The following is a 119,336-nucleotide window of genomic DNA, read 5'->3' on the forward strand; positions in this document are numbered from 1 at the left end:
AATGGGGCAATCTTTGTGACCTTGGCTTAGGCAAAAAAAATTTTAGCACCATGTCTCCAAAAGCATGTTTTGTAAAAGAAAATATGAATAACTTGGACTTCATTTAAGTGAAATGTTTGGAAAATGAAAAGATAAGTCACAGACCAGGAGGAAATACGTGCAAATCATATATCTGATAAAGGACTTGTATCCATAATATGTAAAAAGCTCTCAAAACTCAATAGTAAGTCTCAACATCCATTCATGTTTAAGACTCTAAAGAAAGTAAATATAGACAAGATTTTCTAAACTCTGATATAAGGTACCTACCAAAACCTCACAGGAAATATCAAACTTAATTGTGAAATAGTGAGATTAGCACAAGAAAAAAAAGGCCACTATCATCACTTGTCTTCAACGTTGCAGTAGGGGACCTAGCCAAGGTAATAAAGAAAGAAAATAAAAGATTTAAAGATTGAAAAGTGAAAGTGTTAGTTGTGTGTGATTCTTTGCAGACCCATGGGCTGTAGCCTGCCAGGCTCCTCTGTCCATGGAATTCTCCAGGCAAGAATCCTGGTGTGTGTAGCCATTCTGTTCTCCAGGGGATTTTCCTGACCCAGGGATCGAACTTGGGTCTCCTGCATTAGCAGGAAGATTCTTTATCATCTGAGCCACTGGGGAAGTCCATAAAGATTGAAATGCAGTAACTAAAACCTTCACTGTTAGTGAATGATACTGTTATGTACATTGCATATATAATAAAATCTACTGCTAGGGACTTTCCTGGTGGTCCAGTTGCTAGGACCCTGCACTCCCAATGCAGGGGGTCCAGGTTCACTCCCTGGTCAGGGAACTAGATCCCACATGACACCCTGACACCATGACTAGAGAAGCCTGCACACTGCAACGAAGACCCAGCACACCCCAAAAAAGTAAGATAAAAATGCTTTAAAAAAAAAAATCTACTGCCAAACTAATAAAACTGAGTGAATTTAACAAAATCCCTGGATACAAGGTCAATTTTTTTTAATAACTTATTTTTATTGGAGTAAAGGTCAATACTTTAAAATAAATTCTATTTCTATATATCAGCAACAAGGTATTGAAAAATAACTTTTTAAAAAAGGAAATAATAAGATACTGTACAACATGGGGAATAGAGGCAAGATTTGATAATAACTATAAATGTAGTATAACCTTAAAATTATAAATCACTACATAGTACACCTCTAACAAATAATATGGTACAGAAACTATACTTCAATAAAAAACAAAAACAGGGAACTTCCTGGTGGTCCAGTGATTAGAACTCAGCACTTTCCCAGCTGCAGCTTGGGTTCAGTCCCTGGTTGGAGAACTAAGATTCCACAAACTGTGGAGCATGACCAAAAAAAAACAAAACCACAACAAAACCCCCTCCAAAAAAATAAAGCTCAATAAAAGAAAATTAAAAACTCAATTTAAGGGACTTCTCTGGTAGTTCAGTGTTTGGGACTCCAAGCTTCCAATCCAGAAGACGTGGGTTCAATTCCTGGTTAGGGAACTGGGATCCTACATGCCCTGCAGCACAGTCAGAAAAAAAAAAAAAAGTTGCAGCTCTGGGAAACTACTGGATAAAGTGACTAAGAGTGAAAAGGAGAAGAGGGTGACAGAGGATAAGATGGCTGGGTGACATCACTGATGCAATGAACATGAACTTGGGCAAACTCCAGGAGATGGTGAGGGACAGGGAAGCCTGGCATGCTGAAGTCATGGGCTCACAAACAGTCAGACACGACTGGGCAACTGAACAAAAACAGGTGGTCCAATGGCTAAGACTCCATGCCCCCAGTGCAGAGAGCCCAGGTTCGATCCCTGGTCAGGGAACTAGATCCCACATCCTGCAACTAAGAGCTCACACGCTACAACTAAAGATCTCAAGTGCTGCAACTGAAATATGTTACATGCCACAATAGAGATAGAAGGTCCCGTGTGCTGCAGCTAAGACAGTGCAGCTAAATAAATAAATGTTTTTAAAAACAATTTTAAAAGGTTTTAAACAGATAATTCAGCAAAGAGGATATTTGGATGGCAAATAAAAATAGGAAAAGATACTCAAGATCATTCGTGGTTAGAGAAATGCAGATTAAAACCACCATGAGATACCACCACACACACACCATTTGAAAGAGGTAAAATAAAAAAGACTGATAATGCCTAGCATTAGGATATGGAGGTACTGGAACCCTCAACTGCTTCTAATGTCGAAGTAAAACAGTACCATCGCTTTGGAAAACCATCTGGCAATGTCTTAAAAAGTTAAACATTTGTGCCCCATATGATCCAGAAATGAAAGCAACCTCTGCAGAAAACTTGCATATGAGTCTCCAGAGCAGCCTTATCTGTAATAGCCCAAAGGTGGCAATGATTGAAATGTCTATGAGCTTTTGGTAGGCACCTTATATCCGAGTTTAGAAGTTCCCGTCTATTTTTACCTTGCTTAGAGTTTTAAATATGAGTGGATATTGAGACATTATTGAGTTTTGAGTTATGGATACAAGGCTTTTATCAGATATACAGTCTGATAATGAATAAAAAGAATGTGATAGATCCACACAATGGAATACTACTCGGCAATGAAAAAGAACAAAGAATTGATAAACACACCAGCATGGATGGATCCCCAACAATATTACCCCAAGTGAAAGAAGCCAGATACAAAATACTACATCTTGTATGATTCCATTTTTGAGAAATTTCTAGAAGAGGCAAAGCTAGAAAGACTGAACACAGACCAGTGGTTGCCTAAACTAGGAGGCAGTGGAGACAGACTATAAAGGGGAATGAGACAGGGGCCTTTCCTGGTGATCCAGTGGCTAAGACTTTGCACTCCCAATGCACGGGGCCCAGGTTCAATCCCTGGTCTGGGAACTAAGATTTCACGTACTGCAACTAAGACCAGGTGTGTGGCCAAATAGATAAAATTTAAGAAAACAAAACAAACCCAAAAGGGAAGAAGAGAACTTTTGAACTGTTCAAAGTGTTCCCAAACACCAGATTATGGTGGTGGTTGCATAATACCCCCGAATTTACTAAAAATCACCTGACTGCAGATACCAGGTGAATTAAACAAAATATAAATTACACTTTGAGAAAGCTAGAAAAAAACTTGCCCCAACCATCTTCAGATGGGATTGTCATCATTCAGTCAGTTAGATCAACAAGTAGCTACTCTTCACACTGGGAGCACAGCGGGGAAGAAAACAAACAAAAAAAAACCCTTGCCTGTGTGAAACTGATGTTCTCACGCGGAGACAGGAAGCAAGATCAGAAACGAAAACCTAGAGTTGTCAAATGCTGATGTGTTACAAAAAATTATGCAATTTTAAGTCGGGGGTCAGGGAAGGCTCTCTGAGGAGGTGACGTTTGAGGAAAGACCTGAAGGAGGTGAAGAGAAAGTCATGCAGAAATCTAGGGTGGAAAGGTACTAGGCCGTGGGAATGACAGGTGCAAAGGCCGTGTGGTAGGAGCAGGACAGGATCAGTGAAGAAGCCAGTGGGGGGCAGAAGGAATAGCCAGGGGGAGAGTGGGAGGAGGTGAGGGCAGGGAGGGGACAGGGCAGAGTGTGCAGAGCCTGGTGGTCCTGGGGCACACTGGCTTTTGCTCTGAGTGAAGTGGGAGCCAAGGAGGGTTCTTGAGCGGGGGAGGGTGTCCTCTGGCCACTGTTGGGGGAGCAGCCTGCAGAGAGATGAGCGTTTGAGTTGGAAGATCCGGGCAGAGGTGATTGCACTGGTCCAAGTGGGAGATGACTGGGGCTGGGAAGGAGGTGAAGGGTGGTCGAATTATGCATAATTGGAAGTTGGTGGTCAGCAACCCCTGGACCACTGGGTTTGCTGATGCAGGAGAGAGAGAGAGAAGAAGGGGGAGATGGGGGAAGGAGAAGGAAGGTGGGGGGTGGTGGAGCAAGAAGAAGAAGAAAAAAGAGGAGAAGAAGATGAAAATAGCCTGGAGAGGTACGGATGACTTCCAAAATTTTGACCTGAGCCTCTGGGCCACTAAGAAGAAAACTGAGGCCCAGAGAGGTAGGGGATGGGGCAGGTTGCACAAGGATCCAGGGCGGACCTCATCCCCAGGTGAGGCTGATTTGAGAGCCCTGGGGGTGTGAGTATCACCACAGGCAGAGCCAGGCACCTCCCACCTGCTTCCTCTCACGTCCCCATCCTAGTACCCCTTTGGGCTCTGCTCTCTTCATTTCAGTCTTCTTTCCAGAATTTCTCCTCCCTGGGGAATCCAGTCCATGTGCTTCTGATTCCTTTGTCCTGAACTCATATGGTGTGAGCACACCACCCGCCTCCCGCCCCCCGAAAGCCTTATGTGGAAGAGTGTAGAAGCAGTGGCGGGGGAGGGGGCACATTCCTCCTGGGGAGTGGGGGATGGTCAGGGCTGTGTCCAGCAGCCCAGAGGCATCTCCCGGCCGTCCAGCAGCAAAGGAGGCATCTTCCCAGGCTGGGCCAGACCGGCTGCCGCCCGACACATGCTTTCTTTGGGGACTGGCCCACAGCCCCGGCTCCGTTTGCCCTGATCTTCCCCCAGGCCTCCCACGTATTTCCTCCTAAGAGCCGTGACTATGGGATGTGGTTCCCCCACCCTCTCCATCTCTATGCAGCTCTACCACTTCCCTAGGCCGTCTCCCTGGTGGTCACAGTGGGCCTGGCTCCCCGGCCAGCCCCAAATAGCTGTGGCAGCGCCATTATGTGGCCAGAGCCACAAGGCAGGGATCACACCCTCCCCCATCTTCTGACCTCTATGTTCCCTCCTCCTCCCCACCACTTGGGGATCTCTGGTCCCCTCCTCCCTCTCCACGTCAAAGACTTTAGAGAGGTCGCTTTAATTCATTGCCCCTTTGCTGACCACTAACCCGCCAAACCGAGCTCTCATAACGGGGGAGACAGACTGGCCGACGCTTAGAAGCTAATACTTGTAGAGAGGCCTTTCTGGCCACTATTAGATCAGCCCATCCATCTCCGGACGACTCTAAGAAAGAGCAAGATGGGTTCCTGTTCCCGTTTACACGCAGGGAGGAGATGTTGCTTGTCCAGGGTCACAGTGCCAGAAAGCGGCTGAGCTGGGACAATCTCTTGACCACAGATGAGGTCTTGACCTTCCAGGAACTCTCAATCTAGGCGAGAGAGACAAGAAATAGCAACTGAGCAAGACTATCCTTCAGTGGCAAGGGCGATGACGATCTCAAAGAGGACAGCTGGTTGGGGAGTGGAGGCTTGGGTTGGAGATTCCCCCAAGACCACCCTTGGGGGAACTTCCCTGGTGGTCCAGTGGTTAAGAACCCACCTCTCAGGCTTCCCTGGTGGCTTAGTGGTAAAGAATCTGCCTGCCAGTTCAGGAGACACTGTTAATTGATTCCTGATCCAGGAGGATCTCATATGCTGCGGAGCAACGGAGCCCGTGTGCCACAACGATGAAGCTAACACTCCAGAGCCCAGGAGCCTCAACTGCTGAGCCCAAGCGTCCTAGAGCCCCTGCTCCGCAACAAAAGAAGCCACTGCAGTGAGAAGTCTATGTGCCACAACGAGAGTAGCCCTCATTTGCCACAACTAGAGAAAGCCCGAGCAGCAATGAAGACCTAGCACAGTCAAAAAATAAATACATTTCTTTTCAAAAAGAATCCGCCTTGCAATGCAAGGGATGTGAGTTTGATCCCTGGTCAGGGAACTAAGATCCCACATGCCATGGAGCAACTAAGCCCCTGGGCCTTGACTAGAGAATTCACACGCTTCAACAAAAGATCCTGCGTGACACAATGAAGATACTGTGTGCAGTAACTAAAACCCAATGCAGCCAAATAAATAAATAAATATTTTTTAAAAAAAAACAAAACCAGACCTCTCTGGGAGTAAGTGAGTCATGAGGACTCACAGACCTCAGAAAAGTTGTTAAACTCGCAGTTGCAGCTTATCGCAAGAGAAAAAGATCGAGATTAACATCAGCAAAAACCAGTGGCGCATGGGTCGGCGTCTCGAGAGACCAGACACAAGTCTCCAGTTGTCCCCTCTAGGTCATGCCGACAGCTCTCAGTTCTGCCAGTAAGGGTGTGTGACAACATGCATGGGGTATTGCCAACCAGGGAAACTCACTCCAGCCTTGGTGTCCGGGGTTTTTCTGGGAGCCAGTCACACAGGCACAGCTGACCCCCGAGTAGCTGATCTAAGATGCCAGCCCCTCCAGAGGCCAAGCTGATACTGCGTGGTGGCCCAGGAACCCCACCATAGAGCATGTGATTTATCTCATGTGGGTTGGATCCTAGGAATAGAGACGCTCTTATCCTGCAGGACATTCCAGGGGCTTAAAGGTGACCTCCAGGAGCGGGGCGAGGGCCAGTGCTGCAGATGGACCTTTCTTTGAAATGTGCAGGATTAGAGAACTTCAAACTCACTGAGTTCACTCTTTACTGGGAAGGACTAAAGATTGTGGTGGAACTAAGATCCTGCATGCAACATGGCACAGTCAAAAGAAAAAATAATAAAGATGCGGAAATGCATCTTTAAGGAGTTCATGTTGGGACTTCCCTGGTGCTCCAGTGGTTAAGACTCCATAATGCAGGGGGCCCAGTTTCATTTCCTGGCTGGGGAACTAAGACTCCGCAATGTGGCAGAGCAACTGAGCTGGCATGCCACGCTCTGAGCCCATGCACCACAGCTAGAGAGTCTGTGTGCTGCCATGAAACATTCCAAATGATGCAACAAACTAAGATCCAGCTCAGCCAAATAAATAAACACAGTATTTTTAAAAAATAAATAAATAGAACTTCCCTGGTGGTCCAGTGGTTAAGAGTCCACCTGCTAGGATGGGGGACATGGGTTTGATCCCTGGTCTGGGAAGATTCCGCCTGCCTTGGGGCAACAAAGCCCATGCGTCACAGCTGTCGAGCCTGTGCTCTAGAGCCCTTGAGCCGCAACGACCAAGCCCACGTACCACACCTGCTGAAGCCCTCATGCCAGGCTCTGCAACAAGAGCAGCCGCCATAATGAGAAGCCCCCGCGCCAAAACGAGAGAGCAGGCCCCACTCTCTGCAACCAGAGAAAGCCCGCACAGCAATGAAGACCCAGCACAGTCAAAAAAATAAAACATAAATAAATAAACATGTTTAAAATAAATAGAGGAGTTCATGTTAAACCTACGGCCAGGAGGAATTAGGTCTCTACTGAACTGAGCCTTCGGATGAGACCGCAGCCCAAGTTCTCATTGGGGGCCCCGCACGTATGTGGCCATATGACTTGCTTTTGGCCAATGAAAAATGAGCAGTTATGACATGAGTCACCTCCAGGCAGAAGTTTTAGGAGCTGGTGCCAGCCCCGCTGTGTTTCTTTTACCTTCTGCAAAAGGCGGCAGCGTTATGAGAAACACGGAAGGAGGAGCCATGCCAATATCTCCTGGCAGAGAATTCTAGGCAGAGGGAACAGCAGGCACAAAGGCCTTCAGGTGAGGCTGAGCTTCCAAGAAGAGAGGGAAAGTCAACACGGCCGTCTCTGGATGAGGGAAAGAGGTGAGAAGAGAGGGACCACCTGGAGGCAGGTTAGGGGGCCTCATAGACAGGATGACCGAAAGAGGGGAGTCCAGGAGGACATCGCCACCTGGGGCTTGAACAACGGAGCCATACATCCAGAAGGGGAAAATCAGTGGACAAGCTCCAGGATGGCCCCACCCTGTCTCCTGGTATCCACACACTGCGTAATCCCATCTCCTTGAGTGCAGGAAGGACCTTGTGACTTACTTCTTTATATATATATATATAAAGTGTGTGCTCAGATGATATAGAACCTTCCTGCAATGCTGGAGACCTGGATTCAGTCCCTGGGTTGGAAAGATCCCCTGGAGGAGGAAATGGCAATCCATTGCAGTATTCTTGCCTGGAGAGTTCCATGGACAGAGGAGCCTGGTGGGCTGCAGTCCATGGGGTCACAAAAAGTTGGACACGACTGAGCAACTAGCACTTTCACTTCCCTTTATATATATTTGGCTAAACTGAGTCTTAGTTGTGGCACACAGGATCTTTAGCTGAGGCAAACTCATAGTTATGGCATTTGGGATCTAGTTTCCTGACCAGGGATTGAACCCACGTCCCCTGCATTGGGAGCTCAGAGTCTTAACCACTGAACCACCATGGAAGTTCCTTACTTCTAATGATAGAATAAGACAAAGGTGATGGGTTGTCATTACCAAGCTATGGTTACAAAAGATTGACACTTCCAGCTCTCTCTCTGCCCATGATAAAGTTGTGTTGTGAGCTTCCCTGTAGAGAGATCCACATGGCAAAGATCTAAGAGCTACCTCCTCAACAGCCCATGAGGATCTGAATCCTGCCAATGAGTGAGTTTGGGAGTGGATCCCTCCCTTATCAAGCCTTCAGATGACACTGCAACCCATGGATGGCAGCCCATGAAAGGCCCTGAAACAGAGGACCTAGAGAAGCCACACCTGATTCCTGGCCCACAAAAACTGTAACATATAACAGTTTGCTATTATTTTAAAAGTCTCTAAATTTGGGATAACTTGTGACTCAGCAATAGATCACTAATGCAGCAGGTTTTCATTGGAAGGACTGATTATGAAGCTGAAGTTCTAATACTTTGGCCACCTGATGTGAAAAGTCGACTCATTGGAAAATACCCTGGGGCTGGGAAAGATTGAGGGCAGGAGGAGAAGAGGGTGACAGAGAGAGACGGTTGGATGCTATCACTGACTCAATGGACATGAGTTGGAGTAAACTCTGTGAGTTGGTGATGGACAGGGAGGCCTGGCGTGCTGCAGTCCATGGGGTCACAAAGAGTCCAACACAACTAAACAACTGAAAAACAAGCAGCGGGTTTGGCCAGAAGTTAGGAGGGGAACCAGGAATTATAGTGCCTGCCATGTTGAAAAATATCATCATTGGCCTCTCCCAGTTGCAGAGTCTGAGGGATTTGAATGCAGGTGCTTCATTAGAAGGGGATCCTGGACAGCAGGAATGGAGAAAAAGGGAAGTGAGATAGGGAGGGGCGGACAGGAAATGCTGAAAGTCTGAATGAGCACGTTTTTGCTGTGAACACCTGGGACTCAGTCCCTGTGGGGAACCTCTGACAGAATGTGTAGGACACAGACCTTAGTTATCCCACATGAGGGGTGAGGGAGCTGGTGTACCGATCCACCAAAAGTGAGTAAGGATTATTCCCAGGCATGTTAACATCCTATCAGTCCAGACCTGTGGTCCATGGAGAAACCTGTGGAGAAAGCTCCCAGGCAGAGCATCCTGGGTGTTTCCCAGGGCTGGGACTAGACTACAGTGAGTGAGGTGCACAGGTTGATTTTTCCCTCTGCCTCTCCTCTGGTGGCTTCCTTGGTGGCTCAGTGATAAAGAATCCGCCTGCAAATGCAGGGGACTCTGGTTTGATCCCTGGGTCGGGAAGATCCCCTGGAGAAGGAAATGGCAACCCACTCCAGTATACTTGCCTGGGAAATCCTACGGACAGAGGAGCCCGGTGCGCTATAGTCCATGGGGTTACAAAAGATTTAGACATGATTTAACAGCTAACCAACAACAACAGGCTTCAATATGTCTTGGCATATCATTTGGACAGATCTCATCTTCACTTAAAATTTTACCTTTTTATTCATAGATGTTTTGCATTCATTTCAATTACTCAGAACATTGCATTGAAGTAATATTCACCTTGGAACTTCCCTGGTGGTCCAGTGGTTAAGACTCCATGGAGAGGGCCTGGGTTTGATCCCTGGTTAATGTATTCTGCATGGCATAGCCAAAAGAAAAAAATAATAATAATAAAAGTGAAGTTATAAAAAATATTCATCTTGACAATAGAGTTCTTTGTCATCCCCTTACGTTTTGCTATCTGTGGTGAAAGCCTCACTTCTCAGCCTAGTTCCAGCCCTGGGGTTCATGGTCCAAGGCCATCAACACACAGAGGAGATGACTCAAATGGCAGTCACTGTGTCAGGGTCAGGGCAACCCCAGTTCTGCTGCAGTAACATGTGAGCCCCACATCTCAGGGATTTAAAACATCACAGCTCTTACTTCTCACTTGGCCACCATCTGGCACATTGCAGGCTGCCCGTTGCAGAAGGAAAAGGACACAGAGCAGGGCCAGCTCCAGCTCTTAAAGCTTCCACCGTGAAATGACACGTGTCATAACTGCTCACTTTTCACTGGGCAAAGCAAGTCATATGGCCACATAAGTGGGCAGCGCAGCTCCTTCTTCCCTTCTTCCTGGAAGTGGAGAAGCTGGAACGGTAGTGACAAACCCCACCTACAGTGGCCCTGTAGCAGCCCCAGGTGAGATTGAGGAGGAGCTGGGTATTTGAATCGAGATTGGAAGGTCCATATGGGGACAGAAACATGAGGCTTCAGGATATAATTGGTATTGACTCCATAGGGGATCCATCATCTGTCTAAAACACTCATGGGCTGGCGGGTCCAGCCTCAGTCCATCGTAACCTCCCACCCTGAGTTTTTAATTAATGTGATAAAACACACATAACAAAATTCACCATTTTAACCATCTTTGGTGACCAGTTCAGTGGCATTGTGTACATTCGCAGTGTTGCACAACCATCACCACTATCCATCTCCAGAAACCTTTGCATCATCCCAAACTGATTTGGTCCCCATTAAAAACTGACTCCCTATTCTTCACTCCCCGAGCCCCTGGCACCCACCTTTCTTCTTTCTGCCCCTATGATTTTGACTCTTCTATGTTGCTATGCACTTCTAGATGCTCCAGGGAGTGTGGAATCCTCTCAGACCAGGGAGCAAACCCATGGAATCGTTTAGTATTTGTCTTTTTGTGCTAGGCTTATTTCACTCAGCATAATGTCCTCAAGTTTCATCCAAATTGTACTATGTGTTTAAATATCTTTCCTTTTTTAAAAATTTGTAAGTGGTAAAAACACATAACAGAAAATTTACCATCATAACCATTTTGTGTACAGTTCAGCAGTGTTAAGTATTCATTCAGTGAATGTTAAGTAACATTCACTGTGGTACAATCAGCCACTAGAACTTTTACATCTTGCAAAAGTGACACTCTGTACCCACCAAACAACTCCCCTCCTCCTCCCCTCAGCCCTTAGCAAGGAGTGACATTCTTCTACAAATCTGACCACTTCATGTGAGTAGAATCACAGGATTTTTGTCCTTTTGTGACTAGCTTATTTCACTTAGTGTTATGTCTTCACCCATGTGTTATAATTTCCTTCCTCTTAAAAGCTGGATAATATTCCATTGCGTGGATGTACCATATTTTGTTTCTTCATTCGTCCACTTATAGAAACTGGGTTGCTTCCACTTTTGGACAATTATGAATAATGCTGTTATGAGAATGGATGTACAGATATCTTTTTGAGATCTTGCTTTCAGTTTGGGGAAGTTATACACCCAGAAGTGGTATGCTAATTCTGTTTAATTTTTTAAGGAACTGCCATACTGTTTTCCACAGCATCTGCGCTATTTTACGTTCCCTGGAGAAGAGTCTTGAGAGTCCCTTGGACTGCAAGGAGATCCAACCAGTCCATCCTAAAGGAGATCAGTCCTGGGTGTTCATTGGAAGGACTGATGTTGAAGCTGAAACTACAATACTTTGGCCACCTGATGCAAAGAGCTGACTCATTTGAAAAGACCCTGATGCTGGGAAAGATTGAGGGCAGGAGGAGAAGGGGATGACAGAGGATGAGATGGTTGGATGGTATCACCGACTCGATGGACATGGGTTTGGGTGGACTCTGGGAGTTAGCGATGGACAGGGAGGCCTGGCGTGCTACTGTTCACGGGGTCGCAAAGAGTTGGACGCGACTGAACGACTGAACTGAACTAAACTGAATGGTACATGAGAGTTCCAATTTCCCCACATCCTTGCCAATACTTGTTATTTTCTGTTTTGATAGTAGTCATCCTCATGGGTGGGAGGTGGTATCTCACTGTGGTTTTGATTCACATTTCCTTGATGATTAGTGACGCCGAGCATCTTTTCATGTGGCTATTGACCATTTACCAGAGATTTTCTTCTTTTTTGGTTGCACTGGGTCTTCATGGCCGCACTTGGGCTTTCTCTAGTGGAGAGCGGGGGCTACGCTCTAATTGTGGTGCGCCGATTTCTCACTGTGGTGGCATTTCCTTTTTTGAAGCACAGGCTCTAGGTGTGGAGGCTTAAGCAGCTGCGGCATGTGGGCTCGATAGTTGCAGCACATGGACTTAATTGCTCTGAGGTGTGGTCCTCCCGGTCCAGGGATGGAACCGGTGCGCCCTGCACTGGCAGCTGGATTCTCAGCCACTGTGCCACCAGGGACGCCTCCCACCAGGGATGTAATGAGTCAGTTTCAAAGAAAGCTCAGGGCATGGGTGCCAGTCCCCGGTCAGTGCCAGAGCTTCCTGGTCTCACGGGCACCAGGCAGTCTGTGGGGTGCCCGGGGCTGGCCCTTTGACCCAGACAGAAACTCGGGCCAAGAGGCGGATGTTGTGGTGGCATATCCACAAGGGAAGTCCTGCTGAACTTTGTCACTTGGCACCCGGGAAATCCCAGGGACACCCTCGGCCCCAGACACGGGGATGCCAACAGGAAATTATCTCAGAAAAGTCATTTCTCCGACCACTCGGAAAAGTACGCTGTCTGCCCAGAGGGGGCCCTCTGCCCCTCCCTCACCCTCCGAGTAGCATCACCTACAGGATACTTTTGGCCGAGGCAACATCACTCCTGCACATGGGATCCAGGTCTGCTGCCCCACCCTTGCCTCCTGCTGTGTGGAGTTGATTGACAACTCCCAAACATCATTCATTCCTCTCTCCATTGCCCACAGGTTCTTCCTTCAAGCAACTTTTCCTTTTTTTAAATCCTTTTTAAAAGATATTTTTCAAATAAAATTTTTTTTTGTTTATTTGGCCGCATCGGGTCTTAGCTGTGGCCTGTGGGATCTAGTTTCCTGATCAGGGATCGAACCCAGGCCCCCTGCATTGGGAGCTCAGAGTCTTAGCCATTGGACCACCACCTTTTTAAAATTCTTGAATGAATTTATCTTGAAAGGAAACTTTGGCTGTACAGCAGAAATTAACACAACATTGTAAGTCAACTATACTCCAATAAAAAATAATTTTAAAGAAAAAGAACCTTTATGTCACTGCCTCTTAAGGAAAATAAGGCCATTTTCATAGTGGAGGGCAGCAGAAAAAAGAACAACATGGGCAGGGACAGTGGAGAGGCCATGTTAAATCAGCTAATGCCACTGCCTTCTTAAGACTCAGAGCTGGGAATAGGGTGAGGAAAGTGAGGCACTCAGGAGCAAAATTTAAGAGGTCGCTGGCTCTCAGGGCTGAGCCTCACTCCCAGGAGCCTGAGAGCCTTGACCTCATCCTACAGTCCAGTCATGAACCAAAGGCTGTTTCCCTTCTTTTAAAAAAAAAAAAAAAGACATAAAGGAAAATGGAAAGAGATTACTGAGGTGTTGAAAGATGTCAAAAGCAGCTCATGCATCTCAAAATCAAAGAACCAAACAACTCAATCAAAAAATGGGTAGAAGATCTAAATAGACATTTCTCTAAAGAAGACATACAGACAGCCCACAGACATGAAAAGATGCTCAACATCACTCATTATTAGAGAAATGCAAATCAAAACAGCAGTGAGGTATCACCTTACAACAGTCAGAATGGTCATCGTCATCAAAAGCATACAAACGATAAGTTCTGGAGAGGGTGTGGAGAAAATGGAACCTTCCTACACTGTTGGTGGGAATGTAGAGTGGTGCAATCACTACAGGGAATAGAACGGAGGTTCCTCAAAAACTAAACATAGAGTTACCATGTGATAGAGCTATCACATTCCTGGGCTTTTCCTGGGCAAAACCATAATTCAAAAGGATACATGCACCCCAATGTTTATTGCAGCATTATTTACGATAGCCGAGACATGGAACAACTCAAATATCCATTGACATATGAATGAGTAAAGAAGATGTGGTGTATAAATATAGACAATGGATTATTATTACTTGGCCATAAAAAAAAAATAATGCCATTTGCAGCAACATGGGTAGACCTAGAGATTATCATATTAGGAGAAATAAGCCAGGCAGAGAAAAATAACTATCACATGATATCACTTAATAAAAAATTATACAAATGAGCTTTTTCACAAAACAAAAACAGAACCACAGACATAGAAAAACAAAAGTATAGTTACCTGAGGGGAAAGGGGAAGGCAGAAGGAGAAATGAGGAGTTTGGGATTAACACATACACACTACTATACATAAAACTGGTAAACAACAAACACCTGCTGTTAGCACAGAGAACTATACTCAGTATTTTATAAGAACCTATAACGGAAAAAAATCTGAAAAAGAATACACGCATATGTATGTTTGTATAACCGACCCACTTTGCTATATACCTGAAACTAACACAACATTGTAAATCAACTACACTTCCATTTTTAAAAATGAAAGGGGGAAAAGTGTCAAGATACAACCACAATAAATTCAGACTTGCACCTTCATCCAGGCGGCCATTTCTGAGCACAGCCGTGGAGCATGTGCTCTGGAAGATACAGGGACACGGCCTTGACCGCAGAGGGTGTGCCGGAGGGACGCGGACAGTGCATGATGGACACAACCCACGGAGGGTCCCGGCGCCCCCAGGCCCTCAGAGACAAGGGGAACAGGAGAGCACCCACATGGGGTTAACTCTGTTCTTACTGGCTGGCCTCCACACCTTGCTAGGTGTTAAAAAATGTTTTAAATGTCACCTCTGACTTTCTAGCGGCTGACAACAGTCTCACCCCACGCTTTCTCTCTGGCCTTCTCTCCTGTTTCTCTCCCTGCTGTTCACTCGGTTTCAGCCACACACGCCTCCTTGCTCTTCCACACAGCCTCAGGGCCTTTGCACAGGCTGTTCCCTCTGCCTGGAAGGTTCTTCCCCAGATCTCCCCATAGTTCTGCCCTCCTCACCTCCTTCAAGTCTTTTCTCAAATAACCTCTCTGAAGGGCCTTCTCTGGCTTCCCTGTTCAGTTCAGCAGCCTCCCCATCACCCACCTCCCTCTCTTTCATTGTTGTTGTTCAGTTGCTAAGTTGTCTCGGACTCTCTGTGACCCCATGGACTGCAGCACACCAGGCTTCCCTGTCCTTCACCATCTCCCAGAGTTGCTCAAACTGATACTCACTGAGTCAGTGATCCCATCCAACCATCTCATCCTCTGTCACCCTCTTCTCCTCCCGCCCTCAATCTTTCCCAGCATCAGGGTCTTTTCCAATGAGTCGGCTCTTCGCATCAGTTGGCTAAAGTATTGGAGTTTCAGCTTCAGCATCAGTCCTTCCAATGAATATTCAGGGTTGATTTCCTTTAGGATTGACTGGTTTGATCTCCTTGATGTCCAAAGGATTCTTAAGAGTCTTCTCCAGAACCCACAGTTCGAAAGCATCAATTCTTTGGTGCTCAGCTTTCATTATGGTCCAACTCTTACATCTGTACATGACTCCTGGAAAAACTGTAGCTTTGACTATATGGACCTTTGTCGGGAAAGTAATATCTGTGCTTTTTAATATGCTGTCTAGGTTGGTCATAGCCTTTCTTCCAAGGAGCAAGCATCTTTTGATTTCATGGCTGTGGTCACTATCCACAGTGATTTTGGAGCTCAAGAAAATAAAATCTGTCACTGTTTCCATTTCTGCCCGCCCCCATCTATTTGCCATGAAGTGATGGGGCCTCTTTCATTAACTTGCTTAATATTCCCATTCTTAACATTCTCTGCAATGTTCTTATTTATCATATTCACAGGCTTCTCCTGCCATGAAATATCAGCTGCATGAGACAGACATTCATCCAGCTTGTTCACATCTGCACCTCCACCACCATCACCTGGCTCCCCAGTGTTAGAACAGCGACTGGCATGCTGTGTTTTCTTTTAATTAATTAATTAATTATGCCCCACCACTTGGCTTATGGAATCTTAGTTCCCTGACCAGGTCCTTGGCACTGAAAGTATGGAGTCTTAACCACTGGACCACTGGGGAGTTCCTGGCATGCTAGGTTTGTTGAGTGAATGTATGACTGTCAAATCTCTAAAAGGAAGAAGACAATGCCTAACTCAGGGCAGTGAAAAGATGAAATGAGGGGAGACCTATGAGCCCCAAAGGAGAGTGAAAGGAGAGATGCCCACAGTTGGATTGGGGACACTGCTGTGACCCACTCAGAATTTTTTAAAATTGGAGTGAGAGTCACATGATATAAAGTTAATTATTTGCAAATGATGCTGAAGCTGAACACTTTGGCCATATGATGCGAAGAGCCGACTCAATGGAAAAGACCCTGATGCTGGGGAAAATTGAAGACAGGAGAAGAAGGGGGCAAGAGAGGATGAGATGGTTGGACGGCATCACAGATTCAATGGACATGAGCTTGAGCACACTCCGGGAGATAGTGAAGGACAGGGAAGCCTGGCGTGCTGCAGTCCATGGGGTCACAACGAGTCCAACATGACTTAAGAGACTGAACAACAACAGTTTGCAAATGAGTAACCCAGTGTCATTTAGTACATTCAACAATGTTGTTCGATCGCCACCTCCAGCCATGTTGTAGACATCTCAGAAATGCATTCTTCTTTATGGCTGAATAATATTCCAGCATGTGGATGGACATTTTGTTTATCCAGTCATCTGTCCATGGACACTTGGGTGGTTTCCACCTCTTGGCAGTTTCTAATCACACTGCTATGAATGTGGGTGTCCAAGTGTGTTGGAATTTCTACTTTCAAATTTTTTTTTTTTTTGCGTATCGACCTAAAAGAAGAATTGTTTGTTCATAACACAACTCTATATTTAACTTTTTGAGGAACTGCCAGACTGTTTTCCACAGCTGTTGAAAGCAGACCCATAGCTGATAGAATGGGCTTCCCTGGTGGTTCAGTGGTAAAGAACTCTGCCAATCCTGGAGACGCGGGTTCGATCCCTGGGTTGGGAAGATCCCCTGGAGAAGGGGATGGCAACCCACTCCAGTACTCTTGCCTGGGAAATCCCATGGACAGAGGAGACTGGCGGGCTACAGTCCATGGGGTCCCAAAGAGTCAGAGATGAGTTAGCGACTAAACAACAGTCTGATAGAGTCCTGGAGATGGGTTTGTTTCTCCCAAAGCCCCTGGCCCAGAATACACACTTCTTTCTAGCACTGGTCATGACCATCAGCAGCATTCATGGCCTGACTACCCACGACCCTGGAAACCTGTGATGTGGGCACCCAGATAGGCAAACTGAGGCTGGGGGAGAGATGGACGAGGGCCCTCAGCCTAAGCCCCTTTCCTTCTCCTCCCCCGCCTCACATTCTGGGACCCCCTTGCAGAGCCCCTGGAAGGCTGGTGTCCACCCTCACTGGGCATTGTCAGCCACCAGCCTGGGGCTCCCAGAGTCCTCGTAAAATGGGGAAGAAGCTGAGAGCTGAGAGCAACAGGCGGAAACACTAGCAGGAGTCAAGCGGAGTTCCCAGCCCTGCACTGCAGAGCTTCTGCTTGGTGGCTGCCAGTTCCTCTTCCCCGACCACTGCCCCCCACCACCAGCTGCTCCCCTTGCCCAGCCGTGCCTCCCCACCTCTGGCCACCTCTGGTTATCTCTCTTTTCTTTGCTTCCTCTAACGGCTTCCTGTGAAATCCTTTAAATATTTTTCAATTTCAAAAAACTGTCGACAGGGCCTAGTTCACAGAAGTGATGAAGTGTCATTCTCATGACCAGAGGTCTATCCATGACCCGTTTTACTTTACTTTATTCATTAATTAAAAAAAAATTTTTTTTGCAAGGTATACCCACAAACCCCCAACAAGAAGTTGTTGCTCCCTCCCTCCACCACTCTGAATTCTGTTTCTTATTCTCTCACTCCTCCTTTATTTTTTTTGTTTTCTTACATGTCTGAAAACTTGTTTCATTTTCTGTCTGAGCTTTATAAGGAGTATGGTTTTAGTAGAGGCTTTGGGGACTTCTTTTTTGCTCAAGATTCAGTTCAGTTCAGTTCAGTCGCTCAGTCGTGTCCGACTCTTTGCAACCCCACGGACTGCACAACGCCAGGCTTCCTGTCCATCACCAGCTCCTGGAGCTTGCTCAACTTCATGTCCATTGAGTCAGTGATACCATTCAACTGTCTCATCCTCTGTCTTCCCTTTCTCCTCCTGCCTTCAATCTTTCCCAGCATCAGGGTCTTTTCCAATGAGTCAGTTCTTCACATCAGATGGCCAAAGTATTGGAGTTTCAACTTCAGCATCAGTCCTTCCAATGAATATTCAGGACTGATTTCCTTTAGGATTGACTGGTTAGATCTCCTTGCAGTCCAAGGGACTCTCAAGAGTCTTCTCCAACATCACAGTTCAAAAGCAGCAATTCTTCAGCGCTCAGCTTTCTTCACAGTCCAACTCTCACATCCGTACATGACCACTGGAAAAACCATAGCCCTAACTAGACGGACCTTTGTTGGCAAAGTAATGTCTCTGCTTTTTAATACGCTTTCTAGGTTGGTGACAGCTTTTCTTCCAAGCTGAAGATTCCACTAGGATCAAATCATCCGGTCATAGGCTTTAAATATATTACAGTTTTGTCAGTCATAACTCAATAAAGCTGGGGTGGTGGTGGTAGCAAGGATTAAAGATTCTACTATGAAATCTGTCCAGCTGAAAGTTAAGATCTACACTGCACTCAGATCCCTAGAGGCAACCCTCTCCAGTACTCTTGCCTGGAGAATCCCCAAGGACAGAGGAGCGTGGCGGGATACAGTCCATGGGGTTGCGAAGAGTCAGACGTGACTGAGTGACTAAACACTGCACTCAATTTTTAAAAAGGAAAGAACGTGTTGCCAGGACCCAGCCATCTGGCAGCAAACCCTCTGGGGTTCGTTGTCATAGCTGTGTAATATTCCACTGTTTTTCCGGTTGCTGCTGAGTAAGCATTAATGTTCCATTACAGTCTTTTCTTTCTTTCTTTTAAATCCTTTGGTCACTCTGCCAGGCATATGGGATTTTAGTTCCCTGACTGGGGACTCCTCCTGCTGTGGAAGCACTTAAAAGCCAGTGTGATAATGGGCTGCCTTTAAACTAACCACTGAACCACTGGTGGTGTTCTTTTTAAGCAACTCACCCCTCTGTTCCCTCTTCTTCCCCAAATCTTGGGGATTGCTGGCCGGGGGTGGGGGGTGACATTGGAGACACTTTGGGGTCTAGCTACCCTGAAGAGCGCTCCTGGATCCATGGCCAGCCGCTGCCCTGGTGTCCCTGCGGCTGCTTATAAATCAGCTATTTATAGCCCCACCTCCCCCCAGCCCACGTCACCAGCCCCTGCTACCCTGGGGCCACCAGTGAGCTCAGGGCTGATGGGGAAGGGGAAGAGGGTTGCTAAGCTCTGGGGTTTGTTTGGGGTTTGAAGGTGCCCCTGCAGTTTCCTGTAGGCCTTCATTTCCTAGAAGCTGAGAACACTGAAGCAACAGCTCAACCCACTTTTTGGTTTGGGGTGAGAGAGGAGGTGGAACAGGGCGCTGGGAACCCCATACCTGCTCCTGAGCCCCTGACGGGCCTCTCTCAGGCATCACAGCCTCTCGCTTCACTCCTCTTTGACTTGGCGCTCCTCCGCCACATCGCTCTCTGTCCCCCGTTCAAATGGGATACAACAGAGTGCCCCTGAGACCCCTCCCCCATACCCCAGTCCCAGGAGACTGAGAGACCTGGGCAGTCCCGGGGGTCCAGGCTAAAAAGGCACACGAGCCGTGGCCCCCCACCCCCCTGCCCAACGCTGCCCCAGGGCCGTGGCCCCAAATAGCTCAGCTTCTATATTTAGGGGTTTGCTCAGCAGAGCCAGGGAACTATAAATACAGCCCAGCTCAGCTGCTAGCTCCCAACACCACGGGCTAGGCCGGGTGGGGGCCAGGGGTTAGGAGGATGCCAGCTGGGGCTGAGTGGGGTCTGTGCCAGGAGTCCCTGGTCAGGTGGATTCTGGAGGGCTGGCCTCAAGGGAACCCAGGTGTCCAGCCTGCAGGAGGAGACAATGGACCCATCATTGGGCCTTTCTTTCCCCGAGGTCGAGGGTCAGGGCTGGCCCTCAGCCTTCGGCCTCCCACCCCCTTCCCTTGCTCCCCGGGGTTTCCTGGCGCAGGCACAGCTGTCTGGCCTCACAATAGCTGTGCCGCCCTCCTGGAGCCGGCAGCTGGGCTCATCTGTGTGGGGGCTGGCCCGCCCCTTCCTCTGCCATTGTCTCCCTAACAGGGGGCTTCCTGTTATGCCCCTCTCCGCCCAAAGACCCCATCTGACCCCCTGCCTCGGCCCAGGCTTGCAAGTGTGGCTGGGCATGGGCTGGTGGCGCCAGAAGCCAGGGGGCAGGATATTGGGGTCCCCCCTCCCTCCCCACCCCAGACAGTACCAAAGAGAAGGGACTCTTCCTAACAGCCCCTGATGTACTCACTAACTGTATAATCTCAGCTGCCGCTGCTGCTGCTATTTAACCACTAAGTCATGTCCAACTCTTTGCAACCCCATGGACTGTAGCTGGCCAGGCTCCTTTGTCCACAGGATTCTCCAGGCAAGAATACTGGAGTGGGTTCCCATGCCCTCCCCCAGGGGATCTTCCCAACCCAGGAATGGAACCCTTATCTCCTGCACTGATAGACAGGTTCTTTACCACTGAGCCACCTGGGAAGCCCCTACTGTCAACTATATCCCGACAACTCACTCACTCCCTTAGGGTTCCCATCAGCCCCGCTGCGAGATTCCGACCATTCCATAGATGGGGACCAGAATGGCCACATCACCCGCCCGAGACCACCCAGTCGAAAAGCGGAAGAGACTGGGTTTGCCCCGGACCTCTGATAGAAGATCGGGGTGCCCTGTGACTGCGCACGTCATTTTCCTCCTCTGTCTGTGGGATTTCCCAGGCAAGAATACTAGAGTAGGTTGCACTGGCAGGCGGGTTCTTTCCCACTGAGCCCCACCTGGGAAGCCCAATGACATGTTACATGGCAGCTATAATACTAAAAATATAAAATATATACAGCTATCATTCTGATTGGTTGACTAGTCCTGGATCAGTTACTTCCTAGCTGAGGAGTCTCAGGCCAGTGGCCCAATCACACCCCACCCCACCTCACCCAGGTGCTGGTTTTCCATCTGACCAACAGGGACCCATGTTCCTTCCTTGCCCCACACAGTTGTGGACCAGAGGTCATGAGATTGTCCAGGGGCATTGGGGCTGGGACTTCAGGGCAGGGGGTGGGGGGAAACACCATGACACCTCAGCAGGGGCCAGAGCAGGAAGGATGCAGGGGGCTTCCTTCAGTGGGGCCCTACTGGGTGCAGGCTCTGCTCTATCTTGTTTAGTTGCTAAGTCGACCCCATAGACTATAACCCACCAGGCTCCTCTATCCATAGATTTCCCAGGCAAGAATACTGGAGTGTGTTGCCATTTCCTTCTCAAGGGGATCTTCCCGACCCGGGGATCAAACCTGTATCTCCTGCTTTGGCAGGTGGATTCTTCACCCCTGAGCCGCTAAAGAAACTCTGCTTCTGCAGAAAGGGAAATGGACCAAAGCTCTGCCCTCCAGGCTGACAGTCTATGGGGGTGGGGGCGGGGGTCTGACAGTAAACAAATTAAGTAGGTAGATTTTACGATGGCAGGGGGATGGTGAACAGTGACAGAGAACTCAGAAAGCAGGGAGTCTCCAGAGAATGATTTACGACATGGAGGCCTGGGTGGAGGTTAGGTCAGGGAATGTTTGGGCAAGGAGGGAGAAAAGACAGAGAGGACCCTGAGGTTATCTGGTTCTCTGGATAAGAGTGCTCCAGGCAGAGACAACAGCCTGTGCAAAGGCCCTGCGGCCACATCACTCCCAGTGTTTTCCAAAAGAAAAACTGTGGCCAAGTGAGAGTGGGAGAGTGGGAGGAGGTGAGGGCAGGGAGGTGGCCCAGCAGAACAGGCAAGGTCTTATGGGCTGAAAAAAGACAGTTTTACTCTGAGGGAAGTGGGAGCCATGGAGTGCTCTTGAGCAGAGGAGAGATGAGACCTGCCTCAGGCACCCTTGGGCCTCTTGGAGGGGAAAGGAGTGGGGTTTGGGGGGGCAGAAGCTGGAACACAGACCCAGGAGATAACATGGCTGGACCAGGGTGGGGTCCAATAAGAAGGAGAAGTAGAAAGATTCTGGGTCTATCTGAAGGCAGAGCTGTAGGACTTGCTGATTATGGAGATTATGGAGGCGGTGGTGGGGTGGGGGAGGAGCCAGGGTGGGGGTGGGGGAGAGTAATGTCCCTCTTCATGCCTTCCCCAAGCCTTCTCTATCATATCACTGGTTCCTTCCTCAACCTGCTCTGTGAAGCCAGTAGACAGGCATTATAGTCCCATTCTCCAGAAAGGAAAATTGAGTCCCAAGCAGGTTTCACCTGCTCCAAGGGCCCAAGACACATCCTTGGGGGGGGGGGCCGGGGGCGGGCAGGCAGCGGCTCCCCAGGCTAAAACCCCCACCTCCACCCACCCCCAGCTTTTGTAAGCACCAGCTGTCAGACCTGTGGTGGAGGGGAGGATGTCCAACCCTGGCGTTTCGAGTTTTAAGGGAAAAAAGCCAAAAATCCACTTTGGGCCTGGTCTGGCCCCCTCCCCTCCCAGTCTCCTCCCATATCCACTCCCCTCCCCCTGAGGAAACTGAGGCCCAGAGAGGCCGCAGTTTCCCTGATGGGGCCCCCTTCCCATGCCCTGTCCAGATCAAAATGACAGCAAGGGCAGGAAAGGGTTAATTTTACAACTGGGGGTGCTCCACCACCCCTGGGATAATGTTTGTCTGTCTTTGGCCGAAGGTGACCTTTTTTTTCCATGACCGCAATCCTCCCCCCTTTAGACTATTATGTACTTAATGTTTTATTTAATTGTCTATGCTGTTGCATTCTTGAATCCATTCCTTTAAAAGAATCTTCATTTTGATGTCCTAATTGAAAAAGCCTTCTCATTGCCTCAGATAGTCTGTAAACTTAACAAATACATAATAACACAAGGAGCATAAAGCTATGAATTCTAGCTGGAAAAACTTCAGGGCTACCATGGTGTTAAAGACACATTAGCATCCAACTGAGACTTTCTGCTGGACCTTGGGTTCCTTGCAGAGACTTGGGGACCCTGCTGCCTGCCTGTGGATCTCTGTTTAGCCACTTGTGAACTGTGCCTCAACCTTCCCCTTCTGCAAAATGGGAATCATAGCAACACCTGCCTTAAGGGAATTTTGAGGAGTCAGTGAATTAAAATAGATAGATAACTCTAGTTGAATCTACTAGAGGGCTTCCATGATGACTCAGACAGTAAAGAACCTTCCTGCAATGCAGGAGACCTGGGTTCAATCCCTGGGTCGGGAAGATCCCCTGGAGAAGGGAATGGACACGCCAGTATTCTTGCCTGGAGAATTCCATGCAAGCTATAGCTACACAACTGAGCGACTAACACTCTTTTTCACTTTCTCTAGGTGAATCTGGCCTGGCTCAGATTAAGTGTTTTACAAATAATAGTGTGTCTGTTTGTTTGCTTTAAATGATGAGATGGTTTCAGAGACAAGTCAGTCACATGTCTAATTAGAAAAGGAAACAACTCTCCTATGATGTGATTTCTCTGTTGATTAACGCAGTGTCCATGAATCCCTGAAATATAAGTTTCCCACCAGGTGAAACGCTGGCCCAGAAAAGGCCAGCTCCCCGACCTTGGACCTCGACAGCCGCGGGGCCCCGCAGTTCTGCTTTCTCGGCGCCAGCCTGGCTTCCAAGAAGGGCTCCTTTGTGCCCCACCCTCGCACAGCTCTCCTGTGGACTCTGGCCTCTCCGGGCCTCAGTTTCTTCATCTGGAAAACAAAGGAGGAAGTTCCTGTTAGCGCGGAAACTGACGCTGGAGAGTCAGCAAGACCAGGCAGCCAACACAGGGTCGTCCCCGCAACGTGGGAGCCCCGAGCTATTTCTGAGCGCGGCCCCTCCCCAGCCTACATGCCTCCGGCCAGACAAGGCTAGCAAGTCCTGGAAGACTCCTCCCGCTCCCCCTAGCCCCTGGGATCCGCCAGCCGCTTTCCATAGAGGCCAGACAGAGCAGACACTCAGAGGGCAGGTTGTACCGTAATGTGTGTGCGCGGCGCCCCTGGGTCTGTGTTTTCGCTCCACTTTCCTGTTGGCTTCCAGCTGCCCCGCCAGTTCCGGGGAGGGCCCTGGGCCCGCGGCTGCTCTCCCGCCCCCCTTTATAAAGGCCAGGCGGGCCTTGGGAAGGCTTGCACAGCTGCCCAGCTCGGCGACAGAAACAGCCCTGCCCCATCGTCTGCTGGCCCCGCGGCAGCTCGGACCATGGGAGGCCCCCACGGTGGCCCCTTTCTTCTCTTTCACGGTGAGCCCTCTGGGGCCCTGAGGGGTGGGGGCAAGCGGCCAGGGAGCCCCGGGCAGCACCGTGCCGTGCCCCGGCGCCCTCTTTTCCCTGGGGAAATGCGAGGTGCAGCTGGCAGCTCTGGGGCCAGCCTTGAAGGGAGCCACATGGCCGGGCATGGGGGCGGGTGCTGAGGGGGCCTGGGGCCAGGGGCCAGGCACCCCCACACCGTGGCGGGATCCCCTGGCATTTTCTAGCGCCTGTCCCCGTCTCTCAGAGAAATCTCTGAGCTCTCTGAACTGCTCCCAAAGTGGGAGACAGGTTTGGGGAAGGAGGAGGGGCAAAATGGGAGTGCTGAGACCTTCTGTGTCTCTCTCTCTCACGCACACAGACACACACAGGTGGCGGCTCTTAACACAGGTTGTAGGGAGATGCTGGGGGGCTGGAAGACGGGGCCAGGGGGGCGGGACCTCTGCACTGCCAGGCGGGGGTACCCCCAACATGTCCCGCACTGTCTTAGTGGCAAAATCAGCCCCAGAGACCCTCATTCTTGCTCCCCCGGACCCAGCTGGAATTCAGCTGCAGGTGGGTGGAAAAGATTTTACCGGCACCGGTGGCAGGTTTGAACTTTTGCTGTGACTTCCCCAGAGCTTCCCTTCCCGCCCCACCCAGGGTGGCTCTAACGGTTATCTGGGCAGCTGGTTGCCTAAGCAACCAAGCAACAAAGAGAATGAAGAAATGGTGCTTGGGGTACCAACCAGGGCTTCCCAGGTCGCCCTGGGATGGGATTCCCCGTGCTGGCCCAGGCTGGCAAGCATGAGCTCAGTGGCTTCTGGGCGGGGAAGCTAGAAAGAGGAGCCTGTGTGGGGCACACCTGAGGGAGGGGGGCGCCCTGTGTCACCGGAGCTGAATCTCACTCCCTCTGAGCCTCACTTTGCACATCTGTAAAATGGGGTAAAACTGGTCTTCACCTTATTGGGCTGTGTTGAGTTCCAAAGCAAACTATTCCAAAACAAACTATAAACTAAGGAAAAATTAAGTAAACAATATTTTTATTGGCTCAGCGGTAAAAAATCCACCTGCAATGCAGGAGACGTGGGTTGGATCCCTGGGTGGGGAAGATTCCCTGCAGGAGGGCATGGCAACCCACTGCAGTACTCTTGCCTGAAGAATCCCATGGACAGAGGAGCCCGGTGGGCTACAGTCCATAAGGGTCAAAAAGAGTCAGACACAACTGAAGCGACGCACATTATTATTATTTCACTGGTGGGTCTCGGGGTAGACTGGAGGGTCTGAGGAGGAGGAGCAAAGAGAGGGTGCCTGCCCTGCCCCCACCCCAGGAATTTAGCTGCTCCTGGCTCGGCAGGGGGAATGCAAACCAGATGGGGCTGGGCGCAGATGACCAGCAGCTCCTCTCCCAGCTCCTGTTTGGGTAACTTCCAAGGACTCAGATGGAGAAATCCTGGCTTGGGAGCCTCTGTGGTGGGGGAGCAGAGCCCAACCCCACCCAGGCGGAGGGCACGGGGCTCAGAAGAGCCGTCCCACCCCCCTGCAGGGTCTGGGAAACTTGACCCCATTTTCCACCTTTTCTTTTTTTTTTTTGAGAGTTGTCACTTTTTGTTTTTTATTTATTTTTGGCTTTGCTGGGTCCTCACTGCTGCGAGGACTTTTCTCTAGTTGCTGTCGGCCGGGGCTGCTCTCTCGTTGCGGTGCACGGGCTTCTCATCGCGGTGGCTGCTCTTGGAGGCACGCGGCCTCAGTAGTTGTACCTACCGGGCTCTAGAGCAGAAGCTCCATAGTTGTGGCGCATTTAGTTGCTCCTCGTCATGTGGGATCTTCCCAGATCGGGGATCAAAACCACGTCTCCTGCCCTGGCAGGTGTATTCTTTATCACCAGGGAAGCCCCAGTTCCACCCTTCCCAAGCTCCTCTGTTCACCAGATTCTTCCTGAGCCTTTTGTGGGCTCCAGGCCTCAATCTGTCCATCTGCAGAATGAACACAAACTGGGCAGCCGTGAGCAGGAAGTTGGGAAATGGGGACGAATCAGCCCAGGCTGCATCCTGCTGCAGTGGAGGGGGGGGCGGGTGGCAGTAATTTTGGGTCTGTCCTGCAAAGAGGAACTGAGTCCCAGAGGAGAGGGGAGCTAGCCAAGCCCTGTGACCACAGAGGAGGACGAGAGAAATCCTCAAACGAGGAAGGGGAAGGGCATTCCAACCTCAGCTTACCCTTGCTGAGAGTGCTTCTGGGAGGGACTGTATGCCCACCGCCAACCTGAGGGGTATCAAGTTTGGACCTAGGGACTGAGTGGCCAGGGGATCCTCCGGTCTGCTGGCCCCTCTAAGCCCTTCAAGCTCACAATGACAGACCCCAGAATTCCCCTGGAAGCTCCCTCCAGGGGCAACGAGCTGTGAGTCATCCTTTCCCTTGCCTTGGCCCAGGAAGTGACTCATGCCTGCCCTTCCTCCTGCCCCCATCCCTCTGCCCACTGCCCCCTTTTGGGTCTCCTTGGATTGTTGGGGTCTGTGCTGCCTCCACAGCATTCCCAGGTGGGCAGGGACTGCCTTGGGTGCCCAAGCCCTCCAGGCTTCCCCCTGCTGTCCTCCTCCCTCCCTCCCTTTTCCTTTGTTTCCACGCCTCCCTCCTAATTGTTTTCCTATCTCCCTCTCAATCTCCACATCTCTGTGTTTCTTTGCCCAATCTGTTTCTCTGTTTCTGAGTTCCCTATTTCTCTGTCCATCTCTCTCTCATTGCATAGTCACTGTCGTGTCCCACGCTTTGCGACCCCATGGACTGTAGCATGCCAGGCTCCTCTGTCCTCCAGTCTCCCGGAGTTTGCTCAAATTTATGTTCATTGAGTTGGTGGTGCTATCTAACCATCTCATCCTCTGTCACCCCCTTCTCCTGCACTCCATCTTTCCCAGCATCAGAGTCTTTTCCGATGAGTCGGTTCTTCCCCTGGAGTGGCCAAAGTACTGGAGCTTCAGCTTCAGTCCTTCCAATGAGTATGCAAGGTTGACTTCCTTTAGGATTGACCATCTCTCTCTATCACTGCCTTAACTTCTGCCTTTCTGTTTCTCTCCATCTGTCTGTCCTCGTCTGTCTCCATCTCTCTCTTTCTCCCCCTCTCTCATCTCTGTTTTCTCTCCATGTCTTCTTGTCTGTCTCTCTTTGGTGAATTGTAAGGAGATCCCCATCTCTAAAGGCCCTGATGACTTGAAGAGGCCCTGAGAGTGGGGTGCCTCTGGTAAGTATAGCCAGAGAGGACCCCCTTCCAGCAACACCCCCAATGTGAACCCGCAGCATCTTGTGCACTGGAGTGGGGGCAGGGGGAGCCCAAGGTGAAATGTCACCACTGGGTCCCAAGACAGCCGTCAGGACTGACAGATATGGGTGTGGGATGCATGAACCTGTGTCCCTGAGGAAGGGTATGGGAGCTGGAGGATCTTAGATTCAGGGTTGGGGGTGGAATCTGAGAAAACTACCTGATCCAACCCCCTCCTTACATAAAGAAACGTGACACAGGGACCTCTACTCAACATTCTGTGATAACCTCTATGGGAAAAGAACCTGAAAAAGAATGAATATATGTATACGTATAACTGAATCACTTTGCTCTTCACCTGAAATTAACCCAACACTATAAATCAACTGCACTCCAATATAACTTAGAAAAAAGAAAAGAAACGTTGATGACAGTACACTGTGATATTTGCAGGCTTAATTCTCACAGTACTCTAGGAAATGGGGCCTGTCATCGTCCCCACTCCACAGAAGGGGAAGCTGAGGCTCCGAGAGATGAGGTCGCCTGACCACAGTCCAGGATGAGGCCTGGGGCCGCCTGGCTCGTCTGTTCACTGAGCTGCTGCCCACACAGGTCCATGGGCGCTGGGACCCCCTCGGAGCTTGGAGCTCTCCCTCACCCCTCAGTTTCTGTCTTTCTCTTTGGCTGTGCTTAGTCCGCATTGCTGGGCACAGGCTTTCTCCAGTGGTGGCTCATGGGAACCACTCTCTAGCTGTGGTTTGTGGGCTTCTCATTGTGGCGGCTTCTCGCTGTGGAGCATAGGCTCTAGGGTCCTCGGACTTCCGTAGTTGTGGCACGTGGGCTGAGTTGCTCTGTGGCATATGAGTTCTTCCCCGACCAGGGATTGAACCCGTGTCTCCGGCGTTGGCAGGTGGATTCTTTATCACTGAGCCACCAGGGAAGCCTGCCATCCCTCGGTTTCTGAAACCCACCTCCAGGTGACGGGTGGCAGATCCCCTGGCCGTGGGTGTTCATTCGCAGGCAGATGCCACGTACCCACTTTCTCCTTGGGCAATGGAGAGAGACAGAGCCCAAGCCTGGGAGGGGCCGAGAGCCCCTTCTTCCTCCTTTGCATTACTCTGAGGACTGCATCTGCCTTCCCCTGCTCCGTGACCCCTCTGACGCCCCGCCCTCTCTGTTCCAGTGCTGTGCTTCTTGCTGACTCTGTCGGAAGTTGGATCCCAGAACAGCAAGGGTGAGTCTGCTGGGAGCAGCTTGGTCCACAGCTGGAGCCTGGGGAAGGGGCCCTAGACCTCCGCCCACATCCCTCAGCCCAAGCAGGAGACAAAGCAGTTACAGGGGGAAGGCCAGGGTCACGCCTCCCCAGCTCCCCATCTCCTGGAGTTGACCCTGCCCCCCTTCCCAGCCCCTGGCTCAGCCCTCACCTTCTGACCAAGGCCTCCATCCCCACAGCCTGTGCTCTGCGGTGCCCTCCGAAGTCCTCATGTGTCAATGGCAATGCCTGCCGGTGTGATCCAGGATTCATTTCCTCTTCTGGGGAGATCTTCACCGACCCCTTGGAGAGTTGTGACGGTACAGCGGCTTGGGGGTGATAGTGTGACATGCAGAGATTGTGGGGTACAGTCCAGTGTTTCTGGGGGACATGGGTGTTGGTTGGGGGCCTCAGCCTTTGTCCTCAGGTCCGTCATCAAGGACAGGAAAAAAAAGGAAAAGATTTGAAGATGGAGAGATGAGACATGAATAAACATGGCTTCCTGGAGAGAGGGCAGCTGGGTCTCCAGGAGTCTGGAGTCTGTGCCTCAGTTTGTCCTTTCAGGACTGAGGGGGGGGACACAGGGCTTCTACTCACACCCCAGTTCAGAACTTCCCACTGTGTCTAAATCTGGGGTGGCAGCCAGAGGGCCAAGAAGAACAGAGCTGATTGCACAAGCTTCAGGAATGGCTTGCTCCAGCCACAGCCCAGTCTCAGTATGGCCTGAGAGTCTAATTCTTCCTAAAAAGATACTGATTAAACTTCAGGCCCAAAGCTGGGGAGTCAGGTAGGGGTTGGGGAGCTCTGCACTGACCAAACTCAAGCCTTTGGGAGGTGACCCTTTGTCCTGTTGTGTTCCAGACATCAATGAGTGTGGGCCACCCTCACCAATGTACTGTGGAAGTTCAGCAGACTGCCAGAACACGGAAGGGGGCTACCACTGCACATGCAGCCCAGGATTTGAGCCTACTTCTGGGGCAACAATATTCCAGAATGAGAGTGAGAACACGTGTCAAGGTAAGAATGACCCTGCATCTCCCACCTCTCTGTTCTTGAGGTTTGGGGCCACCTGAATGCTGAGTCCTGCCTGCAGCATCCTGGTTACAGGTGTGGCACCCAGGTCTGAGTTGGGACAGGCGGACATGCCTGTGCCTCTTACACAGAGAGGCCGGGTGGCATGATGAACCAGGGACCCAAGTCCTGGCTTTGCCCCCTGATAGCTCTGTGTGTGACACTAGCCAGGATACTGATTCAGAAATCACTGTTTGGGACTTCCCTGGTGGTCCAGTGGTTAAGAATCCACCTTGCAATACATGGGATATGGGTTCAATCCTTGGTCAAGGAACTAAGATCCCACACGTTGCACAGTTCAGCCAAAAAAAAAAAATCATTAACATGTGAGATGTTATAATACAATTGTGAGTTTATGCTTTAAACAAACAAACAAACAACAAAAAAAAAGAGTGTCTTTTACAGATAAAAACAAAAGTAGCTTTGCCTTTTACTAACTGTGTGATCTTGGACAAGTTACTTCACTGCCCTGTCCCTCAGTTTACCCATCTGTAAAAGTGGCTGACAATGGTGCTTACCTCATAGAATTGCTGGGGTATAAATAATAAGAATAACAAAGCACAAAACACTGATGGCTGTTGGCATTTTAAATTATGGTCATCATGATCTAACACACCCTCTCCAGGATGGCCATCCCTGGGGCCTGTGCCCCAGGGTGGGTGCTCAGGAGCAGCTGTCCTGTCCGTTCACTCCCTCACCGGGGACCCAGGAGGAGCCTGGCCTCCACACATCACCAGGCTTTGCCCCCTTTCCAATGGGAGGAGATAGGGGAAGGGGCAGAGGAGACCAGCAGTGGGCAGACAGGACTCCAGAGAGGGCTCCATGGAGACGGTTAGACCTGAATACAGAGGATGGGGAGGGGAAGAGAGTGAAGGTGAGAGGTGAGAAGGGGGCTGAGCCCAGCATCCAGAGGACTCTGAGGAGGGTCCTTTGACCCACACTGCTGCACAAAGAGCCTGCAACCTTGGTCCCAGCCCCTTCCCTCCTGCCCTGCAGAAGAGGGCGGCAGAGCCTCCCTAGTGGGAGGCAAGAGGGGACCTGCATCTGTGGGGTCTCTGCTGGTTCACAGGGTCCTCTGTGGATGGATGTTGTGCTGGAAACATGTGGCCTGGCCAGAGCCTGCATGTGGAATAGGGAAAAGCTCCCTGTCATGTCACTTACCTTCTGGGCTGGATACCCTTGTGCAGTGATCAACCTGCACAACAGTACATGGTGGTCATGGACCCCACTCAGTATGCCTGGATTGGGTGTGCCGCCCACCCACTGTTGTGAGTTCCTCTAGAGAAATGCGTGAACAAGAGTGAGTTGGGAAGGGGACCTCCAAGGGCCTCAGGGAGGGTGCCAGGCAGAGAGCAGCCTACTGATTGGGACTAAAGCCTGCCGCCTGAAGACCTAGCTCTCTGACAGGCTCAGCTGGACTGTTTGTGCACCCCCATTTCAGCATTCCAGCCTTTGCTACACCTGAGCACGTGTCCATCCATGTCCAGGCCGTGGGGTCTGCTATGGGCAGAAGACCTGGGCTGCTTCCTGGGTTCCTCCTCCCACTTTCTCCAGGCATCAGAGGGTAATCCTGTGCATCTACCTCATCTCCCAACCCTCTCTGAACCCCAAGGCTCAGAACCTCTGCAGAGGGTCTCTTCTGAACGCTCAGAGCATCCCACTGTCGTGTAGCATTTTATTTGCATAAAACAAAGGAGGGGTGACATTCAAGATACTCGGTGTGGTCACAGCACCATGTGTCCCAGAACAATACCTGTCCTCTTTGCCACTGTTAATGACTGCTGGGAGGAGACCTGCCCCCACTGGGGCCCTCTGACACCCTGGGTCATGGTGGACTCTGGGGACCTGTCTAGAAATGCTGGAGGAGGGAGATTCAAGGAACAGTCCACTGTCCCTGGCTGACCATGCCCCTGGCCCAGCAACCTGCCTGGAGAAGATGCCTTCTGTCACCCTGACCCCACATCTCAGCTTCTCAGCCTCCATCTATTTCCCCACCCCACCCAAGGCTCCACCCTGACCCTCCGCAGTAATTCCAGTTCACAGACCTGAGGCAGCTCTGATGACCGAGGCCTGGGAGGATGTTGTGTCAGGGGTGTCCCAGGGTGACATCAACCCCCAACCCACTGGAAGAGTCAGTTGAACAAAGAGGCTTTCATCTGGACCAGATGACAAGACATCATTGAAGACCACTGCCCCTGGCCTGACCCTTTACTGAGGAGACCAATGCAGGCCCCACAGTGACCCAGACCACGTGGGGACAGAAGGTGGAGGCTGAGTCCCACCCAGCAGGATGCACAGGTCTACATCTCTAGTGGGAGGCCAAGTGCCAAGATGGCAGAAACACCTGCGACCCTTCACCCATGGGCACCTGCTCCCTGCTCCAGCCACACAGCCTTTGCTCATTGTGAACTTTGCTCAGATATGGATTCTCACCACTTCCTGCCAATCTGGGGGAAGCCTTCATGGGAATCAGAAAAAGGTGCCTTCAGAGCCCCAGGGCTGCCCGGCCAGATGTCAGCCCACTGTCCAGCACAGCCTGGTGCCCACTGCCCCAAAAACATTGTCCTTGAGTTGCCTGACTCAGGGGTGGATCTTGGTCCATCTTCATGGAGCTGGAGTCTCAGAGTGTGGACGGGAGAGCGCTGTCCTGCCAAGGTCACCAGGATCCAAGGAGTACTCAGATGGCAACACTCGCCCTGGGGGAGTCAGGACAAAGTGCATCACTGGGAGCCAAGATGGGCCCTGCGGAGGGAACACAGCTGCGCTCAGCTTCCAGGAAGGCCCACCCAGTCCTTCGTCCAAATCCTCAGACTGGGACACAGGCAGCTGTGATGTCCCCACCCCAGCTGGGAGCTTCCCAGGGAGGCTGAGGGAGCCAGAACTGGCAGACGGGGAGGACTTGGGCCACTTCTGGCCACATCTGGACAACAGAACATCGGGGCCACCATGCTTACCATAGGATGCCCCCATGTGAATGAGGAAGGGCCCCCGCTCACTGAGGAAGAGAGAGCCGGCCCTTCTGGATGCTTCTATAGCAAAAAATGTGGCCAAACTCCAGGCCCGAAGCCTGTCCACAGCTGCAGGTATCCATCACGCTCTCCTTTCCCTTGCAGACGTGGACGAATGTCAGCACAGACCCAGAGTCTGTAAAGGCCGCAGCATCTGCATCAACACCCAGGGCAGTTACACCTGCCAGTGCCCACCTGGCTTGGAGTTCAAGCCAGAGGACCCGAGGAATTGCACAGGTAGAAACCCCAGGAAGAAAGGGTGAGGTGGGCCCGGAGCTGGGGAAGGAGCCGAGGTGGTTCCCGGAGCCCGAGCAGGAGAGAGAAGAGACTCAGGGTCCTGTGACGACAAGGGTCTGCCGGGCCCTGCCTCAGGATCGCCTCCCCGCACGGTCCCACCACAGACCAGGGAGGCAGCAGAGACTTCGGGCCCCAAACTTGGCTCTGTGAACATCTCCCAGGCCTCAACCCTTCCTTATTTGCCACATTCGAGCAGAGGAAGCTCTCACTTCCAGTTCCTAGAAGGGGAACCTTGGTCCAGGGCCCCGGTGGGAGCAGGCAAGAATCCTTGGTCTGGAAGTCCAGCCCCTGTGACTCACTTTCACTCCTAGTTTTTCTGCCTATAAATTGAGGACCATGGCCCCTACCACGCCCATCTTACAGGTGTTTTAAGAGTTAAGTTGAGGGTCACCAGGTGATGGCACATGCAATCACAGAGGGGTCCTTGGTACCTGGCAGTGAAAAGTGGGTACAGTGAGAAGTAGAAGTGGGGGTGGCGTTGACCCTCTGGCTTTGTCCTCAGATGTGAATGAATGCACCTCGGGGAAAAAGCCATGCCACAACTCCACCCACTGCCTCAACATCGTGGGCAGCTATGAGTGCCGCTGCCGCCCCGGCTGGAAGCCTGTTGCTGGGTCCCCCAATGGCCCAAACAACACCGTCTGTGAAGGTTCGGAGCTCAGATGCCACACTCTTGGAGTGTGCATGCATGCTCAAGTCGTCTTGTCTGACTCTTTGCAACCCCATGGACTATGGTCCATGGCATTATCCCAGCAAGAATACTGGAGTGGGTTACCATTTGCTCTTCCAGAGGATCTTCCCTACCCAGGGATTAAACCCGTATCTCCTGAGGCTCCTGCATTGGCAGACAGAGTCTTTACCACTGAGCCACCTGGGAAGCCCACACTCTTAGAGACCCACACTCAAAACATCTGACATTCAGTGGCACCCACACAAACCAAACAGAATGAATGCTGGAGGTGTCCTGCTATGCCAGGCATTAATTCTTTAAAGGCTAAATGTGAGATCTCGGGGGTCCTGGAGAAGGAGCTGGGGTACCAAGGGGAAGGCTCCCAGGGACTTGAGGCAGCAGCTCATTGTTGTTCAGTTGCTAAGTCCTGTCGGACTCTTTGCCAACTCATGGACTGCAGCACATCAGGCTTCTCTGTCCTTCACTATCACCTGCAGTTTGCTCAAACTCATGTCCATTGAGTTGGTGATGTCATCCAACCATCTCATCCTCTTTCGTCCCCTCCTCCTCTTGCCCAGCATCCGGGTATTTTCTAATGACTAGAACAGATACTTCAGTATTTTCACAACTTGCCTATCTGCGCGGGGCCCATCTGCTGTGTGTCAGAATTCTGCACACTTCCCACAAATAACCTCAGTGTCCACCACTCGAGGATGTGCGGACACTGGGTGGCGTCACCTCCTGGGGAACTAATATGGGAAAAAAGAGGGGGCACAAGGAGGACAGGGGCCTCACAGGGCTGAGGCAGAGCCTGACTCCCTTCTTTGTGTCCCCAGATGTGGACGAGTGCAGCTCCGGGAAGCATCAGTGTGACAACTCCACTGTTTGCGTCAATACTGTGGGTTCATACACCTGCCACTGCCGCCAAGGCTGGATGCCTAAACCTGGATTCCGGGATAAGCAGATGACCACCATCTGTAAAGGTACCTGTCCTGCCCTGACCCTAGGTCCCACCCACAACAAACAGACACTGTCACAGCTAATGAACTGCTGTCCCGTCCCCTGCAGAGATCACCTTCCCTGCCTGGACTGCTCCCCCTGGAATCAAGAGCCGGGTGAGTGGCCCCAGCAGGGACCAGCGGCAGGAAATCCCTCCAGCCAGCTCACCCTGATCACTCATTTTCCCCAAAGCTCCCCCACCCAGGATGAAGCTCTCTGACTTCCCCACCTCTCCCCTCTCTCCAGAGTCTCTCTGCCTTCTTCGAAAGAGTCCAGAAAATGAGCAGGGACTTCAAACCAGCCATGGCCGAGACATCCATGCAGGTAAAGGCAGGACAGTGTGGGGTGGCTGGAGGGTTTCAGTGTGAGTGGAGATGCCTGAGCAGGGGCCTCTCGTCGAACGCATACATCTGTACACAAAATTCACAGATTGCTATTGTTTAGTTCTTTTCAACCCCAGGGACTATAGCCCTCTAGGCTCCTCTGTCCCTGGAACTCTCCAGGCAAGAAGACTGGAGTGGGTTGCCATTTCCTCCTCCAGGGGATCTTCCTGACCCAAGCTGCATCTTCTGCATTGGCAGGTGGATTCTTTACCACTGAGCCACCAAGGGAAGTCCATACACACCACACACACACACACACGCACGTTTGAGAGGAATATAATGTCAATGGAATGGAGCAGTTGAGAATTCACCTTTGGAGCAAGGCCACAGAGTTCAAATACCCCTCATCCCACCCACTGCCAGTTCTTGCTGTGTGACCTCAGGCAAGTGACTCCCCCTCTCTGAGCCTCAGTTGCCTCACTTCATAAATCGTACCTGCTTCAAAAAAAAAAAAAAATTGTACCTGCTTCATCCACTTGGGGAAAAGGTTTAAATGAACTAATAGCAGTGAGGCTCAAAGAAAAGTGCCTGGCATACAATATAAATACTACATGTCATATGTTCTTGGCCTGGTAGAAATATTGAGCCTCTAAAAAGATTATAGTAATAAATTTTTTAAAAGGGAAATATGTGAGCCCTTAATGTCATTTGAATTTTTCCAGTAGCTGCATTTTTAAAATACAAAGCTAAAGAATACATTTAAAGAGTAGAAGTATAAATGCTGGAGAGGGTGTGGAGAAAAGGGAATGCTCTGCACTGTTGGTGGGAATGTAAATTGATACAGCCACTATGGAAGATGGTATGGAGATTCCTTAAAAAACTAGGAATAAAAAAAAAAAAACTAGGAATAAAACCACCCTATGACTCACCAATTCCACCCCTAGACATATACCCTGAGGAAACCAAAACTGAAAAAGACACATGTACCCCATTGTTCATTGCAACACTATTTACAATAGCTGGAACATGGAAGCAACCTAGATGTCCATCGACAGAAGAATGGCTAAGTTGTGGTACATATACACAATGGAATATTACTCAGCCATAAAAAGGAGCGCATTTGAGTCAGTTCTAATGAGGTGGATGAAACTAGAGCCTATTGTATAGAATAAAGTAAGTCAGAAAGAGAAAGATACATATCGTATACTAACATATGGAATCTAGAAAAATGGTAGGGCAGTAATGGAGAAGCAAACACAGAGAAACTCAAACAAGGTCTCTGTATCAACCTAGAGGGGTGGGATGTGTAGGGAGATGGGAGGGAGGTTCAAAAGGGAGGGGATATATGTATACCTATGGCTGATTCATAATGAGGTTTGATAGAAAACAACAAAAATCTGTAAAGCAATTATCCTTCAATTAAAAAATAGATTAATTTTTTTTTAAAAAGTAAACAAGTGAAATTAATGTGAAAATTTCATTTAACCCCATAGATTAAAACTATTATCATTTCAACGTGGAGTCATATTTCAAGTGACATGTGGGGCTCAGGGCAACTGTTTAGGGCAGTGCAGACTTAGAACGTGCCTGCTCAGTCGCTCTTTGTGACCCCATGGGCTGTAGCCTGCCAGGCTCTGTCTGTGGGATTCTCCAGGCAAGAATACTGGAGTGGGTAGCCATGGACTTCTCTGGGGGATCTTCCTGACCCAGGGATTGAACCTGCATCTCCTGCATTGGCAGGTGGGTTCTTTACCACTGAACCACCAGAAAAGCCGCAGACTTTAGAACAGGGCCTGACATAAAGCCAGTGCCTGATAAATGTTAAGCACTGTTGCTGTTATAACATGTGCACACAGGCATATGCTCAATCCCCTTAACTCGTCTTCTGGCTACTGCCGTGTCTTGATGATTCCCCTGGTTCTGTCCCCCAGGCAACCCAGGTGGTTCTCCAGTGTGTACCCCAGTTGTGGGGGTGGGGTGAGGGGAGGTGAGATACCAGGGTCCTTCAGGTAGCCCTTGTGGTGCAATAACCCAGGACCTGTCACTCGTCATCCACAGAACCTCGTTGAGTCAGTGGATGACCTGTTGAAAAACTCAGGAGACCTGGAGTTACTGGATCAGTCTTCCAAGCACATCACAGTCACCCACCTGCTCTCAGGCCTCGAACGAATCCTGAGGACCCTGGCCAAAGCCATATCTAAAGGGTCCTTCACCTACTGTTCACTTGACGGCACAGGTGAGACCTCGTCCTGCCCCACCCCAGCTCCCCAGGACCTGTTCCCACACCTGGAGCCCCTGATCACTGCCCCCTCTCTTCTCAGAGCTGTCCCTGGTGGTCCAGGAGCAGGGGAAAGGGAACGTCACCGTGGGCCAGAGCCACGCACGGATGCTGCTGGACTGGGCTGTGGCAGCCGCAGCTGGGGAGTCAGGTAATGGCAGGCACCCGGAGCGGGCACTCCAGGGAAAGGGAGAGAGAAGCTGGGATATGGCTAGGATACGGGAAAGATTGAGGGAAAGAGGAAAAGGGCGACAGAGAATGAGATGGTTGGATGGCATCACTGACTCAATGGACGTGAGTTTGAGCAAGCTCTGGGAGATGGTGAAGGACGGGGAAGCCTGGCGTGCTGCAGTCCATGGGGTCGCAGAGTCGGATAGGACTGCGGGACTGAACAACAGCAACACAGCTTCAGAATAGGCAGCCACAGGAAGCCAAGCCTTGGGGCGGGACTCTGGGCATCCTCGCAGACTGGCGAGCTTGAATTAGACATCTTAAGAGGAAGGATGGGGCACAGAAGCAAGCAGAGCAGGAGGTAGCCAGCATGTCTGTCCCCCAGGCCCCTCCGTGGTGGGGATCCTCTCCAGTCGGAACATGGAAAAATTGCTGGCCAATGCCTCTTTGGAACTGGACTTGGAAAAGCTGAAAGAGACCTACGAGAGTCCTGTCCGAGGTGCCAAGGTCACGCTTCTCTCAGCGGTCAGCTCCGTCTTTGTGAGCAACACGGACACTGAGAAACTCGACTCCAACGTCTCCTTTGCCTTCACCCTCTATGTGAGTCCTGGGCTGGGGAGGGGAATCAGCCACACTCCTCGTCCCATAGCCAAGGTGCCCGTGGGCCCTCAGCAGCCTTCCTTCCCTCACCCCCACCCACTCTGCTCCTTCCTTACACGTGCCTCACGGCCTTTACACTTACTGTACCCTCTGCCTGGGACACTTTTCCTCCACAATTCAGTCCTTTACCTGTCAACTTGTTCACATGTCACCTACTCTTCTAGGCCTTCCTGGACCTGCTTATTTAAATTACAATCTGTAATCACACCCCACCTTTCCCCTTTGCTCTTTTGTTTCGCATTCAGCACCTGCTAACACACCATCTAGTTTACTTATTTGTTAGGTGTATTATTTCCTGTCTGTCTCCCCCACTAGAATGTCAGCCCAGAAGGAGAGGGACTTGTGTCTCCCCAGTTCACCTGGGTCCCCTGGCCTGGCACACATAGTCAGTGCTCAGTAGACAACTGTCAAAGGAGAAGCAGCCCTCTTTGGGGCCCACCCAAGCCCAGTACCCATGAGAGGGTTCCAGGCTAACTTCTATGACCGCCTCTCCCTAGAAACAGCCTGAGCTCAAGCCACGGCAGGAGCTGATCTGTGCCTTCTGGAAGAAAGACAGCAATGGGAACGGGTTCTGGGCCACCTCGGGCTGCTGGAAGATGGGCAGTGGGAACGGAAGCATCACCTGCCAGTGCAGTCACCTAAGCAGCTTTGCCATCCTCATGGCCCACTACGACGTGGAGGTGAGCAGATGGGGGGCCATTCTCAAAAACCCACTGGTGGCATGGTTGGCTCAGGCGAGACAGTTGGTTCTCAGTGGAATGGTCCAAGAGGTTCCGCATGGTTGCACAGACCAGATGACCCTACACTGCACCTCACAGCCCCTTGCTTGGCACCCCTAGACCTCCACGTGACTCAGCAACTAAACAGAGTGGCCTTGCTTCAGCCAATGCCCCTCTAACGGCCCAACCCCAACAAGTTGTTATTTAGTCATTAAGTCATGTCCAACTCTTTCATGGCCCCACAGACTGTAGAACGTCAGGCTCCTCTATCCATGAGATTCTCCTGGCAAGAATACTAGAGTGGGTTGCCATTTCCTCTTCAAGGGGATCTTCCTGACCTAGAGATCAAATCAGCATTTCCTGGTGGATTGGCAGGTGGATTCTTTACCAGAGCCACCAGGGAAGCCCCATCAAGTTGTTAAATACTGCTGAAAGCTCCTGAGGGATCCACAGATACACTGGGCCATGTGAATACCTGGAATGGTCAGGCAGAGTAGGGGAGGCTGGTGGTCCAGGCCCAAGGCCCGGGACGGACACAAATGTGGGTTTTGATGAGTTCATAGTTGCGGCCAGGTATGGGAGGGGCAAGAGATGAGATGGAGATGAGGGTCAGAGAGGTGGGCTCATCAGTGTAGGGAAAGAAGGTTGCAGCCGTTGAGGATACACGGGGGACCTTCTAAGGAGAACAGTCTGGGTGTGTAGTGGGAACTCATCCAGAGGAACTGGGGATACCTGCTGCACCCATGGGTGTAGGGGTGGTGGTATTTAGGGTGAGAGACATAGTAGGTTTATTCAGATGTTGATGGTAGAGGAGGTGGAGGGAGCTGAGCCACCTGATCAGTCCTGCAGGCCAGGTCCCAGGTGGGTGTGGGTGGTGGGGCCCACAAGGAGGGCAGGAAGGCCTCAGGGTGCTGATGGAGTCCCACCCGCCCCGTCCTGCATCTAGGACCCGAAGCTGGCCCTGATCACCAAGGTGGGACTGGCGCTGTCGCTGGTCTGCCTGCTGCTGTGCATCCTCACCTTTCTGCTGGTGCGGCCCATCCAGGGCTCGCGCACCACGGTGCACCTGCACCTCTGCATCTGCCTCTTCGTGGGCTCCGCCATCTTCCTGGCAGGCATCGAGAACGAAGGCGGCGAGGTGAGGCCCCGCCCCGTGGCGCGCCCCACTCTCACCTGGGCGCTAGACCTGCGAGGGCCTGGAGTGGAATAGCTCCGCTTACTCCCAGCTGGGTAGGGTGGTCGGCCTCCCCACAGCGGAAGCGTACGGTCCCGCCCATTCACTGCTTCCGCGCCCAGCCCCGGGCCCGCCCACCGCTGACGTCACCGCCGCCCCTCCGCCCTGCCCCGCAGGTGGGGACGCGCTGCCGCCTGGTGGCCGTGCTGCTGCACTACTGCTTCCTGGCCGCCTTCTGCTGGATGAGCCTCGAGGGCGTGGAGCTCTACTTCCTCGTGGTGCGCGTGTTCCAGGGCCAAGACCTAAGAAAGCGCTGGCTCTGCCTGATTGGTTACGGCGTGCCCCTGATCATCGTGGGCATCTCGGCAGGCGCCTACAGCAAGGGCTATGGCCGCGAGAAATTGTGAGCGCGAAGTGGTGGGAGGGCCAGGGCTTGGGGGTTGCACGGAGCCCTTGCTCCCCTCTGGGCTGACTGGGTGCTGACCAGACCCTCCCTTCTTGCACAGCTGCTGGTTGAATTTCGAGGGTGGCTTCCTCTGGAGCTTTGTGGGACCTGTGACCTTCATCGTTTTGGTAACTGTCTCACCTCCCCCCACCCTACACCCGTGGAAATCTGAAGCACTCGGCTCCACACGGAGCCCCTGTACCAGCTTTCTCCCTGCGAGTTCCAAGGATACCCCCTAATCTGAATTCTGTGCTCCCTGCCCAGGGCAATGCTATCATCTTTGTGATTACTGTCTGGAAACTCACTCAGAAGTTTTCTGAAATCAACCCTGACATAAAGAAATTAAAGAAAATCAGGTGAGAAGACAGAGGCAGGGAGGGGGGCTGACAGAAGGGGTGGGTGTTTGAGGCAGGGCCCCCAGCTGCAACTGGCCGCCTCCCCGCAGGGTGCTGACTATCACAGCCATCGCCCAGCTCTTCGTGTTGGGCTGCACCTGGGTCTTCGGCCTGCTCCTCTTCGACCCGGAGAGCTGGGTGCTGTCCTACATCTTCAGCATCCTCAACTGCCTGCAGGGTTTCTTCCTCTTCGTGCTGTACTGCCTACTTAACAAGAAGGTGGGCCGCAGGCCAGGCTGCGGGCAGGGCTGGGCCCCTCCTCCTGTCCTGGGGCCCATCCTCCCCTGACCTGGCCCCTGTGCCCCACAGGTGAGAGAGGAGTACCGCAAGTGGGCCTGCATGGTTGCTGGGAACAAGTACTCCGAGTTCGCCACAACCACCTCTGGGTCTGGCTTTAGCCACAATCAGACTCAGGTAAGGGCTGAGCCTGGGGTGGGGGGTGCAGGACAGAAGGCCCCCGGGTCTCTGGTCTCAGTTCTCATGTCGCGCTCCTTTTCCTCCAGGCCCTCAGGCCCTCAGAGTCTGGCATGTGAAGGCGCAGTTCTGGCCAAACCAGCAGCTCCTGTGGCCTCAGCAGCTTTTGCACACACAGATGACCTCCTCTCCTCCCTCTCTGCTCTGCTCCCTCCTGCCTTGAGCCCTACACACACCATGGAGAGGAGGGTGTCAGCCACCATCTGGTACCGAACCCCTGAACACCCAGCAAGGGTGGAGGGTCGGACCTACTTCCTGCTGCCTCTCAGCTCCACCCCGGTCAGGACCCAGGGTAGGGGCAGCCCCCTCAAGTACACCAGGCCCAGACAGAATGAAGACTCGTGCCCAGCTTGGCCCTTTCCTGTCATCTGTCTTTGCTACAGAACAAGAGGCCAAGGTGCTGAGACTTTGCTTCCAGGTTAAGCTAAGACTGAGGTTGGGTGGGAGAGGGGCAGGGCCCTTCTCAGCCCCTTGCCGAAGAAGGCTCATGGTACTAAGTAAGGCCCACCTGCCCCCAGGGCAGAGGGTTCAAACTGATGTGAAGGCTGTGGACATTGTATGTTTTTGTTTAATCTGTATAAACCTTTCAGTGTTGACACTTTAAAAATTAAATCTCATGTTGACACAGAAGGTGGCATGTCTTGTTGGCCAGAGGCTCACTGACCAGGCCATGGGCCCCTGGTGTCCACGAAATGCAGTGAGGTGACACAGACACTGTGGGAGCCAGACTTTCATAATAAAAACTTAATTCTTGCACAAATCTACAGCTTTTAAACAGTAAAATGAAAGGCCCAGTGTCACCTAGAAAGAGGACTTGAAGCAGCACGTGGGAAGTAGAGTGGCTCTGGGTCATCAGGGCATGTGGTTACCGGCTCTGCTCAACTGTAAGACACACGGGGGACGGGGGAGGCCAGTGAGGAGGGGGCAGTGGAGAGAGAAGGCCCCACCACTGTCCCCCACCTCCCCCCAGCACCCCAGCCCTGTCTGAACCACTTACTGTATGTGGAGATGTCAATTTCTTCTGGAAGCTCTGCCACGTTCACTTCAAACCGGTCCTGGACATCATTGAGGATTTTGGCATCGTTCTCGTCAGACACGAAAGTAATGGCCAGGCCTTTGGTACCAAAGCGACCCGCACGGGCCACCTGGAGGGAGATAGGAGCAAGGGTCAAGCTGAGGACAGACAGACAGAGGTCCCCATCCAACATCAACCCTGAAAAAGGGGCAGGAGGGAAGGGACACCCCCATGGGCCACTCACACGGTGGAGGTAGGTGTCTGAGTCCTCAGGCATGTCGTAATTGAAGACAATGTTGACGCGCTCAATGTCCATCCCTCGGCCAAACAGGTTGGTGGCCACCAGGATCCGCCGCTGGAAGTCCTTGAACTGCTGATAGCGTGACAGACTGGGTGCAAGAGGAACAAGGGGCGGCCATCAGATACGGGGACCCTGGGTGGCATCTGCTCCACCGGGCCTGCCAGGGGCTGAGGGTGGCCCGCACGCACTCACCGCTCCTCCTGGGCCATGCCCCTGTGGATGGCAATGGCTGGGAAGTTCTGTTCCACCAGGAGCTGGGCCAAGGCCATGCAGCGCTGTACTGACTTCACAAAGATGACCACCTGTGACGGAGGGAGAGACAGACCTGCGTCAGGGCCAGACTCCCTCCCCCAGGCCGGGAACCCCAGCACAGGCCACGGGCGTGCAGAAGCATCACCTGGTTAAACTCCAACACATCCAGGAGGTCGAAGAGCTTGCGGTTCTTCTCACTGTCCTTGAGTTTCACGTAATACTGCTGTAGCCCGTGCAGCGTGAGCTTGGTCTCGTCGTCCACGAACACCTCCATGGGCTGTGCGGGGAGGAGAGCAGGAAGAGCCAGGCGGGGCTTACTGCTGGGCCTTCTGCCTGCCCAGAACCTTCCAAGAGCGACTCCGTGGCGGCAATACTTCCAAGAGGCCTCTGTACCCCCGTTAACACTTGTCTCCCAACAGCTGGATCTAAGGTCCGGCCCGGTTCAGGTGTAGACCAAGCTCTCAGCTCCCAGTTTGACAAGAGAGGAAGAGGCTCCGCCGGCCTTCTAGCATGCTTGTGCCATGAGGGCAGCGTGGATGTTGGGGAGCGGCAAGAGCCTGCACCCTCGGAGGCCGAAGCTACCACACAGAGCTCTCCGCCATTACTCACATCTTGCATGAACTTCCTGCACACGGGCCGGATCTCCTTGCTCAAGGTGGCGCTGAACATCATGCACTGCTTCTCATGGGGGGTCAGGCGGAAGATTTCCTGCACGTCCCGCCGCATATCTGGCAGGGAAGGGAGAGCAAGAAATGGGGCGTCAGCGCCTGCCAGACCACGACCCCCACCCGGATCCAGTCCCTCCCAACCTGTGCCAGGGAGCCGCTGGCCCCATGACAAGGGCGGTGTGAGCGCAGACTGCCAGAGAGGGGAGTCCCAGGTGCCTGAGGCCCGGACTCAGGGTAATAAGCAGAGGCGCGGGAGGAGCGGCAATCCACTTACACGCTGCCAGAGCGGAGCAGCCATGCCAGCGCGCCTCCAGCCACGCTTCAGGGTGGGGAGCCTGAGGCAGAGACAGCCGCTGGAGTGAGAGCTGCAGCCGCCTCCCAGGCACAAGCCCCAGCTCCCACTAGCCGTCAGGGCTCCCTTAGCGCAGGCGGGGGCCTAGAGCTAAACCAGCGGGTGGCAGGGCCACGGTCCTCGGCTAACATGGACATGTGCCCAGACACGGCTCATCTTGGGCCATGTGGTCCCACTCCAAGACCCAGCTCAGAAGCCGCAGTTCACTCTGCCAAATGCCAGGATTTGCCTGCAAATCTGCTTCCAGGAGACCTGACTGCCGGCCACCCACACGACCCCACTCTGGGGAACCCTCTGGCCTGCCTGTCAGGGCCTGGCTCTGAAGTTCGGGGGATGATGCGGGGGGCCTCCACAGCCCGCAGACCCGGCGCAGACACTCACCCAGCTGCTCCAGCATCTTGTCGCACTCATCCAACACGAAGTGCTTCACGTTCTTCAGGTTGAGGCTCCTATTGCGCACAAGTGCCAGGATCCGGCCCGGCGTCCCCACCACCACATGGGGACAGTTCCTCTTCAACACCTCCTCATCCTTCTTGATGGAAAGGCCCCCAAAGAACACAGATACCTATGCGGGGGAAAGATGCTGTCAACCAGCTGGTGGCCAAAAGCTCACACCCAACTCTTGTGACTATAGCCACTCAGTTCACGACCCTGCGAAGCCCCCACCGCCACCCCAGACCTGGTGCCTGGGCACAGGAGAGGCCTCAGAGCCTGGCCCCAGCTCCACTGAAAAGCAGCCCCAGGACTGAGACTGGCACAGGCCTCTGGGGCCCATTCATAATTCACCAGGCTTTTAAGGAGCATAAACCACCACAAACCTCAAAGGCAGCCGCTGCAGCCAAGCTTGGTTAATGCTGGCTGGGCCAGAGCTGAGGCCAGCAAGGCTACAGAGGACCACACCACACCCCACCCGGCCTGGGGGACTCACCTTGACACTGGGCATGTATTTGGAGAACCGCTCGTACTCCTTACTGATCTGGAAGGCCAACTCTCGAGTGTGGCACATCACTAGGACCGTCACCTGTGGGGCAGGGGCGGGCAGAGACCCTCAAGGCAATGTCCAAAGTCCTCCCCTGGCCAGAACCCACAATAGTGCTGGTCCCTGGCGGCCCCCACCCCTTTGGGCCACTGGAAGGTCCAGTCCACATGACCCCATCTTCTCCCAGTCTATCAGCTGCTGCTCACTCCCTGTATCTTCTTACTTTCTTCCCTAGCAGGTTTTAAGACTTAACTGTTTGTTGTTTTTGTTTAGTCCCTCAGTCACGTCTGACTGTTCGACCCAATGGACTGTAGCCCAGCAGGCTCCTCTGTCCATGGTTGCCATTTCCTCCTCTAAGGGATCCTCCTGACCCAGGGACTGAACCTGCATCTCTGCACTGGGAGGTGGATTCTTTCCCGCTGAGCCACTGGGAAAGCCCTCCCTACGTCTCCTTATAGCTACTCCGGTGTGTCCCCCTATGCCAGGGAGACACCTAGCTGGTGACACTCTCCATGCTAACAGCTTCCCGAGCCTGCCCCCTGGCTGGCCTATGACCATCAGGAGAAGGCTATCCCACCTTCCTGGCCCACAATGCCAAGGACTGAAACCACACCATGGCCTCCCACGAAACCCTTTCCTCCTGGACCAGCCACCCTAAGGTCAGTAACACCCAGGGAGGTGTGCCCCAGCGTGTCAAGAACAGAACACCTGCACGTGTCTCAATTATCCCCTCAAAATAGTGAACTACAACATTTAAGGCATGAGAAGACAATTGTGTCCTGTCGGCAATAAAAGCAGTAACAAAACCATGTTCAGTGTAAGACCACCTTCACATATGTGCACGATCTAGAAAAGCACATGTAGAAATTACAGCCGTCTTGCTGGGTGGTCAGACTGGGCACTTTTCAGTTTTTCCTCTTGGCTTATCATTTTGGGGGCGATATTGGTAACAACTAACTGAGTGCATGCTAAGTTGCTCACTTGTGTCCAACTCTTTGTGACGCCATGCACTCACATGGACTGTGAGGCTCCTCTGTTCATGAGATTTTCCAAGCAAGAATACTGGAATGGGTTGCCATCTCCTGCTCCAGTAGAACTAAGTACCGTACTTAATTTTAAAAGTCCACAAAGAGGATGCGGGAACAAGGATTTTTAACAAGAGGACCCATGATTCCTGCTGCATCAGGAAGCTAGCGCCTAGCAGGGAGGGTGTCCACCCACCTGTCCATTGACGGGCTCAATCTGCTGCAGAGTGGCCAACACAAAAACTGCTGTCTTGCCCATCCCTGACTTGGCCTGGCACAGGACGTCCATGCCCAGAATGGCTTGTGGGATACACTCGTGCTGGACTGAGGGAAGAGAGCACATGAGCTATCAGAAACCGGATGGATGTTCCTCCGTGCAGGCCCCTCACCAGGTGGCTGAGTGGACCGCGCCGAGGCAGTGAGAGGAGAGCCGAGGGAGGGAGGACCCAGGGATGCGTACCCTCTGATGGGTGCTCAAAGCCACAGTCCACTATGGCCCTCAGGAGCTCCGGCTTCAGCAGAAAGTCCCGGAAGCCAGAGCTGTGGATGGAAACATAGGAACCCTTCACGTCTTTCTTGGGGGGAGGTGGAGCGCTCTCTGGAGGTGCCTGAGGCTCTTCATCTTCCTCATAATCCAGAAGCTCGTTTTCCACATCCTGTTCCGCCATGCTGCTGAGAACAGAGGAGGGAGGACAGGGCTCAGAGAAGCAACAACAGTGACTGACGCAGGCAGGAAAATTCCCAGAGGGAAGGGGAAAAGGGAGCTGTGCACAGAAGCTGCAAGCTGCTGATACAAGTCCGAGGTGGGTGAGGTCCTGGGGTCCGGTCTGGCCGCCCAGCCACTGAAGCCAAGACTGGACGTCATTCTCCATCTCTCTTTAAGTCACCTCCGACACTGACTCCCACAGCAGACCCCACCACTCCACCTGTGTAGCACTTCCCAGCTTCCGCCTGTTGTGCCCACATCTCCACCACCCTCCACCAAGCTGCCTCACCTCTCCCTTCAGGCCACAATCACAGGTGCACCGAGTGAAACCCCAATTCCTTTCCACTTGCAACCTCCCTCACTGGCCCCTGCCCACCCCATTCCATACCACCACCAGCCTCATTTGGCTGCTGATACTTATTGAGCCTCTACCCCAGCTCAGGTCGCCCAGCCCCATAGGCACGACTCTGCTGCATTGCTTCTGGTCTCTGAACAAATAAATGCCTCCTTCTCAGCATCAAGGTCTCAGCTCTACTGAATAGCCTCAGACCACCTAGTCTCAAGGACTCCCCTCCACTGTCACTCCCCAAGGACCCCACCCTGAGCCTGGAGATGCAACTGCCAGGATGCTGGAGAGATGGGAGCTTCTGAGCTCGCCAGTGTCTACCCAGCCCCAGCTGCTCCTGCTATTTGTGGTTTGCACAAGGGAATAATTAAGTGCTCTCATGAAAAGACCTCCCATTGGGCCTGGAGCCAGTAAGAATACAGCCAAGATGGTAAAAAGAATTAATACAAAGTGCAATCACTTCCTGGCTTCATTTAATTCAGCCACACAGAGCACCTAGTGGGTGCAGGCTACAGGGACCCAAACATGAGAATACTGTCTTTTGTCCTCCCTGTTGCACCCCAGCCTCCAGTCAAGGGGTGGTTGTTGCTGTCATTTTAGTTGCTAAGTCGTGTCTCTTTGTGACCACACGGACTGCAGCCCGCCAGGCTCCTCTGTCCACGGGATTTCCCAGGCAAGAATACCAGAGTGGGTTGCCATGCCTTCCTCCAGGGGATCTTCCTGACCCAGGGATTGAACCCTTGTCTCCTGCATTGGGAGGTGGGTTCTTTACCATTCAGCCACCAGGGAAGACCAGTGTAGGGGGTGGAAGTGCTAAAAATAGTCCCTCTTCCTGAGATGGATTTTGAGGGTTCCAGGCCCAATTTGTGGCCCTTTCGCCACTCATCCTCTGTGACTATGCAGCCCCAGGGCCTTAACCACCTCCATGAGGCCTCTCTATGGACAACCTCTCCCCTCCACCCGCATCTCAGAAAAGGCAACTCCATTCTCTAAACTGTTCTGTCTTTTCTCTTTTCCTGTCCCACCAGCCAATAAATCTAGGCAGGTCAATCAGGCCACTTCTCACCCCTGCTACGTCACTGGTTCTCAGGCTGTCATCACCTTTCTTTTTAGTTTAGAGCAGCTTTATGGAGACATTCACATGCCATACAAGGCAGTTTAAAAGGTACATTTTATTGGTTTCTTGTGCAGTCACAAATATTTTCAACTGCTGCCACAATCATCTTTAGCACACATTTCCTCATGTCAAAGACTGCACCCTCAGGCTACCATCCTGTGCCCCCCAACTCCCTTTGGCAACCACTAATCTACTTTCTTTTTGTGAATCTGCCTATTTGGGACATTTCATATAATGGAATCATACAACATGTGACAGTCTGACTTCACTCACCTAATTTTTCAAGGTTCCTCTATATTGTGGCCATGTATCAGTACACCATTTCTTTTCGTGGCCAATGAATATTCCTTTTTACTGAAATAATACAGTTCATTTTATCCATTGTCAGCTGATAGGCACTTGGGCACCGTCACTTCGTGCCTGGATTATGCCAAAAGCTGCCTTGTTGGGCTCCTTGCTTTCCATCTCCCACTCCCCCTTCAAGGCCCCTCAGCTGCTGGAGGGAGCCTAAAAAAGCTAAGTCAGAGAAAGCCACTCCTCTGCTCAACACCCTCCACAGGATCCCACTGTGTTCAAAGCAAAACAGAGTCCTCACCACAGACTATCAGGCCCGCCACAACCTGACTCCCCCTATACTCAGTTTGTCACCCTCACACATAGGCCTTGCTGCTGAGCCTCAAACATGCCTCAGCCCCTTTCAACTTGCTTTTCCCACTTTTTTCAGACCTCTGTTGTTTCAGAAAGGCATTTTCCATTGTGTTTTGTCCTTCTGTCATTCCAACTCTTATTGACACCACGGACTGTAGCCCACCAGGCTCCTCTGTCCATGGGATTTTTCAGGCAGAAATACTGGAGTGGGTTGCCATTTTCTCCTCCAGGGGATGTTCCTGACCCATGGATCAAACCCCCATCTCTGTGTCTCCTGCATTGCAGGCAGATTCTTTACCCACTGAACATCTGGGAAGCTGTTCTGTTGTTCCAAAAAGGCATATTCCAAAGTTGGGTCCAACTAAAAAAACACCCCCTCCAGTCATGCCAGCCCAGCACCCAGAACAGGACCTGGTTCATAACAGGTAAGCACTCAAGAAGAGCAAATGGCTGAATAAATGGAATTAGAATCGGGGCCTCACGGCAGAGTTTAGGGGCTAAGCAAATGTCCTCATAGGATTCTTGAAAGAGGCAATCTGATACAAGTACTGAGGATTCCTACTGGTAAAAACAGGAAGGCTCACTTCAAGCATCAAAGAAAAGAAGAGGCGCCAGCAAAGGGCAGTCCAGAAACCACTAGATCCTTTCAGGGGTTGGAAAGAACTGGTTGCTTGAAGCAAGTGGCAGAAAACCAAGCTGGTTAGGCCCAGAGTATTCATACTTAATTCGCTGAATAAGAAATCGCTGATTAGGTTTTTAGTTGTGACTCAATCAGGATTTGCTCAAGACCAAGTTACTCCAGAGAAGATGGAGTGAGGTAAGGGACCAGCAGCAGGGAAAACCAGACACCAAATCAAAGAGGGTTAACCACGGTGAGAGCATTGTTAAAGAGGGAAAAGAGGGTGGATCACCCTACAGAGAGGGACCAACCCCTGGGGGAGCCTTGGACTAAAAAGAGCCAGCGTCGTCTACTCTGGGCTTCAAATACGGAAAGAGATGTGCATTCCAAAAAATAAGAGTTCGAAGAAACTCTTTTTGTTTTAATGGGGAGACAAATTTAGTGACAGACTAAGTTTGAGACACAAAATTTCTAGGGACTGGCTAGACAGAACCTAAAAATCAAAACAAATTACATCAGGAAAAGATCTGGCGCTGTTTGCTCCACCCAGAGAAGATGGCAGAGGCCCCAAGAGCTGATCAACTTGAAAGCTGACAGACGACTAAGTAACAACCCAGACCCTTTCGCGTACCCTTTTCACCCTGAAGTGCCCCCAAAGAGATTTTCATCTAAGACTTTGTTCCTTACTGGAACATCACTTTTTGCCCTAAATCTCTGGAACTACGAATCCACCCCCCGAAACGCAAAGCAAGAACGGAGGAAGAGTCTTTCGATCTTGAAGATCGTCACGTCTACAAGCTCCGGCTTCGCGCACCGCGGCCCCAGACCCCCGTGTCGCCTCCTGTCCCCTCCCCAAATCGCCTCGGGCTTCCAAGAACAGGCAGACTTTGCCCCAAAGTGGGGTTCAGCCTGCGGGCGGCCATGACAACCCTTCCCGGAAGCGGGCCCGTACCCGCGCGCCAACGGCCGGTCCGCCCCTCGCGCATGCGCCCTAATGCCCAACGGCCGCCAACCCGCGCTCCGGACAGCCCAACACCCCGCCTCCCCTTGTCTCGCGCTCGGTCTCCTTCCCTCAACCCCTGGCGTCTCCTATCTCCCGCTCGCCCGCAGATCCGACGTCTCCGCACCGCGGCCCCGCGCCTGGGCCAGCCGCTCACCTGATTCCTTGTTCGCCTCCGCGTGCTGCGAAGAGAGCCACCCGACTCTGGTTACAGTTCTCGCGCCCCGACACGAGCTGTTGCGCTTCCTGTCTCCTACGTCCGAGTGCGGCTCAGCTCACTGGGCCGCTCGCTTTTCATTCAAGAGAGGCGGGAGCGATGATTGGATTCTGTGGGAGGTGTCTGGAGGCTATTGGTGGAGAGGGGAAAAGGGCGTGCCTCATGCCTCCGATTCATTGGTCAATCTAAAAGTAGGCGCCGGAGTGGGCTGACCCAGGCGGGCGTCTGCGAGCGTACGGTACCGTCACGTGGTCGAGGTTGTGACCGGCTCGTGTGCCACCATATTTAGTCCGGGCAACCGAAGCCGTGATGTGGGCCCAGAGTGAGTGTCTCGCTCTTATGAAATAAGACCTCTACGCTGAGGGAAGTTTTCGAAGTGGTCCTGCAGCGTAGAGGTTCTCAAAGGGTTCTGAGAAGGCTAGGGAGCTTGGCATAACACCACCGTGGAGAGACATTTTGCATCCTCAGTAGAGAAGGGGCCCCTCTGGGCATGGGAGTGAGAGAAATGGTCCTAAGCCACAATTCCTGTTTGCTGAGAGTCGCGTCCTGGTCCGACACTGTGCGAATGGCCATGCAGGTTCAGGCCGAAAAAACCAAAACCAGGATGTTTTCGTCATAAAACTTTTTTGTTGTTATTACTTTTACTTTTCTTTGTATGAAAATTTCCCAGCCTTTTTATCCTGCCAGTGCTTTACTGAGTTGAGCGGTCCCATGAGTTCTGATGATTGATACCCGAGTGACAATTACCTGGTGAAGTTATAGAACATTTCCATCACCACAGAAAGTTCTGTTGCGTCCCTTTCAAGTCAGCCACACCCCCTTCCTCCCTCCTGCCCCAACCAGGCAGCCACTATGTTTATTTCTATCACTATAATCTTGTCTGTTCTTGAATTTCATATAAACAGAATCATGCAGTAGATTGTCTCTTGTGTCTGGCTTCTGCTCAACAAAATGTTTTGAGATTTTCCACATTGCTGTACATAGCAATATTCCTTCTTTTTTACTCCTGAGTAGTATCCCACTGTGTGGCTATACCACAATATAGCCAATAGAGTTTCTCCATTCACCTATAGATAGACATTTCCCCCCAGTATTTGGCCATTATTAATAAATCGTATACAAGTATTTTTGTGAAAATGAATTTACTTCTCTATGGCAAATACCTAGGAGTGAAATGGTGAGTGGAAGGTCATGTGAGAATTAGGCTTTAGTAGATCCTGACAGTTTTCTACATTCTCACTAGCACCCTGTGAAAGTTCCAGTGACTCTTAATTCTTGCCATACCTGGTACTGTCAGTCTTTTCTCAGCTATCGGAGATTTGGGGGATGGGAAAGAGCAAGGACAGTAAGTAGAGCAAACTCCGTAAGCCTGCTCCAGCTTTCCAGTCTCCCTAAGCCCTTAACACAATTAAATCTTTCTCCACAATTTTCCAAAGAGGTTCAGGCATTTCGTTTTCATTTAGTATAAAGCTATCAAAGGGTCCGTGTCTGAGACAAACTCAGCGCTAAAGTCATCACAGGTTTAACTTCAGTCAAAAAGCCCAATGAAGAGAAACCAGTCAATCCAGAGGGAGGCTTTAACATGACATAAGGTTGATACTGTATGTGATAATTACATCATAAGTAATTACGTCAGAACACTTATAGAGCACTTCCTGTATACCCGGAAGTGGGGAAGCAGGCCCGAATGAGGGTGCGGCATGCAAATTTTAAGGGGGCACCAAACACCGAACAAAGCAAAAAAGCAAAAAACTCGTGAGACTTCCCTGGCAGTTCAGTGGTTAAGAATCTGCCTTGCAATGTAGGGAACATGGGTTCCATCCCTGGTCTGGGAAGATTCCACATGCAGTGGAGCAACAAAGCCCAAGAGCCACAACTACTGAGGCTGAGTGCTGCAACTACTGAACCCCATGCACCTGGAGCCTGTGCTCCACAACGCGAAGCCACTGCACTGAGAAATACGCATAACGAAGAGTAGCCCCTGCTCTCCACAACTAAAGCCCACTCATAGCAGCGAAGACCCAGCAGAGCCAGAAATAAAAAATAATTTTTTTAATCTTAAAAAACTGAGTCATCAAGATAAATAATATTTGAATGCATTACTTTAAAATCAAAATTAATGTTTAAAATCTCGCTAAAATATCTGATGAGCAAAATGTCAAAATTTTAAGTAAAGACAGGGTCAGTAACAGTGCTACGTCAAGCCATATTGGCACCTGAGGCAAAAGGAAACGTTCAGAACTACTGATCCTGTCTTTTTAAAAAAATAATAATAATAATTTTATTTACTTATTTATTATTGACTGTGCTGGGTCTGCGTTGCTGTGTGGGCAACGTAGTTGTGGCAAGTGGGGACTACTCTCTGGTAGTGATGAGAGGGCTTCTCGTTTCGTTGGCTTCTCTTGATGCGGAACACAGGCTCTAGAGCTCGCAGGCTTCAGTAGTTGCAGCATGTGGGCTCAGTAGTCATGGCTCTGGGGCTCCAGAACACCAGAGCACAGGCTCAATAGTCATGGCACTCAGGCTTAGTTGCTATGCAGGATCTTTGCAGATTAGGGATTGAACCTGTGTCTCCTGCAATGAAAGGTGGATACTTTACCACTGAGCCAGCAGGGAAGCCTGTCTTTATTTGGATTTTTTTTTTTTTTTGCATTACTTTTGATTTTTTAAAAATTGCATGTAAAAAACACATAAAACGTATTTATATTTAATTTGTGTGTATTAGCATATCCATTGTTCATACCTATTGTCATGTGGTTGACCTGAGCTCCAGATAGAGTTAATCTCGGTCCCAAAGTCACACTGCTGGCAGGAATTCAAGTCAAAGCCAGGTCTCTTTATTAGACTTAGCCAAAACCTCTCTCTCACAAAGAGTTGGGCACAACTTAGCGATGGAACAACAGAACCTCTATAGGTGGAGATAGAAGCCAAAGCCAGGTAAATTGGAAGCCTGGAGAAAACCAGTTCCTGGGGAAAGAAGAGGAGCTCCAGGAAAGCAGGTGAGAGGTAACCTTGGAGGTATTAGATTATCTGAGATGATGCTGGAGAAGGAGGAGACTGGAGCCAGTTGAGTCCAGTAAAGAAGTCTCGGAAAACAAAGGGGAAAAAAACAAACAGGGCATTCACCATCTATGCAGCCAGGGGGAGCTTGTACTATTCAAAACAAGCAACAAGAAAGCCACAAGAAACAAAAAAATCCCACAAACATTAAATCCAGAAAAGATTAGAGCCAGCTAAAGTACATCCACCACCCAAGATGAAAAAATGTTCACATTTGTCATATTGGCCTGATTCATTTCAGAATTATTTTAAGATAGAAAAGATTTTTAAACACCCACTCAAATGGCTAAAAAGGAAAAGACTCACAGTACCAAGGTTGGAGGAGAGGCTGTGGAGGAACCAGAAGTGAGAAGACCACTTCAGAAAATGATCTGGCAGTTTGTAATAAGGTTAACTAGGGAACCTCAACCCCAACAATCTTGACATCTGAGCCAGATCCTTCTTTGCAGTTGGAGCCATCCCGTGCCTTGTAGGATGTTTAGGAGCATTCTTGACCTCTCGATGCCAGTAACACCCTGCCTCAATGTCTTCAAACCAAAAATGCCTCCAGACATTGCTAATGTCCACCCTCACCCCCCCAAGACAGAAAAAATAATCTCAGATCAGATCCATTGGGTTGAACAGGCACCGATGTCATGACTAAGCAGTCCTCAGAACAATCAATGAAACATAAAAAAATTGTTTGACATGTACACATTGTTAATATTTAATTTTTGGCTGCACTGGGTCTTCATTGCTGCACGCAGACTTTCTCTAGTTGCAGCAAGTGGGGGCTCCTCTCCAGTTGCTGTGTGCAGGCTTCTCATTGCGGTGGTTTCTCTTGTTTCTGAGCACAGGCTCTAGATGTGCAGGCTTCAGTAGCTGCAGCACAGGAGCTACTGATGAATAGACCATTAGTTGTGTCTTTCCTGTCTTAGAACGTGCAGGCTTCAGTAACTGTGGCTTGTGGGCTCTAGAGCATGGGCTCAGTAGTTAAGGCACAGTTGCTGTTTGGCATGCGGAATCTTCCCAGACCAGATTGAACCCCTGTCCCCTGCACTGGCAAGTGAACTCTTATCCATTGCACCACCAGGGAAGTCCAAGGAAACATTTTTTTTTTGGGGGGGGGGGCCACAAAAAGATATGAACGGGACTTCCCTGGTGGTTCAGTGGTTAAGACTCCACGCTTCCAATGCAGGGGGTGTGGGCTTGATCCCTGGTCTAGGAAATAAGTCCCCACATGCTGCATGGTGTGGTCAAAAAGTTATCTTTATACATAACAGCTCCAAACTGGAAACAGCCCAAGTGTCCATCAACAAATGAATGAGGAAGGAAACTGTGGTCCATTCATACCATGGAATACCACTAGAAATAAAAAGGAATGAATGATTCATAGCCACAACATGATGGATAAATATTAAAAACATCACGTTCTTTGCAAACATACACTGTACACTGTGTATGTTGGATTGTACACTTTTTTTTGATTGTACACTTTAAAAGGGTGAATTGTACAGTAACAGAAAACAAAATAAATATTAAGTGAAAGAATCCAGACATTTGGGGACTTCCCTGGTGGTCCAGTGGTTAAGACTTCGTCTTCCAATGCAGGGATTGTGAGTTCAATCCCTGCTCTGGGGGGCGCTAAGAGCCCACATGTTTGTGGCCAAAAAGCCAAAACATAAAAACAGAGACAATATTGTAACAAATTCAATAAAGACTTTAAAAATAGTCCATATAAAAAAAAAACTTAAAGAAAAAAGGAGTCCGGCCATTTTTAAAAATCATAAAATGATTCCATGGAGTATGAAGCTCAAGGACAGCTAAAGTTAATTTACATAGTATCTACATGAGGAGCTTGCCAGGGAAAGAGCACAAGTAAAACTTACACCACAGGGGAGTGGCCTGAGCAGAGGCCACAGGGGTAGGTGCATATATACAAATTCATGTTGCTGAACACCAAAAGATCTGTGTACTTTACCATATGTAACTTGCGCCTCAATCAAAATAAACAATTTAAAGTAAAAGACATAACATTATTTTTAAAGTGGAAGTCATTTCTGTTCACATCCCCAACTCCATTCCCCTCCCCCACTACAGAAACAGCCTCAATAAAAATAACTGAACAATCACTGCAGCCCTATTCCGTGCTTTTGGAGAAGGAAATGGCTACCCACTCCAGTATTCTTGCCTGAAAAATCCCATGAACAGAGGAGCCTGGCGGACCACAGTCCATGGAGATGCCAAGAGTCAGACACAACTGAGCAGCTGAGCGTGCACACACATTCTGTGCTTTATGAGAATTAATTCATTTAAGCTTCCCAGCAACCCTATGAGGTTGATGGCACTATGATCATCCCTTTTTACAGATGAAGAAACCAAGGCACAGAGCAGTGAAGAAACTTTCCCCAGGACTTCCCTGGTGGCTGAGTGGCTAAGACTCCATGCTTCCAATTCAGGGTGCCTGGGCTCAATCCCTGGTCAGGGAATCCCATATGCCACAACTAAGACCTGGTACAGCCAAATAAATTCATTAAATAAATAAAAAGAATTAAAAAAAAAGAAACTTTCCCAGGGTCTCACTGTCCATGTGCAGTGGTGTCAGAATTTGGACCCAGATGGCTTCCCAGGTGGCACCATTGGTAAAGAATATGCCTGCCAGTGCAGGAGACATGAGAGATGTGAGTGCAATCCCTGGGTAGGGAAGATCCCCTGGAGAAGAAAATAGCAACCCACTCCAGTATTCTGGCCTGGAGAATCCCATGGACAGAGGGGCCTGGCGGGCTACAGTCCATAGGGTCACAAAAAGTCGGACGCAACTGAAGCAACTTAGCACGCGTGCAGCCTGGCAAACCTTAGCCAGGATGCCAGGCATACTGCCTACTATTCTGAACTGCTCCATAAACTTGATACATAATATCCCTTTCTGGATTTTTTTTTTTTGTATTTGATATAAATAATAGCAAACTATATCATTTTTTAACCTTGCTTCTTTATCCCCTCTGGTCACATGATGTTTTCCAGTTTAGCCTTGCTGATACATGTAGTTCTTCTGGTGGCAAATGAATCTACTCCCATTTCTTTTCTCAGGCCTCCTCCCCTCCCCCGCTGGTGAAGACTTGCTTTGCAAAGAGCCTTATCTTTTGAGAAATAATCCTTATTCAGTTCCTCCCCTGCTAAGAATCTACCAGTGGTTCCCACAGTCCTCAGGGTCAGATCTGAATTCCACTCCCACTATGGGCAACATCTGGAGTGTTTTCTCTACTCCAGGTTCACAAGCAAAAAAAAAAAAAAAAAACCCAAACAAACTCCAGCCATGCTTTCGTAATACCTGGTTTGTTCATCTTTTCATCCAACAGCTGTTTTTTGAGTACCTTCTGTGTGCTAATCCCTGTTCTAGGAGCAAGAGTAGTCATGTACAGATGTGAAAGTTGGACCATAAAGAAGGCTGAGTGCCAAAGAATTAATGATTTTGAACCGTGGTGCTGGAGAACTCTTGAGAGTCCCTGGACAGCAAGGAGATCAAACCAGTCAATCCTAAAGGAAATCAATCCTGACTATTCATCGGAAGGACTGATGCTGAAGCTGAAGCTCCAATGCTTTGGCCATCTGATGGGAAGAACCATCTCACTGGAAAAGACCCTGAAGCTGGGAAAGATTGAAGGCAGGAGGAGAAGGGGACAACAGAGAATGAGATGATTGGATGGCATCACTAACTCAATGGACATGAGTTTGAACACACTCCAGGAGATGGTGAACGACAGGGAAGCCTGGGGTACTGCAGTCCATGGGTTCACAAAGAGTCAGTCACACTTAGGGACTGAATAACAACAAAGAACCAGAGACCCAGCAGTGAACAAGACAAAAATCCCTGTCCTATTTTGTTGTTGTTTAGTATCTAGGTTGTGTCCGACTCTTTGTGACCCCATGGACTGTAGCCGCCAGGCTCCCCTGTCCATAGCATTCTCCAGTTAAGAATACTGGAGTGGGTTGCCATTTCCTCTTCCAGAGGATCTTCCTGACCCAGGGATCAAACCCATGTCTCCTGCTTGGCAGGTGGAATCATTGAGCCACTAGGGAAGCCCCTCCTGCCCTCTGGGAACTGACATCTTCCTGGTAAAGTCCGACAAGAAAGAAAATAGTCGTCAAACTTATTAAAATTTGCAAGGATGAAACAAGTATGTGAAGGGTGGAGTTTGGTAGAGATGGGGTGGGCCTTGTTCTGGGTGGAGATGCAGTCAGGGAAGACTTCCTTAAGAGGGTGACATTTAGACAAAGATGGAGACGAAGTGAGAAAGAGAGAATGCCAAGATGAGAAGGAAAAACATTGCAGGCAGTGAGAACAGCCAGTGCAAAGGCCCTGAGGTGAGAATCAGCATGGGTGAGGAGGCTATGCAGCCAGAGTGGAATGAGTGAGGGGATGTGGGTGGGAGACGAGGGCAGAGGAAGAAGGATATACCAGGTTCTACCTCACCCCCCTCTGGGCCTTTTTGCTTCCACTGTTCCTTCCACCACACACACCTTTCTTCTCTATCTATTTGGCAATTTCCTAATTTGTCCCTTAGTGCCAGCCTTTCTGCCTCCTCTACAATGAGGCAGCTGTCCTCCCAAGGCATTCACTGGCTGGGTTACCTTTCTCCTGACAGCTCACACGCAGTGCATTTACTCCTTCCACAAAGATTGAGTGAGATTAGGCCAGTTACTGGGAAATTTCAGAGAGGAGTGATACTTAAAGAAAACAGGGGCTTCCCTAGTGGTCCAGCAGTTAAGACTTCACCTTCCAATGCAGGGGGTTGTAGGTATCATCGGGCAGCTAAGATCCCACATGCCTGGTGGCCAAAAAACAAAACATAAAACAGAAGCAGTATTGTAACAAATTCAATAAAGACTTTAAAAATGGTCCACATTAAAAAAAAAAAAGGAGAGCCATGGGCCAGAGATGACAGGATATGGAGGTGCTCTGGGAAGATCTCTCAGAAGAGATGACATACAAACAGAGACCTAAATGATCAGAAGAGGCCAGACTTGGTGAGATGTGAGGGAAGGGCATTACAGACTGGGGAATAGCCAGTGCAAAGGCCCTGTGGTTGGAAGTAAGGTGAGAATATTTGAGGAACAGAGAGAAAGCCAGTTTTGTTAGATGGGGGTGAGGGAAGTGGAGGGGGATGTGGCTGGACAGGTGGGCAGAGGCTGGACTGGACTACCTTGTAGGCCAGATGAGGAGTGGTGTTTTTCCTAAGAGCTCCAGAGTGCCAGAGACAGGTTTTCCAGCAGGCAGAGGTGGGGGGTGGTGGGGGTGATTTAGGGCTTCCAAGGCCCTGGAGAGGACTGGAAAGAGGCCAGAGGAGGCACAGGGAGGTGTTGGTGCAGTTATCATATTTGGCTGAGTTTATACAATAAGTCCTTGGTGTCCCTATTTCAAGCCCAGAGTGAAATTTTGTTTCCAGTGCTACCGAAGTCCCCAGTGGGTACCGATAAATATTCACTGAGTAAATGAATGCCGGAAGGTTGGAGTGAGACGTTGGCAGGGTTCCCCAGCTCTATCCAGGGAAGCAGCCTGGAAACCTGGCAGGCAGCAGAGGGCCCTTCCCTGGATAAGGTGGTGGACTGGCTCTCAGCCTTGCTTGGCCCCATCATCCCCATCTGTAAAATGGGTGGGCTGGAGAATTAGAGGAAGACGCAGCAAGGACCATAAACATCCTGACTTTATAATTGGTGCTAAGTCGCTTCAGTCATGTCTGATTCTTCATGACCTTGTGGACTGTAGTCCCCTCTCCCCACTCCTCTGTCCCTGGGATTCTCCAGGCAAGCATGCTGGAATGGGTGGCCATGCCCTCCTCCAGGGGATCTTTCCGACCCAGGCATGGAGCCTGTGTCTCTTGTGTCTCCTGCATTGACATTCTCACTAGCACCACCTGGGAAGCTCATTGAGGGTGAGGGGCCTGAGTTTCCTCATATTTAAATCAAAAGCAAAAGAGCTGGCTCAAAGGTTTCTTTAATTCAATGAATAAATATTTGAGGAACTGCCAGGAAACAGGTGTGGCTGCAAAGAGTGAGTAAGGGGAAGAGGTGGGAGAAGAGGAGAGAAGGAAGGTGAAGGGCCTTGTGGGTTGCCGGTAGGACTTTGGCTTTTACTCTGAGGAAGGTGGGAGTCAAAGGTGGTTCTAGGCAGAAGTGGGACATTACCTGGCTTAGACATTCCTAGACACCCCTGGGTTGTTGTGGGGAAGAGAGACTATGAGGTCAAGGGAGGAACCCAGGGACCTGACAGGAGGCGATTGCACTGGTCCAGGTGAACGATGATGAAGATGGACCCGGTGGAGACCGTGGAGGGGGGAAGTGGATGGATTCTAGATTGGTATAATTTCTCCTCCTTCTCTTCCCCTCTGTTAACCACCACCACCACCACTACTACTCCCCAGCCCCAAAGAGTCGCCCAAAGGGAAGAAGAAAACACCCCGCCCCGATCTCTGGGACCGCGTATACCATGCAAAGCTGCGGGTAACCAAGGTAGCCTCCGGCGCTCTGGCGGGTCCCCGGAGGGCGCCAAGGCGGAGGAGCGCTCTCTGCCCCGCGCCCAAGGGACCGCAGCTTGGTTCAGTCACCGGGTTTGAAAGGGAGTGCCCGGTCTGCCACCAGCCAGGCTACATGCTCCAGGGACTCCGGAGACCCTGTAGAAGCTCCTCAGAGGTCTCCACCTTCTGCCTCCGACCAGGCACGAGTCTGCACGGTGGAGCGCCACCTGCACGCAGCAGCTCCAAAGAAGAGGCGTGTCCCCATTTAACGGAGGCGAAAACTGAGGATCAGACGCTGCAGGGCCCACAGCGAGTCCGTGACGGATTTAGGGTTCAAATCCCTTTACACAACAACGGCAAAACACTAAAAATCACAGCAGCTAACCTTTGTCCAGCGCTTACTGCGTTCACAGCACTTGGCATGCATTGTCTTATTTCATTTTGTCAACATGTCCAAGGGGTGGGTAGGTCAATCCTTCTCTCTCTCTCTCTCTTTTTTTTTTTTTTAACAGATAAAGGGCTGTTAGGTTTTGGGGACTCCCCCAAGGCATAGGGTGCTGGAATTTGAACACAAGTCTGCTCACAGCTTGTCTCCAGCCTGTGGGGGAAGTGCCGGTGCCCTTGAATGACAGTCCGTTCCAAGAAAGCCCAAACTTGCAAACACAGGGAGAAAATGAGTTGTTTTTGTTGTTTTGAGAGGAGGTCCCGGGAGGCCCAAAGGCCTCCACCGCCCCCCGCTTTAACGCGGCTCCCTCTTTTCCTTTGGGATCCCTCGCGCTCAATCGGGGGACCCGTGGGAAAAGGGAGAATTCCGAAAAAAAGAAAGGCGAGCGAAGCCGACCGCGCAGTTTCCCCTCCGGCGGGCGTTGCACAGCGGCTAGGACCCCGCAGCCCCGGGGGCCGCCGGGAGCCCCGCCCCCCGGCCCCTCCGGGAGCCCCGCCCCCGGCCCCGCCCCCTCCCCGGGCGCCGACCTCGGCAATCACGTGACCGGGCCCGGCGGCCGCTGGGGCCGGAGGGCGCGGCGCGCGGACTCGGCGGCCAGGCCAGGCGCGGCCCGAGCCGAGCAGGCCGGAGCCGGCCCTGCGCCTTGGGGGGGGCGTCGCGCCGCGCCCGCCCCCCTCCCCGCCCCGCGCGGGGCGCACGCGCGCTCCTCTCACCGCCCCTCCCTCCGCGCGGGGACCCCTGGCGGGCTGAGTGTGGACATGGCCAGCGACGCTGTGCAGGTAGGCGCACCTGCGTTCGCAGCCGCCCAGCGGCCAGCCGGCGCTGGGGACCCCCGCCCGCTCACCGCCGGAGCTCCCGGGATCGGGGCGGCCAGGGCGGGTCCCCACCTCCCCCGAGCGCTAGGCGCCCCCTCCCTGGGCCGGCGCCGTGGAGCCCGCGCAGTCTCCTCGGCAGGTGGAGGTACGCACGGGGGAGGGTGGGGGAACGAGAGGGGTCCTACAGCATCCCCAGCTCCGCCCTTCCCCGAGAATTAGAGGGGGCTCAGCGGCGGCTCGACTTCGGGTGTCTATGGCTAGCTGGGCATCCCGGTGCCAGTCGACCCTGCCGCTCGCTCCCTCTCTCCAGCGTTCGGTTCTCCGGCAGGTGCCGCTCCACCTGAGCAGGTGCCTGGCGCGATGCCCCGGGAAGGGCGCAGGCCACTCGCCCCGTTCCCCCTACCCTCCCCCACGCACAACAAAGCTCCGGCGGCACCCCCACCTCCGGACTGAGCTTTACGATGGTCGCGACGCTGCAGATTGGCACCTGTTGGCGGAAGTGCCAGAGTCACCTCTTTAGGTCTGGGGCCCAGGGACCCACACAGCCACTCGGCTGCCGGGTGGAACCTTATCCCGGGATTCCAGGTGGGGAGTGTCCATGTCAATGAACTGGGGGATTCTCTTTTACCTGGAATCCTGCCTGGACTGGGTCACCCCACAACCCACACATCAACACACACAGAGGCACAGGTGACTGACACCGACATGCCACCCACCCAGGGTCTCTCTGTGCCACCGTGTGGGCATCACAGCCTGGGACTCACCATCCCTGCCTGTGGCGAGCAGGACCAGAGTGACTTCTGAAACCTCTCCGGGTCAGTGACCCAAATCTGAGTCATGTCCTCTACCTCTGGTGCCCCCACTAGTACCTCATCAGCTCTCCATTGTCCTGTGGTCGCTGTGTAACTGGGTTCTCATCTCCTTCTGCACCTGCCCCCACATCCCCTTTGTGTTTCTCCCCCGTGACCCCCTGTCCCCCGCCCCAGTCCTGCTGATGGCCTGCCAGCCTTGCCGAGGAGCTGGGCGTATCTGGTGTTGCCGATCACACAAGGTCAGACCTTGGGGGCTGGGGAGGGCCTGGGTCCCTGCCTCTACCCCATCAGCCCTGGGAGGACAGTGTAGGACTCCCCTGGCACATGCATGCGTTTGGCATGTAGCAGACATGACCCGGATGGAGACTGTGATTCCTGGAACGAGGCTGGACCTGCGCCCTGGTCCCCTTTCCTGTCTCCTGCCTGCTGTCTTCCCCCTACCCCCCCCCCCCACCCCCACCCCGTTGTTCCTCTCATGGCTGCTTGGGTCTGCTACCCCTGTCCCTCTGTCTGTCCCAGTGTGTGTGCCTGTCTGTTCTGTGTCCGGCAAACGGATGTCCTGTCCGGATTCCAGAAACGCCCAACTCATTGAAATCTCCGGACATGGGGTCTAGATCCCTGGTCACTCTAGGAAGAGGGAATTTCTGGGAGGTGGACCCTCTGAACCTGGGCAGGCGGGAGGCGTCTTCTGCTTCTTGGAGGGTGTTGGGGATTCCCCAAGGCCAGGCCAGGCTCCTGATTCATGGGTTCATCTCGTTGGCCCTCAGGTGACCCCTGCCCTGGATAGGAGTGAGTCACCCAAGGAAGGAGAACCGGGGAGGCCCGGCCTCCCTCTCTTCCTCTGCATATTCTCAGTCCTCAACAGCTGGAGGAGGTGGGGCCGAGGGATCCTGCTCCTCCCTCCCCCCTGCCCCTCCCCCCTGCCCTCTCCTCCCCCAGGACTCCTCTGGTTGGAGCTGGCTCTGCTCCTGGCTGTACCCCTGCTCTGCCTGCTGGGGACAGGGTGGGGCTGAGTGGCCAGTGGGACCTGGTTGATAGCGGGTGGTAGTAGGTGACTCTGGGTGTAAATTCCAGAGCTGTCACTTCCTCACGGTGTGTCCTAGGCCCAGCACCATTCCCTCTTTGAGCCTTGGTTCTGCCGTCAAAATAATAATAAAAAAAAAAGTGTAGCCAAGAGGGTTTTCACGGTGAGGAAGGACGTAGACCAGGTCAGCCCCTTGCAGGTGGGGCTGCTGTGAAATCCTTACCAGTGATCATGGTCAGCAGTTCAGGGTGTGAGTCTGTGTCCTTTAATTCAGGGTTTCTAAAGCTCAGCACTATTGACATTTGGGGCTGAATCATTCTTGGAGGTGGAGGCTCTCGTGTTTACAGTGGAATGTCAAGCAGTTTCCATGAACTCAACCCCATAGAGCCTAGTAGCAGCCCCAGTTATGACAACCAACCCAGAATGTCTCTGGATATTGCCAGATGCCCCCAGAAGTGAGGTGGGAGTGTTGGGAATCCCCTCCGCCATCGAGAACTGCTGCTGGCATCCCTCTGAGTCTCAGTCTCCTCACCTGTAAAGTGGGAGGGGCAATATGGCAGCTGCTCAGGATACAAATGAGGGGTCAGGAGGATCATGGGAGTGACACTTCAGGCCTGAGGTAAATCTTCCCTGGAGGCAGCTGCCCTTGAAGTTGATTGAGAGCCAACCCCGACTTCCCTCATCTCTGAAATGGGGTCTCAGCGTGGCGGCAGATAATATACGCGGGGCTCTTCCTGCCTGGCTGACAGCTAACTCCGATTCTGAGCACTTGTTGGAAGTCTCAGTTCTGTCTCCTGCTGGCTGTGGGACTTTGGGCAAAGTTAGGTCACCGCCCCAGGCCTCGGTTTCCTCATCTGGAAAACAGAGTGATAATAGCGCCTCCTGGAATGGCATTAGTTGACCTGGCCTGCAGCTTGTAGTAACCGCCATGGTTCTTAATAAGCATACTTGAGCTTGAGTGGAGACACTCGCACCCCAGCCCTGCAGAGCTGTCTCCTCATGATGTGAGCCTCAGGGAGATACCGCAGGGCCGGCCGGGCCCCCCGGCCTCCAAGCTGTGGTCAGCAGCAGCAGGCAGCCGCGCTGAGAAGAAGCCGGAAGTTGGGACAGGAAGGGGGCAGGGCCGCCCATGTAAGCACTTGTGGGTGTTGGTGTATAAGTATATACAGGGGGTGGGGGGTGGGCACACACTGGCCAGCCTGTGATACCTGCACATGCCTGGAGGTGTATAAGAGTGTGTTGTGGGGAAGCTGTATACGTGGGGAAGGCTGCTCTTCATGTCCACACTAGCGGGCCTGTGTGTGTGTGCCTGCTGGGTACACCTGGGGCATCCTCGGGACAGGGAGCAGAGGGGCCACCCCTGGGATGACCCCAGAGAAGCAGGCTCAGCCCTGGAGTGGGGGCTGAGAGGAAGGTCCTCTTGATGCCCCAGAGCCCCAGAGCTGGCCTCCGCAGGGGTTGCTGGGAGCCAGCAGGAAAGAGGAAGTAGCAGGCGAGAGGCCCTGGCAGGGCCGAGGTTCAGGAAGAGGGCGGGGCCCTCAGCCGGGACCCAGGATGGCGGAGGCTGATCCCCCCTTGGACCGGGAGCTGGAGGTGGGGGCTGGGGTCCGTGTGGGGGAGGGGCAGCAGAAGAGGACCCCAAGTGGCACAGGCCGGAGGGGCCCTGCCCTCGGTACCTCTTGGTTTTGGACTGAGCGGAGGAGGTGGGGTGCTGGCTTTGGAGTTTTCTGTTTGAAAGATGAAACTGTTTGGGGCCTGTTGGGCTTCCAGGTTGGGGAAATAGAGGAGAAAGGGAACAGTGCTCTGCTTTTTAGGGTCCCAGTTGTAGACAACAGAAGGAGGGGAGATGGCGCTTGGCCCCAGGATCTCCAAGTTTGGGGGTACAGCAGGGAATAGACGAGGCCTGTCCCTGGGTCCTCCTAGTTTGGGGGTACAGCAGGGAATAGATGAGGCCTGTCCCTGGGTCCTCCTAGTTTGGGGGTACAGCAGGGAACAGACAAAGCTTGTCTCCACGCCCTCCTAGTTTTGGGGTACAGCAGGGAATAGACAAGGCCTGTCCCTGGGTCCTCCTAGTTCAAGGGCACAGCCATGAGGAGAAGGAACCTGCTCTTGGAACCCCAACCTTGTGGTTTGGGGGGCGTCACAGGCCTGCCCTTGATACTTCCTCATTTGGGGAGCAGCAGAAGGAAGATGAGAGCTGCCCTCAGGCCTTCCTAATGTGGGGCACAGGGAATGGAGAGGGGGCTTCCCTTTGGGACCTCCTAGTTTAGGGGGGCAGCAGAGAGGAGAGGGGGGTCTCCCCTCAGGACCTGGTCATTTGGGGGCAACAGAGGGAGACAAAACCTGTCTTGGGCCCCCCTAATTTGGGAGGACAGTGGAAGGAGAGATAGGGCCTGACCTTGGGGACCGCGAGCTGTGGGGACCCAGTGATGGGGCAGAGGAATCTGCCCTGCAGGATCCTACTGCATGAGGACAGAGGGAGGGAGGCTGAACTGTACCTATGGTCCTCTTGTCTGAGGGGACAGGCAAGGAGAAGGCCCTGCCCTTGGGACCTCACAGTTCGGGGGTGTCAGGAAGCAGGCACAGGGCCTGTCCCACCTCCCAGTTTTGGGGAACTGCCGGAGGACACGGAGCAGGCCCTGTGTCAGCAGGCCCCCCACCAGGAGGAGGCCGGGCCAGGCTGGCTGAATGTGGTCTGCACCCCCAGAGGCCCCCTGGCCCCACTGACCCTGCTCTGTCCCCTGCAGAGTGAGCCGCGCAGCTGGTCCCTGCTGGAGCAGCTGGGCTTGGCGGGTGCCGACCTGGCAGCCCCGGGGGTGCAGCAGCAGCTGGAGCTGGAGCGGGAGCGTCTGCGGCGGGAGATCCGCAAGGAGCTGAAGCTGAAGGAGGGTGCAGAGAACCTGCGGCGAGCCACCACCGACCTGGGCCGTAACCTGGGCCCCGTGGAGCTGGTGCTGCGCGGCTCCTCACGCAGGCTCGACCTGCTGCACCAGCAGCTGCAGGAGCTGCATGCCCACGTGGTGCTGCCCGACCCTGCGGTGGGCGCGCACGGTAAGCCAGGCCTCCCTGGGGTGGGGGGTGCGGGATTGGGGGCCTCCCGTGCCCAGGGCTCACCCACTGTGTCCCAGAGTGAGGCCAGCCAGCCCATTGCCACTGACCCCCAGGGAGACAGACTCGGTCACGGCAGCTTCCAGCCTGAAAATCCCATGGACAGCTGCTATACTGCTGACAAGTGCTCAGTCGTGTCCAGCGCTTTGCGACCCCATGGACTGTAGCCCGCCAGGCTCCTCTGTCCAGTGGAATTCGCCAAGCAAGAATACTGGAGTAGATTGCCATTTCCTTCTCCAGGGGATCTTCACAACCCAGGGACTGAACCTGCATCTCTTTCGTCTGCTGCATTGGCAGACAGATTCTTTACCAGTAGTGCCACCTGGGAAGCCCAAATACAGGCAGACCAAAGGCCCAAACCAACACACAGGGAAAGGTACACACAGTCACACCCACAGCTAGACAACCCCATAGGGCTTACACGGTATCACACAAATATCCAGACTCACAGTCACACCCACACCCGGACAACTCCTAAAGGCTCCAACTGATTAAAAAAATCTTTTAATTGTGATTAAAAAAACATGTAGTAGCACCTGAAAGTATAACAGCATTGTTAGGTGGCTATTGTTATTGCTTCTATTTAGACCCCATGTTTGTGACCCCATGGACTGCAGCCTGCTAGGCCCCTCTGTCCATGGGATTTTTCAGCAAAGAATACTGGAATAGGTTGCCATTTCTTTCTCCAGGATCTTCCCAATCCAGGGATTGAACCTTCATCTCCTGCTTAACAGGCAGATTCTTTACCACTGAGCCACCAGGGAAGCCCCTTAATCACCTATATTCCAATATAAAATAAAAGGTTTTGGGGAAAAAAACACAGAAAATTTATCATTTTTAAGCATACAGCTCAGTGGTATTGAGTATTTTCACATTTTTGTGCAAGGAATCTGCAGAACTTTTTCATCTTACAACTAAAAACAAAGATGTAACACACATCACATCAGTAGCCAGAGACCCTCACACACAGCCACACCAGCGCCCAGACAACTCTAAGGGCCTACCCTGTGGCTCAGCGGTAAAGAATCTGCCTGCAGTGCAGGAGATGTGGGTTTGATCCCTGGGTCGAGAAGATCCCCTGGAGAAGGGAATGGCAACCCACTCCTGTATTCTTGGCCTGGGAAATCTCATGGATAGAGGAGCCTGGCCGTCTACACTGCATGGGTTGCTAGAGAGTCGGACATAACTGAGTGACTAAACAATAGCAGCATTATTCTGTGAATACCCAGAGACTTCCATGCTGCCAACCAGCACCCAGATAAATGCACACTGTCACACCAACACATACACAAAACCTAAGGGCTCACACATGCTCACACCAACCCCCAGAGATTCAGACACACAGAGTTGCTGTCACAGGTGTTTACCAGCCCATAAACAGCCTGAATGGCACCCCACTCCAGTACTCTTGCCTGGAAAATCCCATGGACGGAGGAACCTGGTAGGCTGCAGTTCGTAGGGTCGCGAAGAGTTGGACACAACTGGCGACTTCACTTTCACTTTTCACTTTCATGCATTGGAGAAGGAAATGGCAACCCACTTCAGTGTTCTTGCCTGGAGAATCCCAGGGACAGGAGCCTGGTAGGCTGCCGTCTCTGGGGTCGCACAGAGTCGGACACGACTGAAGTGACTTAGCAGCAGCAGCAGCAGCAAACAGCCTGAGACTTAAACACACAACTGGACAAGACCTGAGACTCAGCACCACTTAGCCCAACACCCACGCACCACTTCGGTGTGTCAATAGCTGGAGGCTAACACTATCAGATCAACACTTGGAGATGATGAAAAAGAGTTCAGTCAACGCTCAAAAACCTCATCCTGCCACAGCTGTACCCAGAGTCCCTCTGATGGTCACACGACTCTCTGGAGACTCACACAGAGCTGCGACAACCTCCAGAGACACACATGTCCAGCTGTTCCAACACTCGGGCGCTGTCACACCAGTGCCAGGAGATCTGAATGCACAGTTGTGCTGACTGTAGCAGACATGTGCAGAGAGTCATCCCCATCACCCAGAATCTCACAAAGTCCTTCTAACACCTTGCATCTCACAGTTACACTAGCACCTGGGGAGACACACACTCAGTTATGCCAACACCCTGAAGGTCACAGACTTAACCACAGCCACACCCACTGACGCCTACACAACGCTGTACATCATTGGGGTATAGATACCTTCTCTACAAAGATACATACGGTCACACCAAGGACTCACACACACCTGTGTTCACTCACGCTGGTCCTGCCCCAGCCCTGAAAGGGTTTCCCTATGAGGGCTGGTGGGGAGTGGGCCCTGTGGTCCCTGGCTGCCAGCTCTTCCTCCTCCCAGGCCCGGGGTGGATCCCCTCAGCTGGGGCAAAACCACCTGGGCAGTTGGAGAGGAGGGCCGTGGTGACTCTGCCCCATCCACCCCTCCAGATGCCCCCCAGTCCCCTGGCACAGGTGACTCTGCCTGCTCCGCCACCAACCTGAGCCGCGTAGCCGGTCTGGAGAAGCAGCTGGCCATCGAGCTGAAGGTGAAGCAGGGGGCAGAGAACATGATCCAGACGTACAGCAACGGCAGCACCAAGGTGGGAGTAGCGTGCGTGCACACCCCCCTGTGTGCATGTACACCTGCGGGTGCATCACAGGCTGGAGCGTGGGGTGGGGGGCTGGGTGGTACCTCCGTCTGCCCCCCAGGAGGCTGGGGCACTCTGGGCTGGGGACAGAGGGCTCTGGAGTGACTCTGCAGCAGGACTGGAGTGTGGGCAGCTTGGGTGGGGGCAGATAGGAAACTGGATGACTGTGGGTGATGTCAGATAGACACATGGCAGAGACTCCCCCCCGCCCCATACTCAGTTACCCCCAGAGACAGGGCAACATGCAGCCTCCCACTGCTGGTGGCGTCTCTGACATGTACACACAGATCAACACCTAGATGCACACGTTACTGTTTAGTGGCTCAGTCGTGTCCGACTCTTTGCAACCCTATGGACTGTAGCCCACCAGGCTCCTCTGTCCACAGGATTTTTTAGGCAAGAATACTGGAGTGGGTTATTATTTCCTCCTCCAGGGGATCTTCCCAACCCAGGGATTGAACTCATGTCTCCTGCGTTGATAGGCGGGTTCTTTACCACTGAGCCACCAGGGAAGCCTAGATGCACACATACTATAATCATAATATCTAGAGACACACCCCATGGTCATAACAGCATCTAGAGACACACAGTGGCATATCACCACTGAGAGAAACACATATACCGTCACAACATCTAGATTCACAGCAGTAACAACGCTCAGAAATACATGGAGGATAAACCAGCAGTCACCTCTAGACACAGAGAGACACACACCATCATAGGACACCCGGGACACACAGCACAGGCCAATAGGACACCTGGACACACAGACACACACATCATCAGTTTTTCACACCCAGAGATCAGAGTAGTCACACAGACGTACCCCTAGTTGTACCAACACCAAGTACACAGTCACAGGTTTGCAGCAACACCCAGAGACACTTATACCCACAGGCAGAGTTAGACCTACAGCTAGAGACCCAGAGAGCACCCATGCCTGTGAGTGCACACACAAATGTGAATATTACACAGGAGGACACAGACCATGCAGAATTGTTTTTAACCTTTTATTAAGGTGTAACAAATGGACATCAAGTGCAGAAAACCTAAGTGTACAGCCAGGGAATTTTCATCTAGGTGCCCACTGCCCTTACTGAACTACAGAACCTTTCCTGTCCCCCAGAAGGGCCCTCCTGCCCCTTTCAGTCAATACCCAGTCTTCTTGCATCACAGATTGGCAGTGCCTGGCTTTTTAAAAGTTTATTTTATTTGTTTTTATTTTTGGGTGCTCTGGGACTTCATTGCTATGCTCAGGCTTTCTGTAGTTGTGGAGAGCAGGGGGCCGCTCTCTAGTTGCAGTGGCTTCTCGTCATGGAGCACAGGCTGTAGGGTGCGCAGGCTCAGTAGCTGTGGCTCATGGGCCTAGTTGCCCTGCTGCATGTGGAATCTTCCCGGACCAGGGATCGAACCTGTGTCCCGTGCATTGGCAGGTGGATTCTTAACCATTGGACCACCAGGGAAGTCTGTCAGTGCCTGGTTTTGAGCATAGCGCCAAGTTGATGGAAAAATCCACCACCAGTTCCTGGCACTTGTACACACATAGGGTCCTTGGCTTATGCCCAGTCAACCCTGTAGCTTGAACTGCACACACCAGCATTAGGACCCTGATTCCTGCAACTGCCTACAACTGTCTCACACCCAGTCACCCTTGGACTCACCCGTGTGGCTACAGGCAAGGCTACGCCCACCATGGGGAACACTCACACACGTACGCCATTCTAACAGCTGACAAATACAGTGCCTGCTGGTGCCAGGCACAGTTCTGAGCCCTGCACACAGATTACCTCCTTTAATCCTCAGCCCAGTGGTGGTTGGTGCTGTTGGTACTCCCCTTCCCGCAGATGAGCAGACAGACCCAGAGTGGTTGAGCGGCTTGTCCAAAGTCACACAGCTGTTAGGTGGCAGCTGTCAGGATTCACATGCCACAGGCTCCATCTCCCTTCAACACCCAGGAACACGTTCTGTCATACCCACACATGAATGCTTTGTCATCCAGAGCCTGCCTGGGGTGGACACCAGGATGGGTGGTCAGACCCCCACCCGCCCAGTCTTCCCCTCACGGCCTGTCTCTGCCATCAGGACCGGAAGCTGCTGCTGACGGCCCAGCAGATGCTGCAAGACAGTAAGACCAAGATAGATATCATCCGCATGCAACTGCGCCGGGCACTGCAGGCCTGCCAGCTGGAGAGCCAGGCGGCCCCAGACGAGGCTCAAGGTGAGTCCATCACCCTGAGACAGCCTCCCCTGCATTCCACCTTGCAGTTCAGCTCCCAGCCCCACAAGGGGTCCCTTTCTAAGGCAGGGAGGTGGGTGCTGTGACTCACCATGCTAGAATGCGTTCCTGACCCTCTCTGGGCCCCAGTTCCCCATTCTGTCCCACTCAGGATTTGCACGTGATCAGTTATTGGCAAACTACAGCTCTTGGACCAAATCTGCTACTGCCTTTTTTGGTTTGTTTGTTTTAGAAATACTGAAAACCCAGCCATGCCCATTCATTTACTGTCACCTACGACTGCTTCTGCATTGTGACAGTGGGGCCAAGTGGTGGCAACAGAGCTTGTGGTCCACAGAGACAAAAATACTTACATTTTGGCTCTTTAAAAAAAAAATTATTTATTTCTTCAGTTTTGGCTGTGCTGGGTCTTTGCTGCTGTGTGAAGGCTTCTCATTGCAGTGGCTTCTTCTATCGTGGAGCACGGGCTCTCGGGCTTTGGTAGTTGCAGCTCGTGGGCTCTAGCTCACAGGCTCAGTAGTTGTGCAGCAGGGGTTCAGTTGCCCTGCAGCATATGGGATCTCCCTGGACCAGGGATTGAATCCATGTCCCCTGTATTGGCAGGCAGACTCTTAACCACTAGACCACCAGGGAAGTCCTACCCTTTGGCTCTTGATGGAAAACATGTGTGGACCCCTGGGCTAGGCAGTCAGTAATAGGAAACTGTGGGAGTCCACAGCATGTGTGTGTTTCCTGTGTATCTCAGTGTCTGAATGCCTGAGGACGTCTCAACCCAATTGTCATCCTGAATTTGAGACAGGCTGCGTTGTATGCGTCAGTTCTCCAGGTCTCACGTGCAGGGGTGACTGTACTAGTGACGTTTGTCAGTGTTAATGTGGTATTTGCCGTGGGGACCAGAGTTTGTACACATGCCCCATAACTATGAGAGTTCCTGTGTTACCATGAGACTGCGTCAGCTGTTGGTGGGTGTTAGTGTGTCTGGGCTGCTCCACCACAATACCACAGACTGGGGAGGAGGGGGCATGTAAACAACAGACATTTACCTCTCACTGTGCTGGGGGCTGAAAGTCCAAGATCACGGCGCTGGCAGACACAGCGTCTGGTGAGAGCCCTCTTCCAGATTCATAGATGGCTGCCTCCTTACCATGTCCTCGCACTGTAACTTCTGGTGACAGCCTGATTTTGTCCCTGCAAGTGTAAAAGTCTTAATGACCATCTGGGCACATGTGACAAAGGTCTTGGTGGGTGCTGCACGGCTGTGGGTGAGTGTGGCTGTAGGAGTGCTTCAGTCTGAGTCTAGGTCGTCATATGGGACCACAAGACTGTCCTTGAGAGCTACAGCCGTGGATAAGCATGACTGTGAGCTTGTGTCTGTGGGTGACAGGTTTCCTGTATCTAGGTGACAGTGTATCCCTGTGCCGGTGGGTGACTGGCTGTGTCCTCTCTTGGGCTGTGGCTCTGTCCCTGGGACTTCACTCTGAGCATGAAGTCAGCCTGTTTCCCTCTGACATTGTGTCTCTGTGTCTATGAGTATCGCTCACGCTACCCTGACTGTATGATGTCGTGACAGCATTTCTTATAAAGATGTTTTTTCAATGTGGATCATTTTTTTTGTTCTTCAAAAAAAATTATTTTTAATTGGAGGACAATTGCTTTACAGTATTGTGTTGGTTTCTGCCATACATCAACATGCATCAGCCATAACTATACATAGGTCTTCTCCCTCTTGAACCTTCTCTCCTGCTCCATGCCATCCCTCTAGGTTTCTAGGTTGTCATAGAGCACTGGTCTGAGGTGCCTGCATCATACAGCAAATTCCCACTGGCTATCTGTGTTACACGTGGTGGTGTATATATGTCAGTGCTGCTCCTATTCATCCCACCCTCTCCTTCCCCCACTGTGTCCACAAGTCCTCACTGAATTTGCTACAACACTGCCTCCATTCCATGCCTTGATTCCCCGGCTGTGAGGCACGTGGGACCCTCAGCCCCCAGCCAGGGATCAGATCTGAACCGCCTGCCCTGGAAGGCGAAGTCCTAACCACTGGACCACCAGGGAAGTCCCGTGCTGGCATTTCTTTGCCTGTGCCTTATCTGTGTGGCAGTGTGACTGTGTTGCCATGATCCTCCCTGGGAGTTTTGCTATTGTGTGACTCTGTCCCGACTCAATGGACATGGGTTTGGGTAGACTCCAGGAGTTGGTGCTGGACAGGGAGGCCTGGCGTGCTGCGGTTCATGAGGTTGCAAAGAGTCGGACACGACTGAGTGACTGGACTGACTGACCGACTCTGTCCCATTAGGGTGTTTATGTTTTGTGACTTTCCCTCTGTCCCTGTGACAGAGGGAGATGCTGAGAGTTGACAGGGTGTGTAGGGCTTCCCAGGTGGCGCTAATGGTAAAGAACCCGCCTGCCAATGCAGAAGACATAAGAACTGCAGGTTCGATTCCTGGGTTGGGAAGATCCCCTGGAGAAGGGAACGGCACCCCACTCTAGTATTCTTGCTTGGAGAATCCCATGGACAGAGGAACCTGGTGGGCTACAGTCCATGGGGTTGCAAAGAGCTGGACAGGACTGAAACGATAGCACGTAGCACAGCACAGACAAGGCATCTATCTGTGTCTATAACATCAGTCTTACCCACGTGACAGCGTCCCTGTGTGGCAGCGTGATGGCATCTTTGTGAGTGTGTGTGGGTATGTGTGTTCCAAGGCCTACACCTGTGACAAAGTGACAATGCCATTGTCACCCTCTGACAGTCTGATGACATCTATCTGACCCTGTTCCTGTTCCTCCAACTACATTGTATTTCATGGTGTGGGTGGTCACCATTCATTTACTCAGACCCCTACTAGAGGAAATGCAGTATCTTCCAATCTTTTGCTCTTGAAAAAAAACGCTATGAATAACCACATATAATACATATATCAAAGGAAATTCCCTGGCAGTCCAGTGGTTAGGACTCTGCACTTTATCTGCAGGGGAGGGGGTTTGCGATTCAATTCCTAGTCAGGGAACTAAGATGCCACAAGCTGCACGGTATGGCCAAAAAAAAAAAAAACCACCCAACATGTATAAGTACAAAGTTGTTTCTATGGGATAAAGTACCTGAACTGGGATTGCTAAATCAAAAGGTAGATACATTTATCATTCGGACAGAAGTCGCCAAACTGCCTCCATTGGAAAGCAACTTGTGTTCCCATCAGCAACGTGTCTGTTCCTAAGTGTGTGTTTTATTTTTATTTATTTATTTGACTGCACCGAGTCTTAGTTGTGGCACCCAGGGTCTTCATTGCATCATGCGGGATCTTTCCTTGTGGTGCACAGAATCTCTAGGTTGAGGTGTGTAGGCTCAGTAGTTGCGGGGATATGGGCTTAGTTGCTCTGGAGCATGTGGGATCTTAGTTCCCTCACCAGGGGTCGAACCTTCATCCACTGCAGTGGAAGGCAGATTCTTAACCGCTGGACCACCAGGGAAGTTCCCTAAATATGTGTTAAGTGTGTGTCTGTGTATAAGACTGCCCCTGGGTGGCAGCTTAACTACATCCCTGGGACGGGCTCTGTGGGTGATGGTGTCTGGATAAAAGAGCGACAGCATCCGGGTACATGTGTGGCTGTCTGCCCGTGGGTGACAGTGTGACTGTCCACATGACCCCCTACCTTGGGAGGAAGTGATGCTTGTTGATGGCTATCTGTCTCTGGCCAGTGCCTGTTCATACAGATGGCTGCATGTCTCTGGAACCAGGATGGTTGGACCCGGGGCTCAGGCTGGCCTCACTGCCTCGTGTCTCACGCCCACAGGGAGTCCGGACCTGGGGGCAGTGGAGCTGCGCATCGAGGAGCTGCGTCACCACTTCCGAGTGGAGCACGCGGTGGCCGAGGGCGCCAAGAACGTGCTGCGCCTGCTCAGCGCCGCCAAGGCTCCGGACCGCAAAGCCGTCAGCGAGGTGAGGGGCGGGGCGTCGGCCCGGAGAGGTGGGGCTTCAGCAAGGGGTGGGGATTCATGTTTCAAGTCGGACCCAGATGATTGGAGGGCTCGGGCTTCCGGGGAGGAGCTCCAGGTGGGACTTAGCCGGCCTGGGGGCGGGGCATGCCGGATCCCGCCCCCAGCCCGGCCAGGCTTCTCCCACCTTAGGCCCAGGAGAAGCTGACCGAGTCCAACCAGAAGCTGGGGCTGCTTCGGGAGGCGCTGGAGCGGCGGCTTGGGGAGCTGCCCGCTGACCACCCGAAGGGGCGGCTGTTGCGCGAGGAGCTCGCCGCGGCTTCGTCCGCAGCCTTTAGCGCCCGCCTGGCCGGGCCCTTCCCCGCCACGCACTACAGCACCCTGTGCAAGCCTGCACCACTCACAGGTGGGTCCCAACACCTCCCCCGTCTTGCCCGCTCCCGCCCCAAATCAGGACCCCACCCTCATAGCTCTAGACTCCTGCCCCTCTGATCCCCTAGCCGCAAGACCAGCCACTGGGATCTTCATTCTCCCTAGTCCTGGACTCCCATCCCACTGTCCCCTCCCTTCTCCACCCCAACCTTGTAGCCCTGGGCCCCATTTACTCACGCCAGACAGACCCGTGGGCCGTAGACTTCCCACCCCACCTTGCCCTCCCAGAGACTCTTGCCCTTGTCTCCCCATCCTTGATCCCTGGGTGGGGAAGATCCCCAGGAGATGGAAATGGTGACCCACTCTAGTATTCTTGCCTGGGAAATTCCATGGACAGAGGAGCCTGGTAGTCTGTAGTCCGCAAGGTTGCAAAAGAATCAGACACACACACACACACAGTGAGTCAGACACAATTGAGTAAGTAAACAGCAACAACAGTCCCATCTTCACTTTCCCCACCCCTCCCTGAAGGGCCCTGTCTTCTCTCTCCAGCCCAGGTCCTCGATTTCAGTCTCATAGTCCCTCACTCTCAGAATCCTCAGTCCTGAACCTCTGACCCCCCACCCCCAGACTAACCAACTCCTCTCTTCTTAGATCCGTCACTACCTCCCCAGACCAGTCCTACCATAGACCCCAGCCCCAGTGTCAGACCTCAGACTAGCCTACCAAATCCTACCTGGGACTCCCCAGTCCTACCTGGCTCACCACCGCCTGGACCTCCAGCCTACACTCTGAACTGCTTTTCTGTCACTAAACCTCAGCATCTAGAGTCCTTCCCCAGATTGTCCCACCCCTCCCCCTTGTCCCCTGTTTCTCTCTTCTGGGCACAGCCATCTCTGCATCAGACCCCCTGCCTCACCCCGATTGTCCCTCACCAACTCCCACTTGCATGCTGGCCACTTCTGCACACGTCCTCTTCACCTGCACCTGCTCCCCGCGTCCTGCCCCAGAGGTAACCCACCCCATGAGCCTGCCCCTCTCTCAGGGACCCTGGAGGTGCGTGTGGTGGGCTGCAGAGACCTTCCAGAGACCATCCCTTGGAACCCTTCACCTTCGGTGGGGGGGCCTGGGACCCCTGACAGCCGCACCCCCTTCCTGAGCCGCCCAGCCCGAGGTCTTTACAGCCGAACTGGAAGCCTCAGTGGCAGGAGCAGCCTCAAAGCGGAAGCCGAGAACACCAGTGAGTGGCACTGATGTCTGGGAGGGATGAGGTGGGGTAGGCTGGGGGTGGTCCCTGATTTCCCACATTGGTAACATTCTGAAAAAGTCGTTCGTCACACTCATTAGGATGGATACTGTAAAATAGAACAAGATAAAATAACAGCTGTTAGGGAGGATGTGGAGAAGATGGAAGGCTTCTACACTGTTGGTGGGAATGTAAAATTGTGTGGCCACCGTGGAAAGCAGCATGGCAGGTCCTCAAATAATGAAACATAGAATTACCATAAGATCCAGTATTCCTACTTCTGAATAGATACTCAAAAGAGTTGGAAGCCGGATCTCAAAGAGATTTTGGTACACACCCTTGTTCATAGCAGCATTATTCACAGTGGTCAAAAGGCAGAAGCAATCCAGTGTCTGTTGATGGATGAATGGATAAACAAATTGTGGTCCATCCACACAGTGGATTCCAGAAAAGTCTATTCTATAGAAATGGATTCTATTCTATAGAAATACATCTACAATGATGGTAAATTTTATGTTATGAGTTTTACAACAATGTGAAAAGAAGCGAATGCACACATTTAAAAGTATGAATAAAAGAAGAATAACACTAGAGTAACTGCCAATGTTACCATCACCCAAGTCAAAAAATAGAATTCTCTGGATTTTTCAGCCTTAAAAAAGAAGGCCATTCTGAAACATGCTGCAACATGGATGAACTTGAGTACATAAGTGAAATAAACCAGTTGTAAAATGACAAGTGGAATTCCCTGGTGGCTCAGTGGTAAAGAACCTGCCTGCCAGTGCAGGAGACATGAGTTTGATCCTGGAGTTGGGAAGATTCCCTGGAGAAGAAAATGACAACCCGCTCCAGTATCCTTGCCTGGGAAATCCCATAGACAGCCTGGCGGGCTACAGTCCACGGGGTCACAGAAGAGTCGGATACGACTTAGCAACTGAACATGGGGATGCTTCTTGTCTTTTTGTTGTTGTTGAGTCACTAAGTTGTGTCTGACTCTTTTGCGGCCCCATGAACTGTAGCCTGCCAGACTCCTCTGTCCATGGGATTTCCCAGGCAAGAAAACTGGAGCGAGTTGCCATTTCCTTCTCCGAGGGATCTTCCCCACCCGGGGATTGAATCCCTGGGTTCAACCCATGTCTCCTGCGCCTCCTGCATTGGCAGGCAAATTCTTTACCACTGAGCCACCTGGGAAACCAATAAGTAGTATAAGATTCTACTTATATAAGTATCTACATTGGTTACATTCATAGAGATGGAAAGAAAAGTGGTTGCTAGTGGTTGAGGGGGAGGGGAAAACGGAGAGTTATTATTTACCTGGGACAGAGGAAAATGGAGAGTTATTGTTTACCTGGGACAGAGTTTCAGTTGGGAAAGATGAAGAGTTCTGGAGATGGATGATGGTGATGATTACACAACGGTGTAAACGTACTTGGTACCACTGAGCTGTGTACTTGAAAATGATAATGATGGTAAATTTTATGTTATGTGAGTTTTACCACAATGTGAAAAGAAACGAATGCACACATGTAAAAGTATGAACAAAAGAAGAATAACAATAGAGTAACCGCCTGTGTTACCACCACCCAGGTCAAGAAATAGAATTCTCTGGAAGTCCTCTCATGCCCCCTCCTCAATTCCAGCCCCTTCCTCTGTCCTAGAGGTAGCTACTCTCCTCACTCTTACCGTTATCATTTCCTCGCTTTTCTTTGTAGTTTTAGCACCCATGTACCATCTCAAAGCAATGCAGTTTAATTTGCCTGTGTTTGAACTGCACATATGTGGAATCGTACAGAATGTATTCCATGGTAACGGCTGCTTTTATTCAACATTGTGTGGGAGACTTATTCATACTGTTGCATGAAATTATACTTCATTCATTTTTAGCCCGGTTTAATTGTCTTAGACTGAGCCATATCAAATTGCTGTCTTTTTTTTTTTTTAGGTAAAAAATAGTTGACTATAAGAGATTTCATGGTTTAGCTAATAACCCTATATTACCATTTATATGTTAATTCATAGACAAATGTTTCTAGTTTAGAGCTGTTACGTAGGCATTATATTTATGCATCTCCCAATGTATACTTGCTGGCATTTTTTTAGAGTGAATACTTAGGAATATATTGTTGGAATTTATATGTAGAATAAAAGTGAATTTGGATCCCTGCCTCACACCACACACCAAAATCAACTGGAGATGGATTGAAGGGCTTAATGTGAAAGGCAGGACTGTAGAGCTTGGTCAGATAGCATAGCAGAATATTATAGGGGAAGAGAGGATTTCCTTATTAATAAGATATAAGAGATTACCCTCCTCCCCAGACTCTCCTGACACCCTCCCCTCACCCCTGTTCCAGATGAGGTGAGCACTGTGCTCAAGCTGGATAACACAGTGGTGGGACAGACATCCTGGAAGCCATGTGGCCCCAGCGCCTGGGACCAGAGCTTTACCCTGGAACTGGAGAGGGTGAGTTAGGCTGGGGAGTGAGAGGGCTGGGAGAAGGCGGGGCCTGGGGCCTCAGGCACCCCAGGTGACAGCCCTCTTCTTCCCTCAGGCACGGGAACTGGAGCTGGCTGTGTTCTGGCGGGACCAGCGGGGCCTGTGTGCCCTCAAATTCCTGAAGTTGGAGGATTTCTTGGACAACGAGAGGCATGAGGTGCAGCTGGACATGGAACCTCAGGGCTGCCTGGTGGCTGAGGTACGGCCTGACCCCCACCCTGAGAAAATGCTTTTTTTTTGGGCTGTGCTGGGTCTTCGTTGCCGCTCGGGATACTCTCAAGCTGCGGCACATGTGGATTTCTAATTGCACTGGCTTTTCTTGTTGTGGAACATGGGCTCTAGGGTGCATGGGCTTCAGTAATTGCAGGACATGGGCTCAATAGTTATAGCTCCCGGGCTCCAGAGCGCAGGCCTAGCAGTTGTGGAACACGGGCTTAGTTGCCCTGCGGCATGTGGAATCTTCCCGGACCAGGGATCGAACCCGTGTCTCCTGCCCTGGCAGGCGGATTCTTCACTGCCAAGCCACCAGGAAAGCCCAGAAAAAATGCTTTTTGTGTCTCTTTCTCCTGGTTTTCCGGAAGGGGAAGATGTGTTTTCCCCTTAGTCTCTGAACCTTGATGGGAAAGTACATATAATTAGTCCCATGATGCGTGACTAAACTTGGGATTGGTTTCGTTCTGAAACAAGATATTAAAAAAAAGAAGAAACAGCAAAATGTTGTCAAGCCAAAAAAGGAAAACCAAGCAACGTATCATGGGGATTGCTACGAGAGCCACAGTTGAGCAGAGAGATTCCTTCCCCAGTGCCGTCAGGGTGAGGGTCCTCATGAGGGGAGCCCACGCCCCACCCTTGGCGCAATGGACATTTGGGCTGGATCGTTCTTGGTTGCAGGACTGCTCTGTGTGCTGCAGGGTGCTGAGTCACATCCTCCGTCCCCACCCATGGGATGAGATGCTGGTAGCAGCCCCGCACAAGTTGTGACAACTAAAAATGCCTCCAGACCGGGCCAGCGGCCCCTGATTGAGAGCCCTTAGTCTAAATGACATTCCTAGCTGACCCCTTGTCGTATGGCCATGCCCTGTCCTAAGTGCAGTGCTGGCACTGATGTATAAATCCTCACAAGAACCCGTGCAAGAGGGACCGTGATTAGTTACGTCTGACAGAGGAGGAAACTGAGACACAGAGAAAGAAAGTCATCGGCCCCGTCATTTAACCAGAATTATTCTCAGAAATTCTTTAAATTTGCCCCTAAAATACTCATGTACACTGTTTTATGTATTGGGCTGAACAGGAAGTTCATTTGGGTTTTCTCATAAGATCTTATAGAAAAAAAAAACTTTTTGGCCAATCCAATACACAAACACACACACACACACACACACACGCACGCACGCGCGTATATGAATTGCTTCCCTGGTAGCTCAGATGGTAAAGAATCCGCCTGCAATGCAGGAGACCTGGATTCAATCCCTGGGTTGGGAAGATCCTCTGGAGAAAAAAATGGCAACCCACTCCAGTATTCTTGCTTGGAGAGTTCTATGGGCAGAGGAGCCTTGTGGGTTGTACAGTCCATGGGGTCACAAAGAGTCGGACACAACTGAGTGACTAACACTTGCATTTCATATGTGTGTGTGTGTGTGTGTACATATATGTATGTATTTATGTATAGATATATCTCCCCATGTCCTTAACCCTAGGGGCAAATTCTTTTTTTTTTTTTTTAATTTATTACTTATTTTGGCTGTGCTGGGTCTTCATTGCGGCTCTTGGGCTTCTCTAGTTGTGGTGCCTGGGCTCTAGAGTGCTTGGGTTCAGTCGTTGCAGTTTGTAGACTTGATTGCCATATGTGGGATCTTTGTTTCCTGACCAGGGATTGAACCTGGGCCCCATGCATTGAGAGTGTGGAGTCTTATCCACTGGACTACCAGGGAAGTCCCCACCACTTGCTTAGATTTTTAAATACTAGTTTTCTTTGCAGAAAGATCAGACCATGTGAAAAAGATCAGAAATGTGAAAAAGAAACAGAATTCCCAGTGTATGCGTGCAAAGTCGCTTCAGTCATTTCCTACTCTTTGCGATGCTATGGACTCTAGCCCACCAGGCTCCTCTGTCCATGGGATTCTCCAGGCAAGAATACTGCAGTGTGTTGCCATGCCCTCCAGAGAATCTTCCTGACCCAGGGGTCAAACCTGCATCTCTTATATCTCCAACATTGGCAGACAGGTTCTTTACCACTAGCTCAACCTGGGAAACCCTAGTATAAAAAATTCCCAGTGCACAATATTAAAAAAAAAATACCAGCTGTATAATTAACTCTGTTTTCAGGAATGGGGTAAGTATCGAGAGAGTCATTGGGTTCAAGTGAGTTTAAAGATTAACCTGAAAGAAGCTTTTCCTTGGCTGTGAAAGTCGTTCACTTGTGTCTGACTCTCTGTGACCCCATGGACTATACAGTCCATGGAATTCTCCAGGCCAGAATACTGGAATGGGTAGCCTATCCCTTCTGCAGTGGATCTTTCCAACCCAGGAGTCGAACCAAGGTCTCTCGCATTGCAGGTGGATTCTTTACCAGCTGAGCTACCAGGGAAGCCTATAGAGACCAAAAATCTATATTACTCGATAAGTTTTCACTAGAAAATGCTTCCAAAATTTCAAAACATTAGTCACTTATCACTAATTTCTAACTAATTCACTAATTCCTAAAACTATCTAGAAAAATTCTTGAAATAGTCAAGGGCTATCTTACTATCTGGGTGAAAATTCTTACATGGTCTCATAATCCAGGACCACAGAATGAAAGGAACAGAGAAGAGCTGACTTCAGATGGCAGGGGCTTGAAATTATTCTTCTGTTAGGAAGATTGTCCAAAACCCAAGTGGACAATAGTGGTGGGTGGCCAGGGGTAAGAATTCTGAGGCAGTCCTGCTTGTCTTTAAGATTTACTTATTATTTTTTTTAAGAAAGATTGTAGTTTCTTTAAAAAAAAATGTTACTTATTTTTATTTTTGTCTTGGCTGTGTCTTTGTTGCTGCTCGGGCTTTTCTCTAGTTGTGGCGGGCGGGCTTCTCATTGCCGTGGCTTCTCTAGTGATAGAGCACAGGCTCAGTAGTTGTGACTCACGGGCTTAGCTGCTCGGCGGCATGTGGGGTCTGCCTGGATCAGCAATTGAACCTGTGCCTCCTGCATTGGCAGGCGGACTCTTTACCACCAGGGAAGCCCCCAAAGGTATACTTATAACATTCTATTTTGTTCTCCCCAAAGCACCATCCTATAGAACCTTCTGCAGTTCTGTTGTCGATGAGCCTACAATAGTTGAGTTCTGTCGTAGATGGAATTGTTCTGTGTCTGTGTCCTCCTATCTAGTAGCCACTAACCACTTGAAGTCTGGCTACTGTGAATGTGGGACTGACATTTTCCGTCAGCTTACATTTTACTTCATTTCAGTAGCCACACGTGGCTAGAGGTGACCAGATCGGACACCCAGAAAGTCACACGGTTCTGTGACTTCAGCACCTTCCAGAAGATGCGGTGCAGTTGGGAGAATTACACGAGACCAGTGGTTTCCCCACATGAGTGGACACCAGCATCATCACCTGGAAGGCTTGATAGAACACACACTGCTGGGCTCCACCCCCAGGGTTTCTGATTCAGTGGGTCCAGGGTGGGTGGAGGTGCTGAGAGTCTCCATTTCCAGCAGGTTCCCAGGTGATGCTGGTCTGTGAGCACAGGTGGGGAGGCAGGATGCTAGAGGAAGGGTAGTTCCCATTTGCTAGAGTCATCCGTAGGTCTTGTTGGATCAGAGCTGCTCCCCACCCCTAGAAGAGGGCCTGCTTGCCTGCTTCTTGCTTTTCCAGGGTGGCTTTCAAGAGGTAATCCTGTCAAAGGATGGATTGGCTTTGTGACCCCTTAATACGCTGCATGGTACTCTGTGGTTGGATGCGATTCCACAGTGACCGGAACCCCGGAAACGTACGGGTGTGCACGCCTATGACCCTGAGGCTGCCCCCAGCGAGATGCTAGAGGCGGGCCAGGGTCCTCACGCCAGCCCCTCCCCTCAGGTCACCTTCCGCAACCCTGTCATTGAGAGGATCCCCCGGCTAAGACGACAGAAGAAGATCTTCTCCAAGCAGCAAGGTGAGGGGATGAACCAGGGCAGCGCAGAGACCAGGGGTGCCGGGCGTGTCACGGAGGCTAATGTCCCCCCCTCCACAACCCTCCCCAGGGAAGGCATTTCAGCGTGCTCGGCAGATGAACATCGACGTCGCCACCTGGGTACGGCTGCTCCGCAGGCTCATCCCCAACGCTACAGCCACTGGTACCTTCAGCCCGGGGGCTTCACCAGGACCCGAGGCTCGCTCCGCAGGGTAAGTGGGGGGCAGGGCCCTGGGAGGCCGGCTGCCCCTGCTGCTTGCCCTGATGCCGGGTCTTAGATGCGCCCTTCTTCCTTGTGCTGCAGTGACATACCTGTGGAGAAGCTGAACCTTGGGGCTGAGACAGACAGCCCACCGCAGAAGAGCCCTCTGGGTCCTCCTTCCAGCCCATCCAGTCTGGTGAGCAGCCCCCCTGGCCCAGCTCAAGCTCCAAGCTCCAAGCTCTCACCAGGAGCTTCCTTGGTCACACAGCACATCTCTGCCAGAGCTAGGGTCTCATTTTCTATCCCAGATAAAATCATGAGCTCGGGAGCCAGGCCACCTGGGTCCCACTCCTGCCCTGTTGCCTTCTATCTGTGTGACCCCCGCCAAGCCGCTTCGCCTCTTGGTGCTTAGTACACCACTCTGTAAAACGATCAAGTTTAAAACTCACGTTGATGACAGGAGTCAAGTTAGTGGTTTCCTCTGGGCATTTTATTGACAGGAGGGTGGACTCAGGAGAGCCTGCCAGCATGATGAAAATGTTCTGAAGCTTGATCTAGGTCAGAGGGCAGTACAGTTTTTCTGGGAAGGACCATATCGTTAGTATCTTCAGCTTTGTGGGTCAGACGGGTCATAGTGACGACTTGTCAATACTACTCTCAGAAAGCAGCAACACGTGATAGAGGCAAGAAGGGGTGTGGCTGTGCACTGGGGAAGCCTCATATCCCTTTCAAGAATCATGAACTATTTTTCTTTTGATTTTTCTCCTCAACCCTTTAAAAACATAAAAATGATTCTTAGCTCACAGACTGTACAAAACACGGAATTTACCAACCCCTGGTCTAGTTCACAGGCATCTGGGTAGACACATATGTCTACCTACCCCACTGAATGCATTTTATACCTCATTTTCTAAAAAGTGGCAGCAATAATAATATATGCTTCATGGTGTTAAATGAGATACCTCATTAAATAGATGAATTTGGCAAAAAAAAAAAAAAATCCAAAAGTTGAATAACACTAAATGCTGGAGAAGATGCAGGAAAACAGGCGGTCAATGGGAGGCATGTGAATCACTACATCTCCTCGGGAGGGCAAGCTGGTTGAGTTAAACATGGGTATTATCTTGACGTAGATGTTCCACTCCTGGAAATCTGTGATGGCCATTCACACACATGCACCGAAAAATGCTTGAATGGTTATAAAATACATCTAGAAAGGTACCCATGATATTATTAACAGCAGCTGGCTCTGGGGAGAGCAGCTGGGGCAGGAAAAACTGTATTTCCTACTGTATACCTGTTTGCACTGGTTGAACTTTTAAAACTATGTCTATAGTGGGGAATGATGGACCAGTAGGTAAATTTTCACCCACTTAAAATTTTTAATTTTGATTCTTCATTATATATGCATATGATGTAAAGAATTAGGTTGTTCCATAAGGCTATTACCAATAAAGGCAATAGGTTGGAAGCATTGGAGCTTCAGCAGCAGTCCTCCCCATGACTGTGCAGAGTTGATTTCCTTTAGGACTGACTGGTTTGATCTCCTTGCTGTCCAAGGGACTGTCGAGTCTTTTCTAGCACCACAGTTCAAAGGCTTCAGTTCTTCGGCGCTCAGCCTTCTCTATGGTCCAGCTCTCACACCTGTACTTGACTCTTGGGAGAACCACAGCTTTGACTGTACTGAGAGGAGAGGTCAGATTGGAGATGGGGCGTATCCATTGTGGTTATGAGTTACTGTACTCTGACCTCCTCTCTCTGTCACAGAGTTCTCCTGCCCAGGCGACTACTACCACTCCCGAGCTGCCTTCGGAGACCCAGGGGACCCCAGGCCCCACCCTGTGCAGGTGACACCCCTCCCCTGGCCCCCGCCGCCACCCCTGCCCGCTGTCCCTTCCTTCCCACCAGTCCCGTCTTTCTGCAGCCCTCTGAGGAAGTCACCCCTGACCCTCGAGGATTTCAAGTTCCTGGCAGTGCTGGGCCGGGGTCACTTTGGGAAGGTGAGGTATGGGGGGTAAGGAGTAGAGGGGCTGGGGGGTCCAGACCCCCAGGTCCTTGGACTGGCCACTAAGGCCACCCCTGTGACCACTGTGGTTTCAGGTGCTGCTCTCCGAATTCCGGCCCAGCGGGGAGCTGTTCGCCATCAAGGCTTTGAAGAAAGGGGACATTGTGGCCCGAGACGAGGTGGAGAGGTGGGGAGCCTGCTCATGCCCTCTGAGAGCTTCAGTCTTCTCTTCTGGGAAGTGGGAGATGGAGCACTCCCTCCTGGGAGTTGCTGTGAGAATGATTCATAACAATCATTCCTACTTGCTAAGCTAGTTGTCGTTGAGTTGCTAAGTCGTGTCTGACTCTTTTGCGACCCCGTGTAGCCCAGAAGGCTCCTCTGTCCATGGGATTTCCCAGGCAAGAATACTGGAGTGGGTTGCCATTTCCTTCTCCAGGGAATCTTCCCGACCCAGGGATCAAACCCAGGTCTCCTGCATCACAGGTAGTCTCTTGCATTGCAGGCATATTCTTTTACCTACTGAACCGCCAGTATTTAATGACTCTTAGCAAGCACCGGTCATGTCCTTTACATTCAGTAACTCGTTCCTCACAACAGCTCTAAGAGGTCAACCCTGTTATAGTCCCAGTTCTGCTGATGGAAGAGAGAGATTGAGCAAATTGCCCAGGGTCCCATAGCCAGTAAGCAGCAGGTCTGGGATTTGAACTTAGGGACTCAGGTTCTGAAGCCTGTGCTATTAATGGACCGCCAGTACTGCCTCTGCTTTGGGGTCAGGACCCTGAGTTCAAATCCTGCCTCTGCTACAGATGTGCATAGAAACCTTAGAGTGGTCACTTTACCCTCTGAACCTCAGCCTCCCTATCTGTAAAAGGGGAGTAATAATTCCTTTCTTGCAGGGTTGCTGGATGGATTGAATGGGAGTATGCCTCTAGATAATTCTGCAGAGTGCCTTGCACCCTGTAAATGCCCAGTAGAGGCACTGAGATAGACCCAGTCTTCTTGACATCTTTTTATTAACCAGGAATTCAGCTTAGACAGGCTTAAGCAAATAGAGGAATTTATTGCTCTGGATCGGAAAAGTCCAGGGGTGGACTGCCTTCAGGCATGGCTGTATCCAGGTGCTCAGTTGACGTCTCTCACTTCTGCTTTTATCTGTGTGGGCTTTGCTTGTACTTGCCTCATAGGGTTAGAGATAACTCCTACTTTAGCACTTTTTTTTACTTTTTTTTTTTTTTTTAACTTTAGCACTTTAAGATTCATCTGCCAGCTTTGGCCCTTCTCCCTTATTCATTCCAGCAGAAATCTTGAGTTTGAATCCATTGGCTTGGCTTGCCCATTCATGAACCAATTCCTGGCCTGGGAGATGGGGTGCTCTGAAGGGAAGTAACAGTTCCCCTGGCAGTTTCCCAAAAGGAAGTCAGGGGACTGTTACTAGGACAATGGATGGATTCTGGGTGCCTCTTCAGCAGGTTCAGAAGCATTAAGCAACTTGCCCAAGTGTGCACAGCCATTCAAGGCCCTTGAGCAAACATCTGATGATTGAGGACTCTAGGGAACAACGGGAGTCAGGGGTGGTGAGCTGCTGCCTTCTCTGACCCCCCCCCCCCCCCCCCCCCCCCCGCCCAGCCTGATGTGTGAGAAACGGATCTTGGCAGCTGTGACCAACGCGGGACACCCCTTCCTGGTGAACCTCTTTGGCTGTTTCCAGACACCAGAGCATGTGTGCTTCGTGATGGAGTACTCAGCCGGCGGGGACCTGATGCTGCACATCCACAGTGATGTGTTCTCGGAGCCCCGTGCTGTGTGAGCGTGGCACCCTGCCTCCCCACACCTCCTGGAGTTATGGGCAACTGTGGGGGGCTTTTGACGATGTGGGAGCCTTCTGTGACCCTCCTCCTTGTCTGGAGACCCGGTCCCTCATACCAGCCTCTCTCTGCAGCTTTTATTCGGCCTGTGTGGTGCTGGGGCTGCAGTTTCTCCATGAACACAAGATTGTCTACAGGTGTGTGTGCATGTGTGTGCGTGCGCGCGTGTGCGTTCACGCCTGTGGGCTTGTGCATACATGCACATACCCGCTCTGCCCACTGGGGGGCCCTCAGGCTTCAGGCAGAACCCACGTCCCCACTCATCCCTCCTTACATTCTTCCGCCCCTCTCACAGGGACCTGAAATTGGACAATTTGCTTCTGGACACCGAGGGCTATGTCAAGATTGCAGACTTTGGCCTCTGCAAGGAGGGTGAGGGGGTGGGGATTCGGATCTGAGGGGCTGACCTCTGGGGTTCAGACAGAGAGGGGAGGGAATGGAGTCCCCCAGCCCCACCTGGGTTACCCCTACCAGGTTCCTAGGGCTGGCTGTCTAGGCCACCCCATGCTGGGCTGGGCTAGAGCTGTGACCTCCCCCATAACCTCATGTGGCCTTCCTGCCCCCCCACCCACCCAGGGATGGGCTATGGGGACCGGACCAGCACTTTCTGCGGGACCCCAGAGTTCTTGGCGCCCGAGGTGCTGACGGACACATCGTACACTCGGGCAGTGGACTGGTGGGGACTGGGCGTGTTGCTCTATGAGATGCTGGTTGGTGAGGTGAGATCCCAGGTGTCTCCACCCTGCCTGTCCCTGGTAACTTACATGTGTGCTGGTGAGGTGGGAGGGTTGTTTAATCACTAAGTCATGCCCAACTCTGTGACACCATGGACTGTAGCCTGCCAAGCTCCTCTGCCCGTGGGATTTTCCAGGCAAGAACACTAGAGTGGGCTGCCATTTCCTTCTCCAGGGAATCTTCCTGACCCGGAGATCGAACCTGTGTCTCCTATATTGGCAGGCGGGTTCTTTGCTGCTGATCCAGTAGGGTAGCCAGCAGCGGGAGGGTGTCAGAGTCACCCTCCACTATGTACTGTCTGATTGAGGACAGGTAGCTCTGCCTCCTTGGCCTCAGTTTCTGCATCTGTAAATTGGGGGCCTTCCCCTCCCAAGCTAGCCGTGTCAGAGTACAGCTGGAGCCCTGGGTGGATGGAACCAGGTGCGGTGTGGTCAGAGGGGCCTAATTCACCCACGCTCTCCTTGTCCCAGTCCCCATTCCCAGGGGACGACGAGGAGGAGGTATTTGACAGCATCGTCAACGATGAGGTTCGCTACCCCCGCTTCCTGTCAGCTGAAGCCATTGGCATCATGCGCAGGGTAAGGACCCCTGCCCAACTTGGGGTGAGCCAGGGGAAGTGACCCTGGGGCTGGGAAGGGGAACGCTGACACGGAACTCCCTCCACCCAGCTGCTGCGGCGGAATCCAGAGCGGAGGCTGGGATCCAGCGAGAGGGATGCTGAGGATGTGAAAAAACAGCCTTTCTTCAGGGTGAAGTCTCCCACCCCCAGGACCCATTCCCTCATGTCCAAGACCTAGTGGCTTCACTTCCAACGTTGTTACCTCCCCTCAACACCCACCTGCCTTTGCTTCCTCCCATTTACCCCCACTGACCTTCCTACACCCACCCAAGTTAAGTGCAGGCTGGCCTGTTGGGGAGCATTGCTGTGTATGAGCCCAGCCGCCCCTCCCCGCGCCATACACTCGTACCGTAATCCTTCCTGAGCCCCCAGCATGCCGCCCCCCACCTCTGTCGTGTGACTCTATGTTGATTCTCAAAGAACCAGACTCAGACAGGTCGCAAGGAGCAGACCTTCCTGCGGTCTGCCCCGAACCTCCCCTTGTGACCTCTCCCCTCCTTGCCCTGCAGACCCTGGGCTGGGATGCCCTGCTGGCCCGGCGCCTTCCGCCGCCTTTTGTACCCACGCTGGCCGACCGCACTGATGTCAGCAACTTCGACGAGGAATTCACAGGGGAGGCCCCCACGCTGAGCCCACCCCGCGACGCACGGCCCCTCACGGCCACAGAACAGGCGGCCTTCCGGGACTTCGACTTTGTGGCCGGGGGCTGCTAGCCCCCTCCCCCGCCCCTGCCGTCACCGAGCTGTTAGTAGTTTTTAAAAAGGCCTTTGGGGTTTGCCCTGCCCATGCATCCTTCGTTTCTTTTTGTGCACAGTGATGATGGGGGCTGGGAGGAGTGCTTGGAGGTGGGAAGAGTTGGGAAGGGAAGCAATGGGTGACTGGCGGCGTAGGGAGCGATGGGGAGATGCCCTGGATTATGGTGGGGGATCATATGAGGAGGGGCCAAGGGGTGGTGGAGACTCAGGCCTGTGACTGGTGGAGAGCCTAGGTGGGCTGCCATGGGAGCTGTGTAGAGGAATCAGAGGCCCGTAATGGGGCGTGGCTTGTGGGTAGGGACTTGGGGTTGTGTTGGGGGCGGTCAGGGCCACAATGAGCGAATGGTTGTGGGAGTCATTCCTGATGGCGGCAGGGGCGACTAGCGCCCCCAAACCCTCTTGCTCTGCTCCCAGCGGAGCCCCCGCCCCCGGACTGTGACCCTGGAGTCTTGCGCATGCTCCCGCAATTCCCCCTCTGCGTCTCTACGCCCCCGCGTGGCAAGTTCAAGAACTGCACGCCGCGGAGGTGCACACAGCGCCTGTGCCGCCTCCGCTTGGCCACTAGGGTGCTGCAACCCGGACGGGACCCACCGCCCTGGGCTTGTCGGCAAAAACCTTTCATTCCCCGAAGGCTCTGCGATGCGGACCTGAGGCCGGTCCGGAGTGGTCTGGCTTAGACGCCAGGCGTGCCTAAAAGGAGCTGAGGCCACTGTGCCGAGAACTGCGCAGCGAGCTGGCCTCCCAAGTGCTCCTGGTTAGGCCCAGCCCCGCATGGCTGCCCTTGGCGCCTGCCCTTGAAGGCAGCAGGCGAAGCAGTTGGCGAAGCACTGCCTGGCGCAGCAAGATGTACACCCAGGGGTCCAGAATCTGGTTCCACGAGGCGAGGCGCACGGCCAAAAACAGCGGCTGCTGCAGGGAGCTGGAGCCCCAGCCTGCGACGGCCAGCACCACCACCACCTGCGGGAAAAGGTGGTGTGAGCCGTGGAGCGGTGTAAGAAAAGGAGTCTGGGGAAGGGTAGGGCTGGGATGTGTGGGAGCGTGCCGGGGAAGTAAGGGGCCTGTGAGAAGGAACGCAAGGTAAAAGTAAGTGGGAGTCTAATTGGGAAGGAGCTGTGGAGAGGGGGTGGAAAGCGGGGCCTCACAGAGCACGGCAGAAGCAAAGGCTTCATTGGGTGTGCTCTCAGGCGAGAAAGAAGTCCCAGATATGCTAAAGGACAGAGGATGGAAGAAGAGGTTTCCCTGGTGGCTCAGTGGTAAAGAATCTGCTTGCCAATGCAGGAGACGCGGGTTCGATCCCTCGTCTGGAAAAATTTCCCATATGCCAGCTGGGAGGCTAAGCCAGAGCACAACTGCTGAGCCTGTGGTCTGGAGCCTGGAAGCTGCAGTTATTGAGCCCACATGCCTCTAGTACTGAAGCCCATACATCCTAGAGCCCGTACTAGGCAGTAAGACACTGAGCAAAAGAGAAGCCCGCGCACCACAAGGAGAGAAAAGGCCCGAGAAGCAACTAACACCCAGCACAGCCAAAAATAAAATTATAGGGAAAAAAAGAAAAGGGGTGGTGATGCTAGAAGGGAGCTAGGGAGTGAAGGCACTTGGGAGGGTGGGGTTGGAACGGATTCGGTGAACTATACAGACCCCAGAAGGAGTAAGACAAGGGGCCTATAAAGAGTGGGATGTCAGAGGGAGAGAGCAAAGGCTGGACTCTGGCAGGTGGGGGGCCTCAAGAGGGCAGAGCCCTGGCTGAGCCAGGGAGAAAGGACTCAGGATGGAAAGGGTGGGAGGGGTCACGGAGGGCGTGGGAACGAGCAGGGTTGGAGTGGACCTGTGCGCCCCTCACCAGCAGGGGACTCCAGCAGATACACGACACCACCATGATGCCTGCGAGCTGGCCCACCATCTCCACGTCGTGGGCGCGGGCTCTGCGCGAGGAACCACGGCCCGGAGAGCCGCCCGGGGCGGCGGAGGCCGAAGCGACGGACGAGGCGGACGAAGCGGAGGCCGAGCGGGGTCCGCGCCCTCCCCAGTGACGACGGCTGTCGGGGCCTCCTCCCGCTGGGAAGTGCTGTCGAGAGCGGCGGCGCCGCCAGCGGGCGCGCAGCAGGGCCAGGCCGCTGAGCGTGTTGCACAGGAGCGTGGCGAGCAAGGAAGCCAAGCCGAGGCCGGCGAAGAGGCCGGCGAGCAGCGCCTGGCGCCAGCCTCCCGCCGGGCCCAGCCCGATGAAGCACCACGTGCCCGGGTACTGCAGCTCATAGCGGCCTACGCGCGCCAGCGGCAGCAGCGCCACGGCCAAGGCCACGGCGGCCAGCGCTGCCAGAGCCAGACGCGCACGGGCCACCGAGACGCGGGCTGCGTGCAACAGCGGCCGCGTGACGCCCACGCAGCGCTCCACGGCCATGCCGCAGCCCAGCAGCAGCGGGCACAGGCCGAAGAAGACCATGCAGCCGCCCAGGAAGTGGCAGGCGCCGCCGGCAGGCGCGCGCCCCGCCGCGTACAGGCGCAGCACCAGCGCCCCCGGGATCACGTGGCCCGCCAGGTCGGTGGCCAGCAGGCTGGCGACGAACAGCAGGAAGGTGGCTGCTGAGCGGCGGCGCCGCAGACGGCCCGCGGCCTGCGCCAGAAGCCCCAGGGCCAGCACGTTGGACACAGCGCCCAGCGTCATGGAGAAGATGGGCAGCGCGGGCGATGCGCCCGCCAGGCCCAACGGTGGTCCGGCGGACGTGTTGGGGGACCCCGGTGCCGTGCACGTGGTCGCCTCGCCCGCCAGGCTCAGGTTGAGGGGCCCGCAGGGGCTCATGTCAGGTGCTGCGGGTGGGGCTGGGAAGAGGAGAGGAGGGGAAGGTGAAGTCCCGCCGTTGGCCTGGGACCAGCTGGTTTTCCCCTCCCACATCATCCCGACCCATTTGACTTCATAGAGTTCTCTTACCCATGGCAACTCTAAATCACTCTGGCTGCCCCATGCCTGATCCAGTTCTCCTCAGCTGCCCCTAATCAGCAGATCTCTCTCTCCCGGCCCCAGTCGCCCTCACTGCACACCTCCCCTGATCATCAGGGCTCACCTGGCTTCAATCCACCTGTCTCCAACCCCACTTCTGAGCCTTGCCCACCCACCTGACACCCACCTTCCATTTTGGCACCACCACACATAGCTGGGCCCCCAGCTCTCTCTGATAACCATTAACCCATTTCTGATCCCAGGGCCCCACCTGAACTCACTGCCCCATCTCTGACCATCACCATGTCCCCTTTACTCCGGTCCCACCCTACATGCTACAGCCCCACCTCTCCCACCATGGACACCACACTTTCCCCCGGGCCATATCCCTGTTCCCTCAATCCCCATCTTTGTCCTCATAGCCCTATTTCTGTCCTCAAGGCCACATCTCTGTGCCCACAGACCCATTCCCTGGGCACCTCTGGCCTGTCGGCAGAGCCTCAGCCCTGTGCCCCACACTGCCATCCCTGAGCTCCCCCTGGATGTCCAGTTTCCTCCTGCTGGCTCCCCATCCCCTGCCCCAGAGGCCTCAAGGCTGACCCATCACTATCCATTCCTTGATACCCCCTGGTGAGGGCTGAGAGGGCAGAACTGCTAGGTCTTCTGGAAAAAGAGGCTGGACAGAGGATAAGATCAACTGGGACAGACAGATGGGCTGAGAGTCAAAGAACACACGAAGCACAGGCTGCGGGAGCCCCGTCCTTCCACGCCTGCCTCCCCCACTGACGGTCCTCGGCCCAAGCCTTCTTACCCGGTGCTGCCTCGGATGCAGGGTCCCCATCGCCTTCCACCTGGCCCCTGCCGCCCCGCTGCGCCGCTGCACCCCAGCCTGCTGCCGAGCTCTCCGGCAGGCCGCTCCCTCCCCCTCCCTCCCTCCTGGGGCGGCTCCTCCACTCCCTGCCTCCTCCCGCTGCCCACTCCAGCCTCCAGGGGCCGTTCCACTGGGTGTATGCCTTCAGGGGACTTGGGTTGGCAAGGACCACCCCCCCCCCCCCGCCCCGCACTCCTGGCAATGGTCCGGGACCACTCCCAGACCTTAGCTCCCCTCCCGAGGAAGTGGGGGCCTCCAGGAAGTTGGCCTGTCCTCCCTGCCCCGTGACCCTCTTCCCCTAGTGGGACGGGAGCAGCCCCCTTCCCCGCCCCCCAGGCGTGGGCCTCTTGCCTGCCTCATTAATAAAGTGGATAAAATCTAAACACTGGAAAATGTGAGTGTCGCCCAGGGCAGGCGGGGGCGGCTTAGGGGGGGCGCCGCTACCCCCACCAGGGCTGCGAGGTGGGAGAGCGAGCCCTGAGTGGGGCCAGCGGCAGCCTCTTGCCCTGCCAGAGCCTTCCTGGATGCTGGGTGGGTGGTGGTGGGCAGAGCCTTGGGTGGACCAGCTTGGATCAGGCCCAGCCGGCCTAGGAGATCCGCCCATTATTTACACAGGGGCTTAAAGCCCAGGCGTACAGCCAGTCATCCCCCAGGAAGGGAAGGGAGAGGGAGGAGGCCGAAGCGGGGCAGGGGGACCAGGAGGTGTGGTGACCGGTAGGCGGTCTCCTAGATCCTGCTTTAGGACATGGTCCCAAGTCACACACAGCCACAGCTGTGGGCACACAGCTGCATCCTCACCTCCTGCCCCAAGGAATAGAATCACATCCCTGAAGGGCATGTGCGCGTGTGCACACGCACACGGACACACACACACACACACGGTCTCACACCCAAACATACACAATTGTATCCCTTAACATTCCAAGACCCCGCCACCATCATGGCCTGTTTCCAGCCCAGCAGCAGCCACATTCCTCAGACCCTTGGCATCAGCCACCGTCACCCTGAGACAGTGTCACCCCCAACACCAGACCCCCATAGTCACAGACTCCAACAGCCTGAAACACAGGCCCCTGTGAAAGGGACCATCACACCCCTTGTTGTTCCTGAGTCACTACGTTGTGTCTGACTCTTTTGCAACTCCATGGACTGCAGCCTGCCAGGCTCCTCTGTCCATGGGATTTCCCAGGCAAGAATACCAGAGTGGGTTGCCATTTCTTTCTCCGTGGCATCTTCCAGACCCAGGGATCGAACCCCCATCTCCTATATTGGAGGTGGATTCTTTACTGAGCCACCTGGGAAGTCCATCACACCCATTAGTGCCATCAAACAGTCTCACCCTGCACCTTGAGCAGTGCACACAACCGCTAACACTGACAGAGCCCCCCAGCAACACCCCAAATCACCCAGAGATGCCCCCTAACAGTCCAAGACAGGCCCCACAGGTACACACTCCATATGCCTGAGACATAAGGAGTGGTAATCCCCTAGATACCCCAAGATCTAGCCAGTCACACCCCTAGTAACAGCAACACCCAGAGAAACCCGCTTATGGCACTGGACACCCCAAGATGCGGTCACACAGCCACACTCCACACCGAAGCCCTGCCAGTTACAAACACCCTGGAACGTAAAGACAGCTGTCACACCTTATTCCCTCAACACAGTCACAAACCACCAACACCGAGAGAGACGGTCCTAACCTCTCAACACCCAGACTCACAGCCTCACCCCTTCACAACCTGAGTGATTAACACAGACACAAAAAGTGCCCACAGGTGCCCAGGGAATCCTGGAGCAACCTCTGTCCCTGCGCCGCCCTCCCAGGACCCACTGCCTGCATGTGGGAAATGGGGAACAAACAGGCTCACACCTTGCCTCTCAGCTCGTCCTCAAACATTCCTGTGGGGACCTCTGGCTGGGTTCCCCTTGCTTCAATCCTTGCTCTTCCCTCCAGGTCTGGCGAGGGTCCCACCCCCGCCTGCCCTGGTCCCCCCTCAATCCTCAAGGATGAAGTGGGTTGTCAAAACAAGCACTCCAAAAAAAAAAAAAAGCACTCCAGGTTTATTACATCCAGCACAGAAGTATGGTGTGCCCTGGACGCTGACAGACCCCACACATCCAGAGTCAGCCTTGGCGGAGTGGGGGGGTGGGGTGGGTGAGGGTGCATCGTGACTGCTCCCCCACCAACGTCAAGCCTTGGGGTGGGTTCCTCCCCATCGGCACTGACTGGGCCAGGCTGAGACCCCATCTTCAGCCCACCTCATCTTTCTTTCTCCATGCCTTCTGGCCCAGACAGCAAAGAATCTACCTGCAATGCAGAAGACTGGGGTTCGATCCTTGGGTCGGCAGCCCACTCCAGTATTCCTGCCTGGGAATTCAATGGGCTGAGGAGCCTGGTGGGCTATATAGTCCATGGGGTCACAACAAGTCAGACAGGACTGAGTGAGTAACACTTTCACTTTCTGGCCTGGGGGCTCTCCGGGCCACTGGGTCGGAACAGACAAGGGCCCGCAGCCTCTACCCCACTGTTCACATCAGGCCAGAGGGTGGCAGGAAGCTTTGTTCGAAAGGGAGCCAGATTTGCACCCTGAGTAGGCGAAGAAGCTCTGGCCTTGCCTGGAAGCCTGGTGGCTTGCAGCCAAGAGCCTCATCAGGCTGAACGGGTGGGAGGGGGCGGGTGGCTGGGGCCAGCTCCTAATTCAATTTGGAGCCCGAAGAGGATGGATTTCAGCTGCTACATTCTTTCCCAGCCCCGACCCACCCTCCTCTCTCACCCAGAAGCCGCCACACAGATCCAACAGCAGATAGATTCTTTATGTTCCAGACAGCAAATTCAGGTACAAAAGCCCACCGCCATCATCCCTCCCTCCTGCCCCTTCGGTCTGGGGCTGAGCTGAGGGAGACATGAGGGGGGCCGGGGAGGGAGGGAGTTTGGGAGGGTTTCACAGCAGACTAGTGTTTCAAATGCGGAGGTAACAGACTCCACAGTGAGGGGGCTCCTCTGGGGAGATGGGGGGTGGTGGAAGAGGAGGGTATTATTGCATTTGCTGAGGGGGGACACACAGCCCCCTCCTGCATTCCCTGCATCAGGAAACTAGGGAGGTCACGACCCCCAAACAGAACCCGAGGCCCCAGGGAGATAGGAGGGACCAGTTTGGCAGCTGAGGCGGAAAGTATTGGGGGCGGGGAGGGGGGGTGGCCACCCAATCTGGTTGGTCCCTCTCCGCCGCTGTGCCTGACCCTGGCTGAGGTAGGTGGGGAGGAGGGCGGGGGTGGGGGGCTGGGCGCCCCAGCCAGGCTGGGAACTGGCAAGGGGGTGGTACCGATTGGAGGAGGGGCAGAGGCCTGGCCCCACCTCCGCTCCGCATCATCTCCTGGCTACTGAGCTGGGCCCAAGCTAGACGCTGGGGTCCGGGCTCTGGTGTCTCCGCCCCAGAGGCTCCCACCGGGCCTGGCCCAAGTCATATCGAGGTCCAGCGGAAGGCCTAGTAGCGGCCAACCTTGGCGTCCCCGATGGCCCCCCAGACGTCAAAGACAAACTCATCCGGGAAGGCGAAGTCACCCAGCCGTTCATCCAGGGCCTCAGCCAGCTCGTCCGGGTTCCTTTTGTCCTTTCCAAGCTCCACCATGGTGGCCGCTGGAGGGGGAAGGATGGGGGAGCAGAATGGAGGCACAGATGACAGAGGGGCTCAGGGTAGACTCAGCCCCACGGGACCTACAAGCCCCTTTCTCCCACACACCCACGCATCCCCAGACCCTGAAGACCCCATCCTCACTTACCCAGCTCTGTGTCCCTGATGCCCATGTAACTCTCCAACAGGTCATCCACCTTCTCAATGGCCTTCTCCTCAAAGGCTGAAGGCTGGGGGCAGGAAGAGGGATGACGACATTATAATAATGTGAATATACCTGTAATTATACTGAGCACTGGGTGCAATTTTTTTTTTAACCACTTTTGATATAGAAACCCATGGTTCTTCCTCATGACAACCCCAAAAGTGGCAGTATTATTAGCCCCATTTCACAGATTAGGAAAACTAAGGTCCACTTGCCCAGGGTAGGTCCCAGAGCTGGGAGGTGGTAGAGGTGGATAGACATCCAGTGCCCAGAGGCCCTCAGCTAAGAGTGATGCTGCCACCTATAAATTTCACAGGGAAGTGGTGGGGGCGGGGTGGGGTGGGGGCAGGGAGGGACTTAGGCTCTGCTGGAACACTCACCAGATCCTCTACTGTGGCTGGACCCCGGGATCGGAGCCGGAGGGTCCCTCGGCCAGTGCCCAGCTGGGGACCCGAGCCAGGGCGGCCACCCCCTGAACGCACGCTGATCATGTCTGTGGGAGGTAGGAGGAAGGGTTGAGGACTGGAGGAGCCCAGTTCCAGCATGTTCAGGGCAGAAACCCAGACATCCCGGCCTCAGACCACCCTCTACCTTCTCCAAGCTTCTGTAGGCTTTGGGGGCATTGGGGGCTGAGGTGACCCCAGGAGGGTAGGTCTCCTAACTCTGGCTTGGCCGGGGTGTAGGAGGCGCAGCCAGGGCTAGGTATGGAAAAGGGCTGGGAGGCTGGAGGGGACCACTCCTGTCCTGGGGGCTGGAGGGACAGGAAGGGGATGGGTCCTGGGTCTCCAGCTAGTTTCCCCAAGGCCAAGGGGGTTTAACTGCTGGGCAGCAGACCAGCCCTATCTGCCTGGGGAAGTGTTTTAGAGTCCCCCACCCCCAAGCCAGGGACCTTGAGCCCATTCCTGAGAGTTAATGAAGCTGGACAAAAAAGTAGGCGGGCTTGCACAGGGCAGCCAAGCCTGGCTTCTTGGGGCTAGGGGGTTGGCCAGGTTGGGGGCGCTTAGCTAGGCTAATGGCTCCTGGAAGCTGGGTGTGGGGGCAACTTCCTCCTTGCCTCCATCCCCCTCCTGAGCTGGGCGGTGAGCCAACACCCTCTCCCCGCAGAAGGGTGGGGCTGCCCCACCCCCTTTCCCACCCGTTACCACCAGCTGGGCTTGGGTACCACCTGCTGGTGGTCCTTGGTACTACAGGCGGGAGGGCGGGAGTTGCAGGGGGGGTAGGCGGCAGCCCCTCACCAAAGGCTTTTCGAGGCTCTGTGAGCTTCAATGTGAACGTGCGGCCTCGGGGCAGCTCCTTGAGCAGCCGGGCCACCTCGTAGTGCCGGCAGCCCAGCAGGCTCTGTCCGTTGATGGCCTCGATCATGTCACCCACACTGATGAGCTGGATGTGGTCGATCACGCTGCCCTCCTTAATGCGCTGTGGGGAAAGGAGCTGTCAGCCCCCGTGGCTCCACCCTTGGGTCCTACCGTCATAGGCTAGGCCTTACCCTTGAGACCCTGGGTGCCCCACGCCCAGGTACCTTGATGAAGGCATAGCCAGCCCCATTGTCTGTGATGGTGAGCCCCAAAGCCTCCTCCGACTTGAACACCTCCACTTCCTTGCGCTGCCCCTTGACGTGGGCAAAGATGAAGTCCTCCAGCCCTATCTGCCCCCCCAGGAGCTTGTCCATGTCCACTTTGTGGGTGTTGAGGGTGCAGAACATCACCTGCAGGAGTGGGAGACATTCAACCCTCACCTCTCTCCCATGCCCTTTGCCAACTGCTACCTGAGGGGGAAGGAAGGAGCGCTGGGAAGGGCCTGGAGGTGTTCCTCCCAGTGCTTGACCACCCCGGCGCCCAGTCAAGGCCCTCACTAGGATGTCAGCTCTGCTGGGGCTGGGTTTCTGTCCTAGAAAAAACTCCCTACTGGTTCCAGGGCATAGAGCCTGGCATGCAGTGGGTGATCAGAAAATGCTTTTGGAATGAATGAAGGGGCACAGATACACATTCTGCCTACTGAGACCCCTGCATCTACTTCCTGCACGATCCCACTGTCACCCTCTTTGCTTCCTCCATTCCTTTGGCCCCTGAAATCCTTGGGGTTGGACCTCTCAATGAATCATAGAGAGGTGAATCTTGCATCTGACCTCCAGCTCCCACAATCCACTGGGCTACAAACCTCTCAATGTAAGATGGGAATGTAGCATCCAGCCCTGGCCGTCCATTCCCACAATCCACTGGGGCTGAGGCCTCCCAGTGCTGATGGGAACTCAGCACCCAGTCCTGGTCTCCAGTTACCCACAATACACTGGGCTGCAGGTCTCCTAATGCATGCCTGACTGGAACTCAGCATCCAGCTGTGGCCACCAGCCCCCATAATCCACTGGGGCACAGGCCTCACAATGGCTGGTGGGAATGCTGCGTCCGCCTATGGCCTCCAGATTGCCAAAAAGTAATGGGGTGCAGGCCTCCCAATGCCTGAGGAAACTCAGCTCCAGCCCTGCCTACAGTTCCCCATAATTCACTGGGGTAAAGCCTCAGTATTTGCAGCTTCAGCACCTGAGCCATAGCTCACAAACAGGATGCACGCTCCGGCCTCTCTCTAGCTCACCATCAGGGAACCCCGGTGCCCTGCTCCCCAAGTGGGTACCTCGGCAGCTGGCAGCCGGAAGGCCTCGGCAATCTTGCCATACAGCTCCTTGACGTTGGTGAATCCCTCGATGCGGCCAGTGGGACTGCCATGGGCCAGCTGGGTGTGGAACACGAGGCGGGGCCGCAGGGCGGGGGGCGGAGGGGGCAAGCCCATCTGGGGCCCCCCCGCCCCACCTCCGCCCAGGGGCCCCGGCTCCCCCACGCCCAGCCCACCTCGGCCTGGCTCAGCCTCCTCATTTTCCACCAGAGGTGGTGCCTTTTTCCGCCGCCCCAGTCCTAGTGGCATGAGCAGTGAGAAGAGGGGGCACACCCAGGAAATCTGCGGGACAGGAAAAGGTGCTCAGGGCCTGGGTTGTAGCCTCAGGCCGCCTTGCCCCTACAGGCCCAATGAAGTTATTCAGAGAACAGGCTGGCCTCAGTTCAAAATCGGGTCCCCGTTCAGAGCCAGGCAATCACCCAGCCAGATGACTGGCCAAAGGGAACCTGGAAAAATGCCTCATATAAGTGATTCAAACTACCACAAGGGCATGACACTCTTAAGTCCCTCATGTGTGCCTATTCACACTTTTTCCTCCTAATAAACACTTTGTTTCACTTAAAAAAAACAAAACACCTGGTCCTAGCACTCACACACCTGCATGGAAATAATAATATCAGCTAATATCTACCATAACTGCTAACTGCTCTGTGATCTTACTTTATCCTCATGTCACATCGTGGGGACCATATTATTGTCCCAATGTGATTACATGATGTACCATATATGTGATTATGCCCGTTTAATAGATGAGAAAATGGAGGCTCACAGCCTACGTTTCTCTATTTTTCTATTGGTTGCAATCATTAGTGCTGTGCACAAAAAATTTCTGACTCTTCCCTTTCAAAGTATGTAAGCAGATGGCATTCCTGGCCTCTTTATGACTGGGTAAGCATATGAACAGTTCTGGACAATTGAGTTGTGAGAGGAAGTGACACACGACATTTCTGGGCTGAAGCATTTAATTACTGGACCAAGAACCTCCACAGATCTAATTTTCCTGGTAGGGTGACCAGCCACATTTGATGTGGTGGCTATCCCATCAGGGCAGGTTCTGAGTGACTACAATGAATGAAACCCCCCCAGCTAAGCTGCAGTGGACATGTAGCAGGAACAAAAAATAAACCATTGTAGAGTATGACTGCTAAGATTCTGGGCAATGTTCGTTACTGCAGCAAAACCTATTCTGACTGATACACTTTTTTTCTTTCTTCTCCCTCCACTCTATTTTTCTCTCTCTCTTCCTCCCTCCCTCCGTTCAAACAAATATGTTTTGGGTACTAACTATATTCCATGCACCATTGTAGATATTGCCTTCAATAAGATAAGCAAGGTCCCACATTTCCTTACCCAGAGTAAAGAAGGAGCCTGTGATGAAAGGTTAATGGATGAAGAAAACAATCTTACATGAATAAATTCTAAGCATTTACAAATACACATACATATGTATGTATGTGTGTGTATATATATATACCATGGGTGTATGTGTTTAAGTGGATACATGCATGTGTGTGTGGTGTATATTTTTTAAAAACTTTAATTAGGAAATTCCCTGGCAGTCCAGTGGTTAAGATTCAGCATGGGTTCAATCCCTGGTTGGGTAACTAAAATCCCACAAGCATGTAGTGCAGTAAAAGAAAAAAGCTTTATTTAATTATAATTCAAAGCTGTAATTAATAATTTCATAAAAGTTTGCTAAATAGTATACCTGTGAAGGTAAGATAAAATCTCTGTGAATAACTCAAGCACACTACCGAACCACTGAGCAAAATGTATGCTGCAAATATTAAAATAACTTCAATTATTAAAAAAAAAAGACAATCTGAAGGTCCCTGACTAGGGCCATCATGAGCAGTTACACAGGTTGCTCACTGTGCAAAAGCACCAGACTCAGGGTTGCATTTTTCAAATTCACTCCTAGTTGCTGCAGAGGTTAGCTAGCTGGGGCTCTGTCCATGCTGTCCAGAAGCATACAGTTCAGAGAAGATGTACAGTGAGCAAGCAAATGTGTAAATATTCTATATAATTTCTAAGAGAGCTATAAAAACAATAAAACAAGCTTTACAGACAAGGTCACAGAGGACCTGCCTCTCTGAGGAGGCGAAGCTGAGACTTGAAAGACAGGAGGGAATATTCATAGGAGGATATGAGGCAAGAACATTCAGGCAGAGAGAACAGCTAGTGCAAAGGCCCTGAGGTGGGGATTTACTTGACATGTTTGAGGATCAGCAAGGAGGCCTGTGTGGTTGGATCCCCAAGTAAGAGGGACAGTGGGAAAGGTGAGGGCAGAGACATAAAAAGCAGAGACATTACTCTGCTGACAAAGGTCCGTCTACTTAAAGTTATGGTTTTTCCAGTAGTCATGTATGGATGTGAGAGTTGGACTATAAAGAAAGCTGAGCACCAAAGAATTGATGCTTTTGGTGGTGCTGAGAAGACTCTTGAGAGTCCGTTGGACAGCAAGGAGATCAAACCAGTCAATCCTAAAGGGAATCAGTCCTGAATATTCACTGGAAGGACTGATGCTAAAGCTGAAACTCCAATACTTTGGCCACCTGATGCGAAGAACTGACTCATTGGAAAAGACCCTGATGCTGGGAAAGACTGAAGGCAAGAGGAGAAGGGGACGACAGAGGATGAGATGGATAGATGGCATCACCGACTCGATGGACATGAGTTTTAGCAAGCTCTGGGAGCTGGTGATGGACAAGGAAGCCTGACGTGCTGCAGTCCATGGGGTTGCAAAGAGTAGGACATGACTGAGCGACTGAACTGAACTGAACTGAGAGAGGTAACAGGCAGACTGTGCAGGGCCCTGTGGGCCAGAGGCAGAACTTGAGCTTTTGATCTGAGTGAAATGGCAGTCATGGGAGATTCTGAGCAGATTCACAATTAAGCTAGAGACCAGTGTGGCTAGAGTGGAGTGAGCAATGGGAGAATACGAAGAGGGCAGGTAAAAGAGGTGATGGAGGGGGACTTCCCTGGTGGCCCAGTGGCTAAGACTTCATGCTCCCAATGCAGGGGGCCCAGGTTCGATCCCCAGTCAGGTAAATAGATCCCACAAGCAGCAACTAAGAGTTTGCATGCCAAAACTGAATGCTGCAACTAAGACCTGGTGCAGCCTAATGAATAAATACTAAAAAAGAAAGAAAGAAAAAAAAAAAAAAAGAAGCGATGGAGGTCAACTGTTTAGGTCTTTATAGACTAGGAAAGAGAGTTCATGTTTAAGTCACATGTCCAAAGTCACAGAAACTGGCCCCAACCCTCAGGTCTGACTCCCAAGCCCAAGTTCATCACAGTGATGCTCTCCCCTAGGTGACTCAACCTCCCTGGGCCTCAGATGCCTGACCTGTAAATGGGGACATTCCATCCACCTGGCCAGGTTGTGGCAAGGATTAGATTATGCCAAATTATATTTTTGTATGTAAGGGGGACTTCTTGCTCCCTCCTTTCAGATCACCTCTTCCCTAGGGCTGTCCTGGATTCAGTAGAGCCCCTGAGCTAGACCCATTTTCATTCATTCATCTGTTCTCCAACACCTCCTCTAACATCACCTGGTCCAGTCCCATCAACACTCAGCGAGAGCTTCTCAGGTGGCTCAGTGGTAAAGAGTTCCCCTGCCAATGCAGGATACATGGGTTAGATCCCTGGGCTCAGAAGATCCCACATGCCATGGAGCAACTCAGACCATGCGTCAAAACTACTGAGCCCATGCATCACAGCTACTGAAGCCCACATGCCCTAGAGCCCATGTTCCGCAACAACAGAAAACACTGCAATGAGAAGCCTGTGCACTACAACTAGAGAAGGCCCCAGTGCAGCGATGAAGATCCAGAGCAACCATAAATAAATAAATCTTAAAAACAAAAACAACTCACCTAGATGACTGCAGCTGCCTTCTCTTAGTCTCCCAGCTTCTGCCCTTGCCCCCCCCCCAGTGGTTAATACAGCAGCCAGAGTGATCCTGTAAAACATAAGTCAGGTCACATTTGTCCACGCTCCAACCACTCCCAGGGCTCCTAGCTCACTTGGAGTAAAAGTCAATGTCCTCCCCTTGGCCCATGGGCCCCAAATGACCAGCCCATATCACCCATGTGCCCTCATCTCCTGCCTCTGTCCCCTCACTCATTCCCTGCAGATACAAGGGCCTCCTCCTTGTTCTTTCAACACACTGGATGAAGTTCAACCTCAGGGCCTTTGCACTGGCTGTGCCCTCTGGTAGCCACACAACTCACTCTCTTACCTCTTTCAGGTGGAAACCATACTTCATTCATTTAGCTTGTTCATTGTCTGTTTGCCAAAAAGGGCAGGGAACTTTGCCTGCCGTACTCATTCCTCTATTCTTAGCTCAGAGAACAGGGCCTGGCACTTGTGGAATTAATGAGTGGAGAATTAATGAATTAATGGATGAATTAATGAATCTAATATTCACCAGCCCACCAGTCTCTGTGCCCAGCTCTGGGGAGACAAAGAAGCACAGGCCGTAGCATCTGCCCTCAGTAGGATCTTGTCTCCCCAGCAACAGTATAAGTCCTACCTCTGGGGTCCCTTATTCCTTGCTTCCCAGAATAATTCTGGACACAAAGTAGGTGCTTCACCTAACCACGGAGACATTGAGATTTTGCCTTTTTCACTCCCCTTCTAATCAGTGATACTAAACAACCTTTAAAACATTTGAAACCATTTGGATTTGCCCTTTTGTAAACTGTCTACTTAAGTCTTTGCCCATTTTTAAAAACCGCATTTTTTTTTTTTTCTTGCCATGCCACGTGGCTCATGGGATCTTAGTTCCCTGACCAGAGATTGAATCCCGGCCCTCAACAGTGAATGAGCAGAGTCCTAATCACTGAACCACCAGGGAATTCTCTAAAACCACATGGTCTGTTTTTAATTGCAATGCCTAGTCTTTTTTCTTATTGATTTGTGGGAACTCTATATATTCTAGATACTAGAAATAAAACACATTCTGAATGAATAAACCAGTACTGCTCTGTCAAGTTATTTCACTATACTCACTTAATGATGCTACCAAAAACAACAAAACCCCCCACATCATCACCTCCCCAGGCTCCCCCCCACCACTCCCCATACATCTTAGCAGAATGCTAAGAACATAAATATTAAACCTGGATTCAAAAAAAAAAATAAATAAACCTGGATTCACCACTTATTAGTTGTGCAACCTTGGGCAAATGTCTTAACCTTTCTGAGTTCCAAAGAAATCATACATGTGTTTGGAACAGTTGCTGGCACACAATAAGAGTTCCACAAATGCTGGTGAAAATTACTACTATTTCTATCTGTATCATCTTTAGTCAGCTGCCAAGATTCAAACTCCCTCCCTTATCTAGGGACCCCACATCCTGCTCACCAGCTCCGAACTTCCTTACTCTGCCTACACTTGATGCCCTGTTTCAGGCTGGCTTCATGTCTTACCCAGGACAGGGAAATGGTGGTAAGGAAAGTGGGTGGTTTATGAATTTGTTTTCCAGGCCAGAAGAGGCAGAGTGGCCTGGGTTCAAATCCCACCCCTGTCACTTACCAGCTGAGTGGCTGTGGGCAAGTCACTTCACTTGACGGGGCTTCAGTTTCCTCATCTGAAAAATGGGCAGAATTCCTGTCTCTCAGAGTGCTTATGGGAATCCAAAGAGTTTATGCAAGTAACTCAATTAGCACTTTGCCTGACATTTGATTTAAGAAAGTTATTATTACTCTCACTGTTATTACTGCCTCTTCCCTTGCCCTGCCCAGGAACATCCCAGTCCTCTCTGCCTGTCAAGGCCTGCTCCAGGCCACCTCCTCCAAGCAGCCTTCCTGGCTTGTCCCTGCTTGTTACAACCACCCCTGTGGTCCAGACAACTCAGGCCCATGGATTTAATTACATGCTGTTCTGGCAGAACTCTTGTCTTCCAGTCTTAGGCTGTTATTTAATTTTATGTCTCTATTTTAAAACATAAACCAGATCGTGTTGCTCCCCAGCCTCAAATCTTACATCGGTTTCCCACGTGATGGAAGAAAAGCTCTAAACTCCTTAATGTGACCCACAAATCCCCACAGAATCACACCCTGGGTTCTCTCCTGCCCCAGCCATACCATGCCAAGCTTGGCCCAGCCTCAGAGCCTTTGCCTTGGCTGTGCCCCCTACCTGATCCTTACAAGGCCCGGCTTCTTTTTGTCATTCAGATCTTGGCTCCAAAGTTACCTCCTCTGAGATCCTCCTTTCTTACAGATTCTACCATGCCACTCCCTCATATTTTATTCATAGCATTTATCAACCTCTGCAAGTGTTTTTCTTATTTACTTGTTATTAACAACTTGTTTGTTGCCTGCTTCCCCCCAGTAGAATGGCAGCTGCCCAAGAGCAGGGATTTCTGTTGTGGTCATGACTGTATCCTCTATGCCAGGAACAGTACCTGGCCTGTGGTGGTGGTGGTGGTGGTTTAGTTGCTAACTTGTGTCCAACTCATGCGACGGCCACCAGGCTTCTCTGTCCATGGGATTTCCAGGCAAGAATACTGGAGTGGGTTGCCATTTCCTTCTCCAGGGGTTATCTTCTCGACCCAGGGATCAAACCTGTGTCTCCTGCATTGGCAGGAGGATTCTTAGCCCACCTGGCACATAGTAGATGCTTAAAAAATACGTACAGAATGAACGAATAATGTGTCTTATGCCTGCATTCTGACTACTCTCCAAGCCCCCCTATCTTCAGAACATGCCTACTGTACAGCTTCAAGCTGCCACCTCCCCACCACACTCCCAGTCTCCCCTTAAACTTGAACACAGGTATGGAGAAAATGAGCTTCAATTCAGCTCGTGGCACTGAGCAGGTTGGCTGGAATCCCACATCCCTACCCTCTCTTCACTGGGAAGGGCCCGGAACTTAACAAGCCTACGGCCACACAGAGTTGCAATGGGAGGAGCAGGAAATGGGGAAGGGGGTTCCTGAGAGCTTACGCAAGCTAGGGGAGGGGACACCACGCCCATGCTCCCCTTTTCGGCAGTGTACTGCTTGGAAGAGGAGGGCGGGAGGCCTCTGAATCAGTCTTGAAAAACCGGCTCATGGGTGTTCCCAGGGAGAATGCCTACTATCTGGGGCCCAGGCCTCGTGGGGGGCCCAGCAGCCACAGGACCCCGTGGCTCCCTGCCACCCACCTATCTCTCCCACAGATGTCACTCTCTTCTCAGGACCCAGTATTCTGGCCTTGCTTTTCCAGCATTGGGGGAAAGGGATATGGGGGCAGCTTCCTGTCTGAGCAGCTGGTGAAAGCAACGACCAGCAGGTGTGCCCCAGACGGTGTGTCTGGTTGGAGGGAATGGAGTGGGAGGAGCTGGTCAGGAACACCTAAGCCCTGAAGCCACCGGATACCTAGTCTAGTGGCGGAGATTCCAGTTCTGGACTCTGAGGCATGGGTTTGAGTCCCACATCTGCCACTTACTCGCTGTGTGACCTTAGGCAAGACACTCCACCTCTCTGGGCCTGCTGCTTCACCTCTGAAAGAAGTAACAGCAACTTCCATGAGGGGTGATTCAATGATCCGCATGGTAAATACCTGACACGGAAGTGTTCAATGAATGCTAGCCCGGGTGATTTTTTTCATTATTACAATCGGGACCTCGGTTCTCCCAAGGCGCACCCCACCCCCTCCCCAGGCCCTGGACGATTGGGACAAGGCCAGCTTCTGGGACAAGGCCAGTTTCGGGGACTTGCCCGAAATACCTACCCTGCGCCTGTCCCCTCCAGGACGGGAACTCTCCAGAGGTGCAGGGGGCTGGGGTGCGGCTGGAGATGCCATCCCGGCGCCGGGAGGCGTTCACCCCTGCCCCAGAGGGAAGGCAGGCGGTCCTCGGGGAAGGGGACTCAGAGACTTCCCCCCGCCCCGCCCCTCCACCCCGCTCTGCCTAGACCTCCAGCCGCGTCCGTGGGGCCGGCCCCACCCCGCAGGATCGGCCGAATCCCCGCGGGTCCGCGATCTCGCAGGTCTGCTCCGGGGTCCCCGCGAGCGGCCGCGATGGACTCCCCCCGCCCCGCCGCGCCTCGCAGGGTATACTCACCTGCGCCTCCTTAGCCGCCGCCCGGCTCGCCCAGCTCGGCCCTCCGCAAACTCTGGCCCGGGCCTCTCCCGCAGCCACCGCCAGGGGGCGGGGCCGGCACCCGCATCTGGCCAATCAGAAGCGGCCGCTCGGCGCTCGCGGCCAATCCACTCCACGCCGCCCCGCTTCGGGTGGAACCCGAAGGAAACATTCCAGAGGGATCCCTGAGCTTCACTCGATTCTTCACGACACCTCCCCCGCGCCGCTGAGCGTTGGACCTTCCCGCCCCTCCTAAGCCGCGGCGGGCTGTACCACCGCGAGACTGCGGAAGGGGGAGCTGAGGCCGAGCCCGAGCCAATCTCTGGGAGGAAGGAGGCCAGCGGCCAATGGGAAGCTGGGGCCCCTGGACCACGTGTTCTTGGCTGAGTGTCCGTGTGGGGTGCTGTGGGTGCTAAGAGGCGGGGGACTAGTCGTGGAAGTCAGGTGACCGATACTGGGTTTGGGGGTGGGGGGGGGGGAAGAATACAAACTTCCAAAGTCCAGAAAAGGGAACCCTTTAGGACACTCGGAGGGAGCCAAAGGCGATCCCTAATTCAGCCCTCCACTTGGCCTGCCCATGCCCCAGCTTGGCCATCCTCAGGGCGGATAAAAAGATGTATTCATTCTAGGCTGGTGGGCGGGGGACTGAGATGAATAGGGAGGGTCCCTCGTGTCCGGCGTCCTGGATGGACAATGGACAAGGGCATTCATTCATTCATTTACTCATCAAATATTTAAGTCGCTCCTGCTCCGTGCCAGGCTCTGTCCTATCTCAACAGATACGTCTACGAGTAAGCTGAATGAATGTTCTCTTGGTAAAGGGAACAGGGCATGCAAAGGCTTGGAGGACGGACAGAGAGATACAATACTCTTTAGGAGAGTACAATAGCGAAGGAGCTTGCAACGCAGCTAGCAAAGCATCTTTAGGTTGCAGTGGAATGAAAGACAAAGGCAAAACGGTCTGTTCGCTTGCTGGTTGACCAGCGAATATTTATTGAGCACATATTATGTGCTAGATTACAAAGGATACCCAGCCAAGCCAAGTCTCAGCCCTCAGGGAGCTGACATTCACGAGTCTGTCTCCTTCATCTCTGTTGCTCCTCCGTCCCCCACCCTCCAGTCCTGAGAATGGCAGAGAGCAGGGTTTCAGTATACATATGTGGATGAAAGAACTAGGTAATCTCACCGTCTCCAGGTTTGGCTTGTAACTGGGATTTCTTAGGCAGACGCAGGTACAAGAAACAAAGACACAAATGCACCTTTCCCAGGCCAGGACAAACCTAGACAGCATATTAAAAGAAAAGCAGAGACTCTATAGTCAAAGCTGTGGTTTTTCTAGTTGTCATGTAGAGATGTGAAAGCTGGACCATAAAGAAGGCTGAGCACTGAATAAGTGATGGTTTTGAACTGTGGTACTGGAGAAGACTCTTGAGAGTCTGTTGAACAGCAAGGAGATCAAATCAGTCAATTCTAAAGGAAATCAACCCTGAATACTCATTCCAAGGACTGATACTGAAGCTCCACCTTTGGCCACCTGATGCAAACAGCTGATTCACTGGAAAAGACCCTGATGCTGGGGAAGACTGAGGGCAGGAAGAGAAGGGGGCGACAGAACATGAGATGGTTGGATGGCGTCACCAATTCAGTGGACATGATTTTGATGATCTCACTATTGGGAGATAGTGAAGGACAGGGAAGCCTGGCGTGCTGCAGTTCATGGAGTTGCTAGGAGTCAGCTACTATTTAGTGACTGAACAACAACAGGCCAGGACAGTCAGTTCCCAGGACAGATGAGATTTCCTTGTTCTAGGAACAACCCAGCCACTCGGACAGCTGGGGCCAGATCAGGGATTCACTGTGTGTTCTGGGAGTTGTAGTTCTTGGAGACTTCAACTGTTCAAGCCTCATGGAATGATTGAGTCTTTGCAGTTCCCTGGGTGAGGTGAGTTGCTGCACATTCCAGCTGGGTTAGGGCCTGAGTGATAAAGTGAAGGGGAGAGTGGGCCCTGGGCTGTTGCTGAGGGCTGCCTGGCCAGCCCCACCCAGCTGGCAAATACTGAAACTGCTGTGGCAGCAGGCATAGCTATTGTCCTTCTCTTCCTGTTCTGCTGACCTCTGCCACCCCCACTGAGCTATCGATTGCCTCTGGCTAGGCCAGTGCCCTCTGTGGGACTGTGTCCACTGTGCTGCTTGTGCCTGACATCTGAGCTGCTTCCTTCTACACACCTGGAGAGATGGTATGTGAGACATGGGGACAACAGAGTCCTGAGTGGAATCCACCTGAAGCCACCTGTTGACTGATGAGGAAGTGCCCAGGGAGGGGTGAGCAGGTTGCCCAAGGGCACAGAGCAACACTGGGTATCTCCTTCCTTCTTGATTTTATAGCTCAAGAGGTTGGGAGGCCCAGCTGGCGAGGACCTCAGTTTTTTTTTTTAATATTTATTTTAAATCAGAGGATAATTGCTTTACAATGTTGTGTTGGGGTCTGCTGTCCAACAGTTAGCTATAAGTATACATATATCCTCTCCCTCTGAGCCTCCTCCCACCCACCCGCATCCCACCCATCGAGGTCGTCACAGAGCACTGAGCTGAGCTCCCTGGTTATACAGCTGCTTCCCACTGGCTGCCTATTTTACACATGATAGTGTATATGTGCCAGTGTTTCTCAATTCGTCCCCCACGCCCCCATCAGGAGCTCAGATTTGAATGCTACCTCTACCCTTGTGTGTGGGGAGTTGGGGGTGGAGTTCTGGAATGCCAACTAATAGATGCAGAAGGAAAGATCAGGTTAGAAAAGCACCATTTGTCATCCACTAGAGGAATGATTGATTCAGACAGTGCTTTGTTAAATGGGGCAGTAGATATTAACTGTCAAAGAACCAGCCCACATATCACTTGTTAATTTCAGTGGAGAAAAAGTTACCTTGGAAAAGATGCAGTGGAGAAAGCTGGAAGTCACTACCTTAACCAAGTGATAAAAAGGTATGACCACTGATAGAATAGGCTGTCCTCACTGTTACTGCTGTGACGTATTACTCAGGAAGACACATCACCTTCGAAGAACCTGGTCCTGCCTGAAGTGTTTAATCTGAATTGGATGGTTGTTGTTCAGTCGCTCAGTTGTGTCCGACTCTTTGCAACCCCTGGACTGCAGCATGCCAGGCTTCCCTGTCCTTCACCTTCTCCTGGAGTTTGCTCAGATTAATTACTAGGGAAAAAAAAAACAACAACAGACACAACCTGATGGAGGGACATTCTTTAAAAAACAAAAACAAAATGGTCTGGACTCTTCAAACAGATCCATGTCATGAAAGGCAAATTCAATCCATTAATTAAATGAATAAATGACTGGTAAATGGTTCTAGGTTGAAGGAGACAAAAGATAGAAGACAACTAAAATCAGTCTTTGATTCTTGATTGGATCCTTGATAAAAATTTCAAAAAATGGTAAAAGAGTTAGGATGGATATTCTTGGGATAATCTAGAATACTTGAATGTTGCCTGAATGTTAGATAATAATGCCATATGCATGTTAAATTTCCTAAGTGTGAGTGTTGTGTTGTGGTTACACAAGAGAATATTCTTATTCTTAGGACATAAACACTGCTTTGCTTGTGTGCTAAGTCGCTTGGTGGCTCAAACAGTAAAGCATCTGCCTATGATGCGGGAGACCTGGGTTCAATCCCTGGGTCGGGAGGATCTCCTGGAGAAGGAAATGGCAACCCACTCCAGGAAAACCCATGGATGGAGAAGCCTGGTAGGCTACAGTCCATCGGGTGGCAAGGAGTCGGACACGACTGAGCGACTTCACTTTCACTTTCACTAAGTCGCTTCAGTCATGTCCAATTCTTTGCCACCCCATGAACTGTGGCCCGCCAGGCTGCTCTGTCCATGGGATTCTCCAGGCAAGAATAGTGGAGTGAATTTCCTTGCCCTCCTCCAGGGGATCTTCCCGACCCAGGGATTGAAACTGGGTCTCTTACATCTCCTGCATTGGCAGGCAGATTCTTTACTGCTAGCACCACCTGGGAAGTCCAAACACTGAATTACTAAGTGTTAAATTCATGATGCCTGCAACTGTCACATGGTTCAGAAAAAATTACACAAGTATAAAACATTTTATATACAATATTATAATATTGTATACATCCCTATGAACATATAGGGAGATAGAGAAAGCAAATATGACAAAATAATAACAATTGCTGCTGAATCCAGGAAAGTGGAATATGGGTATCACTTTACTATTCCTGTGAGTTTTCTAAGCTTTGAAATTAAAAAAAAGTATTTATTTTTGGCTGCACTGGGTCTTGTTGCTGTGCGTGGGCTTTCTCTAGTTGTGGCATGTGGGGTCTACTCTGTTTGTGGTATTCAGGCTTCAGCCCATGGGGTTGCAAAGAGTCAGACACGACTGAACGAATAAGCAGAGCGCAGCACAGGCTTCTCATTGCAGTGGCTTCTCTTGTTGTGGAGCATCGGCTGTAGGGTTCTCGGACTTCAGTTGTGGCTCGAGGGCTCTAGAGTACAGGCTTAGAGTTGTGGTCCCCGAGCTGGATCAGGGATCAAACTGTCATCCCTTGGATTGCAAGGCAGATTCTTAACCACTAGACCACTGGAAAGCCCTAGCTTTGAAATTTTTAAAATAAATACCTGAAACGAATACTCCTACTCCCCTCCCATCCCTAAAGGCAACCTTTCAATGGTTTTATAAATAAATAAATATTTTAGAAATAAACAACAACTCCTAAAACAGTAGGGCTACTTTCTGGAGGGACATTGGGCAGGTCTCCTTTCAAAATACATCTTCAGTCACTACCCACCACTTCCTTGGCCCCCACCTGGTCCAGCCCCAACCAATTTCTCCCTGATCTCCCAGTTCCACCCTGGATCACCCCCCCAATCTATTCCCCTCATGGCAGCCAGAGGGCACCTGTGAGCACCCAAGTCTGATCCCATTCTTTTGCTGCCGATGACCCCCACGCCAAGAGGCCATGTGCCCTTGAAATACATCAGTGAAATATTTCATCTGGAGTCAGGCCTAGCCACACTGATGTCCAGCATTATTTTCTCAAGGAAAGTCGGGCCCCCATTGAGACAAACCAGCCAGACCTCAACTCCAATTTCTGGGTAAAAGCAGATCATGCCATGTCCCTCCTGACTCAAACTCTTTCAACTGGCTTCTCCTCTGCCTCAGGCATGTGGGCCTGTCTCAGCAGGGCCCTGACTCTGGGCCTGTCTCATTCCTGGGCACACCCCACGTTACTCTCTCCTGCTGTCTCTGCCCCACCCACACCAGGCCTCCAGGGCCTCATGTTCAGCTCAGACCTGCTTTATGCGCGCCCCTGGTGTTCCATGGGGCGGCTGCTCCAATGGCCTGTCTCTGAGCCCTGACAAGCTCCTGTACCTTGGATGGTGTGCCCAGGACCTGCCACGCATGTGTCCTCTCTCCAAGCTCTCTGGTGATGGGAAATACAATACTTTGCCCACTACAGTCGGTTGCATAGTGGACCCTTAGAAGACATGCCCGTGTGCCTGAATCTGTGATTGTAACCTTATTTGGCATCAGGGTCTTACAGAAGTAATTAAATAAATTGAGGATCTCGAGATGAGATCATCCTGGATTTAAATGGGCCCTGAATCCAATGTGTCCTTTTAAAGAGACAGAAAAGAAGATACAGAGGACTTTCCTGGTGGTCCAGTGGTTAGGAGTCTGCCTGCCAATGCAGGGGACATGGGTTCGATCCCTGGTTTGGGAAGATTCCACATGCCGAGGAGCAACTAAGCCTGCATGCCCCAAAGCTTGAGCTCCACAACAAGAGAAGCCACTGCAATGGAAAGCCCACGCTTGCTGCATCTAGACAGTAGCCCCCTCTCACTGAAACTAGAGAAAGCCCATGAGCAGCAATGAAGACTCAGAGCAGCCATAAATAAATTAAAAAAGAAGAAGAAAACAGAGAGACAGGAAGGGAGAGATGACTTCTTGTGAAGATAGAGGCAGAGATTGGAGTGATGTAGCCACAAGCTAAGGAAGGCCAAGGATTGTTGGCAGCCCCCGGAACCTGGGAGAGGTGCGTGGAACTCACTTTAGGCTCCTTTGGAGCCTAAAGCAGGAGCCAACCCTACTGAGACCTTAGTTTTGGCCCTGTGGTTGCCTGAACTGCAAGAGAATAAATCCAGTTGTTTTAGGCCTCCCAGTTTGTTGTACTCTGTCACAGAAGCCACAGGAAACTAAAACAGAAGTCTCTGTTTCCTGGAAGACTGTGAGCTCCACGAGTTCCCCCCACCTGCTTTGTTTGCCTCTCGCTGGATCCCCCAGGGCTAGTGAGCTGGCCCTCAGGAACTGTGCCCAATGACTAATGCATGAATCATGTTGTAAGAACAGGATCCCAGGAAAGAGGGGCTTTCCTGGAGTCAGACAGAATACCCATTTCTTCCAGGTGGGAGTTGGAGGCAGTGGGGTGTGGGGGACCCCTTTCTTGGGGGAACCACCAGCAGACCTCAGGGTTGTTCTTCCTTGGCACACTCCCTGACGTGAGCGGTGGGCAAATGTTGCAGGTCCTCTTGTCTGAATCACTTTGTCACTCAATTACTCTTTCAACAAACATTCAGAGGGGCAGCTCTGGGTCAAGTGCTACCCTGGATACCAGCGATGGGCATGGTAGGTGACCTTGGACTTTCCAGGTGGCTCAGTGGTAAAGAATCCACCTGTAAATGCAGGAGACGTGGGTTCGATCGCTGGGTAGGGATGATGTTCTGGAGAAGGAAATGGCAACCCACTCCAGTATTCTTTCCTGGAAAACCCCCAGAGGAGCCTGGCGGTCACAAAGAGTGACTTCTTTGGGGTCACAAAGAGTCAGACACAGTGACCTCAAGGAAACTGGGGTTGCTCAGGAGGAGAATCTTCTGAAGTATTCCTGAGGCTCTCTCCTCTCTTCATGACAAAGAGGGAAAACATCTGAGTAATCAGCGTTTCAGAACTCAGAAGAAATCAGACACCACCACGCTCCTTTCCGCTACCAAGCTTAGACTCAGCAGACTGTGAAAGAATTCTCAGGTTTGTGTGGGGGGAACATGTACTTTATGGAGTAGATTTTAATAGAAAATAGATGCTTATTGCTTGTGTTATGCTAGTTGGAAATAGGGTTGGTGTGTTGAAATTTCAAGAGACTGATCATATATATAGCTCAGGTACTTTTAGTTGTTATATAATCAAATGACTCTCTCCTCTTCCCACACCCACCTCCCAAAGGAATATTGAGATAGAACAAATCCCCAAATCTTTGCAAGCTCCTGCCTCACTCAGGAAAAGTCAAAAGTCTCCAGTAGCCCACAGGCCCTATACTGTCTGCCTTTGCCTCCCACTCACCCCTCATTTACTCTGGTCCAGCCTCATTGGACTCCTGGCTGTTCCTTAAAAAAAAAATTATTTGGCTGTGCAGGATCTTAGTTGCAGCACGTGGGATCTTTTGTTGTTGTGGTGGTGGTGGTATGTGGGATCTAATTCCCTGACCAGGGATGGCACCCAGGCCCCCTGCACTGGGAGTCCCCTGGCTGTTCCTTAAACTCAGGCTCCTGCTTCAATGCCTTTGCACAGGCTGTTTCCTCTGCCTGGAAGGTCCTTCCCTCAGTATTCATGTGGCTCTCCTCTTACTTATTTCCTTCAACTCTTTGTTCAAATGTTGCCTTCAGGGTGAGGCATTCACTGACCATGTCACTTAAAACTGCACCCAACACCCATGGACAGAGGAGCCTAGTGGGCTGCAGTCCATGGGGTCACAAAGAGTTGGACACGGCAACTAAGTACACAGCACAACACAGTACCAACTTGTTCCGTATTTCGCCATCACTCTCTGCTGCTGCTGCTGCTCAGACGTGTCCAACTCTTTGCGACCCCATGGGTAGCCCACTAGGCTCCTCTGTCCGTGGGATTACCCAGGCAAGAATACTGGAGTGGGTTGCCATTTCCTCCCAGAGGGGATCTTCCTGACCCAGTGATCGAACCCCGGTCTCCCACATTGCAGGCAGATTCTTTACTGTCTGAGCCACCAGGGATGCCCTCTTTACCACTAGCACCACCATTTGGTTTTGGTTTTGTTCTTTTTCACCCCACTTGACTGTCAGCTCTGCAAAGGCAGGAATTTTTGCCTGTTTTGTCTAATACTGTCTCCTCAGCATCAGGAGCAGGACTGGACAGGGACCTCCCTAGTGATCCAGTGGTTGGGAATCTACCTCCCATTGCAGGGGGTGCAGGTTCAATCCCCAGTCGGGGAAATAGGGTCCCACATGCCTCAGGGTGTGGCCAAAAAATAAAAAAAAGAACAGGAATGGACACACTGGAGGCATTCAATAAACGTTTATTGAATGGACAATGCTTATTACATATCAGGCATTATGCTGTGTTAATAATTAACAGCTAATGGGAATAACCAATATTTAAAGAGACCTGGGGCAAATTTTTCCCGAAGTTCCTTAGTATTTCCTCATGTTAATTCACAATTGTCCTGTGCCGGGCCTGTGTCAAATTCTCAGGGGTTAGCTGTCTGAGTTGTGGCCCTGGGGGAGTGAGAAGGTGGGAGTGGCCAGGGGAATGCAGTGAGCAGAACTTGAACTCAGCTCGGTCACCATTCAGAAGCCAAGTTCTTTGTTTAAATCTTTACTTGTCTGCACCTGGTCTTGTCACATGTGGGATCTAGTTCCCTGACCAGGGATGGAACCCAGGCCCCCTCAATTGGGAGTTCAGAGTCTTAGCCACTGGACTACCAGGAAGTCCCGGGAAACCAACTTCTTAATGCCATGTTCTTTTGCCTCCCCAGTGCCCTACCTTGCCCAGTGTTCACAACACCTCTATGAAGTCTGTATCTTCAGTAGCCCTGTTTTCAAAGGTGGCCTCTGAGACTCAGAGAAGCAAAGTCACTTGCCCCAAACACACACAGCAGCAGAGTGACAGAGCTGGGACTCAAACGCAGGCTGCTCAGTCCTAGGGCCTAATGTTCCACTGCTGGTGTCGAGTGAGCAGGTTGTGACCAAACAGCATGGGCGTGAGCCTGCTTTTTCTTTTTGGCTGCATTGCATGGCTTGTGGGATTTTAGTTCTGACCAGGTATTGAATCCACGTCCTTGGCAGTAAGAGCAGAGCCCAAATCACTGGACCAGCAGGGAATTCCTGGAGTGAGCCTTCTCAAGTTGGGTGGGGGCCAGGGTGGAGTTGTGGGTCTCAGGGCTTGCCTGGCGATTTGGTTCCTGGAGCTTAGCCAATAGAATAGACCCAAAAGACCGTGGACTCACCTCAGAGGTTTCTTTGGAGTGGGCTGAGAAACTTTTTCACATTAGGATACGGTAGCTGACACACAGCACTTGTTGTGTCAGGCTTTGTTGTGTGCTTCTTTATCTCTATACCTGAAAATCCTCACAACTGTAGAAGTACAATTTTTGTGCTTATTCTACAGTTGAAAAAACTGAGGCACAGAGAAGTCAAGTCATTTGCTCAAGGTCACACGGCTACAAAGTGGTTGAGTTGAGATTCAAACCTGGAAGCAGGAGCAATGATAAAGGAGAAATAGGAGCCACCAAACATGGAACTAGATCTTCACACCCACCTGCACGTGTCTGGTAGAATCAACATATGGAAAAACAGAAGAGAAGAAGCTATTTCCATGTATGAGAGGAAAAAAAAGGTGGGGGGGGGGTGGGGAAGCAGAGCATACAGTATGTACCACTTGTGTAAAAAAAGAAAAATGTCTTCATGCAACATCACAGAAGGCAAAGCACAGGAGAAACTGGGAAAGTTTTCCTGGCAGTGGACTCAAAAGGGATGGGAGGGAGAATTTTTAACTCTATATGCCCTTACAAATTCAGTACTGTGCTTACATAGCCAAAAATTGAAACTGAAAACTTAGAAATTATGTTTACGCTTATATAGGCAGATTGTCTCTAGGAGGCTGCACAAAAATATTTTTAAAAGAGGAAAAAAAATTTGTAATGCCATGGCTTGTCTACAGTGGTCCTGAGGAAGGAGGGGACTTGACTATTCACCACAGGCTGAATATGAATTTTTGTTTTCTATTGTTTGAATCATGGAAAAGTGAAGCACTCCTGGTGTGATGGATAAAGATACTCTGCTTAGTCGCTCAGTCGTGTCCAACTCTTTGCGACCCCATGAGGTGGGTGCAAAACAGAGGCAGCTCCCCTCACACTGTTGTGGAAGGAGCAAACTCCGAAATGTGGTCAAATAGGCATCGTGGGAAAATAAATTTGTTAAAGGGAAGCTAAGGGAGTGAGGGGAGAAGCCAGCTTGCAGACAAACACCTGACACACACATGCAACCAGGTCCAGTGTGGGCAAAGGCTGTGCATCCGAGGGACAGGCCTCCGTTTACTAGGGTGCTTGTCATTTTCCTGAAGAGTGACACTGTCCTATCCACCATCACAGAAGGTTACTTCTCCGTTACCAGGATTGTGTGTGACACACCGAAGCTTTGGGCACATCTGTGCCCACGGCCCTTGGATAAGAACCCCATACAGACCAGCTATGTTAATGAGGGAGGCTGGGGCAGGGGGATGGCAGCTCTGGGGGTCTGTGACCCCAGTTGGGGCCAGGGCCAATTCTGCAGTAAATATCATTTCTCATCCTAGAAGTGGTGATAAGTTCCCTTTCGACTCAATACTCCAGGGGTCACCTCCCAATGAGGATGGCCTCTCCAGGCTCAAAGCAGCTACTCCTCTAAGAGACCCATGGCTTAGGTTTGGGTGAAAAGCCCTAAGATCTGTGCTGTCCAATAGTCACTGCTAACCACCACGGGTGGGTGCTGAGCACTTAAATGTGCCTGTAGCTACTAAGCAACTTGTGTTCTGTTGAATCTTAAATTTGTTTTAAAATGAACATTTCCATTGCTGAAGAAGGTTCTCTGGGACAGCACTGCCCTTAGATTGCTTCCAGTGGTTAAACTGTTTCAGTGGGAAGGGAAAGCCCTCCAAGGTTGACGTTAAATATGGTTATTTAAGTTTCTACATCCAGATATCTTGTAGCAAAATAGCAATGCAGTTTTTGGCCTGTGTAATTACTTACCTTGTAATAACACCAGTTCCTTAAAAAAAGTTACAAAGTAAAAGCAGTTTCAGTGCCCTGCAAATAAAGGGAGGGCAGGAAATAGGTCCTAACCAGGGTGGGATG

At 52.0% G+C, this 119,336-nt stretch overlaps 5 protein-coding genes and 1 long non-coding RNA gene across 15 annotated transcripts; 3 read left to right on the plus strand and 3 right to left on the minus strand.

Annotated features, from left to right (window-relative positions):
• The first annotated feature begins 24,092 nt into the window (after positions 1-24,092).
• ADGRE5 (adhesion G protein-coupled receptor E5) lies at positions 24,093-42,170 on the plus strand. Of its 3 annotated transcripts, XM_043466925.1 has the most exons (20): positions 24,093-24,366; positions 28,788-28,838; positions 29,057-29,176; positions 29,718-29,873; positions 33,041-33,172; positions 33,735-33,881; positions 34,739-34,885; positions 34,971-35,017; positions 35,148-35,225; positions 37,283-37,460; positions 37,546-37,653; positions 38,059-38,273; positions 38,831-39,013; positions 39,999-40,190; positions 40,403-40,629; positions 40,733-40,799; positions 40,936-41,027; positions 41,117-41,285; positions 41,376-41,480; positions 41,570-42,170. In XM_043466925.1, the coding sequence occupies exons 1-20, from the start codon at positions 24,108-24,110 to the stop codon at positions 41,597-41,599; spliced, it is 2,703 nt and encodes a 900-aa protein (XP_043322860.1). In that variant the 5' UTR covers positions 24,093-24,107; the 3' UTR covers positions 41,600-42,170. The 3 variants fall into 3 exon arrangements, with proteins under 3 accessions (XP_043322860.1, XP_043322861.1, XP_043322862.1); XM_043466926.1 differs by lacking the exon at positions 33,041-33,172; XM_043466927.1 differs by lacking the exons at positions 33,041-33,172; positions 33,735-33,881.
• A 99-nt stretch (positions 42,171-42,269) lies between these two features.
• DDX39A (DExD-box helicase 39A) lies at positions 42,270-51,075 on the minus strand. Of its 2 annotated transcripts, none has more exons than XM_043466929.1 (11): positions 50,726-51,075; positions 46,593-46,801; positions 46,329-46,456; positions 45,057-45,149; positions 44,510-44,693; positions 43,718-43,836; positions 43,254-43,385; positions 43,049-43,158; positions 42,800-42,944; positions 42,538-42,685; positions 42,270-42,422 (listed from the first exon to the last, which is right to left on the minus strand). In XM_043466929.1, the coding sequence occupies exons 2-11, from the start codon at positions 46,798-46,800 to the stop codon at positions 42,406-42,408; spliced, it is 1,284 nt and encodes a 427-aa protein (XP_043322864.1). In that variant the 5' UTR covers position 46,801; positions 50,726-51,075; the 3' UTR covers positions 42,270-42,405. The 2 variants fall into 2 exon arrangements, with proteins under 2 accessions (XP_043322864.1, XP_043322863.1); XM_043466928.1 differs by having other exon boundaries at positions 46,593-46,804; positions 50,726-50,878.
• A 10,251-nt stretch (positions 51,076-61,326) lies between these two features.
• Positions 61,327-89,820, plus strand: PKN1 (protein kinase N1). 2 transcript variants are annotated; one of them, XM_043466931.1, is made up of 22 exons: positions 61,327-61,563; positions 66,183-66,486; positions 68,962-69,113; positions 71,244-71,379; positions 75,196-75,341; positions 75,530-75,743; positions 76,755-76,949; positions 79,310-79,419; positions 79,508-79,651; positions 83,511-83,586; positions 83,675-83,816; positions 83,909-84,002; positions 85,574-85,653; positions 85,731-85,806; positions 85,907-85,998; positions 87,438-87,614; positions 87,751-87,813; positions 87,972-88,048; positions 88,253-88,395; positions 88,882-88,989; positions 89,080-89,160; positions 89,540-89,820. In XM_043466931.1, exons 1-22 carry the CDS (start codon positions 61,543-61,545, stop codon positions 89,741-89,743), a joined length of 2,835 nt encoding a protein of 944 aa, XP_043322866.1. In that variant the 5' UTR covers positions 61,327-61,542; the 3' UTR covers positions 89,744-89,820. The 2 variants fall into 2 exon arrangements, with proteins under 2 accessions (XP_043322866.1, XP_043322865.1); XM_043466930.1 differs by lacking the exon at positions 61,327-61,563 and adding an exon at positions 64,975-65,028.
• On the plus strand, positions 61,573-62,783 carry LOC122440559. The gene is made up of 2 exons (XR_006269123.1): positions 61,573-61,744; positions 62,586-62,783. It is a non-coding gene; the product is annotated as an uncharacterized LOC122440559 (long non-coding RNA).
• A 581-nt stretch (positions 89,821-90,401) lies between the features above and the next one.
• PTGER1 (prostaglandin E receptor 1) lies at positions 90,402-94,828 on the minus strand. 2 transcript variants are annotated; one of them, XM_043466934.1, is made up of 3 exons: positions 93,532-94,828; positions 91,626-92,602; positions 90,402-90,742 (listed from the first exon to the last, which is right to left on the minus strand). In XM_043466934.1, the coding sequence occupies exons 2-3, from the start codon at positions 92,580-92,582 to the stop codon at positions 90,476-90,478; spliced, it is 1,224 nt and encodes a 407-aa protein (XP_043322869.1). In that variant the 5' UTR covers positions 92,583-92,602; positions 93,532-94,828; the 3' UTR covers positions 90,402-90,475. The 2 variants fall into 2 exon arrangements, with proteins under 2 accessions (XP_043322869.1, XP_043322868.1); XM_043466933.1 differs by lacking the exon at positions 93,532-94,828 and having other exon boundaries at positions 91,626-92,872.
• A 1,559-nt stretch (positions 94,829-96,387) lies between these two features.
• On the minus strand, positions 96,388-108,332 carry GIPC1 (GIPC PDZ domain containing family member 1). Of its 5 annotated transcripts, XM_043466936.1 has the most exons (10): positions 108,151-108,322; positions 107,535-107,648; positions 105,641-105,695; positions 103,977-104,062; positions 100,060-100,380; positions 98,951-99,136; positions 98,667-98,847; positions 97,812-97,924; positions 97,375-97,456; positions 96,388-97,231 (listed from the first exon to the last, which is right to left on the minus strand). In XM_043466936.1, exons 5-10 carry the CDS (start codon positions 100,345-100,347, stop codon positions 97,080-97,082), a joined length of 1,002 nt encoding a protein of 333 aa, XP_043322871.1. In that variant the 5' UTR covers positions 100,348-100,380; positions 103,977-104,062; positions 105,641-105,695; positions 107,535-107,648; positions 108,151-108,322; the 3' UTR covers positions 96,388-97,079. The 5 variants fall into 5 exon arrangements, with proteins under 5 accessions (XP_043322871.1, XP_043322873.1, XP_043322870.1 ...); XM_043466938.1 differs by lacking the exon at positions 103,977-104,062 and having other exon boundaries at positions 108,151-108,332; XM_043466935.1 differs by lacking the exon at positions 107,535-107,648 and having other exon boundaries at positions 108,151-108,217.
• Between the last annotated feature and the right edge of the window lie 11,004 nt (positions 108,333-119,336).

This window comes from Cervus canadensis, chromosome 4 (assembly GCF_019320065.1).
Source record: "Cervus canadensis isolate Bull #8, Minnesota chromosome 4, ASM1932006v1, whole genome shotgun sequence".
NCBI classification, from domain to species: domain Eukaryota; kingdom Metazoa; phylum Chordata; class Mammalia; order Artiodactyla; family Cervidae; genus Cervus; species Cervus canadensis.

What these genes read in the sequence shown, in the direction of transcription:
- GIPC1 (XM_043466939.1), bottom strand. Translation starts at nt 100,347, where the DNA reads ATGCCACTAGGACTGGGGCGGCGGAAAAAGGCACCACCTCTGGTGGAA. An exon ending in TCCGGCTGCCAGCTGCCGAG is followed by an intron (nt 99,137 to 100,059) that starts GTACCCACTTGG and finishes CCACTCCTGCAG; the next exon opens with GTGATGTTCTGCACCCTCAA. An exon ending in AGAGCCTCGAAAAGCCTTTG is followed by an intron (nt 97,925 to 98,666) that starts GTGAGGGGCTGC and finishes TACCTCCCACAG; the next exon opens with ACATGATCAGCGTGCGTTCA.
- DDX39A (XM_043466929.1), bottom strand. Translation starts at nt 46,800, where the DNA reads ATGGCGGAACAGGATGTGGAAAACGAGCTTCTGGATTATGAGGAAGAT. An exon ending in AATACATGCCCAGTGTCAAG is followed by an intron (nt 44,694 to 45,056) that starts GTGAGTCCCCCA and finishes TCCCCCGCATAG; the next exon opens with GTATCTGTGTTCTTTGGGGG. An exon ending in ATGTGTTGGAGTTTAACCAG is followed by an intron (nt 43,159 to 43,253) that starts GTGATGCTTCTG and finishes CCTCCGTCACAG; the next exon opens with GTGGTCATCTTTGTGAAGTC.
- PTGER1 (XM_043466933.1), bottom strand. Translation starts at nt 92,678, where the DNA reads ATGATGTGGGAGGGGAAAACCAGCTGGTCCCAGGCCAACGGCGGGACT. An exon ending in TCTGCTGGAGTCCCCTGCTG is followed by an intron (nt 90,743 to 91,625) that starts GTGAGGGGCGCA and finishes CTTTTCCCGCAG; the next exon opens with GTGGTGGTGGTGCTGGCCGT.
- PKN1 (XM_043466930.1), top strand. Translation starts at nt 64,990, where the DNA reads ATGGCGGAGGCTGATCCCCCCTTGGACCGGGAGCTGGAG. An exon ending in GGCCCCAGACGAGGCTCAAG is followed by an intron (nt 71,380 to 75,195) that starts GTGAGTCCATCA and finishes TCACGCCCACAG; the next exon opens with GGAGTCCGGACCTGGGGGCA. An exon ending in AGCGGAAGCCGAGAACACCA is followed by an intron (nt 76,950 to 79,309) that starts GTGAGTGGCACT and finishes CCCCTGTTCCAG; the next exon opens with ATGAGGTGAGCACTGTGCTC.
- ADGRE5 (XM_043466925.1), top strand. Translation starts at nt 24,108, where the DNA reads ATGTGTGTGCGCGGCGCCCCTGGGTCTGTGTTTTCGCTCCACTTTCCT. An exon ending in GAGTGAGAACACGTGTCAAG is followed by an intron (nt 29,874 to 33,040) that starts GTAAGAATGACC and finishes TTTCCCTTGCAG; the next exon opens with ACGTGGACGAATGTCAGCAC. An exon ending in AAACAACACCGTCTGTGAAG is followed by an intron (nt 33,882 to 34,738) that starts GTTCGGAGCTCA and finishes TTGTGTCCCCAG; the next exon opens with ATGTGGACGAGTGCAGCTCC.